This window comes from Misgurnus anguillicaudatus, chromosome 21, assembly GCF_027580225.2.
Source record: "Misgurnus anguillicaudatus chromosome 21, ASM2758022v2, whole genome shotgun sequence".
Lineage (NCBI taxonomy): Eukaryota > Metazoa > Chordata > Actinopteri > Cypriniformes > Cobitidae > Misgurnus > Misgurnus anguillicaudatus.
The window spans coordinates 42,349,968-42,461,999 of NC_073357.2; the positions used below are offsets into that span (position 1 = coordinate 42,349,968).

Here is a 112,032-nt window from a genome sequence, read left to right on the forward strand (position 1 = left end):
CACCCTCACAATTTTGTTACAGTACATTTTTGCTCTACTGCATAAATGAAACCCTATTGGTTATTTAAAAAAATGGGGAGTTTCACTGTTTCAGTTGTATGTATAAGCTTCAGTTAAACTGACATCACCACACGCACTTCCGTCAACCTTTAAATTAGATTATATAAGCCTTTCCTTCAGTTCCTGCTGTTCCAAATGCTACTGCAAACCAAACTGCTGATCATTGTTTTCGTAATTTCACACAAAAAAAGTTTTCAAAACTATAATTCTTACTTATTTTAAATCAATAAGTCAAGGCACACGAATGCCAAAGCGAGAATTTGCTCTTCCTACTATTGTGTGGAATGTGATATTCTTAGGCCCTGCATTGAATTGTCACAAGGATCTCTGCAATGCTTCCCAGCAAGTCTCAACAGAATAACAAAAGCAGAGTCCGGTGACAACAATAGCACTGCTAATTAAAACCATCAGCTTGCACCTGTGGTAGATGTAATCAGTCATTTCCCATGACTATAAGCAAAATTAACGAATGCATCTCTTCAATTATTTATATTTGTTTTAGATAACACTGCAAACATTGTGCTGAAGCAAGGAGGTTTCAGTACAGAAAACTCAATGGAGCACATTCTTGAAATTGAGATTTCTGATGGAGGCACACCAGAGCAAAAGAGCACTAACCCCATCCACATTAAAGTGTGCACGTGCCAGTCGGGTCGAAGGATGGAGTACTGCAAGGCATATGCCCAGACTGGAGTGAGCGTTAGTGCGCTCTTAGCCATACTTCTTTGCATCGTCACAATCTTGGGTAAGTGGGACTATGGTTTTATTCATTTATTTACTCTAAAAGGGACACAAGGCAGCATTTTTTTGTTAATAAATCATCTTCGTAAGTAGGTATTTGGTTAAGTGACTCATTACCGGACGAATCAAGTCTCTCTCGCCCGCCCCTACCGTCTGTAGGAAGAATACCCAACTTGCACTTCGCAGTATCCGACCCGGTGGCCTTCAGTCTCGCAAAGTCTCAGATATCACGAGAAGCAGGGAAACCTAACTGGATTGGAAATAAGCTGATAAACTTGGTTCCGAGGGGGGAGGGACAACAATTCGTTTTTACGACAGTGTGTTTGAAAGCATTTACTTTAATACACTAGGGGGAGCTCGTAGAGAAATATTACGCAGACTTGCCTGGTTTTCCTTTAATTATACAAGGTTTAATTGACAACGGGCTGTTGAATTATTTTAAAAGTAATGCACACCCAAGGTGGTAAACAAAGTGTGCATTTTTTTAAATAATTCAAGGAACCTGAGTCAATTATTCTGCTTATACTTTACCATGGTTAACACAGACATTGCCCTGATGGTTATTTTAAGACGTTTGACAGGTCAGGTGTTTATCGAAAAATAATGCATACCGAACATTTCTCAACCAATCAGTGTAAAGCATTCAACAGCCCCGTGGTATACATTTCTGTATAGCTCAGTGGTAGAGCATTGCATTAGCACTAGCAGTGCTATAGGGGTTCAAACCCACTCATGTGATAAAAATGTATATTTTTGCTTTGGATGAAAGCATGGCAAACATGTAAAATTAAAAAGGTAAAATGAAATGTAAATGCAATTTCTGTTTTTTATGTTACTGCTTGACTGTGGAGATATCTCTATTGGACAGTATCCCATTTCATTTAATAAATCATATGATCAAAGTCAAATTTATGCACTTTTTCCCTCTTCAAAATGAAAACATATCATCACATCAAGCCCACGAGCCCAAAAGTTTATGAAGTATTCATGGCATAACATGAGGCTGATCCTATTAATCAAACATGTGCACATTTATAAGCATATTTTCTCCCATTCATTTCCCAAGTGGAGACAGAGTTTATCTCATTTGCTGTCTTTGGATCCTTTAAGTTGTCTGATTATATAAATAATCCAGGGACCAAATTGTGTAAATAAAACCTTGTTTTCTCTTTTATTGACTCCAAGACTGCCGCTGCTTTATTAGTTAGTATATGCGATGACGAGCTGAAGACAGAAGTAGAATAATTCAGCAACTTTGCAGTTTGGGTGCACATAGCTAGAGGCGAGAAACAAGACAGAAGTGCAGGGGTGACGATAATTAAAAGACAATAAACTGATCTGCTGTCAGATGCATGAGAGGTGTTAAAGATGTGCTTGACAACACCAGCGCAACTTTAAATTCACATGGATTGCACCTTATGTTAGTTACCAGTTGGGCCATCATTTAGATTCATTACTGAGTTCTGTTTAATAACATTTTAACAATTTATATTTTGTTATTAAGTTGAGGTTAATTCCATTATGTTAATGTATCGTGGGTTACCCCAGAGGTGTTTTGCCTTTGAGCAAAGGCTATACATTATTTAAACTAATAATGAAATGTGCTTACTGTATTATTTATGGTTAAGTTCCGGAACCACAGCTGTCAGTCTTCACATTAAATTTAATGACACAATGTTTACAGTGTCTATTTCTCCCATCCTGTAGTCATTGTCATCCTCATTGTATTGCGGAGGCGCCACCAGAAAGATGCTTTTGTCACCCTTGGCAAGTCATCTGGAGACATCCATGAGCAGCTGGTGAGTTATGATGAGGAGGGTGGAGGAGAGATGGACACAAACGGTTATGACGTCTCCATCCTGACCTCCGCCTGCCATGACAGCAGCTTTCAGCCCGCTCCTGGACCTGGACCGTTATATGCCATGGTGAAGAAGCCCCCGGCCTGCAAGGGTGACATGGCTATGATGATCGATGTGAAGAAGGATGAAGCAGATCACGACCGTGATGGAATTCCCTATGATACATTACACATCTATGGCTATGAGGGATCGGAATCCCTGGCAGATTCCCTCAGCTCTTTGGGCTCGTCTTCCAATGCATCCAGTTTGGACTACGACGTCCTGCATGAGTGGGGACCGCGTTTCAGGACCCTGGCTGAGCTTTATGGAATAGATGGCTCTGACACTGATAGCTCTTACTGATCCTTAGATAGGAAGAAGATGAAATCAAACTAAGGATCTGTTGCTTAAATACAGTATGTTGCTGTCTGCTGTTGTCGGATTTGTGCCAGGGACCTTTTAACCCTTTCAGACCTGATTATTCAGGTGCTGGCCTTATTTTGATTGGTTGATCAGCATTTAAGTTAAGAAAGTGATTGAAAGTGCCAATACTTGTTTCATTCATGATTTGTTAGAACATTATGACTAGCACTACAGTATTTGTAATTTTGATATAATGTGTGTGTCAGTATAAAAACTTGCCTACTTTTTGTACAGCTTTTTGTATAGCATTTATTTGTATACTTTAAAATTTATTTGCTGCCTTAAAATTTTAAATATACTTAAAGTGGCTTTACAAGTCATTTTAACTTTATAAATTTTGACTACACTTTCGTTTTTAAACTTACAATTTGAAGGCAGCAAATAAATGCACATTTTTACAGTGTGCAAAGTAGCACTGGACACTGGAACTGTTATTTTTATTCTTAATGCAAATTTAAATTCAGGTTAACTCATGGTAACTTACTACTTTTTATTTAGCATCTTGTACTCCACAAAGAAAAATGCATGAGTTTTTTTTCAATTAAGTTTTTTTTCTAGACTCACGGTCAGTTTTTTTCTAAAAGCTCCATTGTTCAGCAGATGACTCTTCACATCAGGAAAACCACTCTATTGCCATGGGAGCAACAGAGGAAGTGAAGATAACTGTATCTTGAAAGAATTAAAGACTACTCAAAGTATATTTGACAGGAATCATCAGCACATTGATTGTTATGTGTTAAGCCCAAATCTCTAAGGTCGACCACTATAAGGCAATTGGAGACATCTCAGGAAATGTGTAGTAAATTGTACGCTTGTTGAAATGTGAGAAGTGACCTGAATAACCATGTGAATCATGAGCATATATTTAACTGGGTCTTAACTTAATGCACAGTGGAAGATAGTTCAACCTAGTTTTATTACAAAATATTTACCAGTATTGTTTATCTTAAAGCAAGACCAGAGACTCTTTTTTCGTTGAAAAATGCGTAAACCACCTTTTTCCTTAAATATTTACCTGTGTTCACAATTTCTACCCTACTTCCCATTAACCACATGCACAATATGTGGAAGCCACCTTCTCCCTTTTCCTGTAGGGAATTACATGCCAAACGCTCTTCTCCCATCTCTGTGTAAATGACCGGTTTTGTCACTATAATGTCAACTTCCTGTCTGTGTGCAGCGCAAGGAAACTCACTTCCTGTTCCCTTATCTTTAAAGTGAAGGAACACATTGGAACTGTTTTCCTGTTTTCTCGTCTTTGAGAGATAAAGAAAGAAAACTTAAAGCAGGAAAATGTTAAAGAACAACATAAATCATGCTTTCTTTGTTACAAGGGCATTGTCTATTCTTTAAGTGAAAAAAGTGCTGTTCTTGCTCGATTTCCTCAAGTTTTGTATTTTCATTTAATTTCACTATACAATTTGCCAACAATTATTTGTATACAAACTGTTTGCCTAAATTATTATCTCTTCCTTATAGTTGCACTGTATCTATATCATGTTGGTTTTTAAATTAGATGTACAATCACTAGAACACATATATAAATAATTGTTAGGCTTAGACTATTATCTTGAGAACTTTCTTTAAATATATCTCAAATAAAAAACTGTACAGAAAAACTGGAACTATAGATAAATATGAAAGGCTTTAGTTCACTGTATTTGTAATTGTTTCTTACTGTTGTCATAATCCTTGTGTGTATGCTGTTGAATCGGTTATACTTGACAATAATGGCTGTTTTGTAATGTACAGTCTAGTTGAATGAGCATTTTTATAAATGAACAGATTTCTCAGTCTGTGTCTGAGATGGTCCAGTAGATGTCAGTGTTGGGCAGTCAGGCTAAACATTTTATAGTGATGTTCTTGTATATGTTAGAGGGAAAACAATATGTGCCTTTTTTTCTATTGTTTTTATTGTTAAATTCTTCTTTTTGTCTTTGAAAACTACTGATTTTGTATGAGTATTAAACCTCACACTCCATAAATTGCTTCACTGCTCTTAATTTAAAATGTCTAACACATAAATAAATGGTCCTACTGTCACTGCAGCAGTATCCATTTAAAAAGTACACCTTTAACACGTAAATAGTTCATATTAAAACCTCACAGCTACATATTAGAACCAAAGAGTGCATATTTTAAACAGTAGGGGTGAGCGGGGCACAAACTACACGGGGTTAATTGTAACACAGCTACTTTATATATTTATACAGGGCCGAGCAATATTATTGCTATTGGTCTTTTTCTCTTGATCTCCTGTGAATTTGTGAAAAGTTTTGATGTGTTTTGGTTAAGATATTGAACAAAGAGTGTTTTGGAGGCATAAAAGTACACTTCTTCGTCTTATGTTTTGTTTTTTTTCGATTTCTGAGTTTGGTGTGTTTGTCACCAAAGCCAACCTTATATTATTTGAATCACTGTCTTGTTACTCAAAACATAACACTATTTTGTAACATGTCAGCAACTCCTAGGATTGAAATCCTTTTTATGTTCATCTTGTCAAAATCCATTGTCCATTAAACATAGCCTGACTGTATTACATTTACTTCTGTGAGAAACCTTTTTTACCCTTTTGATACTTTGAAAAGGTTTTTAATCCATTTTAGTCCAAACATGGTTTTAAGATTTCTAAAGAAAATCCATTTTAAACATCTTTTTTAATCTTCCTTTTATTTAAGTATACTTTATTCTCGCCATGAATATAGCCTTAGAAGCTTGTATGGCCTTAAAAAAAGAAAGAAATAATTTTTACACCGCGGGGTTAAGCCTCCAGTATACAATGATAATGAAATGAAAACAATGTAAATATCATTAATCAAAGTGATAACTGTTAATACAATATCAGGGGAAATAACTCACAATTATCTTTTTTTGTCATTATTTTGCGTCCCTTTCAAAAAAATCTATTTATATGCATTGATGCATAATACACAGATGGTTAGATGAAGGATCATTTATTGATAGATATCAACACATTCATCTATTATAGGCAGATATATAAACAATATGCACCTTTAGCATATAAACATAATTTGATTGAATTATTTGTCTTTTAACCAAATTGTCTTAAGAACAAAAGGTGTTACAACAAACCCTCTGTTTCTTAGAATGAACCCCATCTATGGGGTAACGTTTGCACTCCTGTCACTTTCGGTGTAATTGTACAATAACGGTAGGTCCCACAAAAAAAATGTAAGTGTTCATTTGTAGCAGAGATGTGTGTATTGATTGTGTAAAAAAATTAACTTAAATATTTTTGAATAATAAAGCCAAAAAGCATTAGGTTATGCCCCGCTCTCCCCTATGCCCCTAGTGACAGTAGAGGTTTTTTTGACTATTAATTCTGACATTGAAAAAATGGATAACTAAAAATTATAGCATAACATGATATAATGACCCTTTATCCCCTGCATTTAGCTCCTCTCTATAGAGATTGTGTGTCTCATTAAAATAATTGTGGTCAGAGGGTACCTTTAGGTCAAGTTCAAAACGTCTGTTGTTTATAGTGCAGGAGAGACAAACAGATCACGCAGATAATGGCACGTTAGAGGAAATTCCACAGTGAAATCACGCCTATCACGTATGAGACACCCAGCTGGGACTTCCTGAAGCCTAGGATTTACCCATACAAGGTATATAAAGAGCCCGGCACTTTTGTTCATAGCAAAACTAACTCTCTAAATCTCACTGTTTCATAAACAATGAAAAGCAGAAATAGTGTGGAATTGTGAAACATTTATGCATATATTGTATATTGTAGGGCCAACACTCAGGCAGACAATCTTTATGAATACACATTCATCACCATTTCCTTGTACAGTCATGTGTTGTCATCTAAACAATCAAACACCAATTACTCTCTTCTTCAGTACAGTCTTTATAGCAGCCAAAATAAACTTCAGGGTAGGAAATACCCAAACTCACACAGGAAAAGCTCAAATTTGCCTTCTTTTTAAAAAAACGTAGAATAAACTGTTTTATTCAGATACAGTACCAGCAGCAGGTCATGCAGAAACAGAGCAAGTGATCCTGTCCAGCAATCAAGTTGTATGTTTAAAGTATTCACTGTAACAACAGAAGACAGGTCAAAACACATCCTTACCCACTGTACATAAACATGAATAAATTATCAAACATTATAGTGTACAGTAAACGACTGAAAACAGGGATATGTGGAATCAAGTATATTGAAATTTAAAGGGGCCAGGGCATGAAAATCTGACTTTTTCCATGTTTAAGTGCTATGATTGGGTCCCCAGTGCTTCTGTCAACCTAGAAAATGTGAAGATGATCAACCCAGTAACTTAGTTTTGGTAAACTATTATCTACAAGCACATGAAAAAATAGGTCATTGAAATGTAGCTCTCCTTATGATGTCATAAGGAGCTTTTATTATAATGATACCACCCCTTAATCTGCACTATCCAACCACAGCACTGCCATTTAGTGCAGAGAAAAGCACAATTAAGTTTTAATTGCAACAAACACCCATCATTGTGATCAGTGTTTGAATTTCATCAGCTCATTTGCATTTTAAAGGACACGCCCAAAACGGCAAATTTTTGCACACACCTACAAAGTGGCAATTTTTACATGGTATAATAAATTATTTATATGGTATGTGCTCTGGGGACACCAAAGATTTATTTGACATCTTAAAAAAGTATTGTGCCATGGCCCCTTTAAGTTGTAAGCCCTATCCTGTTATCTCACAACACATGGCATTCATGTTTCTTTTTAGTTGTGTGTTCAAATATGATAATAATTTGCTTGGAGTGATTCAGTTAGCTCAAAGTCATTTAATGAACATTGAATGACACTGAAAAACAATGAATGATGCATTCAAATCGAGTAATAGATGTGTACTCCATGAGATGTAGCTTCCCAAATTGAACACTAGAGGGCAGCACAATATAACTACAGCTACCACCTATTAGGATGCACAATGATTTGCAGTAAACACCTTTGCCAAACAATGTTATTTACTATTTAACAGAATTATAAAGAACATAGATAACACTTTATTCCACTTTAGACATTTTACTAACTATAAGAAACTTTGCAACTTCTTAGGTGTAACCAGAACATATAAGTGATTATGGTAACACTTTATTTCACTCTGTCTTTGTTACACGTTACATGTAATTATTATAGTAATAACAGTTAATTATGCATAATTACATGCAACTTATCCTAAACCAAACCCTAATCCTAACCCCAACCCTATAGTAAGTACATGTTGTTGATGATTATTACTTAGTACCTAAATATATAATAACACTGTAACAGTGACGCCGATAAAATAAAGTGTAACCGTGATTATGCTGGACAATTATTAAAATGTAATTAAATGTATTTTATAAGGAGATTTGTGGGGTGTGGAAGTAAATTGGAATTTAAGAAAGACACACAATCTAAAAAAAACTTAAATCAATGCAATGCAACAGCACACATGCAAGCACACAGACACATCCTCTCTTACAGTCAGTTGGGTTCAATAACATCTTCTGCCCATGCCTGCTCCATTTCTTACATGCAGATCAATGGCTTGGAAAGAAAATAGATTTCATTTATTGCCTACAGGTGTGAGAGAAATGAAAAAGAAAGCATGAAGGTCATTAAATTCAGGGAAATCCTTTAACCTGCTTTAACCTCTTTGTCCTTTATAGCTTCACTCTCTCTTTTGCTCTCTTCCCCACCCTAATCTTAATGAGCATTCCTCTATTTACAATAATATAGGCAACACTAAGGATGGGATTCCTGCACAAAACAAAATGTTATATAACCCCATGCAGGCATACTCATCCATGTTTCCCTCCCTCTTTCTCAGCAAGCAACAATGTACCTTCCTCTTTGATGGCCGCAATGAGAGTTCAGTCAGATGTCTTTCTTGGCTTATGTCGTGTTTACTCTACACACTCAAAAGGATACACATTTTCCTTTTCTGTCTTTTTCGCAAACACATGACAGCCATCAGGAACACCTGCATGCGTGACTGCCTTTGTCTTGCGTGCATGGGGATCACAGTCTTTGGTTTTACATTGGCAGCAGCAGTAGAGGCAACACCAGGGATTTGAGGCAAAAATAAACACTTGTCAGCTCACTCTGAGAGCTACTGGTGGCCTCTTCAAGCCCTCTGCCCTCAATCATACCCCCACTTTCTGCTGAATCTGTTACACAACTTCGTATCGCAATCATTATACCTTAGTGCTTAGTCCCATCTTTATTACAAATGCAGAATTAATGCAAATACATTACTAGTCAAAGATTTGAACGCACTTTTATCATTTGAACTTTTCAACCAAAGGCTTGGAATTACTTTTGTAAACAAATATAAATTATGATGTATGAATTTCTGACCAGCATGCAAGTGACCAGCATGCATGTAAGCTTCCCCAACATTCTCAAAGGGGAAAATATTCAGAAAAATTATATGAAAGTTTTTATGTTTTTAATATATTGGTCCACATAATTCATTGTTTTAATTATTGTTCAAAGTAGTATAAAACATGTTGCATTTGTATGTGTGCGAGCAAGTACAATGACTAGGAACACATACATTATTTTCATTGCTCTTACACATTAGTAATGTCCACTTTTGCTGGAGTGGATCTATAAATAGCCGTGGAAAATGATTTTTTGTATAGATTGGCTCATTCCAATGGAATTACATAATGGCAAACTTAGTTACACTTGTGTAGGCAGCAGATAAAACCATTCTAGTGCTGTTACTGTGGATCAGGCATACTGTACATTATACAGGTTTAAGGTTTAATATCCAAACAGACAGGATTTAGAAATTAAAAACAAACCTATTCCATTTAATATGTTTGAAGAATTTCAATAATAATACATTTCATTTTCAATAAATTATTTAAAGCGTGTGATGTATGGCACAGTGCAGCTTGTGCCAGGAGCAAAGGGGCTGTTGAGATTTGAAACAAGCAATGGTAATTCATCTAATGCTTTATGCACATTCTGTGCCCATTTATTTCTGCTGAGCTGTTGTATTCTCTAATCCCATGGGTGTGATTGTATACTAAAGTGAGAAGGTGATTCACACTTGCACTAGAAAGTGCTGACCTGATATAGTACTAAAACTTCACTGTGCTTTCACAGGTGCAGAGGGACAAGTAAAGAGAAGGGGGCTTTCCTGAGTGAAAATAGGAAAGATATTGACAACTGTTGTTCCGCTTTCTGGATGCTATAACTAGCAATGGCGTGGTTTGGTCAATTGATTAGACATCAAATAAGTGGATGATGATTATAATTTCCTTTGTAGATTAATTATAATCAGTAAGCAAGACAATAATCACTTAAACATGAAATAAAAAACAGAACAACTTATTTCAAATATAACAAATATCATATGATAACTTAAGACAGCATCAATGTGACGTCCCTGCGACGCATCAAGGTACTTCAAAAACAATATTCTCCAAAACAAAATGCATAATATTCCTAGAGGTAAATTTTATTGGGCATCTTTTATTAAATTCATAGATTGGAAGAAGGCAAGTATTGCATCCCAAATAAGTCCAAAGAAATTCATTTTAAGATCTTACATAAAATATATCCTGTGAATGATGCTGTGGCAAAATAAATGGATGTTGACAACCCTTGCTCATTTTGTGGAAATGAAGAAGAAACACTGACCCATTTATTTTTTTCATTGTGACAAAACTCAATTTTTTTGGAAAAATTTATAATCTCATTTAAGTAAACACCTTGTTTCTTCCAAATCCTTTCAGTTAAAAGAAATAATTTGCTACTATGAAGGCATATCTAATATTCCAATTAATTACATTGTTAATTTTTGTATTTTATTTGGAAAAAATTTCATTCACAAACAAAAATTCTCTAAATCGCAGCCTAACTTTCCACATTTCCTAATCGAAATTGAAACATTTCTAAAATCCCTTAAATTTGTTAAAAACAAGAAAAATGAAAATAAAAATTATATTATGATGACTTTTTCTGTATTTCCACTGATTCATAATGTTTTCCTATGTTAACCTGTTAATTTTTATATTTTTATTTATTTATTTGAATTTTATTTTTTTATTGTACTAATTTATCTTTCTGTTATCTTATTTTATTTGTGAAACTTTACATATATAATTTGTATGTTTTCATTCCTATAGAGGTTTTTGTGTATTCTGTCTGTTTTGTGTATTGTTAAATGTTTTGAAGCATTAATAAAAAAAAGATATCACTTCTTGAAAACTGAAAAAAAAACGTTCAAAAACAATATAAGAGCGGACAATAATAATAGCATAAATATTTGTGAATATATTTGACCTTTCACTGACACACCAAGTGAACAATTTGTCAAGTACCAGCACTGTATTGCAAATTTTTGTGCAAGTAACATCTGTCATACAACAACTTCTAATATAAATCTAGATTTTAATGTCGTGTTGTGCAATTTTGGTTTGCATGTAATCTGAAAATAATCTGATTTACTGAACACAAAAAAATAAAATAAAAATATATTTTTTATACAGTGTTGCATTAGTATTTTCCTCACAGACAGTATTTAAGTGTGGCGTGCTGTTATTTTGGCACAGTATTACCTGCCCTTCTTTCTGAATTATCCACGTCGATTATTCAATGCAAGGAGGATCAGACAGCGCTGCGAGGATCTGTTACCCTATCATACAGTCTCTGTAATGAAGCTGCGTGGTCGACAAAGAAACCGTTCTCGTTTCGATATTAAATCGGCGTTTGAGCATCTCGTGGGATGGTTTTGTTTCACATCTTCGGCACACATGCGTGCGATATCGCGACAGATGTGTAGAGACGTAAAGTAATGCAACTACATGCGCAGCACTGAGGAAAACGCTCGCGCCTCTGAGAGGCTACATAGTGAAACTCAGTAGTTATCGCCCATCTGGGCTTTAATCCAATACGAGACAGACTGATTTTAAGTTACATGGGGCTGTTTTCTTCTTTGCATGCGGGTAAGTAGGTTACTACATTTTTTTTTTATTTTGCATTGTACAGTTATGGAAGTATCCTCCAACTCTATTTCAGACACTGTGGTTGTGAAATGGAGTCGTGTATTCCGTCGTTGCTTTTCATATTCTCTGTTATATGTTTTTATGTTGTTGTTAATTGATTTGCGAGAGGTAGTTAATCATTATCTGTTCATAATGCAGAGGACTATGGTTATGGTGAGTTGTAGTTCCCAAGACTGCTACCATGTTAATGCAAAGAAAACATTGTTAGTTTGTCTGTTTTCACAGGTTGTTGTATCTTCACAGTCTGTTATGTTAAGATTGGCCGGTTTTTCAGTGGTCATTTGCATGCACAATGTTCAAATAAGGAGGAAAGAATTGTGTTTAAGCCTCACAATATTTTATTCTCATTTTTTACCTAATTTTTATAATAATAGTTGGTCTCTTGATTCAGAAAGATTGCACCTGTCCACACACACACCCGAGATACCTTGTGATAGGGTGGGTAAAGCAATATTTTGGTCCCGGCACCATCCAATTCCTGCACTCTCCTTTTGTTTTCGACACTTCATATATATTCGAGACTGGCTAAAATTACACTAAACCATGTGAATACTCTTGTTTGATTCTTTTATATACAGTAACTGCAGTTGCTGTATAATTACAGTAGGGAAATAGTTGCTGTAGATTGGGATGTTTGCTGTTAGATTTGTTTCAATATACATTTACATTTAGAAAATGGTAAAGCGACTTAAAAATGCAGCATTATAAATGATACAGGCTGTTGTTAATGGTAAAAATATACTTACACTGTCAGAAAAAAAAGATCTCTAGCTGTCACTGGAGCGGTACCTTTTCAAAAAAGTACACGTTTGCACCTAAAGAGTTCATATTAGAACCTCAGCAGTGGTGTCAAAAGTATTCATATTCATTACTCAAGTAGAAGTATAGATACTAGGGTTTTAAAAGACTTTTGTAGAAGTTGAAGTATCAACTCAAGCTTTTTACTCAAGTAAAAGTGAAAAAGTACTGGTTTCAAAACTACTTAAAGTATAAAAGTAAAAGTAATGTAAGGAAAAAAATGTCATTAGAGAAAAAAGCCTAGGACGCACCACAGGGTCCTTCCCTATCTCCTCTAAAAAATGTTTCTAAAGGCCATAATAACTATAGTGTTATTAAAATGTTAATGTTAAAAAATTTGGGATGCACTAGGGCCAGGGGTAGGCAACGTCAGTCCTGGAGTGTCGATGTCCTGCAGATTAGCTCCAACCCTTATAAAACCTTGGTTACCTGTAGTTTCAGGTGACTTTAAACTTTATTAGTTTGTTCAAGTGTGCTTGATTAGACCTGGAGCTAAACACTGCAGGACATCGGCACTCCATGTTGCCTACCCCTGCACTAGGCTATCTGTTTCAACCACATACGGTATATGCCTATTAAAAATGAACGCATTTCAATACAATGCAAACAAATACATTAAAGAAGTGGTTCTCAAACTGGATGTCGCCAGATGGTGCCAGGGGCCCCAGTTTTATAATATTTTATGAAATACATTACTTTATTATAAATTCTGTGTAATTAAACCTCAGAAAAATAAGGCTACTAAACAAAAGCAATAAATTGTATAATTTAAAATGTTTTGTTTAATTCAAATTTTAAGTTTTAGAATATTTATGTCAATCCACTGTACACAAGGGAGGCCGCAAAAAATGTTTGATAACAACTGCATTAAAGATCCATATATGTGTACTGCTGAGCATTAACATGTGTTCCATAGAGAGGAAGATATAATGACTAGTTGCCTATAAATATTGTAATGGTGCAAAAAGTCAATCTTCAGAGCAGTGCCAAACTTTTACAGTGGTGCCCTCTTAAGTTAAAAAACAACAAAATCACACAACTATAGTATGTGTGAGAATACAAATATGCTATTGTTATCATTTATAATTGTATTTTGACAGCAACACAAACTACAATTATACAAATATGCAATTATATATTATAGCCTATATTTCCTCATCTGTACTTGTGTAGCTAATGGACTTTAGTATACTTTACTTTAGTCAGTATATATCCAAGCAATTTTGGAGAATTACTAAATGTCTTTATTGTAAGTAAATTAAAAGTCAGGTTGAAGAAAACAGCTGATGTCTATTAACAAAAGCAAAAGTTGGTATGTATGGTTATGTGTTTCATTGATTTAACACTCAAGCATTCAGCTAAGTAGGTTTTGTTAATGCAAATAAAATTTACGGCAGTTATTAGCATATACAAAACAAAAATGTCTTTAGCCTAGATATCTTTGCCATGCTTCAAAACGCAACGCAGCACAATGTCATTTAAGTTGAACAACTGAAGTTACATGATATAAATTGGTATTGTTACACTATTTAAATCACACAGATGAGTTGGTGCCAGCAGCCAGCTATACATTTACACAGGCTTGTGAATGTGAACTGACCTGAAAGTGATGCGCGAGTTTTATTTCGTACTTTCCATTTGAAGACAGAATGCCGCGTTCTGTTACTGTACAAACAGATGGCGGATGATATCAAAGCATCGCGAGGGGAGACATTCTGCATGCTTTCTAATCGCTCTCGCGGTTCTTTTATGTTTCTCTGTGCAGCGCTATCTAACAAACTTTTGATCATCTGCAGTCAGCTGGGGGGCGGGGATTGCGTACAAACCAATAGGGAGTCGAAATGGTGTATGTTTATACTTCTCATCCAACCACAATCGGATTCATCTGGATGATGCAATTTATCAAGATAGGTTTTTTTAACGATGACAAGCCGGAATGTAAAAAAAGAAAACAAGTTGAAATTAATAGAAGTAACGAGGCGATTTTTAAAATGTAAGGAGTAGAAAGTACAGATAATTGCGTGAAAATGTAAGGAGTAGAAGTAAAAAGTCGTCTGAAAAATAATTACTCAAGTAAAGTATAGATACCCAAAATATCTACTTAAGTAAGGTAACGAAGTATTTGTACTTCGTTACTTGACACCTCTGAACCTCAGAGATAATTAATGGTACCAAATGTATAGATATCTGTACATAAATTAAATGGTACTTATAACTTTTAAATGGTACTGGCGCATTGGCAGTTTGGGACAATTCTTTGACTTTTTTTATTTACAGTGACTTTGCAATCAGCCAAACAATATATTAATTGAAGACGTATTTAAAGGTACCAAAGAATGAATTGATACAGTATGTTAAATTTGTTTCTGATATCTTCATAGAAGGTATGTGACTATTAAGTGCATACATTATCCAACATTCATATAACCTTAGGATTTTTCCTTGGAATGAAATGGTCTGTTATATTCTTATTTGGAAGGGTCATGAATAATAAGGTTGAGTTCTGCTCTGATTGGCTGTTTCATAGCGAGGCTCATGAGGCTAATCTCAGCAGCTTACATTAAGTAAACAGACCTTATATTTTTGAACCTGTATCTGACAAAGATACATATTGTGAGGAACAACCAATTCGCAGACGTTTCTAAGTGGCAAGTTTATTTATGTTTTATAGTATGTAAAATGTTACTGTAAAATCAATAGTAGAACTTCAGCTGAAACGTTAGCATGTAAAGTTAACTTTGCATGCTAACACAGCAATCACGATTTTGTTTTTAGCTTTGTAACTATTCTGTCCTAGATGCATGCTCCCCTATGCAACATTGACAGATAGCTAACAATTAGAAGTCAAAAAAGGGCAGACGCAGGAGTAAATTTGAGGGTTTTACTGTAATGTTCTTTCCTCTTCTTTTCTTTTTTGTAAAACTGAAACATACAAAGATTACAATGTCTTGTTACAGAATATTCACAAATAAAAGCTAATGAATTTGCAATAACAGACATAACAAAGGGCATTCAGCTCTGCTTAATACTGCCATTGCCGTATAATAATTTGTTTTAAACTTAAACTTATGAATTACAATATATGTTTGCATATATGTGTTTTGCACAAACACACAAAAAGAAATAAACTTACAGACAAAGCCTTTCAAGGACCCAAAATGTAAGGAAACAGAGTGAAGAGACTTTTTAGCCAACCGCATGGAAAGATTCTGGAACACTGCAGTTGTTTCCTAGTTCACCTCTAACCTAAGAGTCACATGACTTTAACCAGCCAATAAGAAAACAGTTTATAGTAATTAATGTTGTTACACTAAACTGCCACAAGATGGAGCTATAAATAACAAATGAATGTGTGCCATGACACTCCCCGCCTGGTATTGTTTAGATACCACTACTTCTAAATAAAATAAGGGCAATGTCCAAATAATTAGCTCTCACAAAACATCAGTCCTCTGCTGGCATGAGAAGAACTGTTTCTGATATAGGCCTAAGGAATGTCTTGATTGTCCCATCTCTGGCAACCTTTAACTCAATTGATCTCACCTTTTTGTCACTACTAGGGAACGTCTTGGTTACAAGAGCCATAGGCCATTCATTGCGCTTGGCTTGAGCATCCTTAAGAAGGACTACATCTCCCTCTTTTAGGTTTCGTTGTTCCTCTTGCCACTTGCTACGGTCTTGAAGAGTTGCAAGATATTCACGCTTCCATCTGTTCCAGAAAGTGTTAGCGAGATGCTGTACCCTTCTCCATTGCTGTCTGTGAAGATTGGTTTCCTTAAAGTCGCCTGGAGGTGGAAGAAGTGTACCCTTTTGAGTCAGGAGCGTGGCTGGTGTCAGCAAGAAAGGTGAATCTGGGTCTGCAGAAATTGGAACAAGAGGTCTTGAATTAATGATTCCAGAAACCTCCGCCATCAGAGTAGACAACACGTCATGTGTCAAACAAGAAGGACTGATTTGCTGGAGCATGTAATCTAGTATGCGTCTGGAGACTCCTATCATCCGCTCCCAGGCTCCTCCCATGTGGGATGCGTGAGGAGGATTGAAGACCCAGGAACAACCTTCTCTACTAAGGTACTTCTTCACGCTGGGCTCTTGAGAGTCAGTTAGGACAATTTCCAGCTCTTTACAGGCCCCTACAAAATTTGTCCCGCAGTCAGAACGGATTTGCTTTGCAGGTCCTCGCAGAGCAAAAAACCTTCTCAAGGCATTTATAAAGGTGGATGAATCCATGCAATCGATCAGTTCTATATGTATGGCGCGAGTACTCATACAGGTGAAAAGAACAGCCCATCTTTTGCTTTGTGCCTGTCCTCCTCGTGTGCGCCTTGCAATGACTGACCAAGGTCCGAAAACATCAAGACCAACATACGTGAAGGGAGGTTCAGTGCTCAGACGATCGATGGGTAGGTCTGCCATCTTCTGCTTAGTTACCTTTCCACGAAGCTTGTTGCATTTAACGCATTTGTGTAGAATGCTGTTGATGAGCTTCCTAACACCAACAATCCAATACCCTGCATTGCGGATAGCAGATTCAGTAAACACACGACCCTGATGCTTGATACGGTCATGGTAGTACTCCACAAGTAGTTTTGCAGCATGACTGCGTCCTGGAACAATCAAAGGAAACTTTTCTTTGAGATCCAGTGTTGCATTCTTAAGCCGACCTCCTATCCTGAGAAGACCTTTACGATCTATGTAAGGGTTCAGTTTCTTCAGAGCACTGTGCTTTGGAATGTCATTTCCTTTGGAAATACAGGTAAGCTCTTCTTGGTAAGCTTCCTTCTGCACGCTTTTGATTATGACTTCCTCTGCTTGTAACAACTCTTCCACTGTATGAGGCTTAGCACAGAAATGCCATGATTTACACGCTCCGTCTTCATGATCAGTAGACTTGTAAGTCCTGGCGACATGTATAAGAGAAGCAATGGCTCTGACTAATGATCTCCAAGAAGAGAAACGTTGGAAACGTTGACATTCAAGATGAGAATCTTCTGTGGAAAGAGTAGTAGCCAGAGGACGAACCTCTGTGTCCAACTCTGGCCCAACGAGGTCGAACTCCTTATCCTCAGATGATGTATTTTGATCTGCCTGCGATAGAAAAGCAGGTCCTGTTAGCCAGGTGCTTGTGCTCAACAGACTTGCTGGTATGGAACGAGTGGCATGGTCTGCAGGGTTATGCTTTGTAGAGACATAGTGCCATTGGGCTGGGCTTGACACTTTACGAATATGTTCCACTCTGTTGGCTACGTATACATAGAAACGTCTTGTTTGGTTATAAATGTATCCCAAGACAACTCTGCTATCTGTGTAAAATTCTACAGCATCCAGAGGGAAGTCCAGCTCATTTGTAATTGTCTCTGCTATGTCTGCAGCTAGAACTGCTGCTCCTAGTTCCAGTCTTGGAATTGTATGTGCAGCTTGTGGAGCTAACTTTGCCTTTCCTAGGATGAATCCGGTGTGACATGCTCCTTGTTCATTGATGACACGAAGATATGCCACTGCTGCAATTGCTCTGACAGAAGCATCCGAGAAAACATGGAGTTCCTTTCTCAGGGCTGTAGAGAGTGTACAATCAACATATGGTCTCAGGATCTCCAGCTTTTTGAGATCTTGTAGGGATTTTCTCCATGTATTCCATGCTTCTTCTTTATTTTTAGGGAGAGGAGAGTCCCAGTCAAGAGCCTCACTTGAGAGTTCTCGTAACAGGAATTTCCCTTCAATGATGACAGGGGCAACGAACCCAAGCGGGTCGAAAAGACTATTGACTATAGCAAGAATACCTCTGCGAGTAAAGGGCTTCTGAATGTCTGTTACATGAAAGGTGAATGTGTCCTTCTTCACATCCCAGCTAAGTCCGAGACTACGTTGAATTGGGACAGGGTCAACATCCAAATTGAGATCTTTGAGTCCCTTCGCGTGATCTTCAACCGGGAATGCATTCATTACTTCCTTGCTATTAGAAGCAAATTTGTGCAGTCTCAAATTTGATGTGGCCAGCATCTCCTTAGTTCTTTTCAATAGGTCGATGGCCTCTGCAGCTGTAGGCATTGACAAGAGTCCATCATCAACATAGAACTCTCTCTCTACAAAGTGTTTGGCATCTGAACCATAGTCTTTCTCACCATAAGCTGCAGCTTGTCTGAGACCGTAAATGGCTACAGCAGGAGATGGACTATTTCCGAACACATGCACCCTCATGCGGTATTCAATAATCTCCTTGCCAGTGTCATTGTCCTTGAACCAGAAGAAACGAAGGAAGTCTCTATCTTCCTCTTTCACAATGAAACTGTGAAACATCTGCTCGATGTCCGCAGTTACAGCTACCAGCTCCCTTCTGAAGCGCAGCAAGACTCCCAAAAGACTATTATTTAAGTCTGGACCGGAGAGAAGAACATCATTCAGAGAGATGCCCTCTTTCTGTGCGCTGGAATCGAAAACTACCCTGATCTGACCAGGTTTCTGTGGGTGGTATACCCCAAAAATAGGTAGATACCAACATTCCTGGCCTTCTTGAAGAGGTGGTGCTACTTCAGCATGGTCACGATCAAAGATGTTCTGCATAAAGGTAAGAAAATGAGACTTCATGTCAGGCTTCTTTTCCAGTGTGCGCAAAAGTGAGTTTAGGCGTGTTAGTACCTGGTCTCTGTTATCAGGGAGCCGCTGGCGAGGTGTTTTGAATGGAAGTGGCGCGACCCAACTATTGCTCTCGTCCATTAACAGCTCTCTATCCATGATTTCCAAAAAGCACCTGTCTTCAATGGACAATCCAACTTTGTTATCATCCTTTGACCTCTTAAAGATGCTATCCCCTATGGCACAGTCATCAAAGAGGAAAGTGTCACATGCCAGAGGTATCTCAGGTAGAGGCTTGATGCCAAACTTTTCATTGATGCTAAGTTTGTTAGGACATGGAGGAAGTAGAGAAGGACGTCCATTATCCAGGACATGGGTACGGTATGTATTAAGTGTTGTAGGCCTGTGTACAGATCCTAAGCAGACATCACCTACTACAACCCAGCCTAGGTCTAGTCTTTGTGCGTAGGGTGCATTATTAGGTCCATTACGTTGCTCCCGTACTTTATGAAGCTGAAGGATGTCTCGACCCAGGAGAATAAGAATTTGGGCTTTTGGATCCAAAGGAGGTATGCAATGGGCGATGGGTCTTAGGTGAGTGTACCAACGTGCTGCCTCAGGAGTCGGTATCTCATTCCTGTCATCTGGCATATTGTTGCATTCAATCAGAATTGGCAATTTCACCTTTGTTACTCCATCTAAGGATTCTAGAACAAAACCCGCGGCTCTTCTTCCCTCCATTTCTGTTACACCTGCGCAGGTACGTAGGGTGTATGTTGAGCTCTCTCCTTTGACATGCAGCAAGTTGAAGAATTTACTTCTGGCAAGCGATCTATTGCTCTGGTCATCCAGAATGACATAAATCCTGATTGCTTCCTCTGGGTGGCCCTCTGGGTAGACCTTAGCCAGGCTAATCTTAGAGCAGGATCGTGAACTTCTACCATTACCACAAACCTCAGTACACTTGGAAGTGACAGCAGGTTGGGTTGTGTCTGTCTCTCCCTCCCCGCCATGCTCAGATAAGTTTGAAGGCAATGGTCCTGAGTGAAGCGCTGCGACATGAGCATTACTACCACATTCCTTACATTTAATAACTGCTTTACAGTCCCTAGCCAAATGAGTAGTAGTTGCACAGCACCTGTAGCAAACCCCTTTCTCCTTTAGAAAACTTTTGCGTTCGTCTAAAGATTTGCTCCTAAATCCTCTGCAACGTTTGAGAGGGTGAGGCTTTTTATGAATTGGGCAGGTCTTGTCCACATCATCTAACTCTCCAGTTGAATTATGTGTCTGACTCACAGTACCTGATGAGACCTCTGTCTTGTGAGTATAGACTGGCCTTTTCACTTGTCTCTGAAATGGCTGCTCCATCTTCATCACATTATGGATTACTGTAGTCAGTGCAAAACTCGGATCGTTGCGTGTGCGAGCCTCCCTGCAGACAAAATCACAGAAAAATGAGAATGGAGGGAAGGGTACCTGATGTACAGTTTTATACTGAGAACCTTGGGCCATCCACTTTTCCTGGAGGTTGTAAGGTAGCTTATCCACGATGGGAGCTACACCACGAGCCGTGTCAAGATAAGTAAGTCCAGGCAGGTAGCCCTCATGCTTTGCAGACTCAATTTCTTGCAGAAGATCTCCGAGCTCTTGAAGCTTTTTCACATCTTTGTTGTTAATTTTAGGAAAGCTATCGATCCTGTCGAAGAGAGATTTCTCAATAATCTCTGGAGAGCCGTAACAATTTTCCAAGCGCTCCCAAGCCTTTCGTAAGCCTGTAACTTGATTATTTGTATGCACAGCTCGGATCCTCCTAACATGATGCGAAGACTGTTCTCCCAACCATTTCGACAGAAGGTCTAACTGTTCAGTGGCTGACAGGTTCAACCCTTCTATGGCATTGATAAAAGAGGACTTCCACGCCCAATAATTCTCAGGATGATCATCAAACTTGAAAAGACCAGAATTAATAAGCTCTCTGCGTGCTAAGTACCTAGCAGTCTCACTCACATTAGCGTCATTGTTAAATGATGGCTGTGGTGTTGTTTTATATGGTGTAGAAGTGAACGGCGGCACTTGGGGTTCATGGTAGGTCATTTGAGCTGACTTCTGAGGCATGTTCTTAGTATCAGGCTTGTTATAAGCATCTCTTACATCCCAAACCATAGAGCGTTGCTTCCTTTGTGGTGTTTCAGATCTCAGAACATGGACAATGGGCTCTAAGGGTGATGGAAATGGTTCGTCTACAACAGGTGGTGAGAGATCCAATTGAGACTGATGTATAACGTAATCACGAGTGCGATCAGAAACCTCTTTCATGTCAGAATTCCTGTCTCCACACTCACTTACTGCTGCTGCCTCCAACACCTTTGCCTCAGCAAGGGCAGCTGCTACCTCACTTTCATGTTTTAAAGCCGTCAGAGACGCTTCCATGCGGGCCTCTGTCACTTTTAGTTGAGCCTTTTCGATCAAGATTTCAGATTCCCTTTTAAAGACTTCAGCCCTGGCTCGTGCGGCTTCCAGCTTAGCCCGAGCCTTGACGGCAGCTATACTAGCTGATGAGCTTCTCGATCTATTTGTAGAAACTGAGGCTATTGATCTTGTTTCTAATGCTTGACTTCGCTCTGTGACTTCCTCAACCTCTGTAGCTTTCTCCGTCATCATGTATTGCTGATTTAGGAATGCAACATGTGATGATGAACGAGGAATAATGAAGGTAGAGTTTGCTTTCCTTGAACTTTAGTGTCTACTGTGAGGATGTCTTTTTACTATTCTGTCCTAGATGCATGCTCCCCTATGCAACATTGACAGATAGCTAACAATTAGAAGTCAAAAAAGGGCAGACGCAGGAGTAAATTTGAGGGTTTTACTGTAATGTTCTTTCCTCTTCTTTTCTTTTTTGTAAAACTGAAACATACAAAGATTACAATGTCTTGTTACAGAATATTCACAAATAAAAGCTAATGAATTTGCAATAACAGACATAACAAAGGGCATTCAGCTCTGCTTAATACTGCCATTGCCGTATAATAATTTGTTTTAAATAGAGCCCGACCGATATATCGGCAGGCCGATATTATCGGCCGATATTGGGCATTTTTCAAACTATCGGTATCGGCGTTCATAATGGCCGATAAATGAATATTAAAAAAAAATTTTTTAAACGGGCTTACTAGCCTTCAAGCATGTCATAAGTATTGCCATTAAATAGTTTGTCCACCAGAGGGCATTACTCGTGCTCTCCCTGTTGGCAGCACTCGTGTACAACACGTCACACATTCTGAAACCCGCTGATACAGCCAGACCCGGTAAGAGAGAACAGCGGTTTGGTTCACGGTGAGTTGGTCACGAGACATACATTGCTTGAATAACAATTAAAGAACATCCTAATCAGGTATCTTAACTCAAATAAGCATGACAAAATGTGTGACTATTATGTCCAGTTTTGCTGCTGTTAAATTAGCCGAGAGTGAAGCGGAATTACCTAGTAATGTTACGTTGTTACAGTGTAGTTGAATGACTGTCCTTTTAACTTTTGACAATGTGACTGATGTATTTCTTTAATAGCGTGACAGTTAAAGCAATGAGACGTATCATCTCTCCTTAGCCTGTTATATTGAAAATGTATGTTTTACAATTTGCAGTGTGACGTTATCCTTTGCTAAATGTCTCGTCATAGACCTGCTAATGCCTGTATCAGTGGAAGACCGCTAACATTAGCTTGAAAACCACAACGAACTTATTCAGCCTAAATAAAGTAATGATTACTGTATTTATAACTAGCATATCTCTTGTTACAGTCCCTGCATTGTAAAATGAAAGTTAGACTTGAGGGGAGTGAACATTTAGACATAGAGAAAAAGTATCAAACGTAGCTTGTGCATAAAAGTTCGCTTTTCTTTTACACGTGTGTGAAATCCACTGACGCCAAGTGTGCGTTGCAGACTGTCATTCAACCGCAGCATTAACGAGTCACATAATGGTTTTAGATCGCTAAATAGTAGGTTTAAGAAGGCAGACAGCAACTGATGATTGAAAATGGTTTAATGTAGATTGAAGGAACGAATTTAAAAAGTGCATGTAAAGGGATAAGCAAGCTGACATTGTAGTATACCGGAATATAAGACGAGTTTTTTTTTATTAACTTAAACTTGCCGAGAGAGAGAGAGAGAGAGAGGGAGGGGGTGAGTTGAGCGCGCGAGGCACAGAGAGAGAGAGAGGTGCGCGCGCCCGAGACGCCGAGAGAGAGAGAGAGAGAGAGGTGCGCGCGCCCTAGACGCAGAGAGAGAGAGGTGAATGCATGAGATACAGAGAGAGAAAGAGAGACGGATAATAAAAATTAAAATAAAAGTATTTTCTGGTAAAAATCCCAAAATACGTTTGGAAAAGTGTGGGGGGGGGTCGTCTTATATTCGGGTATATATGGTAATTATAGTGTAGCTTATAAGGCAATATAGGGACTAATTATTACACACGCACACAAACATTTAGGAGTGACCTTTATCTTGTTTAATGATAATATAAATGATGATGATAGTAATAATGTCATCATTATTTTTTGTAATTATTACTGTCAATAATAATAATAATAATAATGCTGGTAGAAGTAATAGTTGTGGCTGTAGCAGCAATCTGTTAGGGAAATCTGTTAATGTTTTGTTGCACGTTTCTGAAAAAAAAATTATCGGCCGATATATCGGCTTATCGGTTTTTAAAACCAACAAACATTTGTATCGGTATCGGCCTTCAAAATCCTTTATCGGTCGGGCTCTAGTTTTAAACTTAAACTTATGAATTACAATATATGTTTGCATATATATGTTTTGCACAAACACACAAAAAGAAATAAACTTACAGACAAAGCCTTTCAAGGACCCAAAATGTAAGGAAACAGAGTGAAGAGACTTTTTAGCCAACCGCATGGAAAGATTCTGGAACACTGCAGTTGTTTCCTAGTTCACCTCTAACCTAAGAGTCACATGACTTTAACCAGCCAATAAGAAAACAGTTTATAGTAATTAATGTTGTTACACTAAACTGCCACAAGATGGAGCTATAAATAACAAATGAATGTGTGCCATGACAGTAACAACTTTGTAATTAATTTAATGTTTTAAATTTTACAATCGGTGTTATGTTAAGATTGGCATGTTTTTCAGCTGTTTTTTTGCATGCATGAGGGTTTACATAAGGACCAAACAATCGTTTTGAGGCTCACAATATGTCATTACCATGTACAGAAACAGAACTCTTATTATTCATCTATGCCTAGGTAAATACAGTTTTACATTCTATGGCCATAATAAAATTATGGTAACCATGGTGTTTAAGAAGTATAAAGTATAAGCCTTTATGTAAGTCTAAAGTTGTACTTATGCAAAGTTGCAAACCGTAGTAGTCAGTAACCAATGTTGATGTGTTTGAGTGCATGATGCCGGGACATAGCTAGGGGGGTTGCCCATGATTTAAGGTTGGCCACCCCTCTGGCTTCCCCTATTGGGCAAAGCAGTTTGTAGTAAAATGTGTCTGACTTGATGATGCGCTGCCCAATGTGACACGTTAATTTGATGTCATCCACCAGTCGGTCTGCACAGCACTGAATACGTGTGCCCAAGCAGTCTGTAGCACTGGCTAATCAGCTGCAAACTGCCTTTATTGTGACAAACGTGCATGTGTAGAAGTCTAGCTGTTTGTTCACACCGCCGCAGACTTAACAAGTTACCAGTCATTCATTTACAATGAAAGCTGTAGATGGTGTAGGCTACCAGATGTATTATTTAGAAATGATCAGCATACATTTTCTTATAGCATTGGAATGGAAATAAATAGTTTAACTTAAATCCTTTGTGTATGTTTGTGGGCTATGTTTGTTATATATATATATATATATATATATATATATATATATATATATATATATTCTGTAGGTATAGATAGTATGTCTCTTGTGATTTTATTTGCATTAAAAAACACTGGGTCTTACATGGCCACCCCTGAAAACATGTTCTGGTTATGCCACTGGCATGAAGTGATGGTTGCTTGTTGTATGTATGTGGTTAAATGACCAGTGGAGTGTGAAATGAAATGATGTGAAATCACATTACATGAATAAAGATGCATATGTACTAAATGATATGCATTATGCGGAGCCTGTAGTTATATTTTTGGAATAGGGACACTGGCCCCTGCATGGGACATGTGCACTGACTTTTAAAGCATGCCTGTCGCTGTCTTTATCACCTTACCCTCTCTCTCTCTCTCCCTCCATTTTTATGTTGTTTTCTCTCTCTCACTTCTGCAGATGAGAACATCACCTATTGCAAAAAGAGAACGTCAGTTTGGATCTTATCTGGTCCACTATTTAAGATGTCACTATAAGAAAGACTGTGGCAGGGATTACATGTTGAGGAAATTGATTTGTTCAGGTAAGCAAAATTCTCTTACTGTATTAATTCAATATATTTGTAGTGTGTGTTGATGAATTTTTAAACGCATAAGTATTACCAAGTGACAAACCACACTTAACAAGAATGATATAATAGAGGCTTCACAGGCTTGTAATGTTAATGCCAGTTTTATCCAGAGGAATAAACAAACAAACAAACAAACTGAACTGTAGGCAGAGAGTTGGGGGTCGAGACAGAAACCATGGCAACGTGGCTCCAAGTTGTGATTCAACTGGGTTATCTTGACACTCGGTTGATTAAGCAGTGTTTTTTTAAAGTGAGTTTTTTTTTTTGTTTACTTTGCCTGACAGGTTGAATGATCCCATAGAGCTATACCATAATAAACTATTAAGCATGTGAATACTATTTAGAGTGCCAGAGTTGTCATCTAATGGTGTTTTTTCACTGGATAGTACAGCTCGGTACAGCTTGGTATGGCTTACTTTTGGGGAGTTTTCCACTGTGCACTATACCCAATACCCGGTACCTGTACCAGGTCAGTTGAGGTTGCAAGCGAGCCGTACAGATACTAAAACATGACGTGGAACACTGGAGATCACTGATGGGTCTGAGAGAATCGTTACTACCACTGTCATTGCTAAATGCAAGATTAACTTACCCTTATATGCTATAGAGCAAATCAAGTGATGTCGTAGTCTGCGTTTGTTGTACCAGTTCCCAAATGTACGTTTTAGCAGTAAAAAAACATTCACATGCTGAAAATCAAGCACACAATTCCATCGATATGCTCCATTTCTGCTGTGCTGTGTTTTTATATGTCGAAAAGTGCTATAAGAAAGTTAATTTAAACTCAATTCCAACAATGGTAAACACACAGCAGTAAGTGACCATAGACTTCCATAGTAGGAAAAAATATTTTGGAAGTATTGTGATAAATGACTAGGAAAATATTTTGATAAATTACAATTGATGGTACCCATTAAATTCCATCATATTCCATCCTACTATGGAAGTCTATGGTCACTATCTGCTGTGTGTTTACCATCATTTCTCAAAATATCTTCTTTTGTGTTTATCAGAAAAAAGAAATTCATACAAGTTTAGAACAACATGAGGATGAGTAAATGATGACAGAATTTTCATTTTAAAGTGAACTATCCTTTTAAAAAAACTGTTCCGGGTCAGTATGTCTACCTTGAATTGTTTTGCCAAGAACACTTAGGGGCTTTTTACACCTGGTCACTTCATGCATTTTCTCTGATCGGAAAGCTATCCGATCGTAAAAAGACAAGATGTAAATGCCCTCTGAAACGTTTTCGAGACGGATTTAAATCCGATCGCTCAAACCACTTCAGGAGGGGGTCTGGGATGGATTTCAGATGAGTGTAAATACATCTGGTTGACAAAACCACATCTTTCAGCGCAAACCACATCTTTCACTCCCAAACGTAAGCACATCACCCAGAAGTTAGCCGTCAAAGAGGCAAACAAACAAAGACGTCACGCTCGTTGCTTTATGGAGCAACGACAGCGGGTAAAAAAGCTTCCTAGAACCAATTAAAGAGTCTAATGACAAACTCAAATGATAGACAAATAAATAAAACTTTGAGAGAGAGTTTCGTGAATGCTTTTCCCATCATGGACCTGCATTAATCACCTCGCTGTCACTCTCCTGCTGCGCTGTACTGTGAGCTTCAGCTCATGCCGAGCAAGGAGACGCGCGTCCCCTGCCCAACATACAGTACAATATACAGTAATGCTGCCTATTGTTGCATAAACGTCATCTTAAGTTTTTTAAGGCGGAGTTATAAATAGTGTATTTGCATTTTGAGCGGATTCATATCCGTTTTGCCAAGACGCATTTATTTGGCCAAATGTAAATGGAACAGTTTTAACAAATCGGATAGATATCCGATTAGAGAAAACACATGAAGTGACCAGGTGTAAAAAGGCCCTTAAACGCTTTAAACGCTGATATCGGATACAAGTTGCTTTTAGAAGATGATGTAAGCGGATGCGAGTCGATTTTAAAAGATGATGTAAGCGGTGGGTCAATTGGAATTGGGATTCAGTGTTAATCCAGCCTTTGTCTCCCAGGCTAGATCAGGCACTACACAGACTACCCTGAACCAAAAAATCCAAAAAGAAATTCATTTTGTTAGTCCATATAATATGAGGATTCTTCCTGAAAGTTAAAATCTCCCTGTAGTCAATCATTTTATTGTGTAAAATTAATCTTTGAGCAGAATTATAGCATAGGCTATCTAAATGTTTACCTGTCACAGTAATTTCTTCATGCTTTAAAACAGCTTGAATGTAACTCTACACCCTTGCCTCATTTAGTATAACGGATCTATGAATATGCAAAATAAGCCCCGCTTTTTCTCAATCACAAAGCTCGGACCATAGATATTAGGGGTGTCACGATTCTCCAAATACTCGATTCGGTTACATTTTCGATTCTAAGGTCGCAATTCGATTCTCGGTTTTTACTTTTTTTTTAAACAAAAAATGCTAGACTTTTATGAATGATAGACTTTTATGAAATATAATATCTGACCTTGAACCCGGAGATGCCCTGCCATGTTAGTCGATTTGCCAGTGGAAAAATATGGTACATACCTGATAAAACGAAACTCCCTGTCAGATGAACATTCCTGTCAGTACTTTGCACTTTAAAAACGTGCTTTTATTACTGTCAGATGAGATTGTGAGACTATACCCAAATAAGTCATGTTTAAATGCTGTTTTTATAACTCTTAAGCAACTAAAATAAGTTTTTGTGAACTTGTGAAACAGATCTCGGTTCAGAGAAAAGACCGGTCCTGTCACAGACGGCGCTCTGCTGTGCTCTAATTGAGTTCAGCTGAAGGCGGGAGGCGCGTGCTGTTTTTTGCCATGCTATCTTTTAACTGAATACACTGCACGCTTTTTGTCCTTTTATAAGATCATACCCTTATCACACTGTGCGACATGTATTAATTTAACTCGGGTACGAGGGGCATGTAGACTGTACGATGATGACACGGAAGCTTTGGCGGCAGCGTCACACGTTGGGCAACGTCACCAGCATGCGCTCGTGGTAAACAAATACCGGCGCGCAGGTCGTAGCAGCAAACACACTGTGCGGTGATCATGCCGAATATCTGACACTGTCAGAAAACTATCGTAGGCTATCTTTGGGCGCAAGACCGGGAAATGGCCGTCTTTGAACCTTTCTCATTGTACGACATAGGACCACCAATGGAGAGCCACGATCACAGAAATAGCGATGATTGTTTCACGATGGCAATCTTTCGTCTGGGACAGCCAATAATCGTGCAGTGTATCCGGGTTTAAGAGGAGGTTGACTCGCAGCACTCAACACATGTGTTTTTTTTCCGCTTGGCAAGCCGACCGGATGTGACATGGGTGCGTGGCAGCATCTACGATTCCATTTTTTAATTCGAAGTTCGAGGTTGGGACTTAATTTCAATTAATTTCGATGTAAAATCGTGACACCCTTAATAGATATGTTGTATGTATATTAATAACTGCTTTCATACGATGCATACATGAACTGTGCGTTTGCATGTGTGAGCATCACAGAAGTAGAGCTGTGTTGATGTGATGGTTACATTTTTGTTATAATGGAAACCAAGGTGACAGCAGGAATGAGAAAATATTCAACAATGGTGTTGAATGATGAATTTGCATGGCTTGTCTTAAAGCATTAAAAACAACACATAGACATATATAAGCAACAATAAAAACAAATTTTGTTTCTATATATTTATTATATGCCCATAAACTCAGACTTAATTGTATCAGATGTAATTGTTACTTACATTTTTTTTAATCAGAAATATTGTTTTGCTATTGCTGTGATTTTTATAAGAGACCACCATTGTGAAACCTGAGGCAATGTGTGTGATTTTGTTACCATTCTTGCTCTGACATATAATCTTTTGGCCACCTTTGTAAGGAACAGACACTCCTCACAGCAATAGTGCATTTGCGCCATCTGCTAATCCGGCTCGACCTTTTACTAAACTGTTTGCCGACAGAGAAAATTGTATCAACTTACACTACTGATGTCATGAGGCTTTCAACACGTGGTAATGTGGCAGTTGCAATTTAACCTCACTGCAATAAGAGTAAATTGTTTGTTAGGTCTGGGAATTATATATATATATATATATATATGTATATATATGTGCAATTAGAAAAAGACGCTGTGTAAATATTACAAGTACTGTATGCTGTGCAAGCTCAACTGAAAGAGCATTGCACTAATATAGCAAAGATAATCGGTTCGAACCCTAGATAACTCACATACTGATGAAAACGTATATTTTAAATTAACTGTCACTTTGGATAAAAGTGTGTGCGAAACATTTATATGAAAATGATAAAAATGTCCTTTGTTTATGAACTGAACTGTTCTGCAGAGAAATTGTCTTGAAACACACACTAACCAGTTTGCATTGTAATGCCATTAAACAAACATTTTTCGTTACTTTTAAATTCAAAATGTAGCAACAATGTGTGGTACCTGATCAGTTAATCACTTTCTTAATATATTAATATTTGGCGTGTTTTGTACTGTAGATATTACCATCTCATGTAAAATACACATAGAAGACAGATGAAAGCACATTTGATTGCTTTCTTAGGTCTCTGTTCACAGTACAGGTAAGGGATGCCTAGTGTGACCTTTAAAAACACATTTACACAAAGTGATGCACACTATTCCCTCCTCTAATTCACCCTGATACATTACTTATCTATCCAACACTTTAAAGGTCATGCTAGCCCTGGTAGTTCCTGCATGCAGCTTTTGTCTAGATCCTCTCCTAGTCAGCACAGCAGAAAGAAAAAAATAACAAGAAATAAATTATAAAGATTGATAAAGGTTTCATTTGATCGGAATAATGTAACATGATCCTCATAAATACTCTGTGGTTTAACATGCATTGTCCCTTTAAAAATTTCTTTTAAAGATTTTGCACTTTTTCTGTTTGTTGCTTTTTGTGGAGATCTCAGTTATGTTTTATTTCAGTCTTATCTTTATCTCAGATGTTTCTCCTTAATATTCTCTGAAGAAATGGACAGAGAATAGAAAGAGATTATTAGTGACACCAAGTAAAAGTATAGAGCTATTTAATTGATGTGGGTATAGCATAATGTAACTCTATTTGAATCTATTTTATGCAAGAAGTTTTCTGCAAAAAAAATCAATATTATTCCCTGTGTAGTGTCGGATAATATAAAAAAAAATTCTAGTCTTTTTAAGCACACATGCTAAACTGTTCGCTTTAAATGCTTACACAGCAAAACCACCAGTGTTAATTTAACTCTATGAGAGTTGATTTCAACACTATACCAGTGTTTATATAATTCTCACTGCCCAGAGTTAAAATAACACTCCAACTAGTGTTAAAGATTTTACTCCACCTTGGTGTTGATCATTTTACTCTGATAGTGTTAAAGAATTAACTCCAAACACTGCCTTTAAAACACCCATTAGAGTTAATTACACTTAAGTAGAGTCAATATTAAAACACTGATAGAGAGTTACTTGAACACTGAAAATAGTACTTCATCATACATCTTTGATTATTAATGACAACAAGAATTAAATTAAGCAAAGTTATTGACCACAAATTTATTTAACAAATTTATTTGACATTATTAAATATTTATAAAAAAATAAAGTTTCACTTGTGAACTTTTTCAAAATTTTCAGAGAGTGGTTATGTATACAGTCCTTTCAATTTTGCCAAGGAGTTTAAACAAAACTGGAAAAGTGTTTTAAAATCCATGTCTGACACACATTTAGGGCAAATCACAGCAAATCTTTCACTAAACATTCTGTAAAACAATACATTACAAAAGCAATCACAATTTTCTTCAGCACATATTAATTAGAAATTTGGGCAAGGATAAAATGCATGCTGAAACCGTAAATGAGAAACTAGTTACAGCTAGTTAAAAAAAGTTTGCTCTCAGCTCTCAATCTCTAGTTTTCCCAACATGTAAACTGTTGTTTGATTAAATTAGTTAAAGTAAAGAAGTCCATCATCATACATTACATTAAAAACAAAGTCAAATGCTAATAAAAGGGAGCCTTCCGACTGACGGGGTGAGATTCTTATCAAAAGCCACGTCAAAGTTCTCAAATCTGGCCGCAGATCCTGCTAACCGCAGTAAGGTACGGTTGTCATCCTACTCGTTGCTGAAGATGTTCTTCAAGGCTGGTACAAGACTATAAAAGATAAAGAACAACAGTTATTATATTAGACCTATACATCTGCATAACATTGAGAAAATCATTAAAAGTACAGAGCCACACAGACAGATTTAGAAAGCAGGCTCTCCTACTTACCTTATGATACACCACAAGCCTGCTCACTGCAAATCTGATGCACTGATTCCGTTGAGGTGATGGTGGAAGGAGATGGAGCAGTAAAGGCAGTGTTGCCATGTCACTATCACAGTCTATGCTCTCACTGGTTCCTTGTAGGAGTCTTCCTTAAACAACATAAACAGACGTGTCACAATACTGTACAATTAGGGCTGTGCAAAAATATCGATACAGCTAACTATCGTGATAGTTGGCTGTATCGAAAGTGTATCGATATTTCGATCGCTACTATTGATATTTTAAAACCAATCAAATTCTTCTGTGTGCGTCAAACGACCTCCTCTGCCGCTGCTGTAGTTGTCACTGTCCAGTTGTCTGCCATATACGGCCAATGTCTCAGAAGTTAGAGGGAGTGAGAAAATGGCAGAAAATTTAAAAACACCTGCAGCTTTCAAAGAGCTGCAGGTGTTCAGTTCTATTTTTTTACATTTTTGATAAAAAAAAGAAAAAGTATTGCAATGTATCACAACATGCAACGCATTGTATCGTGATACGTATCGTATCGGGAGGCCCTTGCCAATACCCAGCCCTATGTACAATACATAATAGAGGTCGACCGATTTTTGGCATATTTTTAAAAATCGTCTTTGGACGATTTTGCTGCAAAATTAGGCCGAATAATAGACAGGCGCATCTGCGGGCACCTAAGCGATGTTGTAGAACTCGTGACGCTGCCTCTTGCTGCAAGATAGCTCCCGTGAGTGTGCAGCCGTGCCTTGTTCACAAACAACTTTAGTAAACGATGGCGGGACAAGACGTCACTGTCAGCACAATCAGTCACTTATAGCGCTTCAGAAATGAGAATGTAAATGTGTTTAGAAAGATTTGCCCTAAATAACAGTCTCAACTAAAAAACATAGACATTTACTATGTTAACTGTATGATGAATAAATAATTTATCAGGTCTACCATATAAGGATTTTATCCTACAAAGCAATAAAAGCCATGGAAAAAAACTGATCAAAGATGACAGCAGAGTGTCAGGTAATATCTGTGTCTGATAAATGCATGGTGCAGAGGAGGTTGTAAAACTCTTCAGAAAGACCAGTCATAATTTTTTTAAATACTTTGACTTAAATAGTGACATTTTTACATTTAAAATATCTGCTAATGATGAAAACATTTTGATTATTATGTACATGTAGAAAATCAGCCAAACATATCGGCCATCGGCTGCCCTGATTTCTAAACATCGGCATCGGCCAGAGAAAAAGCCATATCGGTCGACCTCTAATACATAAGATGACAGACACATTTCAATTTGACAAATGAATAAAGATTTTGAAAGTCATCATTTATGAAAGCATGCATTTTGACAAATTAAATTAAAATAATGAAGTGCATTTACCAATGCATTTCTACCATATGTGCAACAAAAATGTTGACCAGGACTTACACTATTCTGCTTAATGGCACAAATGACCATCTTCCAAAACACAACAAATGTTTGCTTGTTACTTCTTCACACACATTTAATTATGCATAGTGAAAATACCATGTGTACTCTTTTACCTCGGTCATGGAGTCATCTGTTGTCTTAGATTTCTTGGAACGACTTTGGTCAAGTTCAGATGGTAAATGACAGTGGCAGAAGCTGCTTGTTGCATCTGGTGACAAAAATTCATGACAAACACACAAAAACTGAAAAATAAACCTAAATTAGTTTTATAAAACAAAGATAATCATCACACTGTACCTTCATTTTGTCCTCTAACTGTAAGCAGCAAATCTTGCAGAATGTCTTCCTCGATTTCAGTGTCATCAACAATGCATACATTAGTCCACCTATGACAAAACACAAATTGCATTTTATATATATGTAAGGAAGCAACAAATAAATGAACAGTGAAAAAAAATCACCTTCACTAATGAGCAAAAATAAATCAATCCTGCAGTTTTATACATTTCCTGGAGCCCTGATAACCAACTTCAGCAGCATGTTCCAAACCTGAAATAGTGATTGAATAAAAAACTTTGTATTATCAAACAAAATGTACTATAACATTAAATATGAAAATGTTTTTCATAAAGTTATTGCATCTTATTATAAAGTAATTTAACAAAAATATATGCAATAAAAAAAACTGTGGCTTAGGTGAGTGACTTGGTTAACAAAAACTATTCAGGACAGGTTTTAGTACATTGATGATGAGTGTTCTTTTAATGTATTCCCATAAATCCACCTTTAAAGACCTTAACGCGCTTACGTGCAATTTCTTAATTTTCTACCTTCTGCGTCATCATACGTAGATCAGACGCGCGTGAACAGCTTTGAACGCGGTTCAACCAATCAAATCTAATTCCAGCTATCCGTCACTATTAGGGCGAATTCCAATCGTTAGTCACCGTCCCTATGCCCTACTCCCTTCAAAGTGCAGACATACTCGTGTGTGAACTCTGAAAGAAGCAGCACACATTTAAAATGCTACATTTTAAGACAAGTTACATTAGGCGAAAAAACGAGCAAATCGTTTTCTCTCACGAAGTGAATGACGCAGCCAATTACCACACCGCGTGTAACAAGCAGAAATAACTGACATTCACAATTTAATTACATTTAAACAGCGAAAATAACCCCCAAAGTCTAATTTATTAACAGCCTAAAATGAAGATATTGTGACAAATGTACAATTAAGGAGTTAGTGATAAAGGTTGAATATCACAAACACCTGCATTGCATCATGTTTCTCTGCCCACATTGCTTGACTCACACCATACTCTGAAACCACCACCCTGAACGTAAAAGAACTGCACTAACTTAACTGTTTAAATGTACCCGCAAATACAAAATTAGCTATTTTTGCGTTGTTTTGCAAATACGTCGAGCACATACAGAATTATAGATTTTATTCATTATGTAATGTTAGACAAATTGTAGTGTAAGTTACCTCAATACAAAATTAAGAAAGCACATTTAATAACGTTAGTCTCTTAATAATAATAATTGGTTAACGTTACATATTTGTCCAAAATCACTCAAAAATTAAACTCATTGCATTATTTAAACAAAACTGCACCGTCATTAGGTAACGTTAAACCGATTAAACAACGTCAGCCAATTACAAATTGAAATTCAGTTCAGTTCAACTTTAAAGATTTCCTTGTGGTCACCCACCAAAATATTCACGATTTAACAAACCTACACGGATTATTTGCAGTTTATTATACATTTATCACCATCATATTTAACTTATTTGACTTACCTCAGTAACGTGAGTCCAGGTCGGTCGATGCTGAGTAACTGACTTTCCCGCTTCAGAAAGAAGGGGCGTGGCGTGAATCTTAACTCCCCGCAAACGTTATTATTGGAACACTGGAAAGCAACACCCCCTTGTGGAAGTTTCTGACACTGTGAGTGATGATAAATTATAAACGAACACTACAACTAACACCTGACCACTCTAGAGTAGCGAACTCTGTAAAATCAACACTGGTGGTTTTGCTGTGTATATCTTCTGTATGCGAATGTTGATTCATACCAAAATGCTTTTTTGCATAGTTGTGGTTGACACATGAAAACGTCTTGGGTGACGAACTGTTGTTCCCCTTGCCATACGTCCTGTGTCCCTGTAAAACCGTCTTCGTCAATATTTCAATAGCGATATACTTCCTGGCTCCCACGTCACCCTGTCTTTATCGTTAAGCCTCACCATTGGTTGAATTTGATATACACATTCAGACGCACTTACCCCTGGAGACGTCCCCAAAATGTCATCGCAGTGACGCAGCGTTGAGTTCCCTCAAAAGGGAACTGTAACATTGTATATTAAAACGTAAAACAATGTAACCCTGCTCTCACTTGAAAAGTGTCCCTACATTTAGTCCTTGAGGGTATTGGACCTGGAAAGTCCTTGAAAGGTCCTTGAATTTGAAGTTATCTAAGGTGTGGGAACCCTGTTTAATACACGTTAGATAGAGTGTGCAAGGTTTGTGTGCGTGACGAATTTGTAGGATAGCGAATATGAAAAAATGCATATGAAAATTATGGACTACAGTGTGCAAAGATCTTAAGACTTCTCTGAAACTCTAGAGGAGATACATATATTGACTTATGAGACTTACACCAAAAGAGTGTCAATCTGACTTTTTCTCCATTTATTCTCATTGCAATCTTGAAGATATCATATTTGTGACTTTTGTTGGTATGTGGAGTACCTTTGTCATATTGCAGCTGTGCTTTGACCAATTAAAGAGTTCATTATTGATCGGTCATTCACCTGCAGCGCTGCCATTTCCTTTCTTCCTGATGTGACCTTCCATCAAGTGCTGTCTCAGCTGGTTAGATCTTTGTGTTGAAGCCAGGTCTGTGACGCTAACTCTAGCCCACTGGGAATGACCCTGCTGTGCGGGTGAGATAGCACACTCCCCTGCTGAAAAGACCAGCTTAAAGCAGAGTGAATATTCAAATAGAGAAACAAGCAAGACGGTTGTATTTTCAAGAGAATTTGTTTGTAAAAAAATGCTTTCGATTATGACTGTGGTTTAAGTGCTAACGGTGTCTTAACGTAATGGGGACACCAACATTTAAAAAAAAAATGAAAAGTTCTTGTTGCACCACATGGCTGCAATATTTAGGCCAGCATTCAAAACATAACACATGCTGGTGTCCAGCAGTGCTGGTTTTTCAACACAGCTATCATACTGTATCTCAGCCAGAATTATTGGCACATACAACATCAGCCATTATTGTTACTACAGCCCACTCTTAAGCACTCATCCTCCTACACTCGTCCCAGAGGGAGGCTAAAGAAGTGCAGAGAAGACAAGTAGAAAGCAAGATTCAAAGAGGTGGAAAACGTTGCCTTTGTTGTTGCATCACTCCTTTGGATTCATGCACGGCTGCATTTCTTTCCATCAGATAGCTTAGCGTGTCATAAGCTGCCTAAATGCTCCGTCTTCAAACTTGGTGCCCTCTGGTATTGACTTTCACGGCTACTTTCAAGTTCATGCAGATCCCAGATGTAGAGAGTCTTTGTTTTTGTTTGTTTGGAGCGCATTAGCATTTTAATTCCAGAGTGAGAGTGAAGGCCTCGCCCGCTGCTGTGCTCATAACAGCTTCCAATTAGATGAGCAATGGGCGGCTCTGGGTTTTGGGTTATCAGAATGAGCTTTATTACAGCCTTCCTTGAGGAAGATTACCCACGCTGACATACATCCTAGAGTCACTCAGGCTTTTTCACATTTGTTTATGTCACTGGTTGGAATCGTAACAGTATTAGTCCATCAGCTTTCCCCTTCACTGATAACAATGTGTTGTCTTATCAAGTTAACTCATTGAGAGATTGTAACAGATAATATTACGGCCATATGTCCAAAGACATTGGACACATTTTCATTTCAAATTCATCAAATCACCAGCATATACAGTCACAAAATTTGTAAAAATATGATGCTGCTATTACTTTTCTTTCTGGGATGTATCTAAAACAACTTGATTTTTTTGTGGGGGCAGTTAAAATAAATCAAAAGGTATTATTAAATATTTGAAGTAATATCAAAATTTTAAAATATTATAATACATACGAAAAATGACCAGATTAAGATTTTTTAGTAAGTAAGTAACTTAAGTAAATCCTGAATACAAAAGTATATTTAAAAAATGTAATAAGGGAGAGCAGGGGCGAAACGAAAGAACCATTTTTCAGAAAAACTACATTTTAAAAGATGATAATGTTTTAGGCAGATATATTTTTGCTGTGGCCAATAACTCACAAGTGTGGTCTATCAACAGCAGGTGGAATTTTAATGTAAAATTACTTCTGTATAATTTCACGTTGAAGTAGCACATTGTTACTTTTGACCCTGTTAGCTGGGAGGAAAGTAACACACAGGTGGGTCCAAAGTAACACAACAGAGCAAGATAGATTTTTGTGTTACACTTGTTTTTAGTAAATATACATGACTATGACCTTGTTAATATGTAACTGCAAACATAGTTTGTCGTTAATCTTCGCAAAAGTAATAAAATTATGTTTTAATTTTAAATTCATTTTCATCAAGTGTTTTAAAACCAACCCGACAGTAAAATCCTGAAATATTGAGAATAAAACTTTTTTTAACAGTATAAACACTATGAAATTAAATCATAGTCAAATTAGAATAATATAAAATTCAACATAATGCACACAGAGGGGCAAAGTAACAAGTGTTACTTTCGTCACGAAAGGAACTCCTGACATTTAAACCCGATTTACTTTTTAATTTAAAAAAACTCAGAGAAGTCAAACTTCAGGATGTGTTAGAGCACTAAATAACCTGTACACTATAACAAATGAAACCAGAAACACATCGCGTTATAAGAAAATAATGACCGCTTATCATGGTCAAAAACATCTTTCTGGACCTACATGTGCAAAACAGTCAAAATAACGTGATATTTGTCAGCTCTGTCAAGGGTTGCGTGCTGAAGATGCTGTCATAGTTTGAAATGCAAATGTATTTTGGGCTCTGAGAAAATCGTTTTGTTACTTTCGTCCCGCATTACATTTGACCCGATTCTTCCCTACTTTAAAACTTATAAGCTGTTATTACTTTCTAATATATTCATTGGCATTTGTTCATTTTGGAGATTCTTTAATCCACAACGACCTACAAATAAGGAACCTCGTCATGATATCAGGAATTTTAAGTCAATTATGGTTATACAGTCAGATTAAAAATAAATAAAAAAACATTGGTACTTGATTATTATAAAGAGAATTATGGTCAGTTTATTTTGCTCTGTAAGTAAATAATGAACTTACAGCATCTTTTTAACAGCTGTAGCACTGGACAGATCTGTGCCTGGTAGTCCATATTTTCCCATAGTGCACGTCCTGTGTTTCCACTTTTCAGGTGATCTTTATTTGAGTTTGAAGAATGTGGCTCTTTGAATGATTGAGTCAAACAAAGTAGTAGCTCATGGGTGCCACTTAAACTAGATTAAGCCATAGGGCCGATCCCTTAGGCTCAGCCCTGTCAACCATGACAGTAAGAGTGAGATCAAAGCTGCCAAATCCTGTGAAAATGGGCCCTGCTATTGCACACTCTGGCCCACTAAAACCCTTAAGGTCTAGATAATATGGGTCTCTGGCATTAATACACCCTTGGTTTAACTTGCTTGGAAAATATGGTATCTAGGGTGCAGAGGTTTTTTGCCACTGTGCCCTCTAATCCAGGTTAAATGACATTGTAATGGTGTTTTTAAATGGCTGCCCTCAGAGAAGACAATTCAAGGAACCACTGTCATATTTTTCAACTACATTGACTCATTTTGCCCTGTTTGAAGCATGAACTTATCATTTGGGTTGTGTAATGCAGGGTTTTGTTGAAGTCTCTAACTTTTTAGAGAGTGATACCTCATTGTCAGCTCCTCATTTTGCTCCATTGACATGAATGGCATACAATGAAATAGCTTCACTGTTTTTTTTAAGACACAGTTTCCATTTGGTACACATTAAATACTCCACAGTTTGGCAATGGAGTAAGTCATAAGTATTTTGTACAACAAAACATTGCTATACATATGCATATTTTTGTTTGCTTATTTATTTTGTAACGACATTTCAGCATCTATGGCTACATTCATGCCAAAACTGGTTAATACACACAAGTTGGGGAAAGACACTTTGGCAGCTACGCCATTGATCAACTTAAACCTGATCTTAAGTCTAAACTCAATGGCGCAATATTATTTTGTTTTTTAATGAGCGCGATAGTAATATGCGCATATGACAACGCTTGTTTGCTTATCACACACATGGATGCGCAGCAGCACACAAACTGTTTTAAATATAAAAATTAAAAGGGATTCGGACACGCGCTTTTAGACTGTGCACCGTGCACTTTAGACGGTGCACTTAGGTCCCAAAATGTGTCTGACAGCTCCCATGACTGTCCAGCAGTATGAGGCAACTATGTCTTTCCCTTTTACAAACATTAAGTTCTTCTATTAATGCAGTACAATAGAGCAATACAGCTCTACAATACAGGAAACTAAATCAAGGTAATCTAGTTAAAAAGCTTCTTCTCTGAGCTATAAGCTTTTACAAATGCTTTTTAACATTGAACATTTATGCATTTGGCAAATGCTTTCATCAGACAAGTTACAATGCATTCAAGTTATACTTTTTATGAGTATATGTGTGTTCCCTTGGATTTAAACAGACAACTTTCTCCTATTGCAATTCAATTTACAGAGTAGTAAATTCATTTGCATTTCATAAATGTGACCAATTAAAAGTGTCAACTTATTTGGAATGCTTTTAAAGACAGGTAATTCTGTCAGTACTATTCTGGTAGGAAGGGAGCCTTTTTATTTTACCCACATTTAAAATGAATATCTCTTAAATATTACAGCCCCATTCTGTCCTGTTGTATCATTTCATTTCATACAGTTATAAAACGTAAGAGAATCCTCCAGCGAATAGATGTTTTGTCACAGACGCATTATGCATACAACCCGAATATGTGATTTATATATCAATATAGCATGACATCAGTTCAGTAACATTAGTTACTCTGAATGTCACAAACACTTAAGGTTATTTACTTTATTACAGCGCTTACTTTACACACTTAAAATCATTTAATATAGCTATTCTCTAAGATTTACTTCCTCACCGCACAGTTGTTTACAAGCTTAGCTTTGTAGTCTGGCTAAATAATGAGATTATGATTTGTGAGTATGAAGTGACACAGTCAGAATTGTAATCTGTGTCTCCCCTATGTGCTTTATTAATAGGTGAGCCAGAATGAGCAAAGGCTTAAGCCTCTCTACGATTCAGTATGACCTAGATATCTCTCTGACCCACATCCAATGCACCACAGACTTCACCGTGTCGTGTACTATACAGCAGGCTCTTTTGCCTCTATTATACTAGAAACGAATGCCTTTGAATCTCTGTTTGAAAACTCACTGTGACTCTCTTTGAAACTAGAAGTGCAACGTGAAAGCAATGCTGTAGGTTGGTTTCAACAATATAGTGTAAAGGAATTGCTTGCAAAGTTTGGCCGGATAAAAGCATATCCAATGTTGATAGAGCGTGACAATGCCAAGGATTTCCTATGTTTGATACCCCGTCCCATAAAAATGTCTGCCAAATTTGTTTATTTGTTGTCATTTTTACCCTGATTTGCACATGCATTTGTATGTTTTACTGCCCCAATATGTCTTGCTTTCTGGTCAGCAGCTGTTTTCCAGTCTGATGGTGCTGGGTACAAACTGACCTTGAGCTGCAGAAGCCCACAATTCTGTTCAGTTGATCCATGGTGTTAAAAGCGTGTCCAGCTTGCTGACAGACCGACCGCCCCAGTAACAAACCTCATCAAACAGGGCCCGACAGTGACACAATGTTCCCAAAGACTGCCTTCAGCACAAACTGCGGACAGGGGCAAACATCACTTCCCCAATCAGATCTATTATCCCCCATCCGTCACAGAGCAAACAGCATCCGTTACAGGCCCGCAGGATCACCACTGACTCCTCTGCTAAGATGTGCACACACGCACGCACCCAGACTTCAAACGGCCTGCAGGGGAAATATTATGAATGCATTATGCCAGCTGCGCTAGAACAGCTCATACAAACAGTTGTGTGGGTGTGGATCTGTATCCCTGTGTGTGTCATAGAGGCAATACACTAGTGTTATGATATGAACAAATATCATAGGATTATGAACATTTTAATGCGGGTTTATGAGATTTTGCCAGGTGGTGTTGTGATGAGTGAGGGGTTTTGCTGCTGATATGTTTAGACAAATTCAGTGTAGGTATTCAACGTATTGCTTATAATGCCATGTCTTTTTATACATATAAAACAATATATTCTTGCAAAGTTTAGTGACTTCTTTTGCTCATCCAAACACCTATTGTGCATTGACATATTACATTTATGGATCTGATGCTTTTATTCAAAGAGACCTACAGTGCATTCAAGCTATACATTTTATCGGTATGTTTGTTCTCTAGTATTGAACCCACGGCCTCTCCATTGCTAACGCAATACTATGTCAATTGAGCTACAGCTTCAAAAGATAAGAAATCTAGTGCATGATTCATAGGCTTTATGATAAAGGTTACTTTTGACATCTTATTATTGGTCACTGTGAACAAATGACAGTTTTGGACATAGGGATTAGTGAAGTACTACCCACATGTTAGGTATAATAGTACAAAAGGCTTTTGTGTTAATAGTAAATCTCTGTTACAAATTTCAAAACATAACAAATTTTGAGCAAAAAGCTGAGATAATTCCATTTTTGTAAAGGACTTTTGTTAGAGATCAGATTCAGAACAATGATCAAAACATACACAGAGAGTACGTTTACATGCACAGAATAAGCGGATTACTATCAAAAATCTGCTTATTATAAAAACTGTTTTCATGGGTTTACATGCAAATCAATAAACTGGCTATGCAGACAACTGCGTTTACATGGGACTTGGAGATTGTCAGGTTTCTCGCAGGTACTGACGTCATCGCCTATAGTACATAATAGTCGATAAAAAAGCTGACTGTTATGGGAATGAAGGACTCAAATGCAGGAATAGCAGAAAAATGTCACAGTTTATTAATGCGGCCACAGGCAGAGGATAAAGGCACCAACAAAGACACAGATGATCAGAATAGTATCCAGGTGGCTGGTGAACGATAACTAAATAGTCCTCTGTGGCAGAACAGAACGAAAAGGGCAGCGGGGTTCACAAGGCACCCGGAGACAGCGAGAGGAGACCGATGCCAGCCAGCAGCACCACACAGGTACAACACAAGTCTCTCTCGAGCCACAGTTCTGTGTATGACAAATAAACGCAGGGGGTAATTCCAACAGTAACAATGTAATCCTCACACACGAGACAGGACAGGACAGGACAGGGAATAGTAGAGATAAATCCAATACAGAAACGAACACGTCTGCATAGCTTAACAATCTGACAAAAGACAAAGACAGGGCACGATAGATAAAGCCTAGGTTAATGAGAGAAGATGAGGAACAGGTGAAGAGAGAGACAGAGTGGAAACAGCTGCGGCAGAGAGTAATGAGAGCGGGCGATATGTGTGTGTGTATGATTGTGTGTATGATTGTGTGTATGATTGAGTGTGTGAGTGTGTGTGTGTGTGTATGGAATGTAGAGAAAGAGAGAAAGAAACTGGGTCATGACAGTGCCCCCCCACTAAAGAGCGCCCCCTGGCGCTCCTAAGGGGGAAGCCTGACGAGACCGGAGGAAATCATCAATGAGCGAAGGATCCAAGACATCCCGGGGAGAAACCCAACTCCTCTCCTCAGGACCATAGCCCTCCCAATCGACCAAGTACTGATGTCCACGCCCCCGACGACGCATGTCCAAAATCTTGCGGACTCTGTAAACGGGTGACCCCTCGATACGAATGGCAGAAAGTGCGGAGCGAGGGGACGAGCGGGGGGCAGGCTTAATGCAAGAGACATGAAAAACGGGGTGTACCCGGCGAAGATTAGACGGGAGACGGAGCTTGACAGCGACAGGATTAATAATCTTAGTGATAGGGAAAGGTCCGATAAATCGAGGAGCCAATTTACGAGATTCAGACTGGAGAGGTAAATTTGCTGTGGATAACCACACCTTTTGACCCGGCAGATAGCGGGGGCTCTTAATCCGACGCTTATTAGCAGTGATGCACATGCGTTTACGAGAGCGACACAGAGCGGATCTTACCCTTCTCCAGGTTCGTTTACAGCGAGAAATAAATGTCTGCACGCTCGGGCATCTAGAATCAACCTCTTGTGAAGAGAATAAAGGAGGCTGGTACCCGAGGCAGCACTGAAACGGAGACAGTCCCGTGGCAGAGGATGGGAGCGAATTATGGGCATACTCTGCCCACGGGAGCTGCTCAGACCAAGATGATGGGTTACGAAATGCGAGACTACGTAAGAGCCGACCTATGATCTGGTTGGCTCGTTCAGCTTGGCCACAAGTTTGGGGGTGAAAGCCCGACGAGAGATTGGCAGTGGCACCAATGAGGCGACAAAACTCTCTCCAGAATAGAGAGGAAAATTGTGGTCCTCTGTCAGAAACTACTTCAGAGGGTAAACCATGTAATTTAAATACATGGTCTACAACTATCTGGGCGGTCTCCTTGGCAGAGGGGAGTTTAGTGAGTGGGATAAAGTGGGCAGACTTAGAAAACCGATCAACCACCGTCAAAATGACTGTGTTACCATTAGACGGGGGAAGACCGGTGATAAAGTCAAGCGCGATGTGAGACCATGGACGAGTAGGAACAGGCAGCGGACGGAGCAGACCGGCTGGCGGAGCATTACCAGCCTTAGTTTGAGCGCAAACCGCACATGAAACAATAAAGCGGCGAGCGTCTCGTTCTAATGTGGGCCACCAAAAACGCTGGCGGATGGCCGCAAGAGTGCCCCGAACGCCGGGATGGGCAGTTAATTTAGATGAGTGTCCCCATTGTAGGACAGCCAAGCGTGTGGGCACCGGAACAAAGAGTAAGCCCTTAGGGCAATTTCGTGGCACGGCAACGCGCGATAAAGCGCGCTTTACCTGTTTCTCGATTCCCCACCCTGCGGCTCCCACCACGAGACCAGGAGAAATTATCTCCTTCGGTGACGAGGAGGAGGTCGAGGGATCAAAGAGTCGAGACAAGGCATCCGGCTTTACGTTCTTTGAACCGGGACGGTAAGAGATAGAAAAGTCAAAGCGCGTGAAAAATAATGCCCAACGAGCCTGACGCGCATTTAATCTCTTAGCGGAACGGATATATTCTAAATTACGATGGTCGGTCCAGACAATAAAGGGAATAGAAGAACCCTCCAACCAATGTCGCCACTCGCCGAGCGCTAAGCGTATGGCGAGCAGCTCCCGGTTGCCGACATCGTAATTACGTTCCGCAGGCGAAAGACGATGGGAATAATAGGCGCACGGGTGGATCTTTCCATCAGCTGCAGATCGCTGTGATAGAACAGCACCCACTCCAACTTCAGACGCATCAACCTCGACGATGAACTGTCTAGTGACATCAGGCGTAATAAGAATGGGTGCGGTAGTAAAGAGAGACTTTAAATGATCAAAAGCCTTTTGAGCGGACTCTGACAATTCAAAGCGTGACTTGACAGATGTTAGAGCGGTGAGAGGGGCGGCCACCTGACTAAAATTTCGGATAAAGCGGCGATAAAAATTTGCAAAGCCAATGAAGCGTTGTAACGAGACACGAGAATTGGGAGCCGGCCAATCTGCCACCGCTTGAACCTTTGAAGGATCCATACTAATCCCCTCTGCCGAGATTACTGAACCCAGAAACGTGACCGAAGATACGTGAAACGAACACTTCTCTGCTTTGACAAATAGCCGGTTCTCACGTAAGCGTTGAAGCACACGGCGTACATGCTGGACATGAACCTGGAGAGACGGGGAGAAGATAAGTATGTCGTCAATATAGACAAACACAAAAATGTTAAGCATGTCGCGGAGAACATCATTGACAAGGGCCTGAAACACGGAGGGGGCGTTGACTAGACCGAAAGGGAGGACCCGATATTCAAAATGACCGAGGGGCGTGTTAAAGGCGGTCTTCCACTCGTCTCCTTCTTTAATACGCACTAAATGATATGCGTTGCGGAGATCGAGCTTGGTAAAAATCTTAGCTCCCTGCAGGATCTCGAAGGCTGAAGACATCAATGGCAAAGGATAACGATTCTTGACAGTGATGTCATTCAGCCCTCGATAATCTATGCAGGGACGGAGCGAACCGTCTTTCTTCTTTACGAAGAAAAACCCCGCACCAGCGGGAGATGACGACGGAACGATGGTTCCCGCATTAAGTGAATCAGAAAGATAATTCTCTAGCGCCTCCCGTTCAGGAGCCGACAGAGAATAAAGTCTACCCCTAGGAGGCGTGGTACCGGGTAAGAGATCGATAGCACAGTCATATGGACGATGAGGAGGGAGAGAGGTGGCCCGTGAACGACTGAAGACCTCCCGCAGATCGTGATACTCCTCCGGAACTCCAGACAAATCACCAGCCTCTTCCTGAAACACAGAAACAGAAGAGACAGGAGGAACAGCAGATACTAAACACTCAACATGACAAGACAACCCCCACGAAACAATTGATCCCTTAGACCAATCAATATGTGGACTATGGCGTTTAAGCCAAGGATGACCCAGAACAATAGGGGTAAATGGAGAACGAAAAATCAAAAAAGAAATTGTCTCTCTATGGTTACCAGAAACGGTTAGAGTCAGTGGAACAGTCTCTTTCTGTACTTTGGGTAATGAACTGCCATCTAAGGCAAATAAAGGAGTACTGTCACTTAAATGCATGAGAGGAATACCTTGTTGTAGAGCCCAATCCTCATCAATAAAATTTCCCTCTGCCCCAGAGTCGATTAAGGCAGAACTGGCAATTGATGAAGCAGACCAATGAAGCATGACCGGAAGTGACGTACAAGCCCTGGAAGGGGTCTTCTGTGTGATGGCGCTTGCCAGTAACCCTCCATCTACCGGCGAGCGTTGGCTTTTACCGGACATGCAGACACAAAATGGTCAGCGGCTGCACAGTACATGCATAGACGGTTAGAAATCCTTCTCTCCCGTTCCTTGGGAGAGATACGAAGACCACCTAACTGCATGGGCTCCGGGACAGTTTCGGCGAAAACAGGTGCAGCCCTGACAGATGAGGAAGGGGAAGCCGCTGTCACCGTGCGGCGGGCTCTGCGGCGAAGCTCAAACCGCTTCTCAACCCGAATGGCGAGAGCGATGAGGTCGTCGAGGGAAAGAGGAACCTCCCGAATGAAGATCTCCTCCCTGATCTCCGAACTAAGACCCTCCAAAAACCGGGCGATGAGAGCAGGCTCGTTCCAGCCACTGGTGGTAGCGAGGGTGCGAAACTCAATAGAAAAATCAGACACCGAGCCTCTACCCTGTCGAAGGACGGACAGCTGACGAGAAGCCTCAGTGCCATGGGCAGAACGGTCGAAGACCTGGATCATCTCATTCTTGAATTGAGCGAAGCTGAGAACACAATCCGATTCCGCCTGCCAGTTAGCCGTGGCCCACTCCCGGGCGCGACCAGTGAGAAGGGAGATGACATAAGCGACCCTCGAGCGCTCCCTAGCATACGTCACTGGCTGAAGGGAGAAAACCACCTCACACTGGGTCAGAAAGGCACGGCACTGAGTAGGCTCACCCGAATAGACAGGAGGGTTGTTAATCCGTGGCTCCGGTGGAACATGAGCGACCGGTGATGAGGCCCGCGGCTGGCGGATATGATGTACCTGCTGCGAGAGGTCAGACATCTGGGCAGCAAGCGTCTCGACCGCATGTCGGGCAGCGGTGATGTCCTCCTCGTGCCGTCCTAGAAGGGCACCCTGCTGTTCGACGGCAGCCTGAAAGGGACCGGCTGCCTGAAAGGGGCTGCTACCCGCTGAGTCCATGTTTTGGTCAGATTGTTCTGTTATGGGAATGAAGGACTCAAATGCAGGGATAGCAGAAAAATGTCACAGTTTATTAATGCGGCCACAGGCAGAAGATAACGGCACCAACAAAGACACAGATGAACAGAAAAGTATCCAGGTGGCTGGAGAACGATAACTTAATAGTCCTCTGTGGCAGAACAGAACGAAAAGGGCAGCGGGGTTCACAAGGCACCCGGAGACAGCGAGAGGAGACCGATGCCAGCCAGCAGCACCACACAGGTACAACACAAGTCTCTCTCGAGCCACAGTTCTGTGTATGACAAATAAACGCAGGGGGTAATTCCAACAGTAACAATGTAATCCTCACACACGAGACAGGACAGGACAGGACAGGGAATAGTAGAGATAAATCCAGTACAGAAACGAACACGTCTGCATAGCTTAACAATCTGACAAAAGACAAAGACAGGGCACGATAGATAAAGCCTAGGTTAATGAGAGAAGATGAGGAACAGGTGAAGAGAGAGACAGAGTGGAAACAGCTGCGGCAGAGAGTAATGAGAGCGGGCGATATGTGTGTGTGTATGATTGTGTGTATGATTGTGTGTGTGATTGTGTGTGTGTGTGTGTGTGTATGGAATGTAGAGAAAGAGAGAAAGAAACTGGGTCATGACACTGACGGCATATCTGTCTTAAGCTATATTGTTTTATCTCTTTTCGTGTCTCCAGAACCTGTAAATATAACATCAGTTTTTATTTTCGCAGTTTCTCTGCCAACTGCTTTAGTAGAGCGGAGAGTTTTATGCGTTACTTTACGCTTACTTTCGCGGCTGATCTTTATCTTTCACACGCTGAGACATGCGCACATGGACAAAACCGTGAGAAAGCCAGTTATGGTGTTTACATGCCACGCAAAATCGGGGTAATGAGCAAAAAACGACCTGTGCCGATCGGTTTTTGCTTACACCGTTTATGGGCTTTCCCCGATTAAAGAAAACCGTTTTACGTTTTTACATGACCCCACGTGTTATCAGTTTATTAAGCATAATCGGACTGTGCATGTAAACGCACTGAGTTTTTTAACAGTTTTTGAATTAGTGGATGCTTAAGTGTTTTATAAGTTAGGTAAGAGCCCCACCTAGTGGATAATAACTGAAACAAAGATCACCGTAAAAACTCATCAGGGAAGCGTTTTTTTTATTATTGACGAGATAACTTGTCAATGGTAGGAAAGACCTAAAAATGATAATCAGTGTCATTTAAAATATGAACTGTAGAATTTTGATTGTGTAGTTATCGTTAGGGGTGGAACGGTTCTCGGGAAAGATCCAAATCGTTCGGTTCTCCTCCCTCGGGTCAGTACGTATATATTCCACTGTTCATCAACGCATTTATAATGAATGCAAAGCTCCGCTAAGGTCTGCATGACTGCAGATACAGTGAGCTCGCTCATGTTCATCACAGCTACAGTAGAGTAGAGCTGTTTAACTGTACTGTATATCCCTTTTCACAGAGACATTTCGGAAAATATACGGAAAATGCATCTTGGATTTTTCCGGGATCGTTTGATTTTTTGTTCATTCACACTGCCATGATTTGCCGGCATCTGTAAGGTCCCGGAAAGACACGTGACCTGTTAAAAGTCCTGCCCTATCTTCTATGCAGCGTCTATAGTTTGCATATTATTTATTTTTTCTTTCTACAAAACCACTCGCGTGCATTTTTGTTTATGATAAGACTATACAGGAGCGCATGACGCGCCGTTCTGTACTGATCTCAGCTTCAGAGTGGATATTTGACGAGCTCCCTGATCTCTGCTTTAATACAGTTTTCAGACATTTCTCATTGTGATTGTTAATATGCATTTAAAACCCTCGTTTTGAGGAGCTGAACGATATTGTTGGGATGACGCGCGGGCGTCTTTGTTTATAAGCTTAAAGGGCGTTTTGCAGGTAAAATTTTTCAACGAATTTGTGCAATTTGCTTGTTGATAATAAACATGTAAACTGTAATCCATTGTATTTTATGTTGTTGGGTATCACAAAACCCAAAAAAGTATGAAAAAGTACAGCGGTTTGCAATGATTCTCCTTTCCCCCACAACACACTGTATGACGTCACGCTGGGGAGAGAATTTACCAAAGCCGCCTTGAGAGCATTGAGAATGACTATAGAAAGACGAGTAAAGTACAGTTCTGATAGCGCAGATTATAGATAGATAGATAGACAGACAGACAGACAGACAGACAGACAGACAGATAGACAGACAGACAGATGGATAGGCTAGAGAGATAGGCAGACAGCCAGATAGCATAACGTTAGCATATCTTCGTGTAGAAAGTAAACAAACAATTAACATACTCGTGCATGCTGGCTTGAGGGGGTCCATGATCCTGCCTGAAATGGGTGTAACTTTATGCGATCTTCAGCACAAACGGTTTTGGCAGCATGTCTCTAATCCTTGAAGGTGAGTGAAGCACGTCACGTCTGTTCGCGGGTACCAGGCAGCGACCCAAACGCACTCACTTTCTTACAGCCAGTAACGTTAGCGGAATGGCAATCGGGAGAGGGACTTTCCCGGTGGGCCGATCTGATAATAGTTATACATTTCGAGTTATATTAGCAACACCGCCAGACGCAGCCCGCTGGTCAAACTGTGCAGGCAGCCTCTCTGCTCAACAAAGTATATAAAAGTGCTCAACCTGTTCGGCAGGTCCAAACATGTACAGGATTTATAAAAATACGGTGATCAATGAGCGGTTCCTCCTCAAATGGCATAGCCTGTCGTGATGTAAAAAGCCGCCGAACGCCTGTTTATTACAGTATGTATGCGGTCGGATCTGAGTGTGCTGCAGCTGCTGACTGCTGCTGCATAAAATTATCGTGTGATTTGTTATAATCGCATAAACAATATAACAAAGCATCCTTTTATTTCACAAAACAATATATTTGAGATATTATTTGATAGACTAGTAAGTGTGGATTACGGATGTTTAAAAATCTCTAGCCTGGTGGTCAGGACATGAATGGATCAAATCAGCAGATTTGCGAAGTTTTATTTATCTCCACATATATCATAAATAATAATTAGCATGGTAACTTTGCAGTATAACACATTATATATTTCCTACGATGTATATATGATTTCCAAATTATATACGTAAGTATTAAACAGCAATAAATGTCTCATCTATCTCTATGGCTCTGGCTGAGTCTTTCTCCAACGTGACGTCATCACAGAATTGCGTAAAAAAACGTTAATACCAAAGACGTAAAAAAAGTGGTCTTTAAGACCATTTTTGAGACATTTTAAAAATTATACACATATCTTGAGTGATTTATGTACCCATTAATCGTCAGTGGTGGTTAACCTGCAACACGCACTTTAAATGAGCACGTGACGCAATATTCTTTTATGCTGTTGAATGATCTCCGCCTCAGCTCGGTAAGTGACAAGCTAACTTACCTAATATCAGATTCAGTCCAGTTTGCTGATATTTCTTGTCGTGAATATTGTAAATCCCTCATTTTAAAGAGTTGAACCAACTTCATGTTGCCATAACACGCACGTCCTCACTATAGCACACGTGTTGTTTATGCGTCTCATTTATAATTTCCTGTTAGCTGCTTCAATCTAGTTTGCGACATTTCTCGTGAATGTTGTTCTTTCGTTTTAAAGAGCTGAACCATAACATAACTTTTGTTGTGAGGACGCGTGTATATCCAGAGTTTATATTCTGAAAATGTGCTGGTCGGTAATGGGACAAGACGTGTTTGTATCCTTTTTAAAGGGGCTGAGAAGCCAAAATAATTAAGGCTTCAAAGCGTGAAAGTCCTCCCTAGATTTTAAAGAAAACAAAACAGCAAAGCCTGTGTCGATCAATAGCTGTTTAGTGGGGCAGTCCTCTTCAGTTGTATGAGAATGGATTGAGTATTCCTCACAATGGTGTCTGTCTATCCTGTGACCTTGGCTCTAAAGGCTCTTTTTTGTCTTATCTCATCAGACCTTTGCCTGTTGTCCATTACAGAAAACATCAGATCAGTGATATAAGAAAGAAATGCCCTTTCAATGTTTAAAATAGTAATCACCCTAAACACAAGGTTATACATCATAGATGAGTATTATTTGGGGATACTTCACAGTATAACTGAAATTGAATACTTTTGCTTTATATTATATATACATACACATTTTCAGTTTGACCGACAAAATACAAAGTAGTAAATATTTCAGATTAACATTAGTTAAACCAATACCAGTGTTGCCAAGTCCGCTGTTTTCCTGCAGAATTATACTACTTTTAAAACTGTTGCCGCAGGGTTTTTTTGCAGGTTAAATATTTATATGTGTATACATTTATATGTGTATAATTACTTCTTGCATACATGGCATACATGTTCAAGAAAGAAATTGTGTGTAATGCATAAAAGTGAATGTAAAATATGTATTTCAGGTATGACAGTGGCATATTTTAAGTTTTGGCATTTGGCCTAAGGTCATTTGGCTATTTTTGGGCTAGTTTTGAAAAGCCATTGAGCTGGTTTTGTTATGCAAAAACCTGACCAATACTATGCTAAAATTACTTAAACTGTGCCGTTATGCAGATTTGGAAGACTGGTCAATCTAGTTCAAATAAAGCTGTTGTTAAGTGCATCACAAAAGCAGAACAAAAGCTAAGCTATATTTAGCTACTGTAGTAGGGCTAATTCTTCAGATTACTTTATGCTTTTAAGAGACTTCTCCAATCAGTGCAGCTCATGGTCTGTGTTATCTGGGTCAATTGAGAGATTAAAAGATGTGTAGAGGCTTGCATTATCTGTCACATACTTCCCAGCTGGATCTCCTAGGACTCAGAAAGGGGGAATGAATAAATGGATATGTAAAGTTTTAATGACTCTGACAGATGGCATCTCTCTTGAGGGTTATGAGGGGCATGAGGCAAGTTCGACTTGTTTGTGTATCCTCCATACTGTGTATGTGACATTTCTTTAGGATACCCATGTGTATATGACCTTCACTTGTTTTATAGTTTCAAAACCAAGAGCACCACAAAATACAAGTGGCATTTAGTGTCAGTTAGTGTTAGTATGGTTTGCCAGTTAAGATATAGAAAACATATCACTTCGAGTCCTACTCATACTTTTAACAAATGGGTAGTTCAACCTGATCACATGAAAATTAAACAAGTTTATAATTTTGCATGAGTTTGGACGATAAATCATTATTAAAAAAGCAAGAATCATGCTTCACCTAACCAAGGTGTCCTGACAGTTTCTCTTACTGCATTAGACTGTATAGCTCCTTACCCACCTAAACAATAGTTAAACTTACATTTGGCTTTGCACTCAACTATGTTCGTAAATCACTTAGGCATTGTGTAACCCAGGTACAACTTGGCAATGGCACTATGCTATAATTTGGAGCATGTGCAAAAAAAAATTTACAACGGGGGAATTAACAACTCACTCACTTTTGGTATTTTGTGATATCAAGCTGGCATGTGTGGAAAAAAATGCTACGTTTTTTTCTGGCATGATTTGAGAGTATCTTCGATACGCATTTCTGAAGGAGAGACTTCATAGAACAAGGAAGACATCAGCCTGTTTTGAGGACAGTGAAAAGAGCGGTATAGAGATAAGTAAATTGTGTGGAAAAATAAGGTTTGTTTCACGTGAAACATGAACATGTTATATTGCGCACTGTAAACACAATCAAAGCTTCAAAAATGCAGGAAGAACGGGACTTTTAAATCTTAATCTGTCCAGTATATTTCCAGAATTTTAATGTTGGTTTAGAGCCCACCTACTTCATTCTGTTAAAGTGCTGTTTATTTACAGCTTGTGTATAGTAACTGCACAGAGAAATGGGCTGTAGCAGAGATTTAATGTATGATAAAAGTCTTCACATGTATAATCATGCTAAATCTAGCTTTTCACATACTCACTACAGATTTTTTCTCTGAGGTTGGGTTTTGATGTCAGTCCAACGTTGGGTTTTGATGTTAGTATGATGTTGGGTTTTTGACGTTGGGTTTTGACGTCTGTCCGACGTTGGGTTTTGACGTCAGTCCGACGTTGGGTTTTGACGTCAGTCCGACGTTGGGTTTGACGTCAGTCCGACGTTGGGTTTGACGTCAGTCCGACGTTGGGTTTTGACGTCAGTCCAAAGTGTTGTTTTGACATCAGTCTGACATTAGCCTTTGATTTCAGTATGACATTTGGTTTATTTGCTTTAGTTTCAGTGAAATATTTATGACGTTTTCGAGATCCTATCAAAAACATTTTTAATTTCAGGAGAAATACCTGAGATTTTGAAACCTAAGCCGTTAAGTGAATTTAATGTCATTGCTTTCTCTGAAGAAAAAATTTATAATAAAGAGATCTCTTTTGTAATATTTGTTTTTATGAGACCATGTTCTACTGTACGTGATCTTATTTTAAAGCTGTTTAGATGTTTTACTGAAAAAGGCACAGTATCTTACTAATTATAGTATTTTTGAATGTAAAACTGATAATAAGACTGTTGAAACTGTAGAAACTGCTGGCAATAATTCTAGATATCTGTGGCACAGAATTGGATTGTTCCCATTGAGAAGCATGAAATAAGATAGGAGATAAATTATTGAGTTCAAGTATGTCAAGTATTTGACAAGTATTTGACAAATTGTTGAGTTCAAGTATGTCAAGTATTTGACAAGTATTTGACGTCAGTATGACGTTGGGTTTTGACGTCACGTCAGTCCAAAGTGTTGATTTGACGTCAGTATAGCGTTGGGTTTTGACATCAGTCCAAAGTGTTGTTTTCACGTCAGTATGGAGTTGGGTTTTGACATCAGTCCGAAGTTTTGTTTTGATGTCAGTCTGACGTTGGGTTTTGACGTCACATCAGTCCGAAGTGTTGATTTGACGTCAGTATAGCGTTGGGTTTTGACATCAGTCCGAAGTGTGGTTTTGACGTCAGACTGACGTTGGGTTTTGACATCAGACTCTTTTGACGTCGGGTTTTGACGTAGGGTTTTGATGTCAGTATGGCGTTGGGTTTTGACGTCACGTCAATCCGAAGTGTTAATTTGACGTCAGTATAGGGTTGGGTTTTGACGTCAGTCCAAAGTGTTGTTTTGACGTCAGTCCAAAGTGTTGTTTTGACGTCGGGTTTTGACATCAGGTTTTGACGTCAGACTGTTTTGACGTCAGTCTGACGTTGGGTTTTGACGCCACGTCAGTCCGAAGTGTTGATTTGACGTCAGTATAGCGTTGGGTTTTGACGTCAGACTGTTTTTAAGTCAGTCTGACGTTGGGTTTTGACGTCACGTCAGTCCGAAGTGTTGATTTGACGTCAGTATAGCGTTGGGTTTTGACATCAGTCCAAAGTGTTGTTTTGACGTCAGTATGGCGTTGGGTTTTAACGTCAATATGGCGTTGGGTTTTGACGTCAATATGGCGTTGGGTTTTGACGTCAATATGGCGTTTGGGTTTTGACGTCAATATGACGTTGGGTTTTGACGTCAGTATGACGTTGGGTTTTGATGTCAGTCCGACATTTGGTTTATTTGCTTTAGTTTCAGGAAAATATTTATAACATTTTCGAGATCTTATCAAAAACTAAAGTTTTTAATTTCAAGAGAAATATCTGAGATTTTATTATGTACGTGATTTTATTTTAAAGCTGTTTAGATGTTTTACTGAAAAAGGCACAGTATCTTAGTATTTTGAATGTAAAACTGAAAATTGGACTGTCGAAACTGTACAATAGAAAATGCTGGCAATAATTCTAGATATCTGTGCACAGAATTGGATTGTTCCCATTGAGAAGCATGAAATAAGAGAGGAGAACAAGAGAAATTGTTGAGTTCAAGTATGTTTGTGTGTGGGAGAAGGCAAGGTTAAAGAAGGGCAGAAGGAGCGTATACGTTGTTGTGATTATGCAATAGAGTTGCATGTTGGTCTGCCACGACCTTGAGCACAAAGCCATGTATTTTTATAGACTGGACAAGGATGCAAGAGCCTAAGGGAAGGGTAGTAGAAGGATGTGACAACTTACATAAGCCACACACTCACAGACTGACTTATAACATCAAACTGTGATAAAATTTATGAAATTTTAAATTCAGTCTGAGTCAGCATTAGCTTATAAAGCCACACATCATGCACTTGAGTAAGAAAAAACTGCAGACATGTGTTCTGCCCTATCAGAGAAAAATGAATTACAGCTGGCACTGGGACAGTACCTTTTGAAATGGTCCTAGTATATACCATTTAGGTACAGAAACTAATTTGCACTCTTTAGGTAGGTACAAATGTGTACTTTTTGTCCCAGGGACAGCTTTTGTACCTTCTTTTCTGATAGTGAAGTATTAGCATAGACCATGGCTGGATTGCCATGAGGTTACCATGCCATGGTAGTCCAGGTGATGGACTGGTGTGGTATCTTTGGAGACCTTAATGTCACACCCCACTATTGACCATACTGTACACATATTAGCACAAAGCAATTCTAATAAATAAAAAAATCAGAAATTTGAAACCAGCATGTATTATTTTCAGTTTATTGGGCAAATTTAGCAAAAGCTTCACAGCAGAGTTAATAGGGCATGATTAAAAATTACTTTCGTTTTTTGTATTTATTTTTTACACCTGAGATTCCCGAGTTTGCATTAACACGTAATCAGTAGGTTAATAAGATAAAGCATATTTGACGTGCTGGAATATTAGCCCGAGTACTCCCTCCTCTTTAATTGCAATAGATGCACAAGCAGAGAATGAGATGATGGGGTGAAGGAGGGATGATGCAAAAAACTGTCACGGGATGGAGATGGGTGACGGCTATATAGAGACCTCTTCAAGCTGATTGGTTGGATTACATTAGGGATGGGACAGTATGAAAATTTCATATCATGATTTTAGTGACCAAAGTTATCACGGTTATCAATATTATCATGGTTTTGTTAAAATAAGATGGAAAAGATCAAAAAGAACTGATACACACACTAAAAACATTTGAACAAAACAGAAATAATTTCAGGGAAACAAACAAAATTAATAATTTCATGTCCCTGAAATTATTTCTGTGGTAAAAAAATAAATACATTTGTCCAATAAGTTTACAGTGAATGAATACAATTCATTATCCCTTAAATGCCTTCTTGTGCAAAAAACTATGTTGCATGTGCGTGCCTGCGTCAAACTGATTCTGGATAGACAGGATTTACCGCAAGTTTTCAAAATTACGGTAATCAAACACGGTTGTAATGATAATTACATTTTAAACAATAATACTAACCGTCAGGACATTTTATCATGGTTAATCGTGAAACCGGTAATCGTCCCATCCCTATAGATTACATGACCATGCTTTTCCCGAACTTAGTTAAATAAACTTGCAAAATGCAACTTAGGTTTCAATTTGGTTTAATTTGTTATTTGGTTCAATTTGTTAGACTTTTATGTCATTTGTAGGCTCTGTTTTCTTTCATAAAAGGTCTGTAACGCACAAGCCTGTGGTCTAGTTTGGCATCAGAAAGTGTGACATCATTCAGCAGTCCACAAAAAAGTCAGATAATCTATTTATTAGGATCAAAGTTTCAATTCAGTCATTGATTATATATACATTGACTTTAATTTGACATCTTTGACATAGTCAGTATTAAAGATATCAATCTTATAATATTAGAGATTGTTCTTTACGTTATATAGGATGATTTATGTAGTTAATCATTAAATTACTTCTGCTGGGTTTTCACAGACTAGGTCAAAAATATTATAGAAATATTGCATTTTAACAATACAAATTGAAGTTGAAGTACAAATCAAATGTGGCATTTCTTTTGTCTTCAGGTTTATTTGCAGGTGAAAGGCATAATCATTAGGGATGTTATATGTTGGCTATAACTTCAAAACAAACAATTTCCGGTTGTTATGTTATATATTCACAGCTTGTAAATTGTAAGTGAACTGTACATCAATCTAAACATTTCCATTTGACAGTGATCTTTCCTTTTCCAAGTATGTATGGTTTATCATTCAAGCCCTGCGGATCCCACAGATAAATTGATTTGATTTTTGTTCAGAAAGGGCTGGAGGCATCACCTAAAGTGTCATCGATGTCTTTACCAATAGACTTTATTAAATCTGTCTGTAGCTTATACTGTATAGTGTGTGTGTGAGAGAGAGAGTGTGTGTGGCTTATTTTGGTTTCTCTCTGGTTCAAATGGAAAGGGTGAAGGAATCAGACAGGAGCTAATGGCTGGAGTTGGGCTTCTCGCAAGCTGAAATGAAAGTCTCCCACCCTGCATATTTAAAAATTCAAACGGGTCAGGATTAAAAATTAAACACTGCAGACTTGAGAATCTAATCCACTGAGGGATGAAAGTCTGGGGAGCGTTCCTGATCTGCGGTCCACAGAGAGGTAGGTGTGTGAGCTTGTGTGCATGCGTGTCTTTGCGCTCGAAGTTATACATTATGCAGGTTGATTTTATGTAGAAATTGTTAAATCACAAAATACAATGGTTTACATGGGTCACACATTTTTTAAATGCTTTTTTCTGACTATAGAGTCTCACCAATCTCTCGTTTCTTCTCTTCACCCCTTTCATCCTGTTTTCCTTCCTGCCACCTTTACTCGTTGTTTCTAACCTCCCTACATTTCATCTCTGACACTACCATCTTCTGCCTTCTATGTGTCATTTAGTGAGCTCAAACCAGAGCAGTCAGGCTCATGAGTACCCAGACTGCCAGGAAGGGGTCAGTGAAGCCAGCCTGCTGGTGTCCCCTTTGGTGGTGGCCGGCATTGTCATCGGCCTGGTGCTCTTTCTCTCTTGCGTCACCATCATTGTGGGCAGTCTGCGCAAAGACAGCCGACTTCGCAACCCCCACCTGCGTGCAAGCTACGGTGAGTGGCCTCTATGAGGTCCACAATTTAATATAATGTCTTTTATTGTATTCTCTTTACATATTTAAAAACTTGATAATGAGCATTTTCAAAGCTACATTAAAAAAAAGAATAAAACGAATTGAAAGTTGTTTGTCGCACTTGCTTCTACAGCTCCAGATAGCCTCTCATATGGTGGCTCTATTGGAGAGCTGAGGTCCACTTGCATTGAGGACTTTCCCCCTCCATTTGACTTTGATTCCTATATGGAGACCGTGTCTCATGTCAATGTCATGTACCCAGACTCCCCACCTCAGTAAGTCACATGTCTCCTCTAGATTGGATCTGTGTGAATATGTATTGTGTGTACAATTGAGGTTAAAGGATGAGTGTAATCCATAATGAGATCACTTTATCGGCTGGGACAGAGGCGGGCCACTGCCTCCTTAATGGATTCTGTTGCACGGTTCCTATCGTATAACCACACTAAAATGCAGTTTGATTCAAAAGCTAGAAATAGTCCTACAGTATGTGGCTTAAATTTTTACCAATTTTTAATAACTTAATTACCATACTTTCCGGACTATAAGCCGCACCGGTGTATAAGCCGCATCATTAAAAAATGCGTCATTAAGACAAAATAAAAGTGGACTATACGTCACCTTTATTTAGAACATTATTTCACAAAGTCCAAGCCGAGGAACAGACATTTAATCTGGAAAGGCAAGTTATTCAACTAAACAATAGCAGACAGAACAGCAGGCCGAATAGATGTCTGTACGTTAAAGCAGTGTTTCTCAACTCCGTCTGGGGTTTCTCCGTTGAGGAGCTACTATGCAAGACCCAAAGCTGGTCGACCAATCAAAATCAACCATGTCACCAAAGAGCGCGTGCGTTGAATCTATTAACAACGAAATGACTGCCGCTGTAGAATTCAGATGTGTGGATTCTGACATTGAGTCTGTTCTAAAAGATATCGACACAGCATTGATTTTAAAAGAGGAACAGAGAAACGCGATCAAGGCATTTGTTGATCGGAAAGATGTTTTTACCGTCCTTTCTACGGGATTCAGCAAAAGTTGGTCGCACTTATGGAGGACTAAGTTAAAGAATCAACTGAAATGGCTATCACGGCGATGCAACTCGGCGTGCGCGACAAGATGGATATAATTAGCGTGGCTGCTGAATAAGTGGAGGGACATGCTAGGCTCCGATATTTTTCAAGCAAACGCAATGGGTATCGTCGTGGATGAAGTTCAACTAATGTACAACTAGTAAGAGATAGTCTTACTCTATGACTTAGTAAATACTTAATGTTGTGATATAAATGAAATGTTGTAAACGTAGGTGTTGATGTACGTTCCTTAACTCAGACTTAGTATAATCACAATGTTAGTGTCATTGTAGCGAAATAACTAGCAGTTTGGTCAGGCTGCAAAAGACGTCATTTCAACATACGTCACACACTCCATTGCTCTGATTGGTCATAGGTCTATACAATTGAGTGCAGAGGCATTTTTCGGTTGAGACACGCCTAATAATCATAGCCCAATGGAGCGGTATCAGACTCAAATTCTGACTAGAATTGAGTATGACAACATCAGGCTAAAAAAAATGTGGCGTATAGACCGAAAAATACGGTAAGGACTTGAGGTATAACTTAGGGATGCACGATATATCGGCCGACATATCGTTATCGTCCGATAACTGCTTATTTTTAATATTATCGGTTATTGGTCTGATAGCAAAATTAGGCCGATAAATGAAAGCCGATAAATGATGGATTATTGTGGTTTGTTGAACCACTTCACTTGCTCATTGCTGGCCATGTGGAGTTTTGATTGGTGCTTTCTGTGACATAGCACGAAGATGACACGTGTTGCGGGCTTAAGAAGAGTATGCTAGTCTAGCGCAAAGACAAGATGTCCGCGTTCTGCGAGTTTTTCCATTGTGAAAATAATATGAATATTTATCGGCCTATAGATATCGGTTATCGGTCCCCAAATTCAAAGAGTTATCGGTATCGGCCAAAATTTCCATATCGGTGCATCCCTATTATAACTTGCACTCATTAGATGCTTATTGGATAAGGTCATAGACAGATTGATAGATATTTCACAAAATTTGGAATACACTTTGTTCATTTAAACTGCTTGTTCATTAAGCTCTAATTTTAAGATTTTTTTCACACATTTTTGGGTCTGCCTTTTGCACTGATTTATTTTTCCATCTGTGCAGCTATGCATGCATACAGTTTAGATGGAAGATTGCTGAAACCCTCCCCTTTAGAGACATTTACTGGCTGAAGCTCTGTTTAAACCATCCTTGAATTAATTTCTGCTTTATTGCTTGAGAAAAAGATTATATCAGATGGCTAGTCAAGATAAGAATCATGAGTTGCCTACAAAAGTCTATTTGACTCGGGTATTCTAGATCTCAGTGCTTCCCCAGTTTCCCTCTAATGAAGTTTCACCTTTTGCGGTTTTCTCTCATCCTGTTAGGAAGGTTGGGAACTTTAAACTTTCTGCCCTCAACCTGTTCTCATAACAAGCAGAGATTGCTGATAAATGCCACGGCTTTGCACTGAAATCGGCCTGGTGTGTTTGATCTAAATGGCAGCTTGTCTAATTGGCATCTTCAAAGAATCAGTCAGTTCCCTTCCTTGCCATTTAGCCTGCCTGCCTTCACACAGAGACCCGTAAATACTTTACAGGTAGGGGAGCCTTTCCTAGAGGGATGTCTCAGAGTGCTAAAGGTTTTTTTTTCTTTATCAGACTCATTTATTTTAACAGCAACACAGTCATATGAGGTTCATTCATGTCATTATATACCGTATCAGATAGCACTTTACTTTACACACAATCTTTTGGCCAAAAATCTGTAATGGTATATTATATTAACAGACATGAGAATAATTCTTAAGAAAAACTGCATTTCAGATAAAATTAAAAAAAATTGTTCGTAACAAGTTTGTTTTAGTTGATGTAAATAGTTATTTTTAAAAGAACTGCCCCTTTTATCAAATCTAAAGTTACTTAATTGATACAAGATCTGTTAAGCGCTCAAACAAATATTACAAATGCAAAAAGGGAGAATGTAAAAATAAACGTATTAACCATGTTTATATAAGTTACTAAAATAGTTCCAAAATATGTGCAAAAAAATAATTTAAAATGAAGGAAAAAAACAATAACAAACAACCCTAAAAAATGTCTTAAAGGAACAGTATGTAAGAAATTTATATCAATTAATAATGAAATGGCCCTGATATGTCACTAGACATTTAAGGGCGGTTTCACATTTGGTGCGATTGCCTGGTCCGTACACAAGTTCGATTGCTCCCCATGCCCCCCCATGGACTGTGTTCACATATTATTTTTGCATCCGAACCGCGGTACGCTTGCATCATCAAGCTGCAGCCTGCGCATACTCATGTTGCTTGGCAACCGCTGTAAACGAGAAGACGACAAGCGTGATTGATGATCTGCAAGCAGAGAGATGATTTCTGAATGCCTCCGCAAAAATTGACGTCAGTGGACAGCCCGTTGTCGTCGAAACAACTTTAGTATATTTGCGGCAGACTGACACAAGTGCGTTTCTGTATTATTTCTTTGAAAACAAAACCAAAGGTTTAAAAAAATAAGAACAAAAGTCAAGCAAGCATTCTATGCATTTGGTTGTCAAGGTAAGTGCACGCACACAAACACACACACACACACACACGTCTGTTATCTTAGTGGGGACATTCCACATAATACGTAATTAACAGCGGTTCACTTCCGCGATTTGGTACGATTGCGCTCACATTAGCAGCGAACCGTTCGGGAGTTAACATGAACCGGACCCCAGACCACCTTTTTTAAGCGGACTCGAGTACGTTTCGTGGGTGCGCACCCGAGTTCAGAAGACAGCGTTCACATCATCCAAAGGTACCGAACTTTGACGTCAATCGAAACTGAGTGCGCACCAAAAATGCTAATGTGAAAACGCCCTAAGAAATCATGTTCATTTTAAAAACTTATATCACTCACAACAGTGGTCTGGGCAGGATATTGTCATTTAAAAAGCGTTGCAGCCCTCAACTGATGTTTATGTTGTCATGTTGTGTATTGGCCACCAGTTGTGTGATTGCAGTACCAGTTTTAGCCACAAGTTTTGTGATTGCAGTACCAGTTTTGGCCACAATCCTACATACAGTTCCTTTAAATATATGATATTAAAACTATAGACATGTGAGATTAAAACTTTAAAGAACCCCCCCAATCGGACCGGCCCACCTGGAATATCACTTGGTCCACCTTTCATCTCATATCTGGAGCCGGGCCATACCTGGACTGGAGAACTTTTATTCACTTCTCGGACATCCCTTTAATATGTATATGATTGACTTAATGGGTTTCCAGAACTTTTTAATGTTTAATGTTACGCAATACGCCTGAACTTCTGGCTGTTGACTCAGTTAATATGCTCATAAAGTGAATCTGTCAAGTTATTATTCAATCCAAAAGTTATTCTTCTTCAGTACTAAGTGCTTTCGAAGTTGCATAACGGATGTCTTATGTGTTCAGCATGTGGGTGCCTGTTTGTGTGTGTGCCTGTGCTAGCAAAGAGAAGAGGTTAGTTAGGGTCATGTTTGCGCTCAACTTGACTGCCCTTCATGGCTTGTTTCACAGAGTGCCAATGTTATTTACATCTCTATGACAGTTCCATTAGGCTGGCAGAGCCCTCTGCTGTGGCTCTATGGAGGGGCTTTTGAACAGGGTGAAATTACTTATACCCGGGAGCAAGATCTACCTGAAAGAGCAGGGCCTCCTCCTATTAAATTGCAAATTATGACGGATATAGAATATTAGTGTTGCCCCAAAGCCTATTAAAAATTGCTGAATGGTGTGTAATTCTGTTTGGAAGAGATGTCTGGTGGTCGGTCCAGATATTGTGTGACTGCGAGAGTTCGATCATCTGAAAAATGGTGGAATATTGCTAATGTAATCTGTATGCAGATCCAGAGGCACATATTTTTAAGGAATATCTGATTTTAAAAAGTTAAAAATCTACACTGAATGTTAAAAATACACTGTTGGTTTAATTCCTGGAAATGAAGCGTACTTGTACTTGCATTATTCTTTTCCGTTGATAGATTTTATGTTTTTTCCACTTTGACACTTCAAGCCTATTGTACTGAATGCACCTTTACTGTCATAGGACTGTAGTGTTCTGTATGGCATGTGAATTCATAGTGTTTGGAAAGAGAAAGTCTTACAGATGTTGAGGCGCTGAAGCTAAACAGAACTCTCCATCACTGCCTGCCTCTGCGCTCTCCTTCATTCATCTGTGCCATAAACGAGCAAAAGCAGAATCGCTCTGCAAATCAGTGGAGACGAGCCTCCAGTCACATCATAATGTGCATTTATCACAACTGGCACATTTCAGGCCGCTCCATCAACATGGGTTTCAAATTTAAAAACATGGCATGGTAGAACAGACCTTTTGCATGTTTGCAAACAGAGATGACGGTTTTTTTGGGCGGAGCCCAACTGGTGGCAGAAAGTGAATGCTTCTCAATAGCTGTGTGAAGTGTTTTAGCATTAAACTGTGATTTGATTTTTAAGGATCCGGTGTTCTGTAGAAGTCTGTTTCCCCTATATTTCTCTTAAGTGTAATGTTTCTTATAACGTTTTCACCAAGTTACGTTTATTTTTTAAATAAATTAAAAGTTTAAATGGCTTGGCTACTAATTGTGTGCATGTATGTAATGTATATGTATTGTTCTTTATTAGTAAATCAATTATTTTTACACTGTGAATCGCTGAAGTACTTATAAGAGCAATACTATCATGTATTCTGTATATCATTTATTAAATATTTCATTATTTCCTGTTTTCAATTTCTTCCTTATATTTTTAGCCTACGATCTAAAACTATTATGTTTACATACAAATTAATTTGTATAGGCCTGTTTATATATTATTAACACTTTACATCGTGTGTGTGTGTGCTATGTTTATATATTTATTATTATAAAACGGTTAGTTCCTATCCTTGATTCTGATTGGTCAATAGGTGTGCTTTATTCACGATAAAACACTGCTATGACCGCTTCACCCAACGGTTCTATTTAATATCACTGCGCCCTTAGCAAAACATAAACATATAATGAGACAAAGTCTGAGAACAGTTTGTTGTTTTTATTTGAGCTTTCATGTTGTTGTTCGCAGTCAGGGACTATTTTTTCTAGCGGAAGGAATGCTTTTATTGATTTAACTTCATGAAAGTTGCGCTAATATTTTTTTAACTTTAATATTGTGTGGTAACCGTTTTATAAAAGCAATAAGGTACTCGAGGCAAGTGCTGTATCGTGAATAAGTAACGGCTGAAGGGCGTTGTTAGGCACGACGCGAAGCAGAGTTACTTATTCACGATACAGCACAGCCTCTCATACCTTATTGCTTACGTAAACATCATAATTTAGAACAAACAGGAAGAAGACATAGGCTAAGATATAAGGTAAAAAGAAGTAATAGAAAACGAAAAAAATACGAAAACTTTAATAAATGGTAATATTATTGATATTATGAACTAATTCAAATTTTTAATTTTTCTAAATAAATTATAAACGTAACGTGATGAAAACGCTATAAGAGACACATAGAGGGAACAGACTTCGACAGAACACCGGATATCTTCTCTAATTGTTTTCTATTCAAATTATTAAAAGATTTTCAGATGATTTCATCACTCCAGTCTGTCCGGTTGAAGGCTTTTATTGCAACCATAAACACCTACGTTTATCTTCAAATAGTGTTTTTGACGACGGTATACTATAAAAATGAAAGTCGTCTATTTTGGCATTCCTATTCTGACACTCAACAGCACAACAAGACATTTTCTAGTGAGTTATATTGTTAGTTTCACTCGTGTCTCATTCATTTCCACTGTTTTTCTGCCACCACATGCGCGCGTGACGTAACTCTGACGTCGACTCGCAAAAGGTCTATAGAAGTATATCTAGGGGTCCAGGTGGGTACCAGTAAGTTTTTTTGAGATACTAATATGCACTCTTTGGTACCAGTGTGTACGTCTGGAGTACTAATAAGAGCTTTTTAGCTGCAAAGATATACTTTTTGGAAGATTACCGCCGCTTTGGCAGCTAGGGACCATTTTGGACAATTTTTCCGAAAAGGGGTTCTTCATGTTATAAAAAAGTAAGAACGAAATGTTCTTTTGGAAGCAGAAATGATTTTTCTATGGCATCGCTGCGAATAACCTTTTGTAGCTTCTTTATTTTTAAGAGTGTAATATAGTTTCTAAAGTCTGTGTGTATGCACACTGGCACAAGACCATTGAGCTATGAAGTGACTGATCTACCCAGGCATTTCCACATGCCACGTTGGGAATGTGCCAGTTCATTCTATATACACAGATGCATGCTTATACTATATGTGGACATTAACATTGAATTTTCAAAGCTAGTCAGTTCTTTGAAATCTTCAGGGCTTTTGAGAAGCTATTTGCGGGTGTTGGTGCATGCCTATTGCCACAGATTGTCATTGTGTTTTTGTCAGTACTTGTGCCTCTGTGGTGCTGCTGAGAGGGAGAGGCTGTGGAGAGACTCTCACCAGGGCTGCCATGGCCACAGATGGCACTAGGGAACTTAGGAAGCTCAGGGCATGTACATGAACTGCTCACCTGTGGAGCCTGTAAAGTGCCACTTCCGTATCGAGGGAGAGAACTTGATTGTGTTAATTATATATTTTAGCATTAATGGATTTAAGTTCCCATGCATACACATCATAATAGTTAATGTTTTTAAATAAATGTAACCCAGTCTGTGAAAAGCAAGCTAAAGTCATTTTTTGTTATTTACTATTTTCTGTATATTAAATCATCCTATGTAATATAAGGACATTTTGTGAAAATATACCCTTGATATCTTCATATTGACTAAGATCGTGTCAAAAATTGAAATCAGTGTGATTCTCCTAATCTCATAACTAGTTTTTAGTCTGAATTTCACAGACAGGGTCACAAATATGTTTTAATGGAAAAAGAGACAAAAATAAAAAACATTGCTCTCAATGCCAGGCACCTTTACTCTTTATTGCAATTGCAATTAAGTTGTTTTCAAACCAGCTGGGGAATGCTAAAGATTATTTACGGTATTACAATGCTGTTCAGGTGTTTTCTGTGGTTTTCTCTAGGGAAATGGGTAGTGTCTGCATTTGCAGAAGGTGGAAAACAAATCATGTTCACAGTTGTTTTTGGGAAAACAACAGGATGATTTAAAAAGGTGTCAAAGCAAATGCAGGCTGCTTATTAATTTAGGATGTGGATAGATGAGAGACCCAACCTCACCCAGGTTGTGATGATATCTGCATAGCCAGATGTCGGTTGGTTAAGGTGGCACAACAGTAAGTGTGTGTGGATAGGATAAATACCCTGGGATGCTTTTTACCTGGGGAGGTACTGTACGGTGGTGCAAAACAATTCTCATCCTTTCTTAAGAGAGCTAATAGCTTAACATAACACTCACATGTATATAAATAAATAGCTGTGAGATTTTTCAGAATCTATAAATTGGAAAGAGCTGAATTAGTTTTGATGCTTGTTCCATGTGATTAATCACAGGGGAAGACTCTGCATTTAAAATGTAAACACACAGACACATGGAGTACATGGAGAACTAATGTCATTTCATTCATATTGATTACAGAGGATGCAGCAGGTGTTTGAACTGTAACAGAGCACACATAATATACAGTAAATGTAATTCTGTGACCCAACCAGACCAAATTTTATGACTAAAAAATGTATGATTTATGATCAAATGATGGAGTGCAAAATGGGACAATAAAATAAATAGAAATAGTGTTTTCAGTATTTATAGTTATAATTTATCTTTTTAACATTGGCAAACCCACACCAGAGATTATTTTAGAAAATCTGACCCGAACTAAGCTAACATTTTGTCAGGTCTCAATTGACTTGTGTTGGGTAGCAGACCTGGTAATACTGAAATTAACATTAGAGAGGGCTCTTACTGTACTGCAGGGGGAGTTTTTGTTTGTTTTTGTCTGCAAATCAATGAAATAATGTATTGCAGTGGAAAGATACAGCTTAATGAGAAGACTGTAAAAATATTTCTATATTATCCATCTATATTATATTTCTATATTATCCATAAAAGAGTTCTGCTCTGCCAAGTTTAGATGAGCGACATCTTAGACATAGTGGCGCCCATATGTGAGTGGAGTATTCTCATGGAAGTGTGCCAAAGAAATATGGGGTAATGTAGAGTCTTTTCCTTTGGTTTCCACCTGTGTTGAGATGTTATTATGGGATGTGCTAAATTAATTATTCTGTCCTATAATGCATTTTAACTATTGTTATTGTTTACTATGCCACAGAGAGCATAGAAAGCAACAAATATATTTTAATCTTCTTTTGGGCTGATAGTTGCAGTTGTGAGGGGGTTTAGCCTTAACCAACCAACCAAACAGAAAAATCAAAAATGAAGATTGGTCTTTAAGCTCTTTATTTCTGTTTTTGAAAATTCACACAAAAAGGGTTGTTCTCGTGTTACTTTGATAGGGTGTGATTACCATCATGATGTGCCAGTAAAATAGTGAAATCTTCTTTGGTGTTAACTTAGTCTCCTTTTAAATGGGTCACAGCTACACCATTTTCCCTGGAACCATCAGTTCTTTCAGTTGAGCAGGTGGTGTGTTAATTAGCACTCATCACCTTACTGAAGCCAGACAGAGGAGGAGAGATTGTGGATCTCTGGATCTATATAAGAAACTCCATAAGAGAATGATCTCTTCATTATCTTAAACCCTTATCTTAAACACAAATTTTTAATATAGCAATTTTATTGAATTCTTTTAAAGGAATTGTTCACAAATCAATTATTATTTACTTTTGGATACTTTTTCTTTTCAAACCAACATGCTATTGTTTCATGTGGACTACAAATGAGACATTTTGAAGAATCTTTTTCTATACAGCAAGTTAGATCACAGACCACCAACCAACACAATCCTATGGGAATTCGTAACTACTTTACAAAGTGGATAATTTGTATAAAAGGGACATTGCACTTTTTAAATATGCTCATTTTCCAGCTCCCCTAGAGTTAAACAATTGATTTTTACCATTTTGAAATCCATTCAGCTAAACTCCACGTCTGGCGCTAGCACTTTTAGCATAGCTTAGTACAATCCATTGAATCTGATTAGACCATTAGCATCGCGCTAAAAAATAACCAAAGAGTTTTGATATTTTTCCTATTTAAATATATGACTAGGACTATACTCTCATTCTGGCATAATAATCAAGAACTTTGCTGATGTAACATGGCTGCAGCAGGCGTAGTGATATTACGCACTGCCCAAAAATAGTCCCCTTGGTTACTTTCAATAGCAGGGGACTATTTTCGGGCAGTGCGTAATATCACTAAGTCTTTGATTATTGTGCCAGAATGACATGACTTCATTATTTTTTTAAATTCGTGTGCCCTCATAAACTCATTTTAACTCATCTTTAACACCACCAGCCATTTTGTGAAAATTTGCCCGCCAGCATTTTTTGTGATTTTCACAAAAGTTTCACAAAATGCCTTTCAGGAAAATTTTCTTCTAAAAAATATATAAACAAACAAATATAGCAAATGAAAGAACAGACCCTCTGCTTTCAAACAAACAATAAACAAACAAACAAAACGGGGAAAAAAGTTTCATCCTAGATTTTTTTCTCTGCTTATAAACTCTTAAATATGGGCAAAATAAAATTTTTAGCACAAAAAAAAAACTAAACTAAAATAATTGCATTTTTGTGAAGGAATTTGGTTAGAGATCAGATTCAGAACGATTCAAAACATACACAGAGTTTAAAATTAGTAAATGGCATTTTTGCTTCAGTTTTTTCATAAATTGGTTAATCTAGTGGATAATTGCGGTATTGCAGATTAACATAAAAATTCATCAAAACCCAAACCATAGGTGTGTTCGAGTTCATGCGGCGCTGCGCAGACCGATCTGAGGCTGACTTGAAGCAGTGCATACCTGTTAGACATTTTGTCCGACTTGAGCTGGCGCTGAAGGCACATCACTGTGACGTATTGTAAATACTGTTTCATCGGGCGCACGTGCGGGGATGCGAAAAGTGTCTGGTACAAACTTTACTTCCGGTTTTTGTTTGTTTAATGGTCTGACTATTTGCTGAAATTGAACTCCTAAACAAATACCTCATCGAAAGTAACAAATGTTTTGGGTTGTTTATTTTGCTTGTTATATAAATAAACTTTAAAAGTACTTTGTTGGTATTTATTCTTCCCAGAGTTTACTGGAAGTTACGTGATGACCATGTTGTTACTGCTGAAACCGTCTATAAAAGTACCACAAGAGCGTTTCGAGAGCAGCATCTGCAGAGCAAGCAGCAGGTGTCCGACTTGACGGCTCCGTCTTCAACTCCTCCGTCGACTGCAAGCGGCAAACCTCGTCGATCGGTCTGCGCAGCACCGCATGAACTCGAACACACATTTTCTCTTTTTACTTCCGGTCACGGGGTATGGCAGGTGGGCTCTGCCCAAGAAAAGATTGCAGCAATTAGCAGCATGACCCAACTTACAACAATCCAATCAATTCTCGATGTACTAGTTCAAGTCAAACCCTATTTTTTTCAAACCCTATTTCAGAAGCCATTTGATTCATACAGTATATACGTCTCCAAGGGGAAAATAAGACAATTGCTACTTCTGTTTAATTGACTTTAAATGGTTTCATTTGTATATTATGATATGCTTTAGCCTCGGTGACGTTGGGTTTAGAGGTGGGGCTTCATTATTGCTTTCTCCAATAAGTGTACATTTCTGTATGGTTCACGTTGTACACATTAAATTCGTCACCTTGTAAAATAATTACAAATTCCCGTTAGATCAGTCTGAACAAATACAGTTTTAGTAAATTACAAGGTGTTTTGAGCATCTGTGTGCCATGCTAGCAGACAAAAGATGTGTCCATGGCAGAGATCTCTGTGTCCAGCACAAAGCCCCTGTTCATCCCTCACACGTTACCCTGGGGGTGACAGTTTAAACCAATTCTAGCATCCAGTTTCCGCTTTCACTCGGGGTCTGATGTGGTTAAGCATACCACAGATCCAATTACCCTGCTGCTGTTGTCTCTTACCCTTTCTAACACCCCTGCGCACACCGATGTCAGATGCGACTGTCTATTCGCATCTATATGCCCGTGACCCTGGGTTAATATAGTTCACCTCACGTACATGCACAACTCAGTCACACAGGCAAGAAGTCCACTTTCACTCTTTGTCTCTTTTATGAATGCGTTTCTCTGAGATAGACACATCATTTCAGGCATTTGATGTGCTTTGCCAGAGCTTTGTTTGCTTAGTTGCGGAGCATCACATAAATGAAGTTTGGTGTTTGGTGGGGTAGACATATAGTACAAAGAGCCTAAAGGATTAGTGCATACTTTAAATACAAGCTTCGGAATTTGTTTCCTTTTCCTAGATGTGTGGATCACAATGTATACATTTGGTGTGCATCTTTGCACATATATATACAAATATAATTTATCATTCTAATTTATTATTTATTTTCAGGTTTAAATTGGATTTGGATTTTCACTGTGATCTTATACTCTGGTTATATGTTAGCATACAGTGCATTAATACTTGTTTTTCCTTTCAGCTATGATGAATGTGTCGGACCAGGGACCCAGCTGTATGTTCCTAGAGATGATCCACCTCCCTACTCCCTCACAGACCCGTGCCGGGGGGAGCTGACCTCAAACAACTATAGAGAGATGGAAGATCTGCCTGCTGGTGCTTCCTGGGTATCAACAAGCAGCTCTTCCCATTATCCAACCAGACTACAAGACTTAAGGCACCAGCCAGTCCCCTCCATCTCTCTGTCAGCCTCACCTTTAGAGGAGGCTCCCCCGTATGAGGCAATAGTGAGTGAACAAAACCAGCCCCTCCCCCTGATGCCCCTAGATCTGCTCAAACACACAAGAGAGGGCAGCAGTCACCAGGACGCCGTTCCCAATAGGATCCTGTAATCCCTGCCCCTCCGGCACACTCATGTATCACCTGTACCAAACCAGCTTTTAGAGGGCTCCTTTGCTTGCCTGGAGTCTCCTGCATCAAAGAAGACTCAATAGAAAAGCTGTGAACTCGGAGCTGAAATAGACACCTGCAGAATCCCACAATTACCTCTTACGTAATCAGACACAGCTTTTAGACACTGCATTATCTGTTTCATACATCAAAAAGGGAGCCACCATGACAGCACAGGGCTATCTACAACTTTGCATTTGTGTGTATCGTCTTGTCTATATTTTTCTGTGTCATTAAGATATTTGTGCCCCTGGACCACAAAACCAGTCTTTTTTGGGGAGGGCGGGGGGTTATACATAATCTGAAAGCTGACTAAATAAACTTTCCATTGATGTATGGATGTGACAAAATTTGGCCAAAATACAATTATTGGAAAATCTGAAGGTGCAAAAAATCAAAATAATAAGGAAAATCACATTTAAAGTTGTCCAAATGAAGTCATTAGCAAATGCATCACTAAAAAATATAAAGTTTTGAAATGTTTACAATAGGAGATTTGCAAAATATCTCCATAGAAGATATTTTGACATCTTTACAATGATTTTTGGTATAAAATATATGATTTCATCTCATGCATTGTATTTTTTACGGAGGCAGAGAGAGGACATGCACTATTGTTGTTTTTGCTTGCTTGTTTTCTCGTGATCGCAACTTGATATCTCGTGATCTCGAGATAACAAAAGTTGTTTTCTCGTTATCCTGACATGATAATCCAAATGTCATAATGTAATTTCCTGTACATATTTAGTGTATTTTGAAGTGGACTGCTAATGCATATGAGTTGGGGTCTTCGCCGTTACCACACGTGTAGTGTAGCCGATAGACTTAAAGGACAAGTTCGGTATTTTGCACTTGGAGCCCTGTTTTCGGATTGTTTATGATGAAACAGAATAGTTTTGACTGAGGTTTGGACATATGATGCTGGCCCGGGAGTTTTCGGGTGTTTGTTGTGTCGCCCCCCACCCCTGCAGTGGCTGCATGGGTGCGCTGGAGCGGTCCTTCCTAGAATGCATTGAACTTTCCTTTGCGGGGACGTGAAGCTCGCCGGGTGGTCGGGGGTGTTCACTGATATACTTACACAAAAATTGCTGCAAAAGATGCTTTCCAACAGGTTTTATCGTAGTTTTTGTCGAAACTCCATTGACTTGTATTAGATGTGCTGTGAGGTACGGTATTACTCCGCGGCCGGTAACGTTGTTCGTATTCTTGCAGTTGGCAAAGGCGGATTATCGCCACCAACTGGGCTGGAGTGTCTATTTATTTAAGCTCTCAGCGGAAGATTGTACGGGTGTGAGGTGTTTGGAAAAATAGGTCCACTAGTATACAACGAATGCTAAAACACCTGTTGGAAAGCATATCAGGGAGCACCCCTGACCGCTCGGTGAGTTTTACGTCTTTGTGGGCGAGGGTTTCGTGCATTTTGGGAAGGATTGTTCCGGTGCACCTATGTAGCCATTGTGGAGGTGGGAGGTGATACAACGGAAGCCTAGAATTCTCGGGCCAGCATCGTGTGTCCGAATTTCAGTCGGAACCGTTCTGTTTCATCATAAACAGTCTGAGGACGGGCCTTTGGGTGCAAAATACCGAACTTGTCCTTTAATAAATAAATAAAGTTGGATGTTCATGTTCGTGAATTTATGGACCATCTCTAAAGTAATACTGTACACGTTTCTATCTTCAATAGTATTTAACAGTTTATTTAAATAAATATAAAAAATCTAAAAAGTGTGCATTATAGCTGACAACCACAAGTTGGTTTTGTGACTGTTTGTTGACTTTAAGACATTCCATTTAAATGCTATTAAAAGTAGAAACGTGTATATTATTGAGTAACTTAAAGACGGTCCCTAAATTCACCACTGTGAAATTGTAAATATTGACAAATCTTTTTTTAGCTTGAGCGAATCTCTGATCCAAGTAAAATCTCATTTGTTCATCCATGCTAATTTAGCAAAATATGCTTTTGCTGTTTACAAACAAAACAACACGTTCTATCGGGTACACGTAACCTTTAATCACATCACGAGAGAACAACGTTTGTTATCTCGAGATAAAGAGAAATTAAGTCGTGATCACGAGAGAACAGGCAATCAAAAATAGTAGTGGTGCATGTCCTCTCTCGGCTTCCGTAATTTTTGGTTTTTGCTACAAATATAAATAAAAACATTACACTCTTGGTTATCCATAAACATGCACTAAGACTTGCTCTCAAATGCATTAAATCAGTTCCCATCAGCTTAACAAATATACTCTGTTTGTAATGGTTAAAATCTATTTAAGTATAGTATGACACATTTGTTTTTAGTATTAAAGCGTGTGTGTGCATCCATGAGGACATTTCTTTTAAATTGTTATTACCTTTATTTCTGTTTTCAGTTATAGTTTGTTTTAACTATTTACTTTTTGTATTCAAAAACTTTTTTAAATAATATTTTGTAAATTTCATAAAATAACCTACATAAATGAGAAACTACATGCAATTTGAATGTCATCATAAAATCTGAATGCTAATTCATACATTTTTCTTTACATTATAGTACACAGATCACTGTGATTTCTTTTTTCTTTATTGCTTCCTTGAAATCTCCTGGCAAAGTTGATTCTCAGATAATTATTAGGAGAATGTATGTGATAAGTCTGATATCCATGTATATGACCATACTTAAAACAATAGTTAGAAAGGGCTATATAGTTGTAATTTTGCCAAAGGATATAAACAATAATTTTACATTATTCTCCAAAACTGCATCAAAATTGTGTACATAATACAAGAAATGAGCCTGTTGAGTAACTCCATGGAAGAGTTACTGTAGCAGTGATGTCAATAAAAAACTTTGGTTAGACACACAACATTATTTCAAAACATTTGTGTTTCATCTTTGTTTTTAAAGTGTTTGCAAGTTTTTGTCATAAATCCACAAATTCATAGTAACACATTCATTGTAACACAAAGGCTTCCTTGCACATGCATGTTTCTGATATACAATGTGCCTATTAATGTGCCAGGACTGTTAGATTGCATAACACTGATCAAATGAATTTTCTTTCCATTAGTTTTTTTTCCTTTTCTCTTTTAGTACTGTGATTGGGTTTGTCTTTATCTTTTTATATCACATATAAAACTAATATATATAGGTTTATACATTTTAAAACATATAAAGTGTCCCAGAAATAACACTGCGTGGCACAACTCTCAATACTTCACCACGCAAAATTATGTGCTTAGAAAAAATGGGGCTAAAAGAGATGACTTTGATGCACAAGTATAGTGAACAACATCTCAAAACTGAAATTTATATTCAATGTCCCCCTACAGTACTACTTTTTATATTGTAGTTCAAATAGATGTCAACATTGCACTCAGCTCCATAGCATTAATTCAATAATGGAACCTATGAAGTAGCTTATATGTTATTTTTGTAAATGTCTAGCATCTCCACCTGTTCATATATCTCTATAAAGGCAGGAGTTGTATCAGTCAATGCCTTAGACAAAGCTGGTGGTCCAAAATTTCTATGCTATAACAAAACTAGAGGTGTATTAGCTGTTGTCACTTCGCTGTTTGCTTATATTGTGTCTGTATACCCATAATTTTAAATCATCTGGTACATCATATTTGTTAGCACAAGACTGTAGCAATTTTATGTGCATCATAATAAAATGTAACTTTTTAGGGGTAATGGAACTGTAATGGAAAATCTTTCTAAACTAGCTTCTGTGCTTCACAATTTCATTAGACCAAATTATGCACAATTTTATTTAAGTCATGCTCTATAGAAATTGGTTATTTGGTTTAGCACCTTTGCATTAAGCCCCATTATAAAGCCTGACTTACATGTAATAAATCTACATCTCAGTTGTGTTATTTCTTTGTCACAATGTTGTGCTCAGCTTTTCAAAGTAATTATGCCGTTTCATAAAGCTGCAGATGTTAATGTAGGTTTTGTATTAGTCTATATCTGAAAGAAATAAAACACAAGGCTATAAAAATTCTATCTCTGAATGCATTGGGTTTAGATTTGTCATGTACTGCAGCGTTTTCAAAATGTTATAGTGTTTAGAAATAAATGTAAGATAATGTTGTGCACAGTTTAGTTGGAAGGTTTCAATGTTTATTACATACTGTATGTGGATTGTATAATGAAGACTTCCAGATGGACAGATTACTTCTTCTTGAACCACTTTACTGATTCACTCCTGTCATTCATAATTCATGACAAAAGTTTATAGATATCCATCTTTCTCCTATCTGTTTGCAAAGTGAGCTCACAGAAAGCATCCTGAACAGATGGACTGTGCCATAGCTCCACCCTTAATTAGCCTCTTACCCTGAGCTCATCTACTAATAAATCATACAGATGAATCCTGATTTCATCCAGAACTGGAACACATTACAATTCCTTACAGCTCACACAACTTGTGATAATTGTTATATTACATATAAAAAACTATGTATTATTTACCGATCTGGTATAAATAAGTGAGGTTACTTAGACATTTTTGTTTTTTTACTTTTAAGAATAGTTTATGTTAATCCCTTCATAGTTCACTTTGGCTATTCTGTCTGTTAAGCACTATGTTGTTATTGAATATTTACAATACATAATACATTTATTATTACAAACTGACTGTAAACTGACTTTTACAGTTTAACCATGAGAACACAACAGGTTAAAGAAATGCATTCATACAGTTCATATATTTTTTTTTTATAAAATAAAACAAATAAAAATAAGATAATACAATATCAAAATAAAATATATAAAATACACATAAAATAAGCACAAACAATAAATTGACATCAGTGTAATATGATTATCATGGTAGTAAATGTTTACCATCTTCATTGTACTTATATTTATGGTAGAAGTCTCTCCCTAAGAATATTGTGTGAATTTCTTGATTTATTAAAAAATTATAATATATTACTGATATATGATTAACATAGCCATTTAGCATCACACAAATTTATATTGTTTATTGTGGGATTACATTGCCATCTGCTGGTAGTAATCGTAAATCTAAATCATAATAAATATTTTTTTGTCCACTAGGTGTCACTAATGTTTCCTACGTCCAGGAAAAAACAAAGGTGACATGAAGATATCAACCGGCTGTCTGTTAGCAAAACATGGACAAATACAAGAGGTGTAATGTATTAAATGTATAGATATATACTAACAGAATCGATGTCAGGTATTCGCGCAGGATGACATGAACGGGGTCGATATCTCACCGTGGATGCCTGTGGTCCGGGACCGTGTCGCTTAATGGTCATGGACATTTATAGAAATGTAGGCGTTTTATTTCGTTATCAATTGTTAAACTATAATCAGACAACAATGTACATTTAAGGCTCTTCCGTATTTGCGTTGACAGCAATTCCTACATGTTGAGCATCACTCCTCATTTGCATACTGTCTACTTTCGCTTCCTCGTTTAAGATCTCTTGATCAAGTTGATCACTTTCTGGCTCATCAACATGACCAACAGCCTCGGTGAACAAACGCCCGTCTCTCGCCAAGACGCGTTGTTGAAGTATTTACAGCACTACGACAAAGTGTGCTTTGATGGCAATGTTAAAGTGTGTTCAGACAGACAGGTGACAGATGAAGGCAGAAGCATGTTGATGTCAGAGCGCGAGCCGCGACGGAGGTTTAACACGCTGGATCTCTATCAAACTCTGTGTGAGTTTGTTCAGCACAGAAACTGTCAAAAACACATCCAACACTTCATCAAGGCTGCTGAGTTATTGGAGATCATCTGTGTCAACCTGTTTTTGTTTCCTTGGAAGAAGGAGATTAAAACTTTAAAGGTAAATAAAAGCTGTTAGTGGTAGAGCTGTCCTCAGTAACGTTACAGCTGTTTGTCTGACTTCCTGCTCTTTTACTTTAGATTTTTCCAACTTTTGAGAATTGATTATTAGCTAAATTTGAAGCCAAATTTATTTTTTAAACTTGCTATAGTACATACTTTAGTATTTTACAGTATACTATAGTATAATTCAATATCGTTACTACAGTTTGAGTTTCTTGCAGTAAAAATTATAGTAACTTTGCCTCTGTGTCGCCATCTTTGTTTGAAACATAAAATTGCAGTTTCTTACTTGAGTTGATGTCAAGCTGAGTATGACGCGAGAAATTACGTCAAACTGACATTTTCTGAAAATTGAAACTGAAATTCAAACCCAACAGTTTAAAACACAAGCTAAAAAAAGTTTAGCTTTCAAATTATCCATTATTATAAGCTTACCACTGTGAATACTGCCTTTTATGTACATTTTGTGTTCTCAATAACAACTTTTTCTTCATTTTAACATAAAAGGTTACATATTGCAGCTTTAGGAAGTATAACACATAAATCTGATATATTGAAAAATATATTTAAAACACACAAACTTCAAATCAGGCAATATATCAGATTTCTGTAGGGCTTAATGTTGTAGAGCTGCAATTTTTGCTAAAAAGCAAGTATTGCTTGAACAAGTTGTTGTTGAGCAAGTATTTAAAAGTGAATGTTCAAAACTATTAAGCTACCCCAATTCACAATAAGAGTAGGTAGGTAGGTTTATAATTATGATTTATAAGTTGAGCTGCCAGGTATGATTGTTATCAGTTTGACTGCATCATTTCACTTTAAAGAACAATATGCAAAGTAGGGGAGAGCGGGGCACAACTTAACACTTTTGGGTTTTGGCTCAATCATTCAAAAAATATTTGAGTTTGTTTAATTATATTTTTACACAAGCGACACACACATCTCTGCTACAAATGAACATTTGAAGTTTGTTTCTATTACTTACCATTCTTGGACAATTACACCAAACGTAAAAAGGAGTGCAAACGTTACAACTTACCCCATAGGTGGGGTTGATTGTAACAGGCAGGGGGTTAGTTGTAACACTACAAAAATTAAGTTTGCAGGCGAATATTTCAATACTATTTGTTCTATATATTTGAAGTGGATATTGTTTATATATCTGTTTATAATAGGTATTTACACTTTTCATCCCTCTAACAATAGTTCAATTATAAATGGATACAAATGTCTAAATATGTGAGAAAAGGCAGCACAATTATGACAAAAAAAATTATGTGACCCAGTCTGTAAAAACCTTACTGAAGTCTCAAAATCAAATTCTGAGATAATAAAAATCAAAGTCAGATTGTAGCCATTATGATTTTAATCTTTGACATTACCTTATTCAATTAATATTAAAGATATGAACAAAAATACATTTGACAGACGATTTTTGATAAGACAGGCACATTTATTTTGTTGGCACGCAGTTAGCAATCATTAATGTGTAGCCTATTTAAAACACGCAAGAATTACGCTACCGTTGGCTGTTTTCATATCATAAGTGCTGAGGGGTTAGTTGTAACACAGCGTTACAATTAACCCCACCTGGTCAAAATATTTTCATGCCTACCAAAAAAGTTGCTAGACCTGCAGACATATTTCAAAATGATGCTATGTTTTAGTCAACAAGACACTGATTAAGATGACATAACATTGGTTTTGGTATCTTACACACCCAACTCAGAAACCATAAAAAAACATAGGATGAAATTTACTTACATGCCACCAAAACACTCTTTCATCAATAACTCTATGGAAAAACATTATACTTTCCCATTATTGCGGTAGACCGTCTTTTGGCAGCGTGAAAACAATACGTAAAAAACAAATTGCTCAACCCTGTGCAACAATTTAAATGGTCCGTTACAACTAACCCTGCGCTAGTTTTTGCCCCGCTCACCGCTAATATGCTTTAAAAAGTGACATACTGGCAACATAGAGGCTTATGGATTGCATCTTTTACAGAGCATGAGAAACATGACAGGTATTTATATAGTGTTGTCCTGCATATTAGCAGACTTGTGCCACTTATGTGGTAACTATGTCCTTAAATATTATGCATTCTTATATAGTTGATGTTAATGTTTTTTTTTTTCTTTTAGACATTTACTGGACACTTTGTCTATTACATTAAGCCAATATTGCCTTTTGCCAAGAATATTCTTCAGAGTATTGGTTACTCCATTGAGACAGACACTGAGTATAGACTGGCTGACAGCGTTGACACTGAAAAGGCCAAAAACATGGGATTTGACCTTTTCCTTGCCAGGTTAGAATGCGAGTACCTCCTTGAACTCATGAACCAGAAATCACAAGCAGAATGTTTGGAGATCATCCAAAAGAGAGCTGCTCCCCTAAACTGTGGCACGGGAGAGGAAGTCTCGGAGCATCCTGTTGATCTAAACGAGGATGTTTTTCAGGAGGATGAGCATGTTGAAGGTGGGTCATTAGTAAATCCAGAGGAACAGCAGAAACAGGAGTCACATAAAATGAAGCATCCTTATGATCAAGAACACGTCAACACATCTCAAGATGTTTCAATCTCTGGTGTAGAAAAACCGTCCAGCTCATTTATGTGTGATGACAAGTCTATCCTGGAAATGCAGGAGAATTATCCAGACCTGGCTTTCCGACAAAAGCCCATTTTTGGAAAGTCTCAAAAAGCTAAGCAGCCTCTTAAGGCCAACGAGCGGGCTGGGTGCAAGGGGCACAATGCAGCCCGATTCGCTGAGGTCAATGTTGACATGAGTGGCCCCCAGTCTATAACCACACTCACTGAGACAACCCAAAGCAACAGAAAATTACATATCCCAAATTCAGTTGAATCTCAACCCTCAGATGAAAACCAACTGGTGCTTCGAGTCGAAACAGTGTTGGAAGGATGTGGCTGTAAGGGGCCACGAGAAAACTGCCTGGCTGAGCAAATAGGTAAATTGCACATGAAAGAACTTAGTGCAGATGAGCCTCTTAAATACCCCATCGAGGAGACCACACAGACCCAGCTATGCAGTGGAAATAATGACCTCATTGTAGCCCCACCAACAAAATGCCAGGATGGCATAAGCTTGCCCATCTTGTGCAGTCCATCTAAAGAGCCTGTCTGCAACATTACAGGTTGTGGGAGTTGTGCAGGACCTGATACCATTCCCGGACTGGTCAATACCATCAAAGAGCCTCCTCAGTCCATCTATATCCCCAGTTCTCGGAGTAGATGTAGCCCACCATTGGGACCACCAACTGACCATAAGCATACTGAAAATGAAGCTTCAAGTTCTCAACTCCGCAGAAGTCCCACATCACAGCAACCAGAGGATGAGCTAGTCCAAACATATGTGATTGTGTAGAGAGACACACACAGTATTCCAGGTTTTCTTCTCAACGCCAGAAATTTTTGTGTGCAACTATTTGGAAATGCACTGACCCTTTAAAAAATGTCAGTGTATGCTAGTACTGTCATCGGAAATGTTTTTTTGTGTGTGTGTTGTTCTCAATGATGGCAACTTTTCTTTGAATGAAGCACTGATTCATGCTGAGCCTTAAATGTTAAATCGTAATTTATGAAGATGATAATAAGAATGTCTGCTTAAATTCTATTATAATTTCTCAAGTGAAGAAAGGTTACTTGCTGCTATAATAATAATAATTGTACTGCTTAAGAGGTTTTGGGTCGATATTATTTTTAGAGATTGACTTACTTGGTGGTACTGTGCCTTACTAAACGTTAAGATTGTTTAAATGTGCACCCACTTGTCTTAATGGAACATATTTTTGTCTGTCATATCAAGTGCATATGGTATTCTGGTACATCTGTTAAATACTCCCTGTTATTGTAAAGAAATCTATATAGTTCAACTAATTTAGTCGAATTATTCAAAACTAGTGTTTGATAAAACAACAACATTTAAAAACGTTTTATACTTTATTAAAACATAAAATATTCATTTAAATTACAACGGTCAGTAACATCTCCAGTAACTAATAAGTGCTCACTATGTTTGTATTATCTGTAGATACTTTCGGAATGAAAGCAAAATAAAAGCATCTTACAAAAGGTCTCCTTTTGTTTAAACCATGTTTACAAGGTCCATGTATGAATACATGTGTACAGTACAGAACAACTTTAAAAATCTATATTTTAATAAGACAACTAGCTCATATCGACAAATGTACAAATGCAATACTGTGTAAATGAACTGTCAAGGTAAAAGGAATGTTTAGGTGGGGTAAAGTAGTCTTTTTAGATTTAAATATCCATCGTTGTTCCACTAAGGTGACTTAGTGACTTGGTCAGGAGCAATGTGCCATTAATATCTTCTCTCTGTTCTCCTCAAACTTATGCAGCATCTTCTTGAGATCATGATCTGCTGGAATTACCTGCAAACCAATTCAAACATGTAAACTGGAGTTAGTGCATTAGCTTGTGGACTAAAGATCATTGTACTGAAATTTGTAAAATGTTGTATAATTTAAGTGATGTGCAGGGATTTTAGCCAATGACTATTAGGCAAGACTCACAAGAACTGGAGCAGGGACTTTAAAGGACTCCTGGTGAATCAGCCAGTCTTCATACAAGTTATGAATTGATTCTAAGTATTCCTAAAGGGTGATAATTAACAATATAAATTCTAAAAAACATATAACAATGGTTATTTTTTACATCCTTTTATGCTTACAATTGGAATAACCTTCTCCTCCTCTCTGCACCTCTGCTTTAGCCTCTCGTAGCAGGTCTGTGGAGATGTCTGCAGGTAAACTATTACAAAAAAAATATATGAAACACAATAATCACAGCACAAAACAGTTTTTTAAATAAAGTTTCAAATAAATCCTCAAGCAATATAGATATATTTACCATACCTATAAGGTCCACAGGTATATCTATGTTCTTTATGATCCAATCAAACCATTCACTTAAAACAGCAAAGTCCACCTCTGGCATCTTTCCACTGTTACCCAAACATAACACATTTTCACTCAATGTTTGTCTCTGTTTTGCTCCAATAGTGGCAGATAAAGCCTAAAAATACCTTTTATAAAGATTTTCCACAAAAATGTACTTTGCACTGTAGATCGACCTTTCCAACATTCTGATTGGTGCTGACTGTGAGTATGAGAGATTACAGAATAAGACATAGCAGGTAATACAAAACAACAATAAGAAGACCATGCCTACAGCGTTGAGAAGCACAGCAACTGTAATTTGTACATGCCATTGGTGAGACATGTCGATCCAGCATGGTCAGTTGGACATATGTCTGAAAAGTGAGCCCCCATCTGCTTGGGTCTTGGTACATTAAACCCAGTGGAAAAGAATATTGTGTTCAAGCCACTTTTCCACAATAATAAAACATACATTTCACTTCTAAATAACAGTTAGATGGAAATGAGTCCATAGTAATGCACTCTTGGAAATCACAGCATACCAGTGGATTGCATCCATGCACGTTCCTCCATTGAGACACAGGTTCTGTCAACGCCTAAAAGACAAGAAACATTTTAGGTGTATCCTAAATAATAAAATAATACTAATGGGAAATTTATGCATTTTAGGTAATAGATTATCATACATAATTTCATTGACTAAAAGTTGACCTTATTACCTCAATGTCACTGGTTTTGCTGAAGTACTCCAGACATGTTGTCTTTCCACTTGCAATATTTCCCTCCAACCAAATCTATGAATGCAATTTAACAATTATAATATAAACATGCTTCTTGTATCAGTATAAATAAATAATGTCTACTACTTACCACGGGTTTCTTCCCCTCGCCATTTCTGACCAGTTTACCTTGAGATGAAGACAGCATAATGAATTACAACGAGACTCTATTGCAGCAATAAAAGCAGCGGGGATAACGTAAAATGCAACAAGCTTAAGCTCATCTCAATACTGCTAATGCAAAACACATGTAGCATATGATCAAAAACATACACTGAGGGAGAAATAATAAATTATATATTATTTTACGTTATAATACGTAAACCGGAAGCGGCTTTGCAAGGATCGTGCAGCACTTACTGATGCTGGGAGATGCGTTGCTGCTCCGCGCATGTCTGATTAAATGCGTCTTCGGTGTAGGCGTTTGACAAGCTAACACATTTGATCTCAGATGTTTATTTGAATACAAAGGTAAAAATACACGTCGAATTTCTTTTAAGAGGTTAACAATCATCTCGCCTGTTCATCTGTGTCAATTAGGTACATGTACAACTACAAACGTTTTAAATAAACTCATGTTGCCCAAAAGCGACAACTACCGTGTTTACCAGATTGACGTATGACGTTTGCAACAGCAATAGCATGTCAAAATAAAAGTCTTAACAGCAAAATAAAAGTGTACACATAATTAATATAAGATCATAAATATAATATCATAAAATGTTGTATATATGTCGGTTGTGTGTAGATCAAGAAGTATTGAAACTGTAAAATAATGGTGGTATGATATTATGAAGAGCTTAAATTTCTTTTTAGGATTTTTTTTTAACTTAAATAATTGGCTACACAATAGACTTTTAGTTTTTGCTTTGCCTTTTTCTGTAGAATTTTACTGGGGACCCCTTAGAACCATATCGGGGGCCCCAGTTTGAAAACCCATATATATATAAAGAATAGATCTAAAACTATATATCAATTATCAATTACTAACTATACTACTGTGAGCTTACTATAACCTAACCTCTACTTCTAGTTTTTGCTTGCGAAAGTCAATATGCTATTTCGAGAAACCAAGTGGGCGTTAAGTGACATTTTGGGTGAAATGGATATATATTATAAACACACAGCAGCAAGTGACCACAGACCCCCACAGAATGAATAAAAAAACATGATGGAATTTAATGGGTACTGTCAACTGTGTGCTTACCATCATTTATCAAAATATTTTCTTCATCATTTATCACAATACTTCCAAATAATTTTTTTCCTACTATGGAAGTCTATGGTCACTTACTGCTGTGTGTTTACCATCATTTCTCAAAATATCTTTTTCTCAATATATCTTTTGTGTTTATCAGAAAAAGGAAATTCATATAGGTTTAGAACAACATGAGGATGAGTAAATGATGACAGAATTTTCATTTTAAAGCGAACTGTCCCTTTAATACTATGCCATTATAATGTTACAGAACTGTAATTGATTAGAAATGTATTTAAGCGTAATCTTCTTTTAGTCTTTACAAATTTACATGTTTTAATGCCAGAAACATGCTGTTTATTAAAATGCTTTGAAAAAAGTTTTACAGTATGTGTAGTCATTTCCTGGAACTAAGAGGAAACACTTATTCAGGAAGTCAACTGTCAAGTTTGTGTCAAGCAAAAAGAAGAGAATATATGTCAACACTGAGATGATAATCGACACTTAATATGGTCAAAGATTCTGTTAATGGCACAATGGAAGTTGATTTGGCTTTGCTAAAATCCACAAAAGGACTACTGAAAATAGCAGAAGCGGTGAGACATTTTTAACATTAGATATGGCTGTATACTGAAATAATAATGCTGTAATAAACAACAGAACAATTAAGACATTAAATGATGCATATTCACGCTTATATTACTAAATCATTCAAACGATCTTCACTATGTTATTTTCTGGCCAGGTTTGTGCTTTTGTGGCTTTTGTGTGTTATACAGTGGCATCCAGGCCCCCCTACATTGCAGCAACATGCATGGAGTTTTTCATTACACTTGGCTTTCTTGTGCTTTACCTGCTGAAACTCAACAAGATGTTCACCTTCATCTTCTGGCCTCTAATTGTGAGTAGAGAATACATATCATCTTTCATAAAGTTATTCATAACATTTATTATGTTGGCTTGACAAAGCCAACATACTGTTCTTCGATCTAAGCTTATTATTAGTGGTGCTTGCATTTATGCAAGGCATCACTATTACTATTCCTCATACTTATTATTATTATTATTATGTTGGCTTTGAAAAAGCCAACATACTGTTATTGCTTTTAAACTTATTATTATTCTTTCTTCTCCTCCCAAAATTTCTGACACTAACTCGTCCTAGGGCTTTCAAGCTACATGCACCAAATTTTCCACAGACCTTCAGACTGGTCTGACTTAGTGTGCTATATCTTTTCTAACTGATGGGACCTTCCGAATTCCTAAACGGGGCGCGCGAACACCCCAAAATTCCCATTGACTTAACATGGAGACAAACTTTGACGGGTCATAGCTGCGAGTGAGAAACTTTTAGAAACTTGTGGCTTACCACATTTAAGGAGGCTGGCAGACTGTGTAAGAACATACATCACAATGGGGTGTAAGCTGTACCCCTGGGGTGTAAGAGGCCCCCAAAATTTCCCATTGACTTATAATGGGGCAGGAAACATGCCCATATAAGGGAATAAAAGCGTCCCAGATGGAATATCTTTACTTTAGAGTGTCGTAGAGACATGGGGGTGGGCTCATTTTACTCAGTCATCCTATCAGTCTCTTAGGATCGCCCCAGAGCTATTAAGCCACGCCCCTAGCAACATTTTTGGGTACCCTAGCAACATCTCCCATAGACTACCATTATAAAAAGCCCAGATGGATATCTTTACACCAGAGTGTCATAGAGACATAGGGGTGGGCTCATTTTACTCAGGCATCCAATCAGTCTTAATAGGATTCTTATTGAGGTATTAAGCCACGCCCCTAGCAACCAAATATGAGCACCCTAGCAACATAATAAACAAAGCCTTATATCTCTTGGTTTGAACATCATAGAGACATGGGGGTTGGGTCTTTGGGTCATGTTAGCTTCATGCTAGCTCCATGCTAAGTCATACTAGCTTCATGCTAGTTTCATGCTAGCTTTATGCTAATTTCATAATAAATCTTGCTAACTTCATGCTAAATCATGTTAGCTTCATGTTAAATCTTGTTAACTGCACGCCAAATAGTGCTAGCGTCATGCTAATCATGTTAGCATCATGCTAATCATGCTAGCTTCACGTTAAATCATGCTAGCTTCATGCTAATCATGCTAACCTTATGCTTACTTCATGCTAATCATGCTAACATCATGCTAGCTTCATGCTAATCATGCTAGAATCATGCTAGTTTCATGTTAACATCATGCTAGCTTCATGCTAATCATATTAACATCATGCTAGCTTCATGCTAATCATGCTAATTATGCTACCATCATGCTAGCTTCATGCTAATCATGCTACCATCATGCTAGCTTCATGCTAATCATGCTAGCATCATGCTAGCTTCATGCTAATCATGCTAGCATCATGCTAGCTTCATGCTAATCATGCTACCATCATGCTAGCTTCATGCTAATCATGCTAACATCATGCTAGCTTCATGCTAATCATGCTAGCATCATGCTAGCTTCATGTTAATCATGCTAACATCATGTTAGCTTCATGCTAATCATGATAGCATCATGTTAGCTTCATGCTAATCATGATAGCATCATGTTAGCTTCATGCTAATCATGCTAGCATCATGCTAGCTTCATGCTAATCATGCTAGCATCATGCTAGCTTCATGCTAATCATGCTAGCATCATGTTAGCTTCATGCTAATCATGCTAGCATCATGTTAGCTTCATGCTAATCATGCTAGCATCATGCTAATCATGCTAGCATCATGCTAATCATGCTAGCATCATGCTAGCTTCATGCTAATCTTGCTAGCATCATGCTAGCTTCATGCTAATCATGCTAGCATCATGCTAGCTTCATGCTAATCATGCTAGCATCATGTTAGCTTCATGCTAATCATGCTAGCATCATGCTAGCTTCATGCTAATCATGCTAGCATTATGCTAGCTTCATGCTAATCATGCTAACATCATGTTAGCTTCATGCTAATCATGCTACCTTCATACTTAAACATTCTTACAGCCAGATAGCCTACTAAACTAAACTTCTGTCAAACCGTTTTAAACGTTCAAGCTACGCTTTTTCAAGCCAACATAAAGTTTGTCTTCAAACTTTAATATCTAGTTATATCTTATTCTTATGTCTGCACGTTTTTTCGGCGCGTAACTCGTCCCACGCGGTTTGTCGTAGACACACGAAAGAGGGCTCAAATTGACCGGTTTATTGAGGAGAGGTGTGCTATGACTTTTATAAGCGATCGGGTGCAGGATTTCCGAAAGGGGGGCGAAAAACCACCCAAAAAATCCCATTGACTTAACATTGCGCCCAACTTTGACGGGTCATAGCTCCGCTCGAGAATTTTGTAGAAACATGTGGGTTACAACATTTGAAGAGGGTGGTAGGCTCTGTAAGAACATGGATCACAATGGGGTGTAAGTTGTACCCCTGGGGTGTAAGAGGTGCCCAAAAGTGCCCCATTGACTTATAATGGGCCAGGAAACACGCCCATATAAGGGAATAAAACCGTTCCAGATGGGATATCTTTGCTTTACAGTGTCGTAGAGATACGTGGGTGGGCTCATTTTACTTGGGCATCCAATCAGTCTCTCAGGATCCTCCCAGAGTTATTAAGCCACGCCCCTAGCAACAATTTTGGGGACCCTAGCAACATCTCCCATAGACTGCCATTATAAAATGCCAGGATGGATATCTTTGCAGCACAGTGTCATAGAGACTTGGGGGTGGGCTCATTTTACCCAGACATCCAATCAGTCTCTCAGGATCCTTATTGAGGTATTAAGCCACGCCCCTAGCAACCACTTTTGAGCACCCTAGCAACATAACATTGAAACAGTTATATCTCGGCATCAGAACATCGTAGAGACACGGGGGTTGGACCGTTTTACTTGTGACTCGGAATGTAATCACTGGCCACATCATTGGCCACTCCCAAGCCACGCCCCTAGCAACCAAATATGAGCACCCTAGCAACCAAATAAACAAAGCCTTATATCTTCGCATCAGAACATCGTAGAGACACGGGGGTTGGACCTTTTTACTTGTGACTCAGAGTGTAATAACTGGCCACATTATTGGCCACTCCCAAGCCACGCCCCTACCAACCAAATATGAGCACCCTAGCAACATAATAAACAAAGCCTTATATCTCTGGATCCGAACATCATAGAGACATGGGGGTTGGGTCTTTGGGTCATGTTAGCTTCATGCTAGCTTAATGCTAAGTCATACTAGCTTCATGCTAGTTTCATGCTAGCTTAATGCTAATTTCATAATAAATCTTGCTAACTTCACGTTAAATCATGCTAGCTTCATGCTAACTTCATGTTAACTTCTTGCTAATCATGCTAACATCATGCTAGCTTCATGCTAATCATGCTAACATCATGCTATCTTTATGCTAATCATTCTAACATCATGCTAACTTCATGCTAATCATGCTAACATCATGCTAGCTTGATGCTAATCATGCTAGCCTCATGCTAATCATGTTAGCTTCATGCTAGCTTCATGCTAATCATGCTAGCTTCATGCTAACTTCATGCTAATCATGCTAACATCATGCTAATCATGCTAACATCATGCTAACTTCATGCTAATCATGCTAACATCATGCTAGCTTGATGCTAATCATGCTAGCCTCATGCTAATCATGTTAGCTTCATGCTAGCTTCATGCTAATCATACTAGCTTCATGCTAACTTCATGCTAATCATGCTAACATCATGCTAATCATGCTAACATCATGCTAATCATGCTAGCTTCATGCTAATCATGCTAGCTTCATGCTAGCTTCATGCTAATCATGTTAGCTTAATGCTAGCTTCATGCTAACTTCATGGTAATCATGTTAGCTTCATGCTAGCTTCATGCTAATCATGTTAACATCATGCTAGCTTCATGCTAACTTCATGCTAATCATGCTAACATCATGCCAACTTCCTGATAATCATGCTAACATCATGCTAGCTTCATGCTAATCATGCTAGCCTCATGTTAGCTTCATGCTAACTTCATGCTAATCATGCTAACATCATGCTAATCATGCTAACATCATGCTAATCATGCTAGCTTCATGCTAATCATGCTAGCTTCATGCTAATCATGCTAGCTTAATGCTAGCTTCATGCTAACTTCATGCTAATCATGTTAGCTTCATGCTAGCTTCATGCTACTCATGTTAACATCATGCTAGCTTCATGCTAACTTCATGCTAACTTCATGCTAATCATGCTATCATCATGCCAACTTCCTGATAATCATGCTAACATCATGCTAACTTCATGCTTATCATATTAACATCATGTTAGCTTCATTTTAACTTCATGCTAACTTCATGCTAATCATGTTAACATCATACTACCTTCACGTTAATTATGTTAACATCATGCTAATCATACTACCTTCAATAAACAAAGCCTTATGTCTCCACATCAGAACATCGTAGAGACACGGGGGTTGGACCGTTTGACTCGTGACTCGGAGTATAATCATACATTTCCCCCAGAATTTTGCCACGGCAAGCACCACTTCACATTTTCTTCAGGAAATGTACCTATCTAGTTATGTTGGCTTGACAAAGCCAACATACTGTTATTGCTTTTAAACTTATTATTATTATTATTATTTTTCTTCTGAGACTAAATTTCTGCAATTAATGCGGCCTACAGCTTTCAAGCTACAACCACCAAATTTTCCACGGACATTCTGACTGGTCTGAAGAAGTGTGCTATGACTTTTTGAAGGAATCCGACTTACAGAATTCCTAAAACGGGACATTAAAATTCCGAAAGTCCCATTGACTTAACATTGGACAAACTTTGACGGGTCATTGCTGCAAGCGAGAAATTTGTAGAAACTTGTGGGTTACCACATTTGAAGAGGCTGGCAGGCTGTGTAAGAACATACATCACATTGGGGTATAAGTTTCACCCCTGGGGTGTAAGAGGCACCCAAATTTCCCCATTGACTTATAATGGGGCAGGGAACATGCCCATATAAGGGAATAAAAGCGTCCCAGACGGAATATCTTTGCTTTACAGTGTCGTAGAGACATGGGGGTGGGCTCATTTTACTCAGGCATCCAATCAGTCTCTCAGGATCGTCCCATATCTATTAAGCCACGCCCCTAGCAACCAAATATGAGCACCCTAGCAACATAATAAACAAAGCCTTATATCTCTGGATCCGAACATCATAGAGACATGGGGGTTGGGTCTTTTGGTCATGTTAGCCTTATGCTAGCTTCATGCTAAGTCATAGTAGCATCATGCTAGTTTCATGCTAGCTTTATGCTAATTTCATAATAAATCTTGCTAACTTCATGCTAAATCATGCTAACTTCATGCTAAATCATGTTAGCATCATGCTAACTTCATGCTAATTCATGTTAGCATTGTCCTAGCTTCATGCTAATTCATGTTAGCATCGTGCTAGCTTCATGTTAATTCATGTAAGCTTCGTGCTAGCTTCATGCTAATACATGTTAGCTTCGTGCTAGCTTCATGCTACTTCATCTTAGCTTCGTGCTAGCTTCATGCTAATTCATGTTAGCATCGTGCTAGCTTCATGCTAATTCATGTTAGCATCGTGCTAGCTTCATGCTAATTCATGTTAGCATCGTGCTAGCTTCATGCTAATTCATGTTAGCATCGTGCTAGCTTCATGCTAATTCATGTTAGCATCGTGCCAGCTTCATGCTAATTCATGTTAGCATCGTGCTAGCTTCATGTTAATTCATGTTAGCTTCGTGCTAGCTTCATGCTAATTCATGTTAGCTTCGTGCTAGCTTCATGCTAATTCATGTTAGCTTCGTGCTAGCTTCATGCTAATTCATGTTAGCATTGTGCTAGCTTCATGTTAATTCGTGCTAGCTTCATGCTAATTCATGTTAGCATCGTGCTAGCTTCATGCTAATTCATGTTAGCATCATGCTAACTTCATGCTAATTCATGTTAGCATCATGCTAGCTTCATGCTAATTCATGTTAGCATCATGCTAGCTTCATGCTAATTCATGTTAACATCATGCTAGCTTAATGCTAATTCATGTTAACATCATGCTAGCTTCATGCTAATTCATGTTAACATCATGCTAGCTTCATGCTAATTCATGTTAACATCATGCTAGCTTCATGCTAATTCATGTTAGCATCATGCTAGCTTCATGCTAATTCATGTTAACATCATGCTAGCTTCATGCTAATTCATGTTAACATCATGCTAGCTTCATGCTAATTCATGTTAGCATCATGCTAGCTTCATGCTAATTCATGTTAGCATCATGCTAGCTTCATGCTAATTCATGTTAGCATCATGCTAGCTTCATGCTAATTCATGTTAGCATCATGCTAGCTTTATGCTAAATTATGTTAGCATCATGCTAGCTTCATGCTAATTCATGTTAGCATCATGCTAGCTTCATGCTAATCATGCTAACTTAATGCTAGCTTCATGCTAAACATGTTAGCTTCATGCTAGCTTCATGCTAATTCATGTTAACATCATGTTAGCTTCATGCTATTTCATGTTAGCATCATGCTAGCTTCATGCTAATCATGCTAACTTGATGCTAGCTTCATGCTAATCATGTTAGCTTCATGCTAACTTCAGGCTAATCATGCTAGCTTCATGCTAAATCAGGCTAGCTTCATACTTAAACATACTAACAGCCAGATAGCCTACTAAACTAAACTTCTGTCAAACCGTTTTTAACGTTCAGGCCAGGCTTTGTCAAGCCAACATAAAGTTTGTCAACAAACTTTTCTATCTAGTTATAATTATTATTATATTTTATTCTTACATCTGCACACTTTTTCGGCACCTAACTAGTCCCGCACGGTTTGTCGTAGACCCATGAAAGAGGCCTCAAATCAACGGGCTTATTAAGGACACGACTGCTATGACTTTTATAAGCGATCGGGTGCAGGATTTCCAAAAGGGGGGCGAAAAACCACCCGAAAAATCCCATTGACTTAACATTGAGCCCAACTTTGACGAGTCATAGCTCCGCTCGAGGATTTTGTAGAAACATGTAGGTTACAACATTTGGAGAGGGTGGTAGACTCTGTAAGAACATATATCACATTGGGGTGTAAGTTGTACCCCTGGGGTGTAAGAGGCGCCCAAAAGTGCCCCAATGAAAAGTCAATGGGGGAAAATCCCATAGACTTAACATTGCAAATACTTTGACGGGTCATAGGTCCGAGCGAGGATTTCATAGAAACATGTGGGTTACTACATTTGAAAAGGGTGCTAGACTCTGTCAGGACGTCCCCCACAATGGGGTGTAAGGTTACCCTAGCAACCATTTTGGGCACCCTAGCAACCTATCCCATAGACTGCCATTATAAAATGCCTAGATGGATATCTTTGCACCACAGTGTCACAGAGACATGGGGGTGGGCTCATTTTACTCAGGCATCCAATCACTCTCTCAGGATCCTTAAATACTTACTAAGCCACGCCCCTAGCAACCACTTTTGAGCACCCTAGCAACATAAAATTCAAACAATTATATCTCGGCATCAGAACATCGTAGAGACACGGGGGTTGGACCGTTTTACTTGTGACTAGGGGTGTAACAATTGGGCACATCAATGGCCACTCCCAAGCCACGCCCCTAGCAACCAAATTTGAGAACCCTAGCAACCGAATAAACAAAGCCTTATATCTCCGCATCAGAACATCGTAGAGACACGGGGTTTGGACCGTTTGACTCGTGACTTGGAGGGTAATCACTAGTGGATGCCATTTTTTTCCCTAGCAACCAAATACAGTACCCTAGCAACAGAGTAAACAAAGCCTTATATCTCCGCATCAGAACATCGTAGAGACACGGGGGTTGGACCGTTTGACTCGTGACTTGGAGGGTAATCACTAGTGGATGCCATTTTTTCCCCTAGCGACCAAATACAGTACCCTAGCAACAGAGTAAACAAAGCCTTATATCTCCGCATCAGAACATCGTAGAGACACGGGGGTTGGACCGTTTGACTCGTGACTCGGAGGGTAATCACTAGTGGATGCCATTTTTTCCCTAGTAACCAAATACAGTACCCTAGCAACAGAGTAAACAAAGCCTTATATCTCTGCATCAGAACATCGTAGAGACACGGGGGTTGGACCGTTTGACTCGTGACTCAGAGGGTAATCACTAATGGATGCAATTTTTTCCCTAGCAACCAAATACAGTACCCTAGCAACAGAGTAAACAAAGCCTTATATCTCCGCATCAGAACATCGTAGAGACACAGGGGTTGGACCGTTTGACTCGTGACCCGGAGGGTAATCACTAGTGGATGGCAATTTTTTCCCTAGCAACCGAATACAGTACCCTAGCAACAGAGTAAACAAAGGCTTATATCTACGCATCTGAACATCGTAGAGACACGGGGGTTGGACCGTTGGACTCGTGACTTGGAGGGTAATCACTAATGGATTCCAATTTTTTCCCTAGCAACCAAATACAGTACCCTAGCAACAGAGTAAACAAAGGCTTATATCTACGCATCAGAACATCATAGAGACACGGGGGTTGGACCGTTTGACTTGTGACTTGAAGTGTAATCACCAGTGGATGCCATTTTTTCCCTAGCAACCAAATATAGTACCCTAGCAACAGAGTAAACAAAGCCTTATATCTCCGCATCAGAACATCATGGAGACACGGGGATTGGACCGTTTGACTGGTGACTCGGAATGTACTCACCAGTGGATTCCAATTTTCCCCCTAGCAACCAAATACAGTACCCTAGCAACAGAGTAAACAAAGCCTTATATCTCCGCATCAGAACATGGTAGAGACACGGGGGTTGGACCATTTGACTTGTGACTCGGCATGTAATCACTAGTGGATGCCAATTTTCCCCCTAGCAACCAAATAGAGTACCCTAGCAACCGAATAAACAAAGCCTTATATCTCCGCATCAGAACATCGTAGAGACACAGGGGTTGGACCATTTTACTTGTGACTCGGCATGTAAACACTAGTGGATGCCAATTTTTTCCCTAGCAACCAAATACAGTACCCTAGCAACAGAGTAAACAAAACCTTACATCTCCGCATCAGAACATCGTAGAGACACGGGAGTCGGATCGTTTTACTTTAGGCTTGGAGTATAATCATATATGGTCCCCCGGATTTTGCCACGGCAAGCACCACTCACATTTTCTTCAGGAAATGTACCTATCTAGTTATTATAATTATTATTAGTGGTGCTTGCATTTATGCAAGGCATCACTATTACTATTGTAAAAATTATTATTATATTTTATTCTTACATCTGCACGTTTTTTCGGCACCTAACTCGTCCCGCACGGTTTGTCGTAGACCCATGAAAGAGGGCTCAAATTGACCGGCTTATTGAGGAGAGGTGTGCTATGACTTTTATAAGCGATCGGGTGCAGGATTTCCGAAAGGGGGGCGAAAAACCACCCGAAAAATCCCATTGACTTAACATTACGCCCTACTTTGACGAGTCATAGCTCCGCTCGAGGATTTTGTAGAAACATGTGGGTTACAACATTTGAAGAGGGTGGTAGGCTCTGTAAGAACATACATCACATTGGGGTGTAAGTTGTACCCCTGGGGTGTAAGAGGCGCCCAAAAGTGCCCCAATGAAAAGTCAATGGGGGAAAATCCCATAGACTTAACATTGCAAAAACTTTGACGGGTCATAGGTACGAGCGAGATTTTTGTAGAAACATGTGGGTTAATACATTTGAAGAGGGTAGTAGGCTCTGTAAGAACATACATCACATTGGGGTGTAAGTTGTACCCCTGGGGTGTAAGAGGCACCCGAAATTTCCCATTCAAAGTCAATGGGGGAAAATCCCATAGACTTAAAATTGCGAAAAACTTTGACGGGTCATAGGTCCGAGCGAGGATTTCGTAGAACCATGTGGGTCACAACATTTGAAGAGGGGGCAAGACTCTTTCAGGACGTCCCCCACAATGGGGTGTAAGGTTACCCTAGCAACCATTTTGGGCACCCTAGCAACCTATCCCATAGACTGCCATTATAAAATGCCCAGATGGATATCTTTGCACCACAGTGTCACAGAGACATGGGGGTGGGCTCATTTTACTCAGGCATCCAATCAGTCTCTCAGGATCCTTATTGAGGTATTAAGCCACGCCCCTAGCAACCAGTTTTGAGCACCCTAGCAACATAACATTCAAACAGTTATATCTCAGCATCAGAACATCGTAGAGACACGGGGGTTGGACCGTTTGACTCGTGACTCAGAGTGTAATCACTATGGGATGCCAAATTTTTCCCTAGCAACCAAATACAGTACCTTAGCAACAGAGTAAACAAAGCCTTATATCTCCGCATCAGAACATCGTAGAGACACGGGGGTTGGACCGTTTGACTCGTGACTCAGAGTGTAATCACTATGGGATGCCAAATTTTTCCCTAGCAACCAAATACAGTACCCTAGCAACAGAGTAAACAAAGCCTTATATCTCCGCATCAGAACATCTTAGAAACACGGGGGTTGGACCGTTTGACTCGTGACTGAGAGTGTAATCACTATGGGATGCCAATTTTTTCCCTAGCAACCAAATACAGTTCCCTAGCAACAGAGTAAACAAAGCCTTATATCTCCGCATCAGAACATCATAGAGACACGGGGGTTGGACCATTTGACTCGTGACTTGGCGGGTAATCACTAGTGGATGCCATTTTTTCCCTAGCAACCAAATACAGCTCCCTAGCAACAGAGTAAACAAAGCCTTATATCTCCACATCAGAATATCGTAGAGACACGGGGGTTGGACCATTTGACTCGTGACTCGGAGGGTAATCACTAGTGGATGCCATTTTTGTCCCTAGCAACCAAATACAGCTCCCTAGCAACAGAGTAAACAAAGCCTTATTTCTCCGCATCAGAACATCGTAGAGACATGGGGGTTGGACCATTTGACTTGTGACTCGGCGGGTAATCACGAGTGGATGCCAGTTTTTCCCTAGCAACCAAATACAGCTCCCTAGCAACAGAGTAAACAAAGCCTTATATCTCCACATCAGAACATCGTAGAGACACGGGGGTTGGACCATTTGACTCGTGACTCGGAGGGTAATCACCAGTGGATGGCAATTTTTTCCCTAGCAACCAAATACAGCTCCCTAGCAACAGAGTAAACAAAGCCTTATATCTCCGCATCAGAACATCGTAGAGACACGGGGGTTGGACCGTTTGACTTGTGACTCAGAGGGTAATCACCAGTGGATGCCAATTTTCCACCTAGCAACCAAATACAGTACCTTAGCAACAGTGTAAACAAAGCCTTATATCTCTGCAGCAGAACATCGTAGAGACACAGGGGTTGGACCATTTTACTTGTGACTCAGCATGTAATCACCAGTGGATGCAAATTTTTCCCTAGCAACCAAATACAGTACCCTAGCAACAGAGTTAACAAAGCCTTATATCTCCGCATCAGAACATCGTCGAAACACGGGGTTGGACCGTTTGACTTGTGACTTGGAGTGTAATCACCAGTGGATGGCAATTTTTTCCCTAGCAACCAAATACAGTACCCTAGCAACAGAGTAAACAGAGCCTTATATCTCCGCATCAGAAGATCGTAGAGACACAGGGGTTGGACTGTTTGACTCGTGACTCGGAGTGTAATCATTATGGGATCCCAATTTTTTCCCTAGCAACCAAATACAGTACCCTAGCAACAGAGTAAACAAAGCCTTATATCTCCGCATCAGAACATCGTAGAGACACGGGGGCTGGACCGTTTGACTCGTGACTCAGAGTGTAATCATTATGGGATGCCAATATTTTCCCTAGCAACCAAATACAGTACCCTAGCAACAGAGTAAACAAAGCCTTTTATCTCCGCATCAGAACATCGTAGGGACACGGGGGTTGGACCGTTTGACTCGTGACTTAGAGTATAATCATATATTGTTCCCCGAAATTTGCCACGGCAAGCACCACTTCACATTTTCTTCAGGAAATGTACCTATCTAGTTATTATTATTCTTCTGGTCCACACTTTTTCTAACAGTAACTCCTCCTAGAGCTTTCAAGCTACACCCACAAAACTTTACAAAACTTTTAAGACTGGTACGTAGATTTATGCTATGACTTTTATAACTGATGGGACCTACCGAATTCCTAAACGGGGCGCTCAAACACCCCAAATTTTCCATTGACTTAACATTACGACCAACTTTGACGGGTCATAGCTGCGAACGAGAAATTTGTAGAAACTTGTGGGTTATCACAGTTGAAGAGGCTGGTAGGCTGTGTAAGAACATACATCACATTGGGGTGTAAGCTGTACCCCTGGGGTGTAAGAGGCACCCAAATTTCCCCATTGACTTATAATGGGGCAGGAAACATGCCCATATAAGGGAATAAAAGCGTCCCAGATGGAATATCTTCATTTTAGAGTGTCGCAGAGACATGGGGGTGGGCTCATTTTACTCAGGCATCCAATCAGTCTCTCAAGATCGTCCCATAGCTATTAAGCCACGCCCCTAGCAACCATTTTTGGGCACCCTAGCAACTTATTCCATAGACTGCCATTATAAATTGCGCAGATGGATATCTTTGCAGCACAGTGTCACAGAGACATGGGGGTGGGCTCATTTTACTCAGGCATCCAATCAGTCTCTGAGGATTCTTATCGAGGTATTAAGCCACGCCCCTAGCAACCAAATATGAGCACCCTAGCAACATAATAAACAAAGCCTTATATCTCTGGATCCGAAAATCATAGAGGCATGGGGGTTGGGTCTTTTGGTCATGTTAGCCTTATGCTAGCTTCATGCTAAGTCATACTAGCTTCATGCTAGTTTCATGCTAGCTTTATGCTAATTTCATAATAAATCATGCTAGCTTCATGCTTATTCATGTTAACACCATGCTAGCTTCATGCTAATTCATGTTAGCATCATGCTATCTTCATGCTAATTCATGTTAGCATCATGCTAGCTTCATGCTTATTCATGTTATTATCATGCTAGCTTCATGCTAATTCATGTTAGCATCATGCTAGCTTCATGCTAATTCATGTTAGCATCATGCTAGCTTCATGCTAATTCATGTTAGCATCATGCTAGCTTCATGCTAATTCATGTTAGCATCATGCTAGCTTCATGCTAATTCATGTTAGCATCATGCTAGCTTCATGCTAATTCATGTTAGCATCATGCTAATTCATGTTAGCATCATGCTAGCTTCATGCTAATTCATGTTAGCATCATGCTAGCTTCATGCTAATTCATGTTAGCATCATGCTAGCTTCATGCTAATTCATGTTAGCATCATGCTAGCTTCATTCTAGCTTCATGCTAATTCATGTTAGCATCATGCTAGCTTCATGCTAATTCATGTTAGCATCATGCTAGCTTCATGCTAATTCATGTTATCACCATTCTAGCTTCATGCTAATTCATGTTGGCATCATTCTAGCTTCATGCTAATTCATGTTAGCATCATGCTAGCTTCATGCTAATTCATGTTAGCATCATGCTAGCTTCATGCTAATTCATGCTAGCTTCATGCTAATTCATGTTAGCATCATGCTAGCTTCATGCTAATTCATGTTAGCATCATGCTAGCTTCATGCTAATTCATGTTAGCATCATGCTAGCTTCATGCTAATTCATGTTAGCATCATGCTAGCTTCATGCTAATTCATGTTAGCATCATGCTAGCTTCATGCTAATTCATGTTAGCATCATGCTAGCTTCATGCTAATTCATGTTAGCATCATGCTAGCTTCATGCTAATTCATGTTAGCATCATGCTAGCTTAATGCTAATTCATGTTAGCATCATGCTAGCTTCATGCTAATTCATGTTAGCATCATGCTAGCTTCATGCTAATTCATGTTAGCATCACGCTAGCTTCATGCTAATTCATGTTAGCATCACGCTAGCTTCATGCTAATTCATGTTAGCATCATGCTAGCTTTATGCTAATTCATGTTAGCATCATGCTAGCTTCATGCTAATTCATGTTAGCATCATGTTTACTCATGTTTATTCATGTTAACATCATGCTAACTTAGTGTTAAATCATGTTAACATGCTAAGTTTTTGTTAAATCATGTTTACGGAAAGTTAGACTACTAAACTAAACTTGTTTTAAGTTTCTCCAAAACTTTTTTAAACGTTCAGGCCAGGCTTTGTCAAGCCAACATAAAGTTTGTCTTCAAACTTTTCTATCTAGTTATTATTATTATTCTTATGTCTGCACACTTTTTCGGCGCGTAACTCGTCCCGCACGATTTGCCGTAGTCCCATGAAAGAGGGCTCAAATCGACCGGTTTATTGAGGAGAGGTGTGCTATGACTTTTATAAGCGATCGGGTGCAGGATTTCCGAAAGGGGGGCGAAAAACCACCCGAAAAATCCCATTGACTTAACATTGCGCCCAACTTTGACGAGTCATAGCTCCGCTCGAGGATTTTGTAGAAACATGTGGGTTACAACATTTGAAGAGGGTGGTAGGCTCTTTAAGAACATACATCACATTGGGGTGTAAGTTGTACCCCTGGGGTGTAAGAGGCGCCCAAAAGTGCCCCAATGATAAGTCAATGGGCGAAAATCCCATAGACTTAACATTGCGAAAAACTTTGACGGGTCATAGGTCCGAGCGAGGATTTTGTAGAACCATGTGGGTCACAACATTTGAAGAGGGTGCTAGACTCTTTCAGGACGTCCCCCACAATGGGGTGTAAGGTTACCCTAGCAACCATTTTGGGCACCCTAGCAACCTATCCCATAGACTGCCATTATAAAATGCCCAGATGGATATCTTTGCACCACAGTGTCATAGAGACATGGGGGTGGGCTCATTTTACTCAGGCATCCAATCAGTCTCTCAGGATCCTTAAAGACTTACTAAGCCACGCCCCTAGCAACCACTTTTGAGCACCCTAGCAACATAAAATTCAAACAGTTATATCTCGGCATCAGAACATCGTAGAGACACGGGGGTTGGACCGTTTTACTTGTGACTAGGGGTGTAACAATTGGGCACATAATTGGCCACTCCCAAGCCACGCCCCTAGCAACCAAATTTGACCACCCTAGCAACCGGATAAACACAGCCTTATATCTCCGCATCAGAACATCGTAGAGACACGCGGCTCGGCCCGTTTGACTCGTGACTCGGCGTGTTATCACTAGTGGATGCCCATTTTTTCCCTAGCAACCAAATAGAGTACCCTAGCAACAGAGTAAACAAAGCCTTATATCTCCGCATCAGAACATCGTAGAGACATGGGGTTTGGACCGTTTGACTCGTGACTTGGAGGGTAATCACTAGTGGATGCCATTTTTTCCCCTAGCAACCAAATACAGTACCCTAGCAACAGAGTAAACAAAGCCTTATATCTCCGCATCAGAACATCGTAGAGACACGGGGGTTGGACCGTTTGACTCGTGACTTGGAGGGTAATCACTAGTGGATGCCAATTTTTTCCCTAGCAACCAAATACAGTACCCTAGCAACAGAGTAAACAAAGCCTTATATCTTTGCATCAGAACATCGTAGAGACACGGGGGTTGGACCGTTTGACTCGTGACTCGGAGGGTAATCACTAGTGGATGCCATTTTTTTCCCTAGCAACCAAATACAGTACCCTAGCAACAGAGTAAACAAAGCCTTATATCTCCGCATCAGAACATCGTAGAGACACGGGGGTTGGACCGTTTGACTTGTGACTTGGAGTGTAATCACCAGTGGATGCCAATTTTCCCCCTAGCAACCAAATACAGTACCCTAGCAACAGTGTAAACAAAGCCTTAGTTCTCCGCAGCAGAACATCGTAGAGACACGGGGGTTGGACCGTTTGACTCGTGACTCGGCGGGTAATCAGTACTGGATGGCAGTTTTTTCCCTAGCAACCAAATACAGTACCCTAGCAACAGAGTAAACAAAGCCTTATATCTCCGCATCAGAACATCGTAGAGACACAGGGGTTGGACCGTTTGACTCGTGACTCGGAGGGTAATCACTAGTGGATGCCATTTTTTTCCCTAGCAACCAAATACAGTACCCTAGCAACAGAGTAAACAAAGCCTTATATCTCCGCATCAGAACATCGTAGAGACACAGGGGTTGGACCATTTTACTTGTGACTCGGCATGTAAACACTAGTGGATGCCAATTTTTTCCCTAGCAACCAAATACAGTACCCTAGCAACCGGATCAACACAGCTTTATATCTCCGCATCAGAACATCGTACAGACACGGGAGTTGGATCGTTTTATTTTTGGCTTGGATTATAATCATATATGGTCCCCAGAATTTTGCCACGGCAAGCACCACTCACATCTTCTTCAGGAAATGTACCTATCTAGTTATTATTATTCTTCTGGTCCACACTTTTTCGAACTGTAACTCCTCCTAGAGCTTTCAAGCTACACCCACAAAACTTTACAAAACTTTTAAGACTGGTACGTAGATTTATGCTATGACTTTTCTAACTGATGGGACCTACCGAATTCCTAAACGGGGCGCTCAAACACCCCAAAATTTCCATTGACTTAACATTACGACAAACTTTGACGGATCATAGCTGCGAACGAGAAATTTGTAGAAACTTGTGAGTTATCACAGTTGAAGAGGCTGGCAGGCTGTGTAAGAACATACATCACATTGGGGTGTAATCTGTACCCCTGGGGTGTAAGAGGCACCCAAATTTCCCCATTGACTTATAATGGGGCAGGAAACATGCCCATATAAGGGAATAAAAGTGTCCCAGATGGAATATCTTCATTTTAGAGTGTCGTAGAGACATGGGGGTGGGCTCATTTTACTCAGGCATCCAATCAGTCTCTCAAGATCGTCCCATAGCTATTAAGCCACGCCCCTAGCAACCATTTTTGGGCACCCTAGCAACTTATTCCATAGACTGCCATTATAAATTGCGCAGATGGATATCTTTGCAGCACAGTGTCGCAGAGACATGGGGGTGGGCTCATTTTACTCAGGCATCCAATCAGTCTCTGAGGATTCTTATCGAGGTATTAAGCCACGCCCCTAGCAACCAAATATGAGCACCCTAGCAACATAATAAACAAAGCCTTATATCTCTGGATCCGAAAATCATAGAGGCATGGGGGTTGGGTCTTTTGGTCATGTTAGCCTTATGCTAGCTTCATGCTAAGTCATACTAGCTTCATGCTAGTTTCATGCTAGCTTTATGCTAATTTCATAATAAATCTTGCTAACTTCATGTTATTCATGTTAGCATCATGCTAGCTTCATGCTAATTCATGTTAGCATCATGCTAGCTTCATGCTAATTCATGTTAGCATCATGCTAGCTTCATGCTAATTCATGTTAGCATCATGCTAGCTTCATGCTAATTCATGTTAGCATCATGCTAGCTTCATGCTAATTCATGTTAGCATCATGTTAGCTTCATGCTAATTCATGTTAGCATCATGCTAGCTTCATGCTAATTCATGGCAGCATCATTCTAGCTTCATGCTAATTCATGTTAGCATCATTCTAACTTCATGCTAATTCATGTTAGCATCATGCTAGCTTCATTCTAGCTTCATGCTAATTCATGTTAGCATCATGCTAGCTTCATGCTAATTCATGTTATCATCATGCTAGCTTCATGCTAATTCATGTTATCACCATTCTAGCTTCATGCTAATTCATGTTATCATCATGCTAGCTTCATGCTAATTCATGTTATCACCATTCTAGCTTCATGCTAATTCATGTTATCACCATTCTAGCTTCATGCTAATTCATATTAACATCATGCTAGCTTCATGCTAATTCATGTTAGCATCATGCTAGCTTCATGCTAATTCATGTTAGCATCATGCTAGCTTCATGCTAATTCATGTTAGCATCATGCTAGCTTCATGCTAATTCATGTTAGCATCATGCTAGCTTCATGCTAATTCATGTTACCATCATGCTAGCTTCATGCTAATTCATGTTAGCATCATGCTAGCTTCATGCTAATTCATGTTAGCATCATGCTAGCTTCATGCTAATTCATGTTAGCATCATGCTAGCTTAATGCTAATTCATGTTAGCATCATGCTAGCTTCATGCTAATTCATGTTAGCATCATGCTAGCTTCATGCTAATTCATGTTAGCATCATGCTAGCTTCATGCTAATTCATGTTAGCATCATGCTAGCTTCATGCTAATTCATGTTAGCATCATGCTAGCTTCATGTTAGCTTCATGTTAATTCATGTTAGCATCATGCTAGCTTCATGTTAATTCATGTTAGCATCATGCTAACTTCATGTTAATTCATGTTAGCATCATGCTAGCTTCATGCTAATTCATGTTAGCATCATGCTAGCTTCATGTTAATTCATGTTAGCATCATGCTAGCTTCATGCTAATTCATGTTAACATCATGCTAGCTTCATGCTAATTCATGTTAGCATCATGCTAGCTTCATGCTAATTCATGTTAGCATCATGCTAACTTCATGCTAATTCATGTTAGCATCATGCTAGCTTCATGCTAATCATGCTAACTTGATGCAAGCTTCATGCTAATCATGTTAGCTTCGTGCTAGTTTCATGCTAATTCATGTTAGCATCATGCTAGCTTCATGCTATTTCATGTTAGCATCATGCTAGCTTCATGCTAATCATGCTAACTTGATGCTAGCTTCATGCTAATCATGTTAGCTTCATGCTAGCTTCAGGCTAATCATGCTACCTTTATGTTAAATCAGGCTAGCTTCATACTTAAACATACTAACAGCCAGATAGCCTACTAAACTAAACTTCTGTCAAACCGTTTTTAACGTTCAGGCCAGGCTTTGTCAAGCCAACATAAAGTTTGTTAACAAACTTTTCTATCTAGTTAGGCTTTGTTATTGCTAGGGAATTTGTATGCATATCGATATTACAAATGTAACTTTATTTTGGGTAACTCTTTTTCTCTTACAGGACGTGTTTAACTCATTTTTTGCAGCAGTACTCGTGTGTATTCTCAGTCTTATAGCAGTTTCGACATATACAGTGAAAGGCACTCTGGGTGGAGGGGTAAGAAAACTATGTAAAGGCTATCATACATTTTCAAATCCGTTCAATTGTTTTGAATATACTTACACAGTTGTAGACGCTTTATATTTTACAAAGATTTTATATATATTGATTACTGTATGATGCCACATATTTCTCATTACTGTGTGCTTTGTTAACAGATCGTGGGTCTTGTGGCGGCAACATTGTGGTGTTTGGATGGTTACATCCTTTTCAAAAAAATCACATTCAACAAGCCAAGAACCACCACAGTGGTCACGTAGGGAAATATGAAAGTTTTTATGAACAACTCTCAACCTGCAAACATGACTGCATACTTATTATTATTTTCAGTAATTAAAATAATGGGTTGGTTTCATTGCCACTCAAAATATTTTTAAGGTCTCAGCCATAAATAAAGAACAATGTTGTATCAATATACTTATGCCTGATATCCTTTTGAGATTCATTTGTTTGTTCTTCTGAACTCAGCCAGTTAGAGGGATAGTTCACTTTAGAATGAGAAGTCTGTCGTCGTTTGCGTATGCTCATGTTGTTCTAGACCTGTGTGGATTTTTTTTCTGATGAACACAAAAAAGATATTTTGAGAAATGATGGTAAACACACAGCAGTAAGTGACCATTGACTTCCATAGTAGGAAAAAATATTTTAGAAGTATTGTGATAAATGACTAAGAAAATATTTTGATAAATGATGGTAAGCACACAGTTGACGGTACCCATTAAATTCCATCATTTTTTTTTTATTCCTACTATGGAAATCTATGGTCGCTTGCTGCTGTGTGTTTGCCATAGTTTCTCAAGGTGTCTTCTTTGTGTTCATCGGAGAAGGGAAGTTCGTGCAGGTTTAGAACAACATGAGGATGGGTGGATGATGACAGAGTTTTCATTTTGAAGTGAACTATCCCTTTAAGCAAATTATTTCCTGTAGCTCAGCTAGTAGAGCAATGCCTTACCAACGCAAAGATCATGGATTCATCCCTGAAACACACATACTGATAAAAATGTATACTTCGAATGGTCTGCAAGCTTTGGATAAAAGCATCTGCCAAATGCATAAATGTAATGTTAATGTCGTAATTTCATGAATAGGCTACATTTTATCTAATTTAATCTGTCTTCACTTTGTAAGGCCTGAGCACTGAAGTGCGAGGACCCTATTGTTCTTCAAGTAGTTATTATTATATTATTTCATTATTTCCTCTGACATTTTTTCAGAGTTAACCCTTAATAATACCACATAAACCCATAAACTGTTGGGTCAAAAAAGAACAAACCCAGACCATTGGGTTGTAATTCAACCGATGGTGTGTTGTTTCAACCCAAAATGTTTGTTTTAACACAATGTTGGGTCAAATATAAAAATTTTATGGGTTCTTTTAACACTACGGCGATTTGTCATTTTTGTCCTTTTGATATTATTTTTAGAGTGCAATTATCTTTCATAACTGCTAATCAAAAATGCAATCATGCTATGTCAACTTTATTTTAGAAAAAAATGATAAAAATAAAAGTTAAAAAAGTTAAAAGTTTACTGTTATAGTTTGTAACTCCAAGCTGATTTTTCATATATGACTGCTAAAAACATTTCATAATCAGTTCTCATAGGAAAAATCAACTTTTGAAGCCATTTAAAGTGATTTCGAGTTTTTTTAACTTCAGAAATAATGGTTAAGTAATGCAGTAAAAATATTGTGTTGCTCTAATATCATTAGTTGTTTCCGTCCTCTTTTAGATGTATCGCTCACATTCTCTGTCTCCAGATTTCGGGAATGCAGATGTTGCTCTTTTGTGTGCTTCCGCACTGTCATTATTTCCGTTTCCACTCTGTGGAAAGTTATGTCGATTTGCGAAGGGTAGATTTGTACATAGCATTGATTAGGAAGCATCCCTGTGAACTTTACTCGGGTGTAAAAGTGTTTCATCGCCGTGATGGGCGACATAGAGGCTCCAGAAAACAACAGATCACAACTATCCGGAGTTTGCGCTCTTCTTCCGAATAAAGAGTTCGTCTCCTCCCGAAAAGGACAGCTGCTGATCGGTGAAGTGGTATGCTTTTTGAATTTTATCTTAAAATCAATAGCCGACATGCAAATGTATAAGTTGCAATAGAATTCATGTGTTTTTGTTTTGTGATAGGTTTCTGCAAAAGGTTTAAGTATTCGTATTAAAATAAATCTGTGCTGTTGGCAAATGGATACCGCAGCACGAGTTTCTCGTGCCATTCATCACATGCGCCGCATCCCCCCCCCCTTTATCGTTACGATATGTTATGTTTTCACTGACTATTCTTTAATAGTCAAATACTCAATTGTCTTTTCAAATGTTGTAGAAAGCTTTTTGGCGATGAATGAGTCAAGTTGTTGTCTATATAGGTCAAAGCCATCATACTCCTCTCATTCAGCTGAAGTGGGAGTTGTCTTTCCTGTTAAGGGTCCTCGAACGTTCCTAAAGACATAAAATAAAAACAAACAAACTTTATAAGCACAGGGCAGACATCTTACAGTATGTACATGCCATGATCATTATTTTTTAATGAACCTTATTTTGGATAGTACCATAGACGATAAGATTTTAAGAATAATGTTAACTACTCTGTGTGCATGTGTGGGTAGATATTGGTACGTGTTGATAGTTTGTTTTTCAACTTAAGTCGCCAGATGTCATGACAGTTTTTTGGATATTCATATATGGAGATGTTTTATCATCTAAGTCAGGTTAATCACTGAATGTTATACAAACTTCAGACTACAGCAGTGTTTGCTATTATGTATTACCTCTGCTCTGTGGGAGGATTTTTTTATTTTTCTTTATATCTGTGACCACCAGTGAAGTATGTGAAAACCCTGTGAGACAGTTGGTATTATTCACAATGCTATTCAAAATATTCTGTATTTGGTTTGTGTGTGGTGCGAAATCTCAATGCAAATGATTTGCTTACTTTACAAAATAAATCACTCAGGAAAGATAAATAAGTTACAAACCAGAAAAATCTTATCTATGCCTGCCTATGATCAATTTAAGGTTACTGGTACGCTCAAACTGGCACACTAAAAATATCTTCGTGTTTCCTGTCTGTTTAGGTACTGTCGTTCATCAGCTTTTTGTGCTTTGCTGCATCAACAGCAGCTGCCTTTGTCACAGCTCCCCTCATTGAATTCTTGGCAGCTCTTTTCCTGCTCTTTGCTTATTCCACAAAGTTCAATGAGAGATTTAAAGGCTTTCACTGGCCCCTCATGGTAAGTTCACTGACCAGCATAATGGAGACCGTGTACACTAATAATAACATTTGGCTCCACAAGTTCTGACCTTTTTTCAAAACCTTCATGTTTGTCAAGGACTTCCTGCGTTGTGTCAGTGCCTCCATCATCTTCTTCATCATCTCTATAATTTCTGTGTCAAAGTATCCGGATGGAGCCTCAAAGGCTGCTGGGGTAAACTAACATCGGTCTAATGTCAAATCTAAGCTATCTTCACTATAATTGACCACACTGTTCATTTCTTATTCACTTCTGATTCTCTCTCACTTCTTAGGTCTTTGGCTTTATTGCAACAATCGTTTTTGCCCTGGATTTTTATTTCATTTTTAATGAACTGGCAAATTTCCTCAAGGGAGGTGATCCAAGCGAGGAACCTCGCAATACACATGGTATACGAGTAAAGTTCTTGCATAGCTCTCATTTACTGACATTTTTGCATACACATTAAACTGAAGCAGCAAAACAATCCACCGATACGAAATATCTATGCCGATACCAATATTTGATCACTTAGAATGACATTTACTGATGCATTCTGATAGTTTAGCTTTTTACTCCTTGGGACTCATTTATAAAATGCTGCGTAAAAAACATCCTACATTTGATCTTACGATCATTTATCAAAAATGCGTACGTGTGATTCATAAACCGAACGTACGCGCAAAAAACGCGCGTGCCCCTTTCAAATCTATAAATCAAATAAACTTGAACTTGTGCGCAGCCGAGCAGTTTCAGATCCCCGCCTTTAAACAATGCCTAACAAGCAAAAGTGCGTACAACTGCCCAGACCTTGACGTAGCGCTAAGCACTTTTTTTCACGTCAAAGATTTATAAATATGGACTTTGCCGTGGATTTTTGCGTACGCAAACTTTACGATCAAATCTGTGCGTACGCACGCTTTATAAATGAGGCCTGTTGTTTCAAAGTATTATCCTAGAACTACAGTGCAATTTGTCAGCGTCACCCCATTCAAAATAATCACACGGCATGAGTTCTGAGATGTTTTCTTGCCCGTTAATTGCTAGGCTATAATCTGCCATGATCATTGACTGATTTTAAAGAATCATCCAATTATAGGCTGATATAGAGACAGAGCGCACCGCGTCATAACCTGAAAACCACCCCCACCGGGGGGGGGAAACAATCAATTCGTCTCCATTGACTTTGTATTGCGAGAGGCTGCCTCCTTGTCATTTCTGGCTTATAACAAAAACCAGAATAATGCCTAAAAGCTGCTGTGCGACACGATGTACAGCTAAAAAGCCAAAAATCCCAGAAATAAGTTTTTATAAGCCGTCGACCCCAAAAAACAAAAGTGGAAACTTTTCATAGTACTACTATTAGTAGAACTGCGCCCACTAGAGGGAAACGTAGTCGCCGATCCACTTTATTCACCTTAAAGGCTGGGTTTTATGGCTCGACAGCTTATAAAGACTTATTTTTGGTTTTTGTTCTTGTTAGCTGTACTTCTTGTAACACAGCAGCTTTTAGGCATTATTCTGTTTTTTGTTGTTAGTCAGAAATGACAAGGAGGCGGCCTCTCGCAATACAAAGTCAATGGAGATGGTTGGATTGATTCCTCCCCGGTGGGCGTGGTTTTCAGGTTTGCATAACTGCACTCTGTCACTAATATATCAGTGCATCCCTAGTGAGACTAGTTATTTAAAGTGGGTAGTATTATTACCAAGCAATTTTTGTTTAAAAACATGATCTACATTGTAGCTTTATTTTGGGGTTTTAAACAAGCAGAGTATCTTATCAGTTTAATGTGGGCTAAATTGTTTATGGTCAGCAACTGTCATCCGCAGTCATATTGCCTCTGTGGTGTAAAGCAGATTATTTTAATGGGAAATTCCAGTGTGTTTTCCCTTGTCTTTTTTTAGAGTCTGTCCTTCCTTTTTCTCCCAGACTGACATATTATTTTTCCATACAGATGAAGACTCAGATTCGGACTCTGAATGAAGCTGTGATTGTGTTCTTGAAGATTTGGTGTGTGACCACTGATAAAACAAATTAAAACAGAAGCAATAAGTGTGTTTACAGAGAAATACACACTTTTGTAATTGTGTAAATCAGCACAATCTTGCCATCCCATTTGATTTTCCCACAGCTGTGAATTATTTTAGGCACTTCACATCAGTCAGCCAGAACTAAATGGTAGTATTGTATTGTGCCTATGGCCTGCTTCTAACAGCTTAAGTGTACTAATAGTATTGTTTACATGTGTGTTATTGTTTTCAGATCAGTGTGTACTTTTTATGTACGAGCCTTTATGTCTACACTCGGGAAATGTTGTGTGTTTATATAATATTTAGAAATATGCTGGGAGAATGTTTTATCCCAGAATTATTTCTAACTTTTAAAAAGCTATGCATGATCTTGACAATGAAGCCCTGCCCTGGGGATTGTTTTTAACGTTTTGCACCAAAAATAATAAACACGTTTACATCATTAAGTATATAGCAGGTGGTTGGCTGGTCACAGTCACCTGACTTTTTTCACAGGTTTACACTTTTGTGTTTATCATATTGCTAAGTAATTCCAAAAAGTCTTGCCAAAGTATTGTAAAAATGGCAGGAATTATCATCAATATGCTTGTGTACTGTTTGTACATGTCCATTGCACTGCATTTTGTATTATTTACATATAAGTGTGAGCTTCGGCAGAGCATAAGGGAGTGTCACCCGGTTTACTATAGTATCCATAAACCAACTTTTAGTTTTACTATGAAGGACTGATGGATTGTAAGAACTGTTTTGTGACATAAACTGACAAATAACCACTTCAATAAATATCTTTTGTGCACCAGTGACTAGATGTTGATGACTTGTTTGCTTTTGCAGAATGAAACTGAAATAGTTTGTTAGTAAAAAAAAAGTGTTTGTTTTCTTGGGTTGATCAGACTTTAAAGAGATAGTTCGCCCAAAAATGAAAATTCTGTCATCATTTACTCACTCTCATGTTGTTACAAACCCGCATACAACACAAAGAAAGATATTTTGAGAAATGTTTGTATCCAAACCATTCGTGGACCCCATTCACTTAGTAGGAAAAAAGAATACATACATTTCTCAAAATATCTTCCTTTGTGTTCATCAGAACAAAAAAACTTATACAGGTTTGTAACAAAATGAGGGTGAGTAAATGATGACTTTCATTTTTGGGCGAACCATCCCTTTAAATGCAGTGGATTCCTGCTAGTTATACTAAAATAGTAAGACTTCATTTATTAATCAACTCTTTAACCCTAATAAGTCCCTTGGGGTCAATCCTACCCCAAGCCACTTTTATTTAGTTAAAAAACATGGTTCCCTTTATCACAGTGGAATAAGATTTTGTGACTTTTCCAGATTATCTGTCAAGATTCATATAAAAAACTGGGCTTGATTCGGTCGTTCTAAAGAGGTGTCAAAAAAATCACCAAAAGAGGCCCTTTGGGGTAAAAATGACCCCAATTCAAATGAATGGGAAATAAAATCAATGCATACAGAATAAATCTGAACATTTTTACACAGAAAGGTAGGCCTGGTACTAGAGCACAAATGCAATATAGAAAAGACATGCTCAATCACACACACACAAACAGACACACACAAACTCACAAAGGTATGACTGCCACAGAGAGTATTTTTTTCACAGAATTTGCCAAAAAAACAGCCAAAGATGCAAAACAAAGATGTAAAATGCTCACAGGTTACGCACAAACACACAGACTCACACATACGCACAAAGACACAGTAAAACTTACACACACATAAAGACACGCTCACACACACGCACGCGCACGCGCACACACACACACACACTTACATTTAGTCAAATTTCTTTGGCATTTTGTAAAAACAGACATTTTAAAATGCATTAAATCTTAATTCCTAAACTGTAACCATAAAACTGTTTTTTTTTTTCCTAAACACCAAATGGTCGAATTCAACACATAGCATCTAGATCAATATCTAAAAACAATTTAAATCAAATTTAGATAATAATTTATGTGAATTTTTCATAAAAATTTGATATTTTACAGGCAAGCTAATGGTATAGTTGAGGAATTGAGTGGTAAACAGGTACAAAAGTATTTCATATCTCACAAAAAAAAACAGCATTATTGTATAAACGGGAAGTAAACAAAAAATGATATGTAATTTGTATCATTAAAAATTTATATATTTTTGTAATCACCCTTTAAATTTCAGGGGTCATTTTTACCCCCAGGGAACTCTTACGTATACAGGAAAATAGGGGCTTATGAGGGTTAAATCCATTTATTTGAGGAAATGATTGCCATCACAAATATGTTCAAACAATTTAGCATTTTTTAAGTCTATGCACAAGTCTATAAATACAAAAATACAAATTTATATCACTATTACATAGAATA

General features: G+C 38.5%; 6 protein-coding genes and 1 long non-coding RNA gene across 10 annotated transcripts in view; 5 read left to right on the forward strand and 2 right to left on the reverse strand.

Annotated features, from left to right (window-relative positions):
• The window catches only part of cdh5 (cadherin 5), a 16,087-nt gene extending 11,040 nt beyond the window's left edge, over window positions 1–5,047 (forward strand). The window contains exons 11-12 of the mRNA XM_073859194.1: window positions 563–805; window positions 2,509–5,047. Coding sequence (XP_073715295.1) covers window positions 563–805; window positions 2,509–3,002 — 737 coding nt within the window. The 3' untranslated portion in view covers window positions 3,003–5,047. The remainder of the gene's footprint in view (window positions 1–562; window positions 806–2,508) is intronic.
• A 6,594-nt stretch (window positions 5,048–11,641) lies between these two features.
• On the forward strand, window positions 11,642–72,209 carry bean1 (brain expressed, associated with NEDD4, 1). 2 transcript variants are annotated; one of them, XM_055207891.2, is made up of 6 exons: window positions 12,011–12,025; window positions 25,755–25,878; window positions 57,867–58,056; window positions 58,339–58,539; window positions 58,693–58,834; window positions 71,225–72,209. In XM_055207891.2, the coding sequence occupies exons 3-6, from the start codon at window positions 58,014–58,016 to the stop codon at window positions 71,592–71,594; spliced, it is 756 nt and encodes a 251-aa protein (XP_055063866.2). In that variant the 5' UTR covers window positions 12,011–12,025; window positions 25,755–25,878; window positions 57,867–58,013; the 3' UTR covers window positions 71,595–72,209. The 2 variants fall into 2 exon arrangements, with proteins under 2 accessions (XP_055063857.2, XP_055063866.2); XM_055207882.2 differs by lacking the exon at window positions 57,867–58,056 and having other exon boundaries at window positions 11,642–12,025.
• LOC129446392 (uncharacterized) lies at window positions 31,493–35,696 on the reverse strand. 2 transcript variants are annotated; one of them, XR_012359997.1, is made up of 6 exons: window positions 35,470–35,696; window positions 34,127–34,214; window positions 33,963–34,051; window positions 33,779–33,873; window positions 32,228–32,369; window positions 31,493–32,107 (listed from the first exon to the last, which is right to left on the reverse strand). It is a non-coding gene; the product is annotated as an uncharacterized lncRNA (long non-coding RNA). The 2 variants fall into 2 exon arrangements; XR_012359998.1 differs by having other exon boundaries at window positions 32,228–32,373.
• Window positions 72,210–76,739: 4,530 nt separating the features above from the next.
• LOC129446685 (uncharacterized) lies at window positions 76,740–81,565 on the forward strand. The gene is made up of 2 exons (XM_055207903.2): window positions 76,740–77,467; window positions 79,617–81,565. Exons 1-2 carry the CDS (start codon window positions 77,135–77,137, stop codon window positions 80,856–80,858), a joined length of 1,575 nt encoding a protein of 524 aa, XP_055063878.2. The 5' UTR covers window positions 76,740–77,134; the 3' UTR covers window positions 80,859–81,565.
• tk2 (thymidine kinase 2) lies at window positions 81,415–83,823 on the reverse strand. Of its 2 annotated transcripts, none has more exons than XM_073859195.1 (10): window positions 83,535–83,823; window positions 83,266–83,303; window positions 83,115–83,189; window positions 82,937–82,991; window positions 82,725–82,813; window positions 82,542–82,615; window positions 82,372–82,460; window positions 82,188–82,267; window positions 82,030–82,110; window positions 81,415–81,888 (listed from the first exon to the last, which is right to left on the reverse strand). In XM_073859195.1, the coding sequence occupies exons 1-10, from the start codon at window positions 83,686–83,688 to the stop codon at window positions 81,802–81,804; spliced, it is 822 nt and encodes a 273-aa protein (XP_073715296.1). In that variant the 5' UTR covers window positions 83,689–83,823; the 3' UTR covers window positions 81,415–81,801. The 2 variants fall into 2 exon arrangements, with proteins under 2 accessions (XP_073715296.1, XP_073715297.1); XM_073859196.1 differs by having other exon boundaries at window positions 82,542–82,611; window positions 82,721–82,813.
• A 948-nt stretch (window positions 83,824–84,771) lies between these two features.
• Window positions 84,772–104,811, forward strand: LOC129447523 (chemokine-like factor). The gene is made up of 4 exons (XM_055209309.2): window positions 84,772–84,968; window positions 85,118–85,273; window positions 104,296–104,391; window positions 104,553–104,811. The coding sequence occupies exons 1-4, from the start codon at window positions 84,882–84,884 to the stop codon at window positions 104,652–104,654; spliced, it is 441 nt and encodes a 146-aa protein (XP_055065284.1). The 5' UTR covers window positions 84,772–84,881; the 3' UTR covers window positions 104,655–104,811.
• Window positions 104,812–106,132: 1,321 nt separating this feature from the next.
• cmtm3 (CKLF-like MARVEL transmembrane domain containing 3) lies at window positions 106,133–110,463 on the forward strand. The gene is made up of 5 exons (XM_055207933.2): window positions 106,133–106,439; window positions 107,474–107,629; window positions 107,729–107,824; window positions 107,925–108,039; window positions 109,585–110,463. The coding sequence occupies exons 1-5, from the start codon at window positions 106,323–106,325 to the stop codon at window positions 109,611–109,613; spliced, it is 513 nt and encodes a 170-aa protein (XP_055063908.1). The 5' UTR covers window positions 106,133–106,322; the 3' UTR covers window positions 109,614–110,463.
• Window positions 110,464–112,032: the final 1,569 nt, after the last annotated feature.

Bases quoted from the DNA above. Each gene is read 5' to 3' on its own strand.
- bean1 (XM_055207882.2), top strand. The intron at 58,540-58,692 runs GTGAGTGGCCTC...TTGCTTCTACAG, and splicing joins CCACCTGCGTGCAAGCTACG to CTCCAGATAGCCTCTCATAT. The intron at 58,835-71,224 runs GTAAGTCACATG...TTTTCCTTTCAG, and splicing joins TACCCAGACTCCCCACCTCA to CTATGATGAATGTGTCGGAC.
- LOC129446685 (XM_055207903.2), top strand. From the start codon at position 77,135: ATGACCAACAGCCTCGGTGAACAAACGCCCGTCTCTCGCCAAGACGCG. The intron at 77,468-79,616 runs GTAAATAAAAGC...TTTTTCTTTTAG, and splicing joins AGGAGATTAAAACTTTAAAG to ACATTTACTGGACACTTTGT.
- tk2 (XM_073859195.1), bottom strand. From the start codon at position 83,688: ATGATTGTTAACCTCTTAAAAGAAATTCGACGTGTATTTTTACCTTTG. The intron at 83,304-83,534 runs GTAAGTGCTGCA...CTTCATCTCAAG, and splicing joins CAACGCATCTCCCAGCATCA to GTAAACTGGTCAGAAATGGC. The intron at 83,190-83,265 runs GTAAGTAGTAGA...TTGCATTCATAG, and splicing joins GCGAGGGGAAGAAACCCGTG to ATTTGGTTGGAGGGAAATAT.
- LOC129447523 (XM_055209309.2), top strand. From the start codon at position 84,882: ATGGTCAAAGATTCTGTTAATGGCACAATGGAAGTTGATTTGGCTTTG. The intron at 84,969-85,117 runs GTGAGACATTTT...TTTTCTGGCCAG, and splicing joins TACTGAAAATAGCAGAAGCG to GTTTGTGCTTTTGTGGCTTT. The intron at 104,392-104,552 runs GTAAGAAAACTA...CTTTGTTAACAG, and splicing joins AAGGCACTCTGGGTGGAGGG to ATCGTGGGTCTTGTGGCGGC.
- cmtm3 (XM_055207933.2), top strand. From the start codon at position 106,323: ATGGGCGACATAGAGGCTCCAGAAAACAACAGATCACAACTATCCGGA. The intron at 107,630-107,728 runs GTAAGTTCACTG...ATGTTTGTCAAG, and splicing joins GCTTTCACTGGCCCCTCATG to GACTTCCTGCGTTGTGTCAG. The intron at 108,040-109,584 runs GTATACGAGTAA...TTTTCCATACAG, and splicing joins GGAACCTCGCAATACACATG to ATGAAGACTCAGATTCGGAC.